This window comes from Helianthus annuus, chromosome 16 (genome assembly GCF_002127325.2).
Source record: "Helianthus annuus cultivar XRQ/B chromosome 16, HanXRQr2.0-SUNRISE, whole genome shotgun sequence".
NCBI classification, from domain to species: Eukaryota; Viridiplantae; Streptophyta; class Magnoliopsida; order Asterales; family Asteraceae; genus Helianthus; species Helianthus annuus.
The window spans coordinates 190,345,548-190,469,355 of NC_035448.2; the positions used below are offsets into that span (position 1 = coordinate 190,345,548).

The window sequence follows — 123,808 nt, forward strand, 5'->3', positions numbered from 1 at the left end:
ACCATTGGAGACACTTCCCTCTCCAGTGATATATCCACCTTTATCTCCCGCAAATGCGACATAGCCTCCTCTAATATTTCTCACGTCGTACAGAAGCCGTAAGTCGCCAGTCATGTGCCTAGATGCCCCACTCTCAACAATCCAATGACTGTTAATAGTTCCTCCTGGAACACCCTGCACATGTCATTTAAAACATCAGTTGAGAATGGGGACCCAAGCCTTAGTGGTCTTGGGTCGTCCCTGAGCATCACGAAACGTGATATCAATCTCTTGATGGTTTTTAAGAACAACTGCTCCCCCTGAATTGTCACCCTTCTTAGGTAACCAAGGTTATTTTTGCCTACCAGTTTTTGAAGATTCTGGTTTTGCAGATTGTAACACACTTGGTTCCTTTTGAACTGTTTTAACTTCAGATTTTAAAGCTTTTTCAACAGTTTTGATGTTATGACGTCGTTGTTTCGTTTCTTGTTCCTTAATAGTTCTTTTATCATTTTTAGGTGAAACTGATCGACGTTGAGGATGAATTGTTTCAGGTGGAGCTTTCTCAACAAATTTTTGCTTTGGAGCATTTGGGCAGTTTCTGATGATATGCCCAATTTCTCCACATTTAAAACATGTTCTCCTTTCAACAAGCTTAGGAGAACTTGATCGACCACAAGATGTCGAAGTCATGGACCCTGAGGTACTAGCCTTTTCATCACACCCATTTGTATGTTGAGTGTAATTGTTATCACTGTTACGTTTTAAGATTGTGACTTGCTTTACAAAATCTGTGTTAGATTTGTTCTCAAAAGTTTCAATCTTATCAGTACCCTTGGATGACACGAACTTGACATCTTTTGCTTTCTTTTGAAATCGAGCTCCTTTTGTTTCAGACTTTATCTGAGAGACTTGATGCTTTTGAGCTCGTTTGACTGGTTGTTTACCATTAGAAGCACTAGGTTGTTGAGCGGTTGGAGATTTTTGATTCCTAAACTGTTTTCTAATCTCAGCCTTAGGAATTGAATCACATTGTGTTACAACAATTCCCGGAAGTGTTTTTCCCAAAAATTTGTTTGTGTTGTCTTCAAAGACTTTATCAATCAAAGATTGATTTACATTTTTAATTGGAAAAATGTGATTTGAGTAGATTTTATTATCTCCAACCAATGTATACAACACATTACTGCTTTTAACAGTAGACACCGACTTCTTTTCAACCTTAACAGGATCTATCACTTGTTTCTCGACTGATGAAACAGCGGGAGTGTCAGGATCACACAGGATGTGATTCTCAATGGGAATGACTACTCCTTTCATCTTGTTAAGTGATTTATCCTGTTCACTTACATCCACTACTGATTCATCATCCGATGTCTCACAGTCCTCGATGATTGGAGGACTTTGATTCATGGATGTTGAAGTTTCTTGCTGCTTTCCGGATGTGTTTGAAGAACTGTCCGGTTTGAACCCTAGGCCAGTAGCAAATTCCTCAACATCAAGAGGCACACTGGGTTCATACCGAGGCATTTCCTCCTCATCAGGCATCTTGGTATAATTGTTCATCAACGGGGGCGGACATTTCTTATACCCTATGCCTTTCTGATTTCCCTTCAGTTGTTGAACATCGTGTGATCAAGCACAAATCGGGAGTTAGAATAACTTTCCAATTTCTGTTTGATCGCATCATGCTCAGACTTGGAAATGGCTAATTGCTTCTTAGTTTCTTCCACAATGTTAATATATTCATTTATACTTACTTGCTTGTGGTAAACTACTTTGTTTACTTCGGACACGTTTTTCTTTAAAGTTTCAATTACTGATTTAAAGTCTTTTTCGTTCCGAGTTAAAGCCATATTTGCCTCTTTGCATTTCGATAGTTCAATAACCAAACTTTGATTATGACTATGAAGCTTTTGTGATTCAAGCTTCATGTCAGCACATGATTTACAAACACTAGGAGCAGGAGGTTCAGAAGTTACCTGACTCGAAGAGGCTGAGACGTTTGCCATAAGGGCAGTTTGAAAAGAAAAAGCTCCATCTTCAGAAAAGAACTTCTCCATTTCCTTTGATGCAGTAGCAGCCCTCCTAATCAGAATTGATTTCTGACATTCAGCTCATCAGCTTCATTCAATAACTCCTGAATATCAGAACTTGCTTCCTCCTTCACATCAGACTCAGACTCTGATTGATTATCCCCAGAAACAGAGCCTTCTTCATCAGAACTCCCAGAATAACCAGAACTGTCATCACTTTCAGATGACCTTTGATTGATGATCTTTGCATAAAGGGCTGTTCCACTTCCTTGATCACCGTCACCAAACTGCACAGACCAGTTACATCCTTCATCAGCTTGAACTGTCAAAGCCCGATTGGTATTTGAAGGTCCAGGCTGGTTCTGATTGTTGTTGACTGCCACAATCCTCCTGTCTTGGTTTCTGAATGGGTTGTGATTGCCTTGTTTTGTTGGCCGAGTGCACTCACGTTTGAAGTGCCCTTTCTCGCCACAATTAAAGCATGTGACAGCATTAATATCAAACCCATACTTCGTATCTTTCTTCCCTTCCAACAAAGTTCTACCAGTACGAGCCATGAAGTCTTTGGCCCTTCTAACCGCACTAGCAAACGCCCACTTAATATCCATCAACTCCATTTCATCTTTGTCAATCTGTTGATAATCTTCATGTGTCATGTTGATGTTTCCAATCTGACCCGCAACTAAACCGCAGTAGGCACTGACCATAGTATTGATCAGTTCTACATGCTCCTTAGCAACTTCATACTAACTTGGGAAAGATTTGAAGTGTCAACACGAACAGTGTTAGGGTTTGGAGGTTGAGAATTGCTTGTGAAATGAGCTTGCTGTTGTGGTTGAACTGGTGGCTGTGATGGAACTAGAATGTAAGATCTTGGATCAAAACCCGGAGCAGGATTGGACTGAGGAAAAGGAAGAGAACTTGTGTTGGACACGAAAGCAGTTTGCAGTTTAGGTTGCTGAGCTGCAGCGGATCTTGCTAAGGTGTCGAAGCCTGGAAGATACATTTCTGTATTCTGAGGAACTGGAGCTCGCTTAGCTTTCCTGATTTCTTCCTCATTCTTATGTTCCAGTTTCTGAATGAACTCATAGATATTAACCGTGTCTAGAGTTCCAGTGTGCTTCAACAACTCAATGAAAGAACTCCACTTTGGAGGTAACGCGTCAGCAAACTTGTTCACCATGTCTTGTTGAGTAGCAATAACCCCATAAGCACACATTTCACTGATCAGATGATAGAAACGTGTTGTCATATCATTTAGAGTCTCGTTTTCCAAAAACTGAAACGAGTCAAACTCTTTCTTCAACAAGTCATGACGAGACTTTCTCGTAGCTGCATTGCCTTCTCCTCTAGCAACCAAGGCATCCCACAATGTTTTCGTGTTCTTGTAGTAGGAGAACTGATGATAAATATCTTTATTGAGCGCTTGTGTAAGTGTTGCAAAGGCCTTTTTCTCCAATTCATAAGATTTCTTGTCAGGTTCAAGCATGTTGGCATAGCCTTCTGAAGTGGACGCAGCAACCTCAAGAGCTGCATTGAATGGATTGATGAAACACGTCCAAAGATCGGTGCTTTGCCCTTGAACATACGTGTGAAAGCGGTTTTTCCAGGATGGAAAATCGTTCATGTGATTCAACTTTGGCGGACGATTGTTGCTGCCCGTTTCGCTTTTGCTAATAAGAAGATTTTGAATGCTTTGACTTTGATTGGAAACCAAGGCCCATTGACTTGGACTGATTGATGGCGATGGAAACATACTCTTCGCCCAAGCATCAGCAGAAGTTAGTTCTTGACTAGATTGTGAGTTCAAACTCCAATCCCAAGGACTTGTACAACTCATTTTGATGAGATAATAATTGAGGACCTTCACAAACACAAACTGTTAAGTTCAAACAGACAAGAATTGATAGATCTGTTCGAAAGATCAAGACTTGTTCTAAGGATCAACAGTGATCGAAAGATTACTGTTGAGTTTCGAGCAAAGTCTTCGAAAGATTCACAATGACAGATCCTTATCTTTCGGATTGTTATCTCGAAAGATTCACACTTGAAAGATCCTTATCTTTCGAGTTAGATCCTTATCTTTCGGACACCTGTCTTTCGAATAGATTCCTCAATCGAAAGATAATGCTTGGACTTCGAAAGACTTCTCGAAAGATGCTTATCTATCGAGGTGTCTTTGATCGAAAGATGGTCTTTCGAGGTCGAAGGATATCTTTCGAATGCTCACTGACACGCTGACACTGATGTGAAAGGTTGGTGAAAAGGTGATGGGTTGGTAAGTCAACTTTCGGCAAAAGGGATGTGCAGGTTGTACTTTCCCACCAACTTTGAAAATTTTGCCAAAAATGAACAACCTTATCCAGAACTGGTCACCGGACTATTGACCGGAATTTTCGCCGGAAAAACACCAAATCACTTAAAAACAAGTTTTCAAGTTACCCAACCCAACCTTGAACACTCCCGAAGGTTTAGAAACCGTTTTTCAGTTTAGAGATGCAAGAAAAACCACCAAAACGGGTGCTAAACCAAGTGTCCAAACACACCAAGAACTTAAACAAACCCGGTTTTAAACAAGGTAAAGAGCCAAGCTCTGATACCACTTGTAGGTCCCTCTATGGAGGATGACGAACCTAAACCTTGTTATACAAACCCACTAGCGAGTGCGGAATCCAAGCTAGCAAGCAAACCGGGATGAAGCAAGTATAAACACAACACACAAAGATTCACCGATTAACACCACTGTATTAATACGTATGAAGGTTCCGGTTACAAGCACAATGTTTACAAATCTAACTTGCAAACTCTCAAAGTGTGTGTGTGTGTTTCGGACAGAATGCTCTCAACTTTCTCTCTATCTCTCGGTGTGCATCTATCTCATGGTCTCTCCAGTCTGTCTAACACATACACTGCATGGGTATTTATATACCCAGCCCAACATGTCTGGTCCGAAGGATCCGATAGATGGTCCGAAGGATCATCTATCGAATACATGGCTTTCGAAGGATCACAAGGACCTCGAAGGTTGATCTTTCGAGGTCTATCAATCGACGCATATCTTTCGGTGTGATCGAAGGATCTACATTATCCTTCGATCACTCATCCTTCGAGACAGACAAAACAAACAATTTACTAACTGTTGACTGAGTCAAACCAGGAGGACGGTTGACTTGGTCAACTTACAAGACTGACAAGGACACCGTTTACATTGTGACCGAATACAGACAAAATACAGACACAAGTGCACCAACAAAAAGTGTTAAAACTCGAATAAGTCGATTTGATCAATTTGAATATTCGAAATTCAATGAAATTTGATTAATTTAACACCCCTACTTTTTTCTTCCCTAAATAGTATATCCACTTTCAGAAAACAAGTGATGAAAGTAGTGTGGATTGGCAAACTGGGAGAGTGTAAGTGAGCAACATTGATGGCAAGTTGTTAGAAAAAATGAGAACATGCAATTTAAGTCAAATAAATCCTTTGGATTTTTATTAGTCTTTAGTAATAGAGCATTGTTTTGTAAAAACTGCAGGTTTCTTCTATATATATAATGTGCAGATTCATAAACCAATACAAAACAAACATGCAATAGCCAAAATGTACTGATAATAATCTAGATGCCACATGAAAACAACAGTTTTGAAGTTTCAAGTCTAGACAAGTGATTAGATGGGCATGTGGGAAACCAAAGGCCCCCTTAATTCATTCTAGATTAACATTTAACAAACACAACTTCAACAGAAATAAAAGAAAAAAACAACTAAACTAGTCGAAATCAATTTCAGCTACAGTGGAGGCTCGACGGAGCTTCAACAACTTCCTAGAAAACATCAACCGTTCATCGGATGCTAGACTCTGGTGGGGATGAATAACAATCTTTTCTAGGAAAGGAGAACCCGCAAGTATATACTTTATCAAATATACTTCATTCTCTGAACCTGCAAAATATCTAAACACCACACTCCGAAGCCCAGTGGTTTTGTACTCTACCTCTGGAATTGGATTTGGAATAAGGTGAGCATCCTGCAAGAATAGGTAGTATTCAGATGTAAACTATATATATGAGATTATATGACAAGCAGTATGATCGATACATACACGTTTAACTGCAGTGATTTCAAGGGTCCGCAAATTCGGAAGGTGTCTAATCATTTCAAAAACACATGATAGCAGCATAACATTGCCTAAATTTATATTTGATAATTTAAGAGCCTTGAGACAAGCGGCAGGGAACCTCATTGTAGCACCACTTTCAGTCGACTACAAAAAAATGGTTAGAATTTCATAAACAAATAGATGCAATATACTGAATATGTTGTGAATATGTTGTAAAATAACCGTGAACTTTTACTATTATCGTTTCAGATTATAATGAATATTATTGAGAAAATTAGACTATACTTTTATAAAGTAAGCTTTAAAGACGCAACTTATCCTTACCTTGTAGTTCTCTAGAAAAACCAAATCAAGCTCTTGTAGTTTTGGAAGAAAACCCACTAGCTCAAAGATGGTACTAGATCTTATCGCCACAGCGTCAATATTATACAGACACAAAGATAATATTTTCAGATTCTCAGATTTTACAAAATCAACTAGTTTGACTTTGTGTGGATATAAGAGATGACGCATGTCCAAAATCTCAAGTGAGGGGCATCGAGTAAGAATCTCCCCAAGTATACCGCTTTCAAATTTTACCGCACGCAACTTTAAGCTCAATAAGTTTGGAAAACCAGGAATACTATGTGGAGGATTGAAACAACAATTAGTTAGTTCCAAATGTTTCAACTCTAAACAAGAGAAAAGATGGGTGGGCAACTTCACTGGTATTCCATTCACTGTTCTAAGGGTGAGATCCTTGATACTTTTTGTCGACAGGAATAAAATCCAGTGATTAATATTTTCAACATCATTAGTACCTTTAACCTTGCCTATAGAGAGGACAAACTTTTCTACCACGCCTTTAATTTGAAGAAGAAGCCTACTTATGATTTCCCCACAGTTATTTTTACCTTTTGTTTTTGTTAAATACTCAAAGAACTTCTCATCAAACACGAGTTGGGTAAGCGTAGTCCACTTAAACCTCCAGTTTCTCGACAAGATACTAGTCCTCACTGCATGTTGTAATGGCAATCGATCCAGGATATTTGTTACCACGGTATCTGGCATGTTGCTAATAAAATCTTGTGGCACAAACTTCGATGCTTTACGTGTCTGGTCGGTGAGTTTCATCATTATTCTATCAAGAAGACATATATTCATCAAAAAAACATATGGAATAAATAGCCACTACATTGATAAACCATCCATATGCATATACTCGATACTTTTTTTTAATTAAATCTTATTATTATGTTACCAAACCACAATTTACAAAGAAATACTTGATGTCAGACCATATATTGTACACACACTACATATACATAGTGAGGATCAATTATACACTTCCGCACAAAACATATAACAATATTAGAACCAGTAAATGAAAACTGCAGTAACATACTCAAAATAAAAATGGACATTTGGCTGATGCTTTTTCTGGCAAATTAAAAATCAGTTAATGAAAAATTTAAGTAATCGTATAATTACAAACCCCAAATGTCCTTAGCTAATGCCTACTTAAGGTTAAAAATGTAACAAAAATTCACCATGAATGTTTGGAAGCCTTGATTTGTTTAAGCCCCATTTTATCAAGTGGAACATAAACCCTAATTTTATTATAACTTCTGTTGGATGTTCAAGAAAGAAAAACATAAACCCTAGCAGCTTCATAAACCTAACGCTTCTGCAGCAGACGTTATTAGATTACGCGTATTCATCACCATTCGTTTTTGCTTATAAAAATGAGTGATTTGTACCTATGGCCATAAGCAAACGTATGAAAAGAACATATTCTAACCTTGAAAGTTGAAACCGGATTCTTATAACTTTGGATGAAATTAAACGACGTCGTACAAAAAGGGTGAACTAAATTGGGCGACTTTATGTATTCTGCTCAGAACTCAGAAGTTAAGTACAAAGCGTGCCACGTACTCCATTTCAGGGTGAGGGGTGAGCTTGCCACATGTGCAGGAGATGACTCCTCAAATAAGAGATTACTGTTAATAACAGAAGGGTCGTATTATTTACCTTGGGATTAAATCTCGTATAGGTTTATACGATGTGTATTGAGGTGAGTTCAAACTTCTATGTCTGCCAAAGGCTGTCATTGTCACCTACCAAAAAGTAATACGCATCGTATAGGCCTATACGATGCGTATTAAGGGTGTCGATTTAATTTTTTAATTTTTACAAGATAGTTTCCTGTCACGCGGTAGCTTTCAGTCACGCGAACGATGAAGTAACACTTTGGACATTTGTTGGTCTTCAAACATCTAGGAAAACATTATTTGAGAATACCCCTTAATTTATCGAAGCTGTCGAATGAGATCCTCCAATGTTGGGTTATCATCTTTCAACCCCATTTTTCCCTAAATTTATCGATTATGCTTTTTAACAGGGATGTAATGCAATGATTCCTCTCAATTGAATAGACCGACACTTGCTTCATAGGACTCACTTGAATCGTCTCGGATGTAATAACAATATGTTTAGCATCCGTGCCTGCTTGAATTGTAGAAAGCAAAGGGTAACGAAGATGAACATTGTATTTATCACGAAAGTACTGAACAACCGAGATAACAGCTCCGGTTTCATCAACTGCAATTGGAATTGATCTTGGAACAACATACTCTTGTTACCATCAATAATCTTGGAATTGATCTTGGAACAACATACTCTTGTTAACAAAGGTTCTCCAATTCCAGATCAATAAAGGTTGCGGTTTGTAGATTCAATCTTCATTGCTTCATTAAAATTAACAAGGCGGTCTCTTTGCTTCGTCCACTAGAACTATTTGTGTATGCATTCTTAGGGTTTTTATTATTTGATCAATGGAAGTTGAAATCGGCTTTGAAACCGGACGGAATCTACAAAGAAACTGTTCGATTTCACGGTTTGTTTGAGAACCTGATTCCAATACACAACGGTCTCTTTGCTTCGTCCACTAGAACTATTTGTGTATGCATTCTTTTGGTAATGAACAACGCTGATGGTACTGAACAACAGCTCCGGTTTCATTTGCTTCGTCCACTAGAACTATTTGTGTATGCATTCTGTTGGTACTGAACAACAGAATGAGGTTCTCAAAACAAGGATCGTTCTAATAGATTAAAGAGAACTATTTCAGTTATTTCTGTTGATCCACAAATTACAACAAATTGTATCTAATGCAAGGATCTTCGAATGCGGTGTGTACGTTAAATACTGTTCACCGCTTGTTTAGTTGCTTCTCCTGTTAAGTTTCTGAACCAACCGAAATCCACAAATTCAAACAGTTTCTCCGTCTCTAATTTCCCCACTCACCATGAAATCGAACAGTTTTTTTGTAGATTCCATCCGGTTTCAAAGCCGGTTGAGGATTACGAGTGATCTAGACTCATTCAAGGCATGCAATGTTTCCTCTCAATTGAATAGACCGACACTTGCTTCATAGGACTCACTAGCAGAAGAACCCGACACGTCTTCTATGATGATTCAGAGGTCGGTCTCGGGTGGGCATAAGATCCGTGGGCCCGATACACGAGCTCACCCTTGTTATGGATGATTACTGGGAAGATTACAATTGTTTTGAGTTTTGTCTGATAATACTTCATTTGTCAAGAAACCATACTGTCAAGAAACTAACATCTTTTAATACTTCATTTGTCGAGAAACCATACTGTAAAGATCTCTACACAAACTTTTCTACATCTTTTAACCAATTGTCCATCACTTAAGACCTTGAAAGATTTGTTGAAATCAAATTTGTGTATCTGAATCAGTTTCTCTGCCTTAGATCGGTCATTCCTTGTGATACATGAACGTTTGATTTGAATTTTGAACGTTTGATGGATAATGCAACAAAGAGACCGCCTTGTTAATTTTAGAGTATTTTATCTTTTTTTGATGGATAACGCAAACAAGTTCTCGACAGTTTGTTATACAGATCTCTATTCGGCCATCTTTCCCAACTCCAACACACGATAAGTTCTCCCAAAAGAATGCATACACAAATAGTTGGAGCATGAAGAAACAAAACCCTAACAACTGATTCAGATTTAAACAACTTATTTGTGTATGCATTCTTTTGGTAGTTAATGATATCGATTGCTATAACAGGATGGATGTGACACACACATATAGATAAGCTGACACAATTTTCAAGACTGTTTGTCGGGTTTCCAATGCTCACACAGGGTGATAAACAATGCTGATACGAACACATGTGTTTTGAAAATAGGCTTTGTTCTTGGTTTAACGAAGTTATACGTAACATCTAGTTATATTCAGATTTAAACAATGCACGCCTCAATTGAGATAACGGAGATCCATCAAGCTCAAAAAGAAAACTTGTGTTTCCCATAGTCACAAACGATTGCGGTTTGTATTTCGCATAGCCACCGTTTCTGTAGTAAAAAACGGTTGCGGTACTATTTGTTGAAATCGAAGAAAAGAGTAAAAAAGATGAATTGAGGCGTACATTAGGAACAAGAAGTCCAACAATCCGTTCATTATCTGTTGTTGTCTAAAATACGTTACAATACGTTAAAATACGCTAAAATACGTTAAAATACCCTAAAAGACGTTAAAATACGCTAAAATACGTTAAACTACGCTAAAATACGTTAAACTACGCTAAAATACGCTAAAATACGTTAAAATACGTTAAAATACCCTAAAATACGTGAAAATACGATAAAATACTCTAAAATACGCTAAAGTACGTAAAAATACGTTAAAATACTATTAAATACGCAACAGTATGTTAGAATACGTCAAAATACGCAAAAATACGTCAATGTACGCGACTAACGATATTTCCACACACGTATACATATAATACGGCACTATGGAGTTCAAGTCGATTTCAAACAAAACTGTAAGTAATCATAGAATAAGATATTCGCACGCAACTGAACGACACCGAAACGACTTATGTTGAAGGTATACGTAATAAAACGACAAAATATGCGAAAGTTCGGCAAAAAACGAGACGTATACGCGTTGAACCGAGGGAAACACGATGACACTAAATTTGAAATAATGCCATATACGATCGTATAGGCCTATGTTGTATCGTATATCAGCTTAATACGAATCGTATAGGCCTATACGATCCGTATTAAACTTGGAATTTTCTCAAAAATACCCCTGAATTTATCAGAAAACCAAGGGTATTTCAGTAAAATCATCGATTAATACGCATCGTATAGGGCTATACGATGCGTATTGAAATATAAATTTCTCAAAAATGTTTTTTCAAATCAAGGGTTCCATCATTACAACCACTTGTTTTCAACGGAGATGTAATGCAATGATTCCTCTCAATTGAATAGACCAACACTTTCTTCATATGACTCACTTGGATCGTCTCGGATGTAATAACAGTACGTTTAGCATCCGTGCCTGCTTGAATTGCAAAAAGCAAAGGATAACGAAGATGAACATTGTATTTAGCACGAAAGTACTGAACAACAGAAGGATGAGATATCGGCGGTTAGCTCGAAGAAGTTTCTCTCAAACAGGTGCTCCATTAGATTTCCCCTTTTATCATGTGTCATACGTTACGAGATTCTTCGAGAATTAGAAAAGGAGAAAATACGGAACGACAAGGGTAGTATGAGTCTGAGTCCGTTGTGGTTCGTGTCAGGTTTGTATTTCCCATAGCTATCGTTTCCGTAGTAAAAAACGGTTGCGGTTTTGCACATTCAATCTTCATTGCTTCATTATAATTAATAATGCGGTCTCGGGTGGGCATAAGATCCGTGGGCCATATTGTCGGATATGTGACTCAAGAAAGTCATTGGACTGCCGCAGATGAAGTCAAATGTGATCAAACTTGGACATCAGTCGTAAATCTTGAAGAAACAGAACATAATCCCATATTTTCTAAAGAAGCGCTTTTATCATGTGTGATCCAGAGGTCGGTCTCAGGTGGGCATAAGATCCGTGGGCCCTATTGTAGGATATGTGACTCAAGAAAGTCATTGGACTACCGCAGATGAAGTCAAATGTGATCAAACTTGGACATCAGACGTAAATCTTGAAGAAACAGAACATAATCCCAGATTGTCTAAAGAAGCGCTTTTATCATGCGTGATCCAAAGAAGACGTATCGGGTGTGTTGTAGTTTGGAAAGATGACCGAATGCGGTGTGTACGTTAAATACCGTTCACCGCTTTTTTAGTTGCTTCTCTTGTTAAGTTTCTGAACCAACCGAAATCCACAAATACAAATAGTTTCTCCATCGCTAATTTCTCCACTCACCGTGAAATCGAACAGTTTCTTCATAGAGTCCAACAAAGTTAATATTCACTATGGTGGAGGCAAGCATAAAGTTAGAAACCGGTGGTATTGAACCAACATTTCCTTCAAACATTCTAAACACTACGTGGATGTTGGGAATTAAATGCATGTACGTGACAAAACAAGGATCGTTCTAATAGATTAAAAGAGAATAAACCAAGTACAAAATCATCTGCTTTTTGAATCTGAATCTGAATGTTAACTTTGACTCATAAACCCTTGAATCCCAACGTTTCTATGATGATATCAGCGTTGTCTATCACCCTGTGTGAGCATTGGAAGCTCGACCACTAGCAGAAGAACCCGACACGTCTTCTATGATGATTCAGAGGTCGGTCTCGGGTGGGATAAGATCCGTGTGCCCTATTGTCAGATATGTGACTCAAGAAAGTCATTGGACTGCCGCCGATGAAGTCAAATATGATCAAACTTGGACATCAGACGTGAATCTTGAAGAAACAGAACATAATCCCAGATTGTCTAAAGAAGCGCTTTTATCATGTGTGATCCAAAGAAGACGTATCGGGTGAGTTATGGTTGATTTATAGGAGGAGGTTATGAAACGAATATATGTTTATGCGAATTTAAATGACAATACTGACAGAGGTGCTGGTCTTTTCTCTCACTGTGCAAACGTAAAAAATCTCACCATAACACATCTAATATGACACATGATAAAAGCGCTTCTTTTATCAATCATATCATCGACCAACTGCTCGAAATCCCTTTCGTTTCTCGGGTTCGCATTCGACACAACACAACACAACAAAAAATAAATTCAAAAAACAGCGGCCTGATACGCATCGTATAGGCCTATACGATGCGTATCAGACACGTCGCCAGACATAACCTGCACCTGTCAGTCTGCCATGTTTTTTACTTTAATTCAATACGCATCGTATAGGCCATTACGATGCGTATTGAATTGAAAAGGTGTGTAGATAGACAGGGGGTGTGTAACAACTCTCATTAAAATTAATAATTAAAATAATAATTAGTCAATAAGAACACCCTAATTGAGACACCCAAGTGATTTGGCACTAACCCTGAAATTTCCAGAATAATCGGAATTAGAATCAGGACCCCTAAAACTCAGGGGGGCTAAACCCTGTTTGATATTTATCATTTAAACTTCGTTGTATATACTGAAATTGATTTAAGTGTTGAGTCACCAAAGCTAGGCCACTGAGAAGGCTAGTCTACAAGTCTAAACGCACCCCTTACGGACCGTAAGGGTTATGGCTTACGGACCGTAAGCTAATTAGGTTCCTTACGGACCGTAAAGGTAAAGCCATACGGTCCGTATGCGAGTCGAATTTTGCACTATAAATAGCCAACATTGGCAGTCGACTGTTGATGTTCACAATTCGATCAAATTCCTTCTGTACGTCGAATTAAGCTCATATATCACAAATTAAACACACACTAGTATCGAGGTGCTGCCGTAGAACAGGGTAATTACTCGATCGCTATTACGATTCAGTTTCCGGTATCAATATATCCAAAGAATGTCTAAGTGCCGCCAACATTGGGTTATGCTTTGTCGTTTGTCGATAATTCGATAAATGAGTTGAAGCATTGTACTTTGTCGTTTGTCGATAATTCGATAAATGAGTTGAAGTACTATACTTTGTCGTTTGTCATTTTGATAAATGAGTTGAAGTATTGCACTTGGTCATTCATTGTGAGAATTTGATCTCGCAAAGTTATCGTAACTGTTGTATTGATCACTAACCCTGTTTTGTGTGCATTATTGTGAAATTAGGTTAACAGGGATAAAATCATATTCTGTCAGTACTAAATCTGCAATGTGAGTCATTCTCTTTATCAACTGTTTTACAATACTCCAAATCATTTTTCAAAGTTATAATTACAGTGATTAAGTTTATGTAATCACCAAATTACAGCCGGTATGTGGGGTATTGTGCACAGTATTGTTATTATTGTTTCCTTCACATTAGGTGGGCGAGCCTAAATGTGACATACGTCACTCATTGGGACAGCCAATGGTGATATGACCACAGTCACAGAGCTGGTCTGTGACAAATACCTATTCTTGAATGTTGGTTGATAGTAAACATATGTAAAAACTCTTAATACTGTAAATTATAACAAATCTATTATTTTCAGTAAAATGAATGATTCACTCAGTATTTCCCCGCTGACAAAATCTTTTTCAAACATGTTTCAGGTGATCTGCTGTAAATCAGGAAAAGTGTTGAGGAGCATTTCAAGCTTAAAATAGTGGCTCAATATAAAATAAATAAAGATGTTTTGAAATAAGAACTTATCACTAAACTTATGTATTGTAAATTATCGGGGTTTTATCCCGAATTGTGAAATAAAAATAATCGGGAAAAGTTTTAGCTTTACAACGATCCTGATGTTAAAAATTTCCGCTGCTAAACTCAATTAAACAAATATCACGGGGTTTCTGTCTCGCGGCTCCGGAAACGGGTCGAACCGGGTCGGGGGCCGTGACAGAAACAAGGTGGTATCAGAGCAACTGAGTTAAGCTAATTAAGTATTTAAACGATACTTAATTTTCCTGATTACTATTATGTGATTATGTGTTTATGTGCTTTTAAACTGATTATTTGTTAATTACAGTATGGGTAAACAAAAATTGCAAGATATCTATCTTAAATTAGATAGATCAATTTACGAAGAGGGAAGTTCGTCCAAAACTAAGTTTTCAAAGCTCCCTACAATTCCTGAGGAAGGAATATTTGTGCGTAAAGCACAGTATGAGAATCCATTATCTCCTAGAAAAAGGAATATGATTATTAAGAAAAGTAAGGAGCAAATCCGAGAAAAGAGGATTAAAAAGGAAACCCAGGATTTAATTGATAAATCACCTTGGGAAGATAAGTTAGATGAAAAATGGGCAAATTTATATATGCTAGCTACTGTAGCAGAAAATGCAGATCTTTAAAGTACTCTAAATCTAGTACTAGTATTTCTCAGTAAATAAATAAATAAAACTGAGTATGTGTGATGCGTGTTAGTGTGTATATAATTTAGATGAATATTTAAGCCCTTTTTACACTTTTAGCCAAGTTTTAAATTTATAAAACACGATATTTACTAACACTAAACACACATATGGGCAAGTGCACCCATCGTGGACGTAGTATAGTGTTGGTAAGATACCGAGGTCGTCCAAGGACACAAGAGCTTTTAATACCGGTTTATCCTCAACGTCTAATCAAATCAAAAAGGTTAGAAAATGCTTTAAACTAAGAATAATAAAAACTAACTAAATGCTGAAAAATAAAATAAAAATAAAAACAGATAGACAAGATGAATCACTTGGATCCGACACGTGTATTAGTATAACCTTTGATTATTTTCGCACTTTTGCACTTGTTTAAGAGATTATCTTAGTTATTGTAGTAGGCCCCTCTTTTGAAGGCGACGTTACCCTCAACCCAGTAGTTTGAGTCAGCAAGGATACAATCCTAAAGGGTCGGATTATTGAAAGATAATGAATTAAGTTATTAATGCAAATTATGGTAGGCCCCGCTTTTGGCGGCGACGTTACCCTCGGCTAAGTAGTCTGAGTCAGCAGGGATACAGTCCTAAATAGCCGGGTTATAGTATTAATAGTAGTTGACTTATGAGGGGGTCAAAGAGTTTGGATCCCCGCCATCCAATACCTATGGGCATTGAAGGAGATCCTACTAAATTTGACCCAGGTCCCAAGCAGGACCTCTAAACGCTGAACAAGGGCAAGACCCTTACCATACCGTTCCCTTAACCCCCGACCAGGTAGCCAACATACCTCCATATAGACCGTGGAGATATGAATGGTGAAAATCTTTTATTTTATATAGACAGTAAAATAATGCCAAGACACCACGGACAAACGATAAGGAAAGATCACCTTCAACATAAGTAACTAGTTATTAAAGTCATTAATACAAAACCAAATAAAAAGTGCAAAAGATTAAAAATAAAAAGTATTATACTAAACACTTGTCTTCACCAAGTGATGTAAGAGACTTAGGCAAACATGGCCTTGATTGTCAAGAACTCTTACGATCAATCTTGGATCCCGAGACGACTCACACACTCTATGATGGACAATGGATGATGGTGGTGGATGATGGTGTTATGGTGGTGGTGGGTGGTGGATGAAGTGTGAGAGAGGTGGTGTGCCAAGGGATGAGAGAGAATGAAACCAAGCTCCTCTATTTATAGGCTGAACAGAACGCTGGACACGGCCCCGTGTCCGCTGGACACGGCCCCGTGCCCGTCTGACATTCTCTCTCTTCATTAATTGTAATTGCGAATTACAATTAATGCGCCTGCTGTACTTTCACCACGCCCCCGTGCTCGCTGGACACGGCCCCGTGGTGAGCAATGGAAGCTTCTACTGGTTTGTCTTTTCTGCTGCTTCCTGGGCACGCCCCCGTGTTCGCTGGACACGGGGCATGTTCAGACTCTGTTTCCTTCTCTTTGTCTTGGGAGGTGCCATTGAGGGTCCGGGCAGTCCACTTTTGTTCCTTTTCTTGTATTTATGGTAGAATTAGTGGTCTTTTTGCTTCTTTTGTGATTTTGAGCTCATTTCATCCTGAAAATACAAAAGGAAGACAAAAACACTCTTTTTCCAACATTAGTACTTAAAAAGGGTTAGTTTTATGCCTTAATTGATGTGTTTTATATGTTGCATTTTACACACATCAAATAACCCCACACTTGAACTTTTGCTTGTCCTCAAGCAAAACTCTTTAAATGTGGCTTACACTCCCAAATGGAATAGGTAGAAGAGAAGTTTTTTAGCTTGTCCTAGAGTGTCGGGAATCCAAGGTTTTTATAGGTTTTATTTTTATTTATTTACAATCCTATTCGTTATGATTTATTTTGAACTTTTCATAAGATAAACTACTTATTTGGGCATAACATGCCTTATTAAAATTCCATTTATATACAAGTTCACATACCTCACGGGAGATCACTCAACACTCGGCCGAAGGTGTATATTTTAAGTGAATCACTCGAGAGCGGCACGGAACTTACGTCTTCCATAGGCTTGCCAAGCGATCAATCCTCCTCCTTTTTAACTTTTTACCTTTGTAAATATCAAGAGGACTTTTGGGGTGAAGGCTTGGGTTTAAAGGTGGGTGGTTGGTTAGTGGTTAGTAGAAAAGGGTGAAAATCGTAACAAGTGTCGGTTTTCGTAAAATACCTTGTTTTTAGTGACTTATTATTTTTGAAGTATTTCTCCAAACAAGCTTTTGTAGCTTTTGTTTGTTTTTGACTTCATCATTTTTTTTTTAATCGTCACATAAAAGGGCACGTTTATGAAAAACCGAGCTTGTTACTAAAATAAAGGTGAAAAAATGAAAAAGGTTTTTGGTGGGTAAAAAAATTTGTTTTGGGGGTAATGAAATGAAAGGTTTAGGCTCAAAGGGGTTTTCTAGGGGGGTTTTGGGTAGGTAAAAAAAATGAAAAATAATGGTTTTGAAAGAAAAATAGTTAGTCCTAATGCCTCCATCATTTACTTACTTGGGTTTAAGTTGGTAAGGACCGGGAATGTATCGTCGTGGCAAGTTCTAGATCTGTAAAGACCGAGCGGCTATTCACACAAGAAACGAAAAATGAGCATTTAATCTAAATATGTGTATTTTTATGCTCAATAAAGGCTCAAAACTCACTTTTGTGGGAATGGGTTTTTAATGTGACCAAGCATATATAATCGAATTTTTAACTAGACTTGTTATACCGTTTCATAATTTTCTTATGTTAGTTCTTTTTATCACGACGCTATCGGTTGTAAACTTGTAAAAATATAACCTTTTTAGAACTTGTTATTCCCAACTTAAACTAAGACTAGTAAATAAAAAAAAATGAAAAAGTTTTTGAAAAAATTTTGGGGTGTTTAGCGGTTCCAATAGAGTTTTGTGTAAGGCTTGTGTTTAGGATTTTGCAAAATTTCAAGGTTTTAGCATCCCCCCCACACTTAAATTACACATTGTCCTCAATGTGTCCAAAAATAAAGTTTTTTGGTTGATTAGAATGTGTAAAAGTGTGTAAAAAAAACAAAGATTTGTGTTACTGGCACTCTGGACACGGCCCCGTGTCCATTGGACACGGCCCCGTGGTGAACTGCCAGTAACGAAAAACTTACAGAAGGTGAACACGGGGGCGTGTTGGGTGAACACGGCCACGTGTCTGGCAAAAATCTGCAGGTCAGTAGCCAAACAGCAGAACTGGGAGATGGACACGGGGGCGTGTCGGCTAGACACGTCCCCGTGTGGACAGTCTGTTAGCCAAAAAAAATAGGTTTTTCTCCCGGTTTCTTCATCCTAGGGCTGCAAGTGCTAATGTTTAGCACTCTAACCCTTGCATTGCACCTGTTTAATCATTCCATACCATCCAACCAAGCACAAACCATCCTAATTTTACCATTGTCAAATATTATCCAAACATAAAGTAAAAACAAAATAAAGATAAAAAGTAGTTAAGGAAAGTAAATTGTTCGACAAATGGCACGCAGGCCATGAATTGTTTGATGGATAAGAAGGGCAATCAAACCTGTGGGCTCATCACCAGCTAGCCCCTTGTTCCTCCCAGCCTCTTACTCCATGTCTTCATCACTATCTTCACCTCCGCCCCCCTGCCTCGCCATGTACTCCCGGATGCTACCGATATCATCTTGTATATCGTTGACGCTGCGTTCGATAGCTCCAACCCGGAGGTGTGTGTTGTTGGCGAGGTTGTAGGTGTTCCTGGTGCACATGAGGTTTTCCTGCAAAAGATCATGTAAACTTTGGAAGTTAGGAAAACCGCCTCCTTGAGAGGAGGATTGACCCGGATCGCCTTGGGGAGGGTATTGAAAATGGGGAGGTGGTGCACGAAGAACTAGAGCCTCTTGCGGGTTCCATGCGTAGCCTTGCGTCCTCTGAAAGCTGACCGTCCCGTCCTCCGCTTCATAGAGTAGGTTCATGGCTCGGCAGATGTGATAATCGACCCGTCCCGACCATGGACTCCTTTCGAAGGACCTAGGGATATTCGTGAAGTGCTTGAAGAGACGGTACACCCATCCCCCGAAGAAGATTGGTGTAGGAGCAGAGGCAAGGCGGTTCAAGTGCATGTTCCGCAGTAGGAGGTAAGGAACATCGAGAGGCTTCTGGTTGTGGATGCAGTGAAGGACAACCAAATCTTTTAACCCAACAACGCCACTGCTGTCATGGCGTTGGTTCAGCGAGTACGTGAGGAGCCTGTGGATGTAGCGGTATAACGGGTCCCTCAGTTTGGTGCTCTTTGTGCTGCTTGGGTTGTAGATTCCATCACCGATTTGAGCCCATGCGGCTTGGCGTTCAGTTGCATCCAAGTCCCGTAATCCCCCGGTATTCTCTTCATTCCCCGCTTCTTCATCTTTGTACAGCCCAATGATGGATCCAAACTGTGCCATGGAGGTTCTATAGGTTGTCCCTCCACATCGAAATTCGACCGCCTCGTGGTCAAACGGCTCCAATCTCGAATTGAAGATGAAGGTGCTATAGAACTCCATCGTGCATTGATGGACCGACCGAAGTCGGGCAGTCAATGCGACGTGCAGTGGACCCGTCACAATGTTGTTGAAGCGGTCCAGTTGGTTCACCATAGTTAGCAAATCAGTACATGCCCGCCTTGGATACTCTTCGGGTCTTGTTTGTAGGACCTCGTAGCGTGCCCTAGCGTCAAGTTCGTTTGCATTAAACCGTGTGAATTTGGACATCTGAAAAGAATACAGCAAAAGTTAGTACGAAACAAGGAAATTCGGATTGAAAACTGCAAACAGAGGTCTGGACACGGCCCCGTGTTCAGCGGACACGGCCCCGTGTCCAGGCGTCTGTAACACAAAATCTTCATTTTTCGCCCCGGTTTCGAAAACCTGAAAATTTTTAGCCTAATAGCAGCGGTTTCCCCCGAAAATGAAACCCTAAGTGTCATTTTTCCCAAAACAAACCGTTTACCCTTTCAATTTCGTGTTTTTCGGTTCAAGAACAAGGGTTTGGGTTTTTAGTTGGAAATCGGACGAATCTATCAACAATACATGTCTATTTACTTTCTACTACTCTATTCTAAACTACTACTAACAATTTTCATCAAAAATTTTGAGTTCGATCCGGATGAACATGAAGAACCCTAGATTTTCCCCCAATTTTTGATGTTTTAACTACATGCAAGTAACTAATCTAACTACTAAGAAGGATAGAATCATACCTTGACGTTGTTAGATTCGGTGGTGACGTTCGAAATCTGCAGAAAATCGCCTCTAACCAGAGAGTTTTCGGCGAAACGGGGCGTGTGGAATGGTGTAACTGATAGGAAAAGAGGGATTTATCCCGACAGTCGCCTCGACACGGCCCCGTGTTCAGCGGACACGGCCCCGTGCCGGGCGAAGTTTTTGAATTTTTTTTTTTTTTTTTTTTTTTAGTTATGTGCCCGTGTGCATGCCCCTTATTTCCGAAAAATGGTTAGACGACTTACCGGTTTTTTAAACGTACACTTACCTGTAACACGTCGGGTATGAATTTTATTCGTCAACCGTCTGAAGTGAGACCTCCTCTTCCTCATCCTCAATGGATCCTCGGTAGAGTTTCAGCCGTTGGCCATTGACTTTAAATGGCGTCCCATTTCGAGTTTTAATTTCTACCGCACCGTGTGGAAAAACATGGGTGACGGAAAAAGGTCCTGACCACCTAGATTTTAACTTACCAGGAAATAATCGAAGTCGTGAATTAAACAATAGAACTTGGTCTCCAACCCGAAATTCATTAGACTTAATATATTTATCATGCAAATTCTTCATTCTTTCTTTATAAATTTCGGAGTTAGAATAGGCATGATTCCTAAGTTCATCTAATTCGTTTATCTGACAAAATCGATTTTTACCGGCAATTTCTAAATCTAAGTTTACGTTTTTTATTGCCCAGTAGGCTTTGTGAGCGATTTCTACTGGCAAATGGCAACTTTTTCCATAAACGAGTTTATATGGGGTTGTGCCTATAGTGGTTTTATAAGCAGTTCGAAAAGCCCATAAAGCGTCGTCTAATTTATCGGCCCATTCTTTTTTATTTATTCCTACGGTTTTCTCAAGTATTCGTTTTAAACCTCGATTAGTCACTTCGGCTTGCCCATTTGTTTGAGGATGATATGCTGTTGAGACCCGGTGATAGACCCCATACCTTGTTAATATTTTTTCGAGTTGATGATTGCAAAAATGGGTACCTCTATCACTTATTAAAGCCTTTGGTGTCCCGAAACGAGAGAACAACTTTTTCAGAAATTTTACCACTACTCTTCCATCATTTGTTGGAAGAGCCTCGGCCTCTGCCCATTTAGACAAGTAATCGACCGCCACAAGTATATATTTGTTTCCCTTTGAAGGTGGGAAAGGTCCCATGAAATCGAGCCCCCACACATCAAAGATTTCACAGACGAGAATGCCATTTTGAGGCATTTCGTTTTTGGAAGAAATATTACCTGATCTCTGGCAGGCATCACATGTCTTTACAAGGTTTTGTGCATCCTTGTAAATGGTTGGCCAGTAAAATCCCGAGTCAAATACCTTTCTTGCGGTACTTGCTGCACCATGATGTCCTCCGTATGGACCTTCATGACAATGACGGAGTATTCTTCGTGCTTCATTACCATGGACACACCTTCGGATGAGCTGGTCGGCACACATTTTGAAAAGATAGGGGTCTTCCCAAAAGTAATGCTTTACATCAGCAAAGAATTTTTTTCTTTGATGATGTGGCCATCCTTTGGTGACTATACCGCTAGCTAAGAAATTAGCGTAGTCGGCATACCAAGGTTCTTGTCTACTTTCCATCATTTCCAGGGACTCCGTGGGAAATTTTTCGTTGATTTGCTCATCCCTGGTTGTCTCCAAAGCTGGGTCTTCTAAGCGTGAGAGATGATCTGCAGCAGTGTTTTCTGCTCCTCTTTTGTCTTTGATTTCAATGTCGAATTCCTGGAGGAGTAGAATCCACCTTATCAAACGGGGTTTTGCGTCTTGCTTCTTGAAGAGGTATCTGATGGCTGCATGGTCTGTATAAACTACTGTTTTAGAAAGAACAAGATAAGAACGAAATTTATCAAAAGCAAATACCACCGCTAGTAATTCTTTTTCTGTAGTTGTATAATTTTCTTGTGCATCATTAAGAGTTTTACTAGCATAATAAATTGGGTGGAAATGTTTTTCTTTTCTTTGTCCCAAGACTGCTCCAACAGCAAAGTCGCTTGCATCGCACATGATTTCGAAAGGAAATTTCCAATCTGGCGCTATCATGATAGGTGCATTGACTAGCATTTCCTTTAGGGTTAGAAATGCTTGATTGCATTCCTTGTCAAAGATGAAGGGTGCATCTTTTTCAAGCAATTTTGTTAGAGGCCTTGAAATTTTTGAAAAGTCTTTGATAAACCTTCTATAGAATCCGGCATGCCCTAGGAAACTTCTGATTGCTCGCACGGAGGATGGAGGAGGTAATCGAGAAATAGTCTCTATTTTTGCTCGATCAACTTCCATTCCTTCGCTTGAGATTTTGTGACCGAGTACTATTCCCTCTGTTACCATGAAATGGCATTTTTCCCAGTTAAGGGCGAGGTTAGTTTCCTCACATCGGGATAGCATTCGTTCAAGATTATCGAGGCATTGGTCATATGAGTCTCCAAAGATGGAAAAGTCATCCATGAAGACTTCCATTGTCTTTTCGATCATATCATGGAAAATGGCGACCATACAACGTTGGAATGTTGCAGGCGCATTACATAGACCGAATGGCATGCGTCGATATGCAAAAGTTCCGTAGGGACATGTGAAAGTTGTTTTCTCTTGGTCTTCTGGTGCTATCGGTATTTGAAAGTAACCTGAAAAACCATCTAAGAAACAATAAAATTTATGACCGGATAATCTTTCTAACATTTGATCAATGAAGGGTAAAGGAAAGTGGTCTTTCCTAGTTGCTTCGTTTAATCTCCTATAATCTATACAGACTCTCCATCCTGTGACGGTTCTTGTTGGTATTAATTCATTTTTCTCGTTAGTTATCACCGTCATACCTCCTTTCTTTGGGACTACTTGGACGGGACTTACCCACGGGCTATCGGAGATAGGGTAGATTAGTCCGGCGTCGAGTAGTTTGATGACTTCATTCTTAACCACTTCTTGAACATTGGGGTTCACTCTTCGTTGTGGTTGAATTACCGTTTTGTAGTCATCATTCATTAAAATTTTGTGCGTGCACATGGAAGGGCTTATTCCTTTAATATCTACAAGCTTCCAAGCGATCGCATTTTTGTGTTTTTTAAGTAGGTTAACTAATTTTTCTTTTTCTATACTACTTAATTTAGACGAAATAATTACAGGTAAACTACCATCTTTGCCTAGAAAAGCATATTCCAAACCTTTAGGAAGTTCCTTGAGCTCAATAGGTGGGTCTTTAGGAGACACCTTATTTTGTGGCTCATCTAGATCAAGAACCTTAAAGGTTTGTTCTACGGCTATCTCTTCCTCGACAAAGTGGTCTTCTTCGTTGGTTGTATCGGGTGGTTCAGCTTCATCTTCAATTAGGGGGTCATTGTTGCCAAAAGGATATTTCATTGAGTGCTCAAGATCTATGCTCCTTTTGAATGCCCCTAATTGAAGAGGTAGATTGTTGAATTTCCGGTTTTTCAAAGCTTTATGAGTTTGTACAAAAGGCTTTCCCAAGACTAGGGGGCATCATCTAAGATGACGAAGTCGGTTGGGATTACCATTTGATTTGTTTGAACCAAAACATCTTCAATTACACCGATTGATTTCATTACTTTCCGGTCGGATAGAAAAATGGGTATTTGAAGTGGAGTAAAATCACTAACACTTAACTTTTCAAAAATGTAGTTAGGCATTATGTTAACACAAAGATCTTTATCAATGGTGATATTACTAATAAACGAATTTTGAAAGAAACATGGAACCGGTGTAATGTTAATTTCAAAAGGATCTTCTTTTATTAGTGAAGTTTGATCATTAGTTAACTTAACACTTACCAAGTCTTTGATTTTAGCATTAGTGTTTAACTCTTTTAAAAACTTAGCATGAGGGGTTATTAAACAATGATTTTCGAAAGTAGGTGACAAGAGGTTAATTTCTTCAAAATTAGACTCTTCTTGAATTTTAACGTTATCGGACTCACCATTTTCATTGTTTAACTCATGTATCGGTTTTTCACTTTCTTGTTCTTCCACTTTTACACTTTCAACTATCTCTACGTTATTATCGTCTTTTAATTCTTCTCTTGCGCGGGATTCCTCTTCCCTTGCGCGAGATTCTTTTATGCAACGTTCGATAGTTTTAATGTGTTCTAATATCCTATTAGTTACTTCGGTGAGATTGAAAGAATTCGGATCCTCAAAGCTTGAATCCGGTTGTTCGATCCTTGGTTCCTCATAGTACTCATATGAAGTAGATGGTTCACACCATTGTTCTTCATTGTAAGTGTATGATGGATAAGGGTCGAAACTTTGTTCTTCATAGTACTCATATGAGGTGGGTTGTTCACGCCATGGTTCCTCATAATAAGAATATGAAGGTGGTGGCTCATACCTTGAATCTTCAAAGTATGAGTATGAAGGCTCATACCTTGGTTCATCAAAATATGAGTATGAGGGAGGAGGTTCATACCTTTGGTCTTCATAGGATGTGTATGAAGTTGATGGCTCGTACCTGGGCTCCTCATAATGGTTGTATGAATTGGATGGTTGATATGAAGTATTATATTGAACCGAGCGTGCGTTACGACAATTAGTGCAATAATTACCCCTATAATCATCCTCATCATAGGTGTAGTTGTAACCTCTTGAGTATTGATCCATAAGAATCACTCAACAGACCACAACTGAGTCTCGGGACCAGAAAACAAAAATAAGACGGAAACAGAAGCTGGACACGGCCCCGTGTTGAGTGAACACGGCCCCGTGTTCAGGGACTGTATCTGGGCGTTTTAATTAAATTTACTGGTCACGTTGAGCACGGGGGCGTGTTCAGCGAGCACGGCCCCGTGTTCAGACTCTGTATCTGAGTATCTACTCTAAAAATATGCAGCACGGGGGCGTGTTCAGCGAGCACGGCCCCGTGTTCAGGCTACTGTAAATGCAAAACTAAACTAAAATGCAGAAAAAAAATGCGCGCGTTTTGAAAAGGTTTTGTAAAACTGATTAGGCCGTCGATTTTAAGCTTTCTTAAAATCCTTGTGTCCCCGGCAACGGCGCCAAAAACTTGATGCGTGTTAGTGTGTATATAATTTAGATGAATATTTAAGCCCTTTTTACACTTTTAGCCAAGTTTTAAATTTATAAAACACGATATTTACTAACACTAAACACACATATGGGCAAGTGCACCCATCGTGGACGTAGTATAGTGTTGGTAAGATACCGAGGTCGTCCAAGGACACAAGAGCTTTTAATACCGGTTTATCCTCAACGTCTAATCAAATCAAAAAGGTTAGAAAATGCTTTAAACTAAGAATAATAAAAACTAACTAAATGCTGAAAAATAAAATAAAAATAAAAACAGATAGACAAGATGAATCACTTGGATCCGACACGTGTATTAGTATAACCTTTGATTATTTTCGCACTTTTGCACTTGTTTAAGAGATTATCTTAGTTATTGTAGTAGGCCCCTCTTTTGAAGGCGACGTTACCCTCAACCCAGTAGTTTGAGTCAGCAAGGATACAATCCTAAAGGGTCGGATTATTGAAAGATAATGAATTAAGTTATTAATGCAAATTATGGTAGGCCCCGCTTTTGGCGGCGACGTTACCCTCGGCTAAGTAGTCTGAGTCAGCAGGGATACAGTCCTAAATAGCCGGGTTATAGTATTAATAGTAGTTGACTTATGAGGGGGTCAAAGAGTTTGGATCCCCGCCATCCAATACCTATGGGCATTGAAGGAGATCCTACTAAATTTGACCCAGGTCCCAAGCAGGACCTCTAAACGCTGAACAAGGGCAAGACCCTTACCATACCGTTCCCTTAACCCCCGACCAGGTAGCCAACATACCTCCATATAGACCGTGGAGATATGAATGGTGAAAATCTTTTATTTTATATAGACAGTAAAATAATGCCAAGACACCACGGACAAACGATAAGGAAAGATCACCTTCAACATAAGTAACTAGTTATTAAAGTCATTAATACAAAACCAAATAAAAAGTGCAAAAGATTAAAAATAAAAAGTATTATACTAAACACTTGTCTTCACCAAGTGATGTAAGAGACTTAGGCAAACATGGCCTTGATTGTCAAGAACTCTTACGATCAATCTTGGATCCCGAGACGACTCACACACTCTATGATGGACAATGGATGATGGTGGTGGATGATGGTGTTATGGTGGTGGTGGGTGGTGGATGAAGTGTGAGAGAGGTGGTGTGCCAAGGGATGAGAGAGAATGAAACCAAGCTCCTCTATTTATAGGCTGAACAGAACGCTGGACACGGCCCCGTGTCCGCTGGACACGGCCCCGTGCCCGTCTGACATTCTCTCTCTTCATTAATTGTAATTGCGAATTACAATTAATGCGCCTGCTGTACTTTCACCACGCCCCCGTGCTCGCTGGACACGGCCCCGTGGTAAGCAATGGAAGCTTCTACTGGTTTGTCTTTTCTGCTGCTTCCTGGGCACGCCCCCGTGTTCGCTGGACACGGGGCGTGTTCAGACTCTGTTTCCTTCTCTTTGTCTTGGGAGGTGCCGTTGAGGGTCCGGGCAGTCCACTTTTGTTCCTTTTCTTGTATTTATGGTAGAATTAGTGGTCTTTTTGCTTCTTTTGTGATTTTGAGCTCATTTCATCCTGAAAATACAAAAGGAAGACAAAAACACTCTTTTTCCAACATTAGTACTTAAAAAGGGTTAGTTTTATGCCTTAATTGATGTGTTTTATATGTTGCATTTTACACACATCAATGTGTTTCCTTGTATTTTGTACAAATAGTGTGCAATAAAACTTCCATGTTATCTGTTAAACTTTGTTCTAAAGTTTTAACTTAATATTTTGTGCATTTTGCATATATGCTACACAGCATGAATGAGATATCTGAAACTTTTCAGAACCTCAATCTGTACCCAGTAAATATCGAAGTTTCCCATGAATTTACGGGATATTTTGCTGATGTGGACCAACCTGTAAAATTCCCTACTCCACCAGTGACCAAACCAAAAAGAAGGCCAAAGAAAAATTATGTATGGGGAAGCCGTATACGTAAGAAAAAGTCAGTTACAAAACCCCCTAGAACTAGTAAACCTTTAGACAAAGGAAAAGCGATCATAATCCAGGAAAACCTTAATCAGCAAGAAAAAGAAACTGAAGCCAATGCTGAGTTTAGGCAAATGGAGGAGCAGTTTGATAAATATTCTCAGGAAATAGAAATAGAAATAGGGCAAGGTTCTAAACCAACTCAGGTAGAAGTCGGAGAGAGCTCTAATCAAAACAGAAGAATTACTTTTCAGGATCAGATAGATATTTTACTAGAAAAATGTGAAACTATGCAACCTGCCAACACGGGTATTTTTACCTATCCTATCGAAAACCCAATACCTATGAACTTTACACCAACAATCACTGAACCAATAATCCATGACCAACCTGTAGAAATGGAAGAGTGGTGGACAAATGATTGGCAATTCCAAAATATTGTCAATAGCCCTTACTCGTTTCTTCCACAATTCGACCCAGAACCCCTATCCAATCCACCAATGAGCAATGAAAACCTGGCTGAACTTCGCCATTTCGGTGAAGAGTTGATGGATGCAGGGAATAGAATTAGGGAAATAGGGGGACAGATTGCCTGGAAGTATGACGAGAGGGAACTCCGTTTCTAGAATGACAAGTAGGAGGGTGGTAAAGCTATCTTTGTATAATAGTAATAATAAATAGTGAAATCAGTTGTAACATAACGAATAAAACATTGTAAGATATTGGTGTGTATTGATGCATACTATACTGATATGAAATGAAATTGAGAAATCGATAATTTTGGCTTTATGTGTTATAAATTGTTCAATTATCTGTATAAATTGCTAATTGCTAATTTATCTTAAATAAATTATCATCAGATGGAAAATAACGATAACGAACCAGTAAATGAAGTTAATCAATCGGAGCAACACCCAGAAGATCAATATATGACCAAACAAGATATTGAAAATATGGTTGCCCAAGGAATAGCCAACGCAATTCCAATGTTCGTTGCTGCTATGAAAAATCCAAACGATCCGCAACATATCGTACCTAGCAAACATACTGATGTGCTAAAAGTGGGTTAATTAAAAACAACTAAAATTACCCTAACTCTAGACTCTCTAAGTTTTAAATTTATAAAACTAAGACTCTCTAAACCCTAAACCACACAACCGGCAAGTGTACCGATCGGTGTAGTATAGCCTAAGGAAGTCCGAGTATCGAACCCAAGAGACTCTACTGATTACGCTAATGACTCTATCTAGACTTAGACTGACACGACTTAACTAATTGTTTATTTGGATGGGGGGGGTTCTAAAAGTCCTAAATAAAATATTAAAATAATATTTAAATAACTAGAAAAACTAAACACGAACTCGAACGAAAACTGAACTCGAGGATGATGAAGGAACTACCTAGGCTAGACGCAAGCTAAACTCAGAATGGATTTCTATTCAATGATTTTGTGGTGCGGAACCGGGATCTTTAAATGCTAAACCTATTAAGACACCACTAAGCCCCTCAAACACTCTCAAGGCGATTCTTGTGGCACTACCTAGGCTGTTACGCTCACCGGCTTTCTAGATTTCCTTACAGTCCTCTAGATTTCTTGAAAGTGCCTATATAAGACGCTCTACCTCTCAGCGCGAACGTCTAAAGCAACTACGGGTTTTAATCTTGGTTTAATAGACTATGGAATGTTAAGAACTTATAACCAAACCGAGACCTATTAATACCCTCGAGCCTCACAGCGACGATGTTTAGCAGCACACTTGATTTTATTAAATTACCGGATATTACTTCTAAGGTTACTTATGCAATTTTCACCCTAAAGGATTAATGATCTATTATGTGATAAAGACCGTCACCTAAATCAAAAACCCTAGCACAACCCTATTATGTGATAAAGACCGTCACCAAGGATTATACGAAGCAAATAAACAGCAATAAAATAATCGTCAAGCACGCATATGCACCAAGTTAAATTCCCGAAGCTTTTACAATACAAGAAAAATCCACAATCACGCCAAAAATCGAATAAAGATTCAAACTTTATTTAACTATTGTCATCACCTAGGTAGTTTATGAAGTTTAGCCGGAAAACATGGTCTCAAAAATAATCAAACAAGGTTTCAAACAAGAATTCATAGATATCAAACAAGAAAAATAGAACACTAGGGAAATTAAGTAGCGAAACCCGTTAATCCCTTGTTCTCCAAGATTCTTGACCTTCAATCCAATGATTCTTGAGCCTCGTTCCTAGCCAAACAATCTTTAAAAATTCGTTCAATAAAGCTCTGATCGTCTGATGTGCGGCTGTATCCTCTGATGTCGACTTGATGTCCAGCCGTCTCCAATTTCACGTTTGATGTGATGTATTAATTTCCCCCCTCCGTTACGTATGATATCTCTATTTATAAGGTGGCGTCCCCCCCTAAACCAACCGACCTCCTCAAATACTATAACCTTCCACGAATTATAGGCCCATGTGATAACTAATGAGAAGTGGGCTTATATTATTCAAATTTCTAAACAATCAGTTGAGCCTATATCTTGTTAATCATCCGCACGGCCCAACCAAAGAATAAAGGAAAGGATGGAATGTGGTCAACGATAACAAGAATGTGGGGAATTAATTTCAAGTTTCAGCCATGTGACAATATTGGCCCCTCGCCTTTAATGAATTATTTTTTAAACAACCTTCATCTCATGAATTTTTAGTCCCTTCAACTTATAAAATAGAGATAATGGACTCGACTCACTCATAGAAAATAGCTGCAATTTTACTTCAGTCTCTGGCATTCTACTCTGCCCAACTGGTTGGTTATTTTTACATTACTCGTTTTTTCTCCATTTGTACCAGGACCTGCCAAAACACAATATAATATAATATAATACTAAAACTAAATAAAAAAAAATAAAACCTATACAAAAATTATACAATCTACACGGGACAAATATGTGTATTTTACCCTACATCACATACTATTGAAGATAATTTCAGTAATAGTATAAACGGGGGCAATGATCATATGAATCATGACAATGAATCTCAGCACACGCAGCGCCCTAAGAAACGAAAGGCTGCAACACCTGGTTGCACTTTCAAAGAATTCCTTGCTTGTAAACCCGCTGAATTTGCAGGCAACGAAGGAGCAACTGCAACACTGCGATGGTTAGAGAAAACCGAAGCAGTAATTGCAATAAGTAAATGTGCTGAAGGAGATCAAGTCATGTATGCCTCAAACCTGTTTAAGGAAGGAGCACTAGAATGGTGGAACACAGTGCTACAAGCAAAAGGAAGACGGGTAGCTTATGATATGACTTGGGACGAATTTAAAAATCTTGTCGAAAGAAAATTCTGTCCGGAATATGAGAAGGAACAAATGGCAAATAAGTTCCTAAATCATCGAATGACCGGGGTAGATTGTCGTGGTTATACTTCGACATTCTTCGAATATGCAAGAGTGGTACCTAACCTGGCTTCGCCAGAACCAGTACTCATTTCTCGGTATATTTGGGGATTAATTAGCGAAATTCGCAATATCGTTAAAGCTGCAAGACCTCGCACTATTGACGATACGGTCGAATTAGCTAACACCTTAACTGATGAACTGATACGCACACGAGATGAAGATAGGAAAAAGGAACTAGCTCAGAAAATTACCCAGGGATTTAGAATGGGTAATAGTAGTAATTTCAAGAAGAGAGGAATAGGGCAATCTTCAACTGTGCCATTTTGCAAAATTTGCAAAAAGAGACATTTTGGAAAATGTAATAGAATTTGCAATTTTTGCAAAACAACCGGACATCGGGAAGAAAACTGCAGAAAGAAGTCCATAATTTGTTACAATTGTAGGGAAGCTGGACATATCAAACCAGAATGTCCTAAGTTAACCAACCCAGCAGATAACAAACCCAAGGCAGCTGAAGGAACTACTAAGAAGAATGTTAGAGCATTTCAGCTGACTACTCAAGAAGCCGAGCTCATTCCGGATGTGATAGCCGGTACGTTTTTAGTTCACAACGTCTATGCAAAAGTATTATTTGACTCTGGTGCAAACCAAAGTTTTATAAATACTTCATTCTGTCAAGCTCTTAAGTTACCATTAACTACAGTTAGGCAGATCTTTACAGTCGAAACTGCAGATGGGAATTCAGTAAAAATCAATCAGGTTTTGCAAAAAGTAGAAATAGAACTTTTAGGTCATAAATTTATTGCAAACCTGTTGCCTATGAAATTAGCTGAATTTGATGTCGTATTAGGAATGGATTGGTTAATAGCCAACCATGCTCAAATCATTTGTGATAGGAACTCTATAGAAATTCGAGCATCTAATGGACAGGTAATTAAGATTGCAGGAGATAAGCCTCGAAAGCCAGTAAAGTTCATATCAGTAATGAAAGTTGCTAACTATGAACGGAAACAGGGAATAGTATATATGATTTCAGTAATCATTTGTACTAAAGGTAAGGAACTTAAGGAAATCCCTATAGTATCAGAATACCCAGATGTATTTCCAGAAGATTTACCTGGGTTACCACCAGATAGAGAGGTAGAATTTAGGATTCATCTAATTCCAGGAACTACACCAATAGCCAAGGCACCCTATCGATTAGCTCCTACCGAAATGTTAGAATTGAAGAAGCAATTAGATGAATTACTAAGCAAAGGATTTATACAACCTAGTTCATCCCCTTGGGGTGCACCAGTGTTGTTTGTGAAAAAGAAAGATGGATCAATGAGAATGTGTATTGATTATAGAGAATTGAATAAGGTTACAATTAAGAACCGATACCCATTACCTAGGATTGATGATCTTTTTTATCAATTACAAGGAGCTAGGTATTTCTCTAAAATAGACTTAAGATCCGGATACCATCAGCTGAAAGTTCAAGAGGAAGACATACCTAAAACTGCTTTCAGAACTAGGTATGGTCATTATGAGTTTACAGTCATGCCCTTCGGATTAACCAATGCCCCAGCTGCATTCATGGACATGATGAACAGAATCTGTAAACCATATTTGGATAAATTTGTGATCGTGTTTATTGACGATATACTTATTTATTCCAAAAGTCAAGTCGAGCATTGTCAGTACTTGCATGCACTCTTAACTTTGTTAAGAAAAGAAAAGCTGTACGCTAAATTTTCAAAGTGTGAATTTTGGTTACAAGAAGTGCAATTCTTAGGCCACATGGTGAATCACGAAGGTATTCACGTGGATCCTGCTAAGATCGAAGCAATTACCAACTGGAAGGTTCCACAAACTGCAATGGAAATTAGAAGTTTTATAGGTTTAGCTGGTTATTATAGACGGTTTATTAAGGATTTCTCCAAGATCGCTGTACCATTAACTAAGCTAACCTGTAAAGCCACTAAGTTTGAGTGGGGACCAAATCAAGAAGACGCCTTTAGAATCTTAAAGCAGAAATTAACCAATGCACCAATCTTAGCCTTACCAGAAGGAACAGAAGATTTTGAAGTATATTGCGATGCTTCAAAACTGGGATACGGTTGTGTGTTAATGCAACGCAAGAAGGTAATTGCATATGCCTCCAGACAATTGAAAAAGCATGAAGAAAACTATACGACTCATGATTTAGAATTAGGAGCTATAGTTTTTGCCCTTAAGATTTGGAGACATTATCTGTATGGAAGTAAGTTTACTGTTTATACCGATCATAAGAGTTTAAGGTATATATTCGGGCAAAAAGAGTTAAACATGAGGCAAAGAAGATGGATGGAAGTCTTGAGTGATTACGACTGTGATATTCAATATCACGAAGGAAAAGCTAACGTAGTAGCAGATGCCTTAAGTCGTAAATATCATGAAAAAAAAAGGCGAGTTCGTGCTCTTAGAATAAATCTACAAGTAGATTTAAGGGAACAAGTGAAGGAAATCCAGAAAACGGCAATCAAGGACGATGCCGAAGGAATGAAAGGTTACCTAACAGAATTGGAGCAAGGAAATGATGGAATTTGGAAATTTCACAAAAGCAGAATTTGGGTACCTAAACAAGGAAATTTAAGATCGAAAATCTTAGAAGAAGCCCATAAATCTAGGTATACTGTACACCCAGGAAACAATAAAATGTACCAAGATTTAAGAAAGAATTTCTGGTGGATAGGAATGAAAAAGGATATAGCTAAATATGTATCTAAGTGTTTAACTTGTTCACAAGTTAAAGCCGAACACCAGAAACCCTCAGGTTTGCTACAACAGTTAGAAATGCCTGTATGGAAATGGGAACTCATAACAATGGACTTTGTTACTAAGTTACCCAAAACCAGAAAAGGTAATGATGCAATTTGGGTAATCATGGATCGATTAACCAAATCAGCTCATTTTCTACCAATAAAGGAAACCTTTAGTATGGAAAGATTAGCCAAGCTGTATGTGGATGAAATAGTATCCTTACATGGAGTCCCGCTTTCCATTGTATCGGATAGAGATAGTCGTTTCACTTCCCGATTTTGGACAAGTTTCCAAGAATCAATGGGAACCCGACTTAATCTAAGTACTGCATATCATCCACAAACAAACGGACAAAGTGAAAGGACAATCCAAACTCTGGAAGACATGCTCCGAGCATGTGTAAATGACTTTGGAGGTAATTGGGATAACCATTTACCATTAATTGAATTCTCCTATAACAATAGTTATCATTCAAGTATCGAAGCCGCTCCATTCGAGGCACTGTACGGACGCAGGTGCAGAACACCTGTATGTTGGGCAGAAATAGGAAAAAGTCAATTATCAGGTCCAGAAATTGTGCAAGAAACCACAGACAAGATAACTCAAATCAAGGAAAGATTGAAAACAGCCAGAGATCGCCAAAAGAGCTATGCAGACAATCGTCGCAAACCACTTGAATTCCAAATAGGAGACAAAGTACTTTTGAAAGTATCTCCTTGGAAAGGAGTTGTAAGATTTGGTAAGAAAGGAAAACTGAGTCCCCGATATGTTGGACCATTTCCAGTGATTCAACGAATCGGACCAGTTGCTTATCGATTACAACTACCAGAAGAACTAGCTGGAGTGCATGATGTATTTCATATATCCAACCTTAAGAAATGTTTATCCGATGAATCTCTGGTAGTACCTCTCCAAGACATAGAGATAAATGAGAAACTGAAATTCATAGAAAAACCTTTACAAATAGAAGACCGTAAAGTCAAATTCCTCAAACACAAGCGACTTGTATTGGTAAAAGTCAATGGAATTCCAAGAGAGGACCAGAATACACTTGGGAATTAGAGTCAGAAATGAAGCGCAAATATCCTCATCTGTTTCAGTAAATCTCGAGGACGAGATTTTTCCTAAGGTGGGGAGGATGTAACAACTCTCATTAAAATTAATAATTAAAATAATAATTAGTCAATAAGAACACCCTAATTGAGACACCCAAGTGATTTGGCACTAACCCTGAAATTTCCATAATAATCGGAATCAGAATCAGGGCCCCTAAAACTCAGGGGGCTAAACCCTGTTTGATATTTATCATTTAAACTTCGTTGTATATACTGAAATTGATTTAAGTGATGAGTCACCAAAGCTAGGCCACTGAGAAGGCTAGTCTACAAGTCTAAACGCACCCCTTACGGACCGTAAAGGTAAAGCCATACGGTCCGTATGCGAGTCGAATTTTGCACTATAAATAGCCAACATTGGCAGTCGACTGTTGATGTTCACAATTCGATCAAATTCCTTCTGTACGTCGAATTAAGCTCATATATCACAAATTAAACACACACTAGTATCGAGGTGCTGCCGCAGAACAGGGTAATTACTCGATCGCTATTACGATTCAGTTTCCGGGATCAATATATCCAAGGAATGTCTAAGTGCCGCCCACATTGGGTTATGCTTTGTCGTTTGTCGATAATTCGATAAATGAGTTGAAGCATTGTACTTTGTCGTTTGTCGATAATTCGATAAATGAGTTGAAGTACTATACTTTGTCGTTTGTCATTTTGATAAATGAGTTGAAGTATTGCACTTGGTCATTCATTGTGAGAATTTGATCTCGCAAAGTTATCGTAACTGCTGTATTGATCACTAACCCTGTTTTGTGTGCATTATTGTGAAATTAGGTTAACAGGGATAAAATCATATTCTGTCAGTACTAAATCTGCAATGTGAGTCATTCTCTTTATCAACTGTTTTACAATACTCCAAATCATTTTCAAAGTTATAATTACAGTGATTAAGTTTATGTAATCACCAAATTACAGCCAGTATGTGGGGTATTGTGCACAGTATTGTTATTATTGTTTCCTTCACATTAGGTGGGCGAGCCTAAATGTGACATACGTCACTCATTGGGACAGCCAATGGTGATATGACCACAGTCACAGAGCTGGTCTGTGACAAATACCTATTCTTGAATGTTGGTTGATAATAAACATATGTAAAAACTCTTAATACTGTAAATTATAACAAATCTATTATTTTCAGTAAAATGAATGATTCACTCAGTATTTCCCCGCTGACAAAATCTTTTTCAAACATGTTTCAGGTGATCTGCTGTAAATCAGGAAAAGTGCTGAGGAGCATTTCAAGCTTAAAATAGTGGCTCAATATAAAATAAATAAAAATGTTTTGAAATATGAACTTATCACTAAACTTATGTATTGTAAATTATCGGGGTTTTATCCCGAATTGTGAAATAAAAATAATCGGGAAAAGTTTTAGCTTTACAACGATCCTGATGTTAAAAATTTCCGCTGCTAAACTCAATTAAACAAATATCACGGGGTTTCTGTCTCGCGGCTCCGGAAACGGGTCAAACCGGGTCGGGGGCCGTGACAGGGTGTGCCATTAGAAAAGCTCTAACATAATATTTTTTATACACTACATATTTTATTCAACAATGCAATGGAATAGTGTTTTTCTGTCATTGGACGAAATGGGCGGCTGCCCCTTCTCTATTGGACAAACTATTTAATTATTTTATATCCACTTTAAAACTACGGTTTACCACAGTTTAAAATTACGCTTTTCTCCCAACTAAAAAATATAATAATCCTTTTGCCAGCAGCTAAAATTACGATTTTGCCACCGGTTCAAAAATTACGATTTTACCCTCAGCTTTTTATTTTATACCTGCTTTAAAATTACGGTTTTGCCCCAGTTTAAAATTACGTCTTTGTCCCCAGTTCAAAATAAAATTATACTTTTGCCCTCAGCTCGGTTCAAAATTACGATTTCACCCTCAGTTTAAAATTACCTTTTTGGCTCCAGCTAAAAATAAAATTATGGTTTTCCCCTACCTCAAAATTATGATTTTACACTTGGTTCAAAATTATGATTTTCCCCAGTTCAAAATAAAAATATGACTATACACTAGCTAAACTGAAAATACGATTTCGCCCTCGGTAAAAAAATTACGCTTTTACCCTCAGCCAAAATTACGTTTTCGCCCCAGTTCAAAATAAAATTTGTTTTTCCCCCGGCTCAAAATTACGATTTTACACCAGTTTATTATTTTATACCCACTTTAAAATTACGGTTTTCCCTAGTTTAAAATTACGTCTTTGCCCCCAACTCAAAATAAAATTATGCTTTTGCCCCCAGCTAAAAGTTACGATTTTCCCCTTGGTTCAAAATACGATATCACCTCAATTCAAAATTACGTTTATTTTGCCCCTAGTGCAAAATAAATATATGGTTTTCCCTTAGCTAAAAATTAGGATTTCACTCTCGGGAAAAAGAATTGATTTTCCCCCAAGTAAAAATACAAATTTGACTTTGCCCCCAGCTAAAAATCGTGTTAAGGAGCTGCCTAACACTCTTTTTACTTTTTCTTTCTAGCAAAACTATGGTACTGTTTTTTTAATTGGTTAAGAATTATTCGGCCATCGCCCCGCAACGCGGGCGGGGCAACACCTAGTTTTTTTACATTACAAAGAACATAACTTCTAATTAAAGAAAACTAGTAAATTTTATTGCACGATGTGGCAAGTAAAAATATAAAGTAACTAGAATTTGTACCGTAAAGACTCGAATTGTAAAATTTACGTCAATATGTAGATAAACTAAAGATGTACCTAAAAGTAAGCACGGTGACGTATTATATATGTCCCAACTTATTTGCGAAAGAAATTTAAGTCGAACACCAAACTGAACTTATACCGGCACATATATATAAAAATAAGTAAAAAATTGTGTTTTTTAAGTTAAAAATGGTACCGTGTTGCGGTGGCGCCGAAACGTAAAATAAGTCGAATTTATAAAGTCTAATGAAAACATATTATATTTGACCCGAATTGTTGTAAAACAAAAATTATGCCAAAATATAGATCAACTCAAAACGTAAAAATAAAAAGCAAAAAGCATATTACACCTGAGCGTGCCCATTTTCAAAGAAACATAATCAATTTGAATTTATACCGACACACATATAAATATAAACACGTAAAAAATGATTATAAAGTTTTTAGAACGTTGAAGGGTTGTAAGTACCAATACTAAATGCTGAAGGGTAAACACTAAAATAAAACAAAAAAAGTTACAAAGTTTTTAGGGTTATAAGTGACAATATAAAATGTTAAAGAAATAAACAAAAACTTACTAAAAGACACAAAAAAAAAGGTAGACCAATGGCCAGCTGCCATGCATCAGCATGGCACTGGTCATTCATCTTCATATAATTTATAATCTATCACTCAAATGACTACTTATTTGCTTCTTGAATAACATGTTTGACCACTGTATCTTCTTTTCAATAATTATCTCCGCAATCACCATATTTATCGAGTACCGAGTATATCCATTAGTTTTTTAAATATAGTTTTCTTATTATTTGGTATATAAAATCATATTTATTCAACCTGTGTAATACACATGTTTTTTTATAGATATAACTTTTTTATTATTCGATAAAAAATATTACATTTATTCAACCCGTACAATACATATGGTTCTTATAGATATAACTTTTTATTATTTAATATATAAAATTACATTTATTCAACCCTTGCAATAAATGAGGTTTTTAAAGATATATTATTTTATTATTTAGTATATAAAATTTATTTATTCAACCGGTGTAACACACGGGGTTGTAACCTAGTTATTTAATATATCATAATAGTTTATTATTATATTTACTTTTAATGACATATTCTTAATTTTTTTAAAACATATATTCCCTTTACCATTTTTTAATAATTGTTTTTTTCTTTTTTAGAACATATATTAATTTATCGATTAATTTGATACTTCTTTAATAATTTATGTTTATAACTTGTTTTAAAAAGACTTAAGTACGTAGTTGTACTTAATTTTTCCCTGACATTCTGTTATAAGTTTTGTTAAAAACGAAGTTGTACTCAAAATAAAGTATTTATTTAGTATCATAAAACGTACAATAATAAATTAAATCATTCTAATGGTTTGGCTTTCTAAACATTCTTTATTTTCAAATCAAGTCTGTTTTACATTATTATTTACTCGGTTTCGTTGAACCGCGTGACGTAAAAAAAACTAGTTTATATACATGGGTAACTAGTTGAGTCCAAAAGCAAAAAGTTTAACGACCTGAGTCCCTATAAGCATTTTCTTTAACCATTTGAGTCCAAATTTCTAACTCCATCCATCATGTCTGTTAAATACAAGGGTAATTTGGTCATTTATATACAAAGTACAAGTCTTATATGCACAAGAGTATAAGAAACAAGTCTTTAATGCATAATTTTTTAATATATAATATATCTATATAAAAATAAATTATTTATATGTAGAATGGGATTATACAATCCCCTCTACAACCACTCTCACACACACTGTAATCTCTCTCTACCACCATCGCGGCACCAGCCCACCCCCACCACCGAACCACCACTGCACCACCATCATCTCTACCGCACCATTATCAGCACCACCATCATCCTCACCATCGCACGACCATCCCCACCATCGCACAAACTCAGACATATCATCCCTTCTCTCTCTCTCATCTAGACCCTTACCACCACAGCACCTCCACCACTATCACCACCTTCAGATGACTGTCAACGACCACTGTCACAACCTGCAAACCGCACCGTCAACCACCACTGTCAACCACCGCCTACATACGAGACCACCACCACTGACCACCACCTGCATACAAGACCACCATGTCTCTGTCGCCTCTCCATTTCCACCTATCCAACAAAATTTCAACGAAACCCTAGAAAAAGAAACCCTAATTTTTTATTTTCCCCAAATTGTTAACTACAAATCAGCAGGCTTAGGGTTTGTAAATCCCCGACTGATGATGATGAAAGTCAAGCTACTCCGGGCAGGATGTTTTCAGTAACTGCTTTTAAAAGTGCAGGAAAAGCAAAGTTATCCAGATGGTGACCGGCTGTTGTCATGTCGATGTTCACTGAATTGAGAATGCAAGGTGTGATGCAAATCGCTACTTTCGGATTCACCGAACTCAGCCGGAAACATGATGACGGGATTTTAAGGTGGGTCGAGCAAGGATGTTTGGACCAGTGAGGATATTTGAACCAAAAGAATCAAGATTCAAGATTCCCCCAATTAATTCTCCAAGATTTCATCAAATTTCATGTAATATCCCATTCAAATAATGCTCAAAAACATACAATTTCTGGGTTCCTCTTCTTTTTTAACAAGTTAAAACTCCATGGAAACCATCAAGGTCTCTCTTTTAACAGATTTATGATGTGGGAGGGATTTTGTTTTTGTTGTTTGGTCAACGATAAGTTTATTATTATTTTTTTTTCTGAATTTTGGTTTCTTGAATGTGTAAATAAGGGATGACTAAAAGGATACAGAGGGGTGGGTTTTTTTTAGGGAAGATGTAGAGGGTATTTTAGTCATTTAACAATATTTAACCAAAAAATTCTAACAGTGTTAGAAATTTGGACTCAAATGGTTAAAGAAAATGCTTATAGGGACTCAGGTCGTTAAACTTTTTGCTTTTGGACTCAAGTGGTTAAAACCCATAAAACACAAGGACTCAAAAAGTATATTGGTGTCACCAACAAGCAAGAACAAACACTTTTTTTTTTTGTTGGTAAAAGCTTAATAATACTCATAACGTTCATCCAATTGATGATACAAATGAATATAGTAAGGCTAAAGGGTGTGGGGGATCATGGTTGGGACATGATTTCCCATCTAGAAACATGAATGTAATGAAATGCTACACCATCCACTTGCCTGATCCACCATGGATTGCATGGATTAAAATAAATAAGGGGATAGTGGTTTGGGTTATGACCACACCCACTAATATAGAAAATCATGGTGATTATGAGAATTATGACCATACAACCTGTAGAATAGTAATAGAAATCTGCATTAAAAAGTAGAGTCATAGAGAGAAGTGAAAACTTACAACGGAGGGATGCTCAGATTGTCCGATTAATGGGGAACATCGTTTGTCTAAAATAAGTGTTCGACACTTCGACTCCTGTTAGGTTTATTACTTGGGTTATCAAAGCTTGGAATTCTTTTATTTGGGCCTTTTGCTGGCCGGTTGGTTAATAAAAAGTGTTCAAAAGAAAATTAAAGTGTGGGCTTAATTTTAGCAACTCAAAGGCCCAGTTATTCTTTATTAGAATAGATTCATGGTAGGGGACTTTTTTAAGCGATACAGGAGTCGTTTAAAAATCTGAGAAGTTAAAATTTTTATAGTTTCTCTCTCCATCTCTTATTAGCACTACCTCCTGTGAACTTGAACTTTAGACGTAGAGCTCAAGTTTGAGAGATTATTAATGAGCCGAGCTTGAGCTTTAGACATAAGGCTCAAAATGTGCCAATCTCAAGTTTAGGTAAGCTCGGGTTCAGCTCAACTCGTTTACACCCCTATGATGAATGACGAATATTAGGACGGATCAAAAGATAACTTTGTTCCAGTTATTCTTCATTTTCCCCGCTTAATCAATCATTTTGTTTTTGAAAGTCCTCCATGATAATTTTGTCCCAATTTTTCTCTTTACCCCTATCAATGTTGCTCCCTTACACTTCCCACATTCTTTCATCATTCGTGTTGATAAGCTAGATGCCAATGCCCATACTACCATACTATAATGCTTAGATAAGTTGTTCCTAAAACCGCACCAACACGCCTGTTGGTGCTGGTGGTTCGGTTATGACCAAATTGACCGCTCAAACTAAACTGTCAGGTTTTAAGAATCCCAGAGCAAATTGGATGGGTTTTGACTTTTGACATGTTTGCCTCCTCCCTTGTACTGGGCTAACCGACTTTTGAAAACGGGTCAAAGGGCCCAACCTGGACAAAAGTTTCTGGTTGTCTTTCTCAAACCCAGACTGTTAAATGGTTAATGCAAACCACTACCAGTTTGATTTTATTATGATCAAATTCAACTTCTGTTAAATGGTTAATGCAACCCAGTTTGATTTTATTATGATCAACTTCTTAAAAAGGGTCAGTTTGGGCTTTTATCATAGCTTGAATGGTTTAATTAAATATGATAATAGGTTGAATGGGTGAACTAAGTTATTCTTCATGCTGCATGAATTCTTTACTCTTCTATTCCTTAGGTTTCAAACCAAACCGGTTAGAGCAAAAACCAACTTTGACTGTTTGACAAAAACCGAACCGATTTAGGGAAGAAAATCGAATTTTGGACAAAATAAAGAAACTACAAAAATAGGAAGGAATTAGAGCATTCACATCCCTTCCATCTTTTTTACCATGTAATTTCACTAAAAACTACATTTTCTCTCATTTCTATTAAATAATATTTTTTTGTACTTTTATCAATACATTTTCTCTCTCCTCCGCTCACAACCACTTTCAAAATATATTAAAACATTATAGAGGATGAACAGTGTCCCCCAAATTTACAGATAAACAGTAACATTTTCTCTCTCCTCTACTCACAACCACCTCCAACTACCTACAATCATTTTTCATAATATAAAAAGCTACCTCACAGAATTTAGGGGTGGATTGTGAATGCTCTTAGCTAAGTGATCCAAACAAGTCGTGTTGGTGCGGTGGTACCTTGTACTGGGTGCTACTTTCTACACCCCCCTATTTACTTTTTTCACCCCTCTCCTCTCACATACTTACAGGTGGAGCCTGCGTGGGACCGACAGTTTTCCTCTCACAAGGGGGGTGTAATCAGGAAGGAGGGGGGGTGTGTATAGAATGGGCCTTTTAAAATAAAAGGCCAATTTACAACCAAACAAGTACCATTATCATAACCATATCCATATCTAAAAACACAAGTTCCACTTGGATTACATAAGTAAGCTAAGAGTGGTGCCAAGAGCATATACAAACTTACACAAAAACTATGGAATATGCAGGGAAAAAAAGGGTTCAATAGAAATAAAACTAGCATAGATTGATGTCAACATTGGGGGAAGCGCGATGGAGCTTCAACAACTTCCTAGCAAACATCAATTGTTCACCGAGTACTAGACAGCTGTGGGGACGAATAACTATCTTTTTTAGGAAAGGAGAACACGCAAGTAAATACTTTATCAAACATACTTCACTCTCTGAAGCTTTAGAATATGTAAAGACAACACTTCGAAGCTGAAACATCCCCATTGTATTGTAGTCTACATCTAGAGAACAAACTGTAGGTACCAGGATATTTTTCTGCAAGAATCACTAAAATTCAAATTCAAATGCAAAAGTATATATGAGAATATGAGTTAGAAGACTTGCGATATGATGCATACCTGACAACTTGATGTGATTTCAAGGGTCTGCAGATTCGGGAAGCTCTTAATCAATTCAAAAGCAAACATAATACCATTTTCTAAATTGATTGCTAATAATTTAAGTGTCTTGAGGCAGGGAAAGGTGGTAGGGGACCTCTTTTTAGCATCGTCTTCTAAAAACTATAACAAGAGTGATGGTTAGAGAATTTATAAAGCCTAGTTGCGGTATAATGAATATGCTCTAATCATTGTAAATTATATCACATATTTTTAGTTATTAGATTATGAAGAAAAAAAAAGAAACTGTATTTTTATAATTTAAACTTCAAAGGCCAACCTTAGCCTTACCTTGCACTGTAGAAATTCCAAATATAGCTCTTGAAGTTTCGGAAGAACGCCCAGAAGCTCAAAGATAATACTGGAACTTATCAGCAACTTATCTTCAAGGAGATAAAGGGAATAAGATAATATTTTGAGATTTGTAAGTGCAGGACATTGACTAAAAAAACTCAATAACTTCCCCACTTTCAATTTGTACGGTATGTAACTCTAAACTCAATAGATTTGGAAAACCACGAAAACTCGCAGGAGGATCAAAACAATATATTTGGGCACCTTGTCTTTTTGAGTTTTCCTTCAATTTGTATGTTTAGTATGTTAAGATTATTTGTACAAGAACTTTACCATATATGTTTAACCTAATAATATATTTGGGCAGTAGAACTATTAACACAACATATTTCATATGGTTGAGAGGTTCGGTTTCGTTACCTGATGGTGGTTACTGTGGCCAATTTCACGTTGCCGGAAAATCACGGAGTGTACGGTCGTGGAGAAGAAGGCAGCGAAACCCTAACCTTTTCTTTTTCTACTCTTAACCCCAAACCCATATATTTTCTATACTATTTACTTATTTACGACATGTTTGGCTAGGCTTTTCCACCCTAACTTAGGGTATAAGGAGTGGTTAGAAATTTGAGAGTGACAAACGAAAAAAATCAATCAATTAGAGTGCGCCACGTCAATCAGTGAAAAGTGTTTAAACTATGCTGAAAGTGTTGGCAATGGTTAGACACTTGGTGAAGTGATAACTTAAAAAAAAAAGAAAAAAATGTGATTGGTTGAGATGACATGGACCCCACCACACACATCCCCTCTCTCTCCTTCCTCCCTTCACCACTTCAGCAACCCCTCACCGATTCATCAAAGTTTACCGCGCGGCAAAAGGGTCGGCGGCGATGTTCCCGCGCGGCAATCCACTTTGCCAATCCCCTTTGCCGCACCACTCCGTATTAACCTATTGATTTTTACAAAAAGCTAATAGGAAGATTTAGTGTTTGGCAAACCAAAAAGACTTTTCAAAATAACTTTTTGTATAGGAGAAAAAGTCATTTTTGAGAAGTCAGGATGATGTGACTTTTTGAGAAGCTTTTAACTTTTCAAAAACCAACTTACCATATTACATGAACAAACTAAGCCAAACACTTTTAAAAAAAACAACTTATTGGCTTTTCTCACCATATAAGCTAATCCAAACATTTTTTTAAAAACTCATTTTCAAAAAGTCATAAGACCACCCGTAGTGGGGCGGTATTTTTTAAAAAAATTGAAAAAAAAAAGCCCCAAAACGCCCCCACCCCCATTACACCCGGCTTTTGAAAAAATTGGATCTTGGTGTTTTAATTAAAACGCTAGAAGTGGTCAAGTGGTTTATTGAAGTGGCCAATGGGAGTGGGGGAGAGTTTGACTAGCCAATGACCAACTAGTTTGTTTGTTTTTTTTTTGTTGTTTAATGATTGGAAGATGCATTATTAGGCATTATTTCCACTACGCCACTTTTGCAATAACGCCCTATGCTGACTGAACTGCCACGTGTCGGATAATGCCCCATGGTGGGGGCATTATTTTTCTTCACCACTACACATGGTCTAAGTCAATAAGTATTTTTCAAAAAAAGTCATTTTTAAGTTAAATAAGCTTTAGCCAAACATACCCTTAGTATTTACTCTATATCATAGATTTATTTTATATATAACTAGGTTAGAACCCTGTGTATTGCACGGGTTGAATAAATAATAAAACAATATATTTTTAAAAACCTCGTTTATTACACGGATTGAATAAATATAATTTTATATATTAAATAATAAAAAATTATATCTTTAAAAACCTTATGTATTGTTGTACGGGTGAATAAATGTAACCTTGTACATCAAATAATAATAAAATTACTAAATAATAAAAAGTTATATCTTAAAAAACCCCATGTATTATATGTGTTGAATAAATTTAATTTTATATACCAAATAATAAAAAAGTTATATCTTTAAAAACCCCGTGTATTGTAGAGTTGAATAAATGTAATTTTTGTATAGTGAACAATCAAAAAAATTATATATGTAAAAAACCTCCGTGTATTACATGGGTTGAATAAATGTAATTTTGTATAGTAAATAATAAAATCATATATCTTTAAAAAAAACCCATATGTTACACGGGTTAATTTCTGATTAATTTTAGATTTTGATTTCCTGCATTTTTCTCTACTATTAAATAATAATAATTTTCTTTAATAATAATAATTTTCGTTTTATTAAAGTAATGATCAAGTAAATGGCTGATTAAAGATTTCATCATTATAAGTTATAAACCTAAATGGTTAAAGATTTCATCATTATAAGTTATAAACCTGAAAAAGAGTACAATGATAAATAACAACAATGATATAAATTCATAACTAAATGAGTAAATTTCACGTAGTCCATGTAGTTTACCCAAATTATCAGTTTTTTTACCAGCAACAATCAACTTTATTAGAACGCAGACTAGCGCAAGACTAGAGAACAGTACAAGAACATAAATAAAACAGAACCACAAACAGACCGACATTAAGCATTACATAAAACAACCATTTGGCGAGCAACTGTAATTTCAAATCTTGCCAAAATCATCCATGGCCTTAACGCCATCCACTTTCATTGTTTGACATCACCCACGTGACGGACATTTTAGTCTTTTTTGGTTGTTTTAATAAATCCTTTTAAACCTGAATTCTTTTTAAATAAATGACATCTTCTTCTACACCCACCTGATTTTTTTTTGAAACGTACACCCACCTGATTAACACTACTAGACTTCAATCCCAAGATTGAACAATGGTGATTTGTCCTTGCAGCTCGCCCACCTCAACTCGCACCTCACGACGGCTACGAACCCTAGAAGATGCTTTTATTGCCCGATTTGAGTATATATCCAGCCTCATTTTTTTCTTCGGTTTGTCTGTTCGTTTATAATATTCTTGTAGTTGTCTCTTGCTTTAAATTAAACATGTAATGTTACCACTTTGAGGTTCAATGTTCGAATTCGACTCGACCCTAGCAATCAAATTTCGAATCAAATTTGACTTCAGCTTCAAAAGTGTTAAAACTCGAATAAGTCGATTTGATAAATTTGAATATTCGAAATTCATTGAAATTCGATTAATTTAACACCCCTAATTTTTTCTCCCCTAAACAGTATATCCACTTTCAGAAAACAAGTGATGAAAGTAGTTAAAAAACCGAGAACATGCAATTTTAGTCTTTAATGACCGTAAAAATAGAGCATTGTTTCTTCTATATATATAATGTGCAGATTCATAAACCAATACAAAACAAACATGCAATAGCCAAAATGTACTGATAATAATCTAGATGCCACATGAAAACAACAGTTTTGAAGTTTCAAGTCTAGACAAGTGATTAGATGGGCATGTGGGAAACCAAAGGCCCCCTTAATTCATTCTAGATTAACATTTAACAAACACAACTTCAACAGAAATAAAATAGAAGAACAACTAAACTAGTCGAAATCAATTTCAGCTACAGTGGAGGCTCGACGGAGCTTCAACAACTTCATAGTAAACATCAACCGTTCATCGGATGCTAGACTCCAGTGGGAATGAATAACAATCTTTTCTAGAAAAGGAGAACACGCAAGTATATACTTTATCAAACATACTTCATTCTCTGAACCTGCAAAATATCTAAACACCACACTCCGAAGCCCAGTAGTGTTGTACTCTACCTCTGGAATTGGGTTTGGAATTGGGTGAGCATCCTGTAAGAATAGCTAGTATTCAGATGCAAACTATCTATATAAATGATTATATGAGAAGCAGTATGATCCATACATACACGTTTAGGTATAACCGTAGTGATTTCAAGGGTATGCAAATTTGGGAAGTGTCTAATCATTTCAAAAACACATGATAGCAGCATAACATTGCCTAAATTTATATCTGATAATTTAAGAGCCTTGAGACAAGCGGCAGGAAACCTCATTGTAGCACCACTTTCAGTCAACTACAAAAAAATGGTTAAAAATTCATAAACTAATAGATGCAATATACTGAATATGTTGTAAAATAACCGTGAACTTTTACTATTATCGTTTCAGATTATATTGAATATTATTGAGAAAATTAGACTATGCTTCTATAGAGTAAGCTTTAAAGACGCAACTTATCCTTACCTTGTAGTTCTCTAGAAAAACCAAATCAAGCTCTTGTAGTTTTGGAAGAAAACCCACTAGCTCAAAGATGGTACTAGATCTTATCGCCACAGCGTCAATATGATACAGACACAAAGATAATATTTTCAGATTCTCAGATTTTGCAAAATCAACTAGTTTAACTTTGTGTGGATATAAGAGATGACGCATGTCCAAAATCTCAAGTGAGGGGCATCGAGTAAGAATCTCCCCAAGTATACCGCTTTCAAATTTTACCACACACAACTTTAAGCTCAATAAGTTTGGAAAACCAGGAATACTATGTGGAGGATGGAAACAACAATTAGTTAGTTTCAAATGTTTCAACTCTAAACAAGAGAAAAGATGGGTGGGCAACTTCACTGGTATTCCATTCACTGATCTAAGGGTGAGATCCTTGATACTTTTTGTCGACAGGAATAAAATCCAGTGATTAATATTTTCAACATCATTAGTACCTTTAACCTTGCCCATAGAGAGGACAAACTTTTCTACCACGCCTTTAATTTGAAGAAGAAGCCTACTTATGATTCCCCCACAATTACTTTTACCTTTTGTTTTTGTTAAATACTCAAAGAACTTCTCATCAAACACGAGTTGGGTAAGCGTAGTCCACTTGAACCTCCAGTTTCTCGACAAGATACTAGTCCTCACTGCATGTTGTAATGGCAATCGATCCAGGATATTTGTTACCACGTTATCTGGCATGTTGCTAATAAAATCTTGTGGCACAAACTTCGATGCTTTACGTGTCAGGTCGGTGAGTTTCATCATTATTCTATCAAGAAGACATATATTCATCAAAAAAACATATGGAATAAATAGCCACTACATTGATAAACCATCCATATGCATGTACTCGATACTTTTTTTTTTTATTAAATCTTATTATTATGTTACCAAACCACAATTTACAAAGAAATACTTGATGTCAGACCATATATTGTACACACACTACATATACATAGTGAGGATCAATTATACACTTCCGCACAAAACATATAACAATATTAGAACCAGTAAATGAAAACTGCAGTAACATACTCAAAATAAAAATGGACATTTGGCTGATGCTTTTTCTGGCAAATTAAAAATCAGTTAATGAAAAATTTAAGTAATCGTATAATTACAAACCCCAAATGTCCTTAGCTAATGCCTACTTAAGGTTAAAAATGTAACAAAAATTCACCATGAATGTTTGGAAGCCTTGATTTGTTTAAGCCCCATTTTATCAAGTGGAACATAAACCCTAATTTTATTATAACTTCTGTTGGATGTTCAAGAAAGAAAAACATAAACCCTAGCAGCTTCATAAACCTAACGCTTCTGCAGCAGACGTTATTAGATTACGCGTATTCATCACCATTCGTTTTTGCTTATAAAAATGAGTGATTTGTACCTATGGCCATAAGCAAACGTATGAAAAGAACATATTCTAACCTTGAAAGTTGAAACCGGATTCTTATAACTTTGGATGAAATTAAACGACGTCGTACAAAAAGGGTGAACTAAATTGGGCGACTTTATGTATTCTGCTCAGAACTCAGAAGTTAAGTACAAAGCGTGCCACGTACTCCATTTCAGGGTGAGGGGTGAGCTTGCCACATGTGCAGGAGATGACTCCTCAAATAAGAGATTACTCTTAGACCATTCTCATTCATAACCTAACTCAACCCAACCTTTAATATAAAATCAATTTCTCTCTCTTTCACCTACACAACCCAACCCAACTCAATTTTTGATACACATTCACAACCCATTTTTTTATTAAATAAATGTAATACATGGTTATTTTTATTGTATAAAAATAATCATATTTAAAATAATTATTGTATATCAAAGTAAACAAACATTATTTATTTTAAACACAAAAAATTTAAAAGTTAAACCATCAAATATATATAATATACTAGAAAAATATAAATTTTTGAACGAACTCCGTTTTTAATAAAATTTATATCGTAACGTTCATAATTTTTTCCTGAGAAATACAGTGTATTTAGTTGTTTTATTTAGTTTAAGTATTACAAGTTATTTGATTAGTTAAATTAGAGGGGGAAATGAATAAAATGAAAAAGGAAAATTAAAAGATGACACCAATTAAGTTTTGACAAGTTGCAAGATGACATAAGCAACCCCTTGCAACCTTGGGTTGCTCCAACGACCAGGTTGAGAGAAAAAGGGGTATTTTTCATTTATTTTAAATACTTTTTACAATCCAACCTAAGATTTGGTCACCAATGAGACTAGTCTTAATAATAGAAGGGTCGTATTATTTACCTTGGGGATTAAATCTCATATAGGTTTATACGATGCGTATTGCGAACTGTCTCGGACAGTCAACCCGCAGTCGTTGGTATCGATGGTCCCTCGTTGATAATTTACATGCATCGTTTCCCCTTGTGTACGTGCTTGGTTATGCGTAAACTATTCGAACTCTATATGCTATATCAAACTTGTGTACTCACCCTTACATTTTATGTATTGACTTTTATTTTAACGTATGTGACAGGTGTTTAAGGTGTTAGCTTGCTAGGGAAGCGAGGCAATAATAAGCTTCTAGGAGCCCGTAACCTTTGACCAGTGTCCACGAACCTGATCCGGGGTTATAGTTCTCTGTAGATCTTGTACTGGCACCTGTAGCCAGTGGGATCCACAACTAGGGGTCTTAGAAACATCAAACAATATTTAATTCAGTCTGTAATAATTGAATCTGAGTTGTCGGAACAGCTTGACTTGTTTAGTTGCTTTCTATGATAACTTGTTATTTATTTGGGGATACGGTATGGGACGTATCATTTAAACTGAATTTGTAAAAATAGTTGTTGTGGAAACTTCTGAACAATCTGTTTCGCTCAGTGCCGCGCCCCGATGATTCCGCCATCGGTTGGGGTGTGACATATTAATATATATAAAAAATCTATTATTAATTTTTTATCATTATTATTATTATTATTATTATTATTATTATTATTATTATTATTATTATTATTATTATTATTGAGACAATTATATTTTTGTCGTTTTTAATGTGTTTCGTTACTTCATATTTTTTTGTTTAGTTGTACAAAGTAATGATTCATTCTATTCACATATGAGTAACCAAACATCACAATGGAATGGAATGATCCATTTCATTCCGTTGTTCATTCCATTACCTCGTCCATTCCATTCTCTCATCTATTCCATTACCTCATACCAAACAGACCCTTGGAGTGTTTAGGGTTTTCTAGAGAGAGAAAGTTAGAGAGAGGGGGGGATAATGTTTTTGGCATTGATGCCCAAATGATTTGCTGCCCAAAACATTCACATTGTCGGCTGAGTTGGTCATTTTATACCCACAAGGAGGCCGCACACCTTAAAGTGTGCTCCCCACAAGTGTGCGGTCCTTTAGGGTTTACAGTGGGCTTCCAGAGTTGGGCCAGGTGTAAAGGAGTGCATTGCGCGGTGGCCCAAAACAAAACAAGGAGGTGTGCGACCTGAATCGAGTGTATGGTTTCCATTATGAGTGTGCGGTTGATTAATTACTAAATAATAACAATGATAATTCCACATATTAACCACATAACACATTTAATCCAACACTAAATCTTGTTTATTAAACTTACTTAATTATAACATAAAGCAGAGCGTGCAGGAAAAACCCGAAGTGTCACATTTTTCAAACCCAGATTGTTAACCGACGAACGGTTAATGCAATTCCCAGATTGATTTCATTAGGGTGAAAGGGGTGCATCCCTCATGGTGAGATAGGGTAAACTTTTTACCCACCAAATCATGAGGTGTCATGTCAATTCCCCTATCTAATTCTCCTCTTGCCCAAAAAACACAAGGGGTGATCACCACTCATGCCATGAGGTAAACTATTTTTTTCCTTTTTTAAACTACTTAATTAATAAATGGAGTAAATTACGTTTTTGGCCCCTGTGGTTATGTCAGTTTTACTATATTGGCCCAAAATAAGATTTTTTAACAGATTTGCCCCCATGGTCACTATATCTAACCATTTTGGCCCCTAATTCTAACCAAACCCTAACTCAGGTTACTTTATGGGTCACATGCTTATCACATGATGTCTATTTTGGTAATTTCCTCCCCTTTCTATCTTCTTCTACCTTAGAAAACCCGAAACCAAAAACATAAACAAAACTTTCAACTCATCAGTTCTTCACAATCACATCTCAAACACACCTAAAAAACTCTCCTGCGCACCTTCTTCCTTCTCAATAAAGGCCAGCAGCCGACCGGCGAGACCACCGGCGGCAAGCCAGCGACGGCTACCGGCTACCACCGGTGAAAAAGATCAAACCCACCAAAATGCTTACATCAAGCTCGTCCTCCACGCCTTAAACCACAAAACCTCCGCAGTTAATGGCGTCCTCCTCGGCCGGATCTCCGGCGAAGCAGTTGAAATCACAGATTCCGTTCCTCTCTTTCACTCTTCTCAGATCGGACTCTTACCGCCATTTTGCCCTAACTCGAGATCGCTTTAATTACAGTATTTGCCATTTTGCCCTAACTCGTGTTTGTTAGTGAGTAGTAGTTTCTGATTTTAGGTTATTTTGATTGTGTGATAGATTGAAGAGTATTACAGTATCGGCTCCATCGGTTCACCGGTCGCCGATCGGAGTGAACGAGGGTTGAGGGGGGGCTGTCTTTGTGTGTTGTAGGTAGAACTTGAGAGGATGAGATGAAGAAAGGGGGTAATCAACTGGTTGTATGTGTGAGCATGTTTGGATAATGTTGAGTGAAAATGGGAAGGAAATAGGAAGCAAGTGTTGTTGATAAACTCAGTTTGTGGGTTTGCAGTGGATTTCGAGAGGGTGAGGTTTTATCCTTATTTGTGTGAAGATCTGGGTCTGAAGTTATGGGTTTGAAGATCTGGGTTTGAAATGAAGTTCTGGGTTTGAAGATCTAAAGTGGTTTGAAGATCTAATGTGCAGATGATGATGATTTGTTCAAGATTTTGGGTTTTATTTATAAAGTCATAAAAGGGAGAGGGGAAATTACCATATTACCCATCATGTGCAACCCATGTGACCAAGAAATTAACCAGAGTTAGGGTTTGGTTAGAATTAGGGGCTAAAATAGTTAGATATAAGGACCATGGGGGCAAATACGTTAAAAATTCTTATTTTGGGCTAATATAGTAAAACTGACATAACCACAGGGGCCAAAAACGTAATTTACTCTAATAAATGAAACGTATTTTTACCAAAATAAAAGTACAAAAAATTACATTAAATTAAAAATAAAATAAAAAAAAAACATTACATTAATTAAAAATACTTAAAATAAACTAGATTAACCTAACTAAAATTACTACTCTTCGTTGGATTCCACCAATTGGTGGGGTAAATCTATTCTTTCGAGATGCTCAACGAGATCATGTTTTAGTCTCAAACGCGTATCTTCATCCATATGCTCGTTTAACACACTGTCATCAAGAGCGGACTCGACTGGAGGATCTCGAATGTGTACCGGTGCTATCGCGTTTCCGTCGTCGGTTTAAATCATGTTATGTAAAATACTACACGTATACACCATGTACCTAATTTTTTTCACATTCCTAGCACGCATTGGCCGATTTGTGATACCCCATTTTGACTTCAAAACACCAAAAGTCCATTCCATGTATTTTCTTGTCGCCTCGTGTTGCTTCTTAAACTTCTTTTCGTCTAGTAGGTGAGGATATGGAAATGATTTGACAAACACGGACCATATAGGGTAGATTTCATCCACGAGATAGTAACCACGTTTGTATAAGTGGTTGTTAACGTAAAATGGACATTTTGGCTATTCCATTTCGTTTAGTATGAAACAATGGAGATTGCTGAAGCACATTGATGTCATTTGTGCACCTAGCGGACCGCAAAAAGCATGCCAAACTCACAAAACTTGAGAGGCCACCGCTTTGAGCATAACTGTAGGGTGACGATGATATCCTCACATATATTGGTCCCGAAACTCTGTGGGAAACATTCTCCATACGAAATGGGTGCAATCAAGGCTACCCACCATACGAGGAAGGTGATGTTTATCCTCATGAGGTTGGAACAAAAGCGCCATGTCGTGGCTTGTTGGCCTACATAAGAGCTCGGGAGCGTATATTTTACATACCGTTTCGCAGAAATATTCTAGACACTCGCGAGAAGTCCTTTTGACCATATGTAAATACTCGTCGTTCTCGTTTGGAGAGTTACCGATTGCAAGTTGTTTAATAGCCGATGTAACTTTTTGCAACGGTGTAAAACCCTTCTTCATTCTCGCATGTACGCTCTCTTCAAACCACGGGTTATTCGCTTCCACGACGCTCATAATTTTTAGAAACAAACGTTTTGACATACGGAACCTATGACGAAAAATATCTTTGTTGTATTTCGGGTTCTCGACAAAATAATCTGACATAAGGGTTTTGTGGCCACTCTCACGATCACAAAACGTTTCTTATTAGATGTGCCCGTTTCTTGTAGTTCGGCTTCCTCGATGAGATCTTAAAAAAAATGCTACTATTGAATGAATCACTGCTATCGGGTAGGAAAAATAATGGTATTTCTTCCACCATTTTTAAATAAAATAGGGGTATAGATTTAGTTTTGGAGAAATGAGGAAATGGATTGGTGTGAAATTGTTTAAAATGGGTTGGTTATATATAGTTTAAAGAGTGAATTGTAAGCTTTGTCATTTATCCATATATCTAATTTCAAGCGGCGTTCTTTGTCTTTAAACTTGATGTGATTTTTACTTTATGTTTCTGAATCTTGCATGTTATATCCTTTGAAGTATTTCTAAATTTTCATTAAATCAGATCATATGCACCACATATGAGAATATTACTGTCTTTTTCCCATCCTAATTCATATATATATATATATATATGTATTAATTTCTAACACAATAAGAAACAAGAATATGTTCTTTTACTTTTTTGGTTTTAGCCACAAAACTTTTTCAAACTTTTTTGTGGTTTTATTTTGTTTTTTTTACAAAGTAAACTATAGAGTTTTCTTTTAGTTTTGTAACAATACTTTTGATTCTATTATATATTTGCCATAAAAGTTAAACGAGTTTACTTTTTTATTAGTTTTTGTTCTATACTTTTTCGTGGATTTGATTATCGTTTGGCTGCTGCTTAGCACTTAGTGGTCACATTTGGTCTCTCAGGTTTTATGTTCTTTCGTTCAATTACTATTTAGCACGTTGTGTGATAATCACATTTAGTCCCTCGGTTTTTTTACCCCATCGGCTTTCTAATATGTATCGGTACAAATTCAAATTCGTCTACTTTTTACATCACATGGTGTCAAAAAATTGTGTTTTTATTTTACCTTTTTTCCCTGGTTTTGGGCATCGTTGGGGTTGTTACTTAGCACAGTTTTACACCCCTACAACGCTTGGAGCATAAGACTAGTTACTAAATAATATATAAACAACACAAAGAAAACCAACCTACCACAACCCACATACCGTTTCTCTCTCTAAAAACACCCACATTCTCTCCCCCCTCTCTCTATATATATCCTAACCACCACATTCACCCTTCACCACCATGTTCTTCTCCATCATGTTCCCAACGCTAATTTGTAATTGTATATCAGCACCACCAATTTCACATCTGCTCAAGGCCTCCTTTCACGCTCTATTTCTAGTCAATGGAGGCAAGCTTCTCAAGAAATTGTTCCGGCTGCATCCATTAGTTTCGCCGATGAATTGTTCTTAAACGGACAAATCCGGCTAATGAAGCTCTCGTCTCACCTGCAACGGCCTCAGGTACTTGCTCCATTGCTTGATGTTGATAAGAACAAGTTTGGAGATGGAAGTGGCGAAGCTTGACCATGAAAACGGGGGGTCGAAAACGTATATACCCGAATATTTCTATCGAACCGGGGGGTCAAAAACGTATATACCCAAAAATTTCTATACGAAAACTACATATATAACACTACTGAGCGAAAAGTTCGGGGGTCGGGCGCCCCTCCTGGCCCCTCTTAAGCTACGTGACGGTGAGAATAACCTCGGAAGAGGTAGATATTCCAAGTTTAACGCCAGATCAAAGTCCTTAATGAGGAGAGCTAAATCTATGTCACCAATGAGGATGCAGAACGTGTTTCAGTGGTTAGAGGAGTTCGAATTCGGAAGAAAATCAACAGACATTAAAAAAATCAAAGCCAAAGATGGTGGTGGAGGACTGATGAGAGAGAGAGAGAGAGAGAGGGAGAGAGAGAGAGAGAACAAATTGCAGCTTTTGGGTGCTTCATAGGTGGCCTAGGACTAATGGCGTTGAAGGACTGATGATGGTGGTAAACGTCGGTGATGCCAAAACTCCGACGTTCGGTGCTTCATAGGTGGCCTAGGACTCCAAACTGTTCATGTTTCACATCCAATTTAATATATGAAACTGTTTAAAATATTCTTAACATGTTGATTGCCATGGAATTAAGGTTTTTAATGACTTATAAAAAGGGGTTTTTGTCACACCCCAACCGATGACGGAAACATCGGGATGAGACGAACAAATCGCTCAAAAGCATCATCATAACACTAATTGTGACAATATAGATTAAATCAATTTCATAAATTACTACATTCAAATACATTGTTTCAAATAAAGACAAATTACAACAAACATGGTTTATTATTAAAGTGGGTATCTAGTTCATCCTAACTTGATTCCTTCATCATCTTGACTATCAACCTGCAATATGTATTAAAATAACATCAACAAAAAGTTGGCGAGTATACAGGTTTGATACATAGCGTAAAGTAGAATAAAAAGTTTAAATACTCATATCCAACATGAACAACGTAATACAAGTTACTAATATGTTGAAACAGTGTCACTATATGTCAAACTCAAGTTTCCAACGCACACGCCCCAACACTCACTCAAGGGCGGTGCGTACTCCTATAGCATAGGAGATTTAATAAGTCTCAGAAGTTTAATAAGTCTCAGAAGTTTAACAAGCCTCAGAAGTTTAACAAGTCTCAACCAGGTTAATGAGCATATAGACACGAAAGCTTACATAACATAAGAGATTAACAAGCATCAAATTATTTCATGTTTAAAAATGGATAGAGTGTGCATATAACAAGTTTCAAGTGTTGCGTGTTTTTGTATAGAATACATGTTGCACCCAAAAATGATAAAATAAAGATGGGATCAAGTATACTCACATTGATTGCGTTGCGTTTTCTTGTAATAACGCATGAGTAAAGATTGGGCAAAATCCAAGAGAACGATCAAGAGCGATTAGCCTAGATATGAAAAATTAACACATGAAACGATCTAATTATTGTTTCTTGGTTAAATGATAATCCTAATATTTATAACTTAAATATTTAGTTATTACAATTTCTCATTATAACTATTAACGTTACAAAAGAAATAAATTGTTTGATTATAAAAAAATGAAAATAGACAATTATTTGTTTTATAAAATAAATAAATAAATAAATACTATGCAGCGATGAACACGGGAGGCCGGGTCAAACCCGCGACCAGTCGTTTAACTGGAACACTATTGATTCTGAGATGGAACTGAAACTTTATTTGATTTAAACAATCATTGATTTTGTCTCTGTTGATTTTATATGAAAAATGTAAGTTGCAGCACCTTCTTTTGGCTAGTAAAAACCCATCCACCATTGATTTTAGTTCAATTCAAGGCTTCTTAGATTCTTGGCTTCTTGCTATAGATTCTTGGCTTCTTGTTAGGGCTTCAATCGAGCCAATAAATAAAAGAAAACTCAATAAAAACTTACCCTTAGACTATAATTAGAACCCAGTTCGTCGCTGCCCTCCCTTCATCCTTCTCGCGATAATGAGAAAATAGATGCCTCTCAGCCTTTTGTCCATTCGATTGTAGCCCCTAACAAAGGTTTCAGAGTGGAAATCCTTTAAGATCTTGAATGATTTTGCGATTTATGGTTTCTCCTGAACAAGATGAAAGAATTGTGAGAGAACTTAACCCTAGGAGGCGATTTGACTCCGAATACCAGAACCCTCGCTGGAATTTCTTCTCACTCTCACCCTGCTCTCCTTCTCGTCTCTCTCTCTCTCTAAAACTGTCATCTTTTTACTCTAGTTCTCTCTCTACAAATGAGAAGAAAAGGCAGAAATGGGTTTTTAGGGATGAGCGGGAATTCAAAATTGAATCCTAGATCTGGCCGCCCAAAAATTCAAGAGTATTATTGGAAAGTGAATTCAATTTTAATATTCACTGGTTGATTATCCGCCTGCGCGTTGCGGCAGGGACCCAATGTCTGTAAAACGCGTGTCAGCAACGGCAAGCAGATACCGAATATCAAAACATAAATAAAAATGACGTGGTAAGGATAGTCACTCCGTCCAAAAAAACGATTTTAAATAACCTATATATAATAATAGGACCCACACGTCCTACACGTTGAAAATTCGGTTGTTTTCAATTCAGTTATTACGGTGCTAACACGTTAAAATATGGATGAGCTCGGTACAGGTAACATCGAAAGTACCGATCTGGAAAATCATCGAAATTATGTATCGGCACCGAAAATCCTCGGTATAATACGGTATGGTATTTGAAGCTAAAAATCAATAAGTACAGATATGGTGGTAGACCGGTGTCGAACCGAAAATAACGATTCTGAAAACGCCAAAAGGTGGGTACCAACTTGGTACCGAAAATGATTTGGTATAGTAAATTTGGTACCGATACAATACCGGTTTGATTAAAGAATTTGACACGATTTGCTCATCAATAATCTAAATATCCAAGTTAATTTTACATGCTACAATTCATCCCAATTCAAATGAAATACAGTTTACTTACTGTGTGTATGAAAAGTAATCTAGACGGTGCAATTAGTTGCATTGATACGTTACTACAGAATTTGATGAGCTCGGTACCAACCGGTACCGAAAATACCATTACCGAAATATGTATTTTATATGCATTGAATATCTACACATATTGTACATTTCTAAATATGTGTAGATATTTGTTTTGTCACGTCATCAAAAAATATATATTTACTTATTTTATATATATATAATATCTACACATATTGTACATTTAAACATGTGTAGGCATTTAATTTGCCACGTCATTTAAAAAAAATAAATACATATTAACTTAGTTTATCTACATTTATTTTTTTTAAATTGTGTGTTGGTAAACATAATCATTTACCTACACATATATTATTTTTTTACATATGTGTAGATAATTTACCTACACATGACGAAAATTTGTCACATGTGTAGGTAATTTTATATTTAATAGATTGCCAATTTTGGGGGGAAATTTTCCCACCAACACCAAGTGTGGCTAAAATCCATTACCAACACATATTAAGTGTTAATCATTATGAAAATATATTATCAACCATTACCCACACATATACAAACATGTGTAGGTAAATACCCACACATTTACATGTGTAGGTAAATTATGTGTGGGTAAACACCCTAATTTCTTATAGTGTCTCCGACGAGTTCCCAAATGCTCCAGCGAGGGCTTTGCACTGGCAAGGCGTGTTGTCGACCGAGAGGCCCCTTTAAGACGACATAAAACGATGGTTATAAAGATTGGAAGAAGACGAATAAGGATCAGAAAAGAACAGGAAGGTATACCAACATTCGGATAAATTTTGCGTCGTGTTTCGAATGTTTCCGGCAGCATAGTTCTGCCTCCGGCGACTACTAAGTGATCTCCGACAGTTAGAACTTTCCGGCCAGCGTCTCGATAGGTGTGGGAGCGGAGGAGGTTTTCCGGTGTTCGGCGACTCCGTTTGTTGCAGTGAAGTTCCGTATGTGGTATTATCGAATAGTGAGGGTGAGAAGATATTGAGGTTGTGGGTTGTTTATAAAGCATTCACAAGTATCGTAAAGTATGGAAATGATATTGAGATTGATTTGCATGAATATGAAAAAGGAAACGTGAAAAATGGTGTAAATCCCGAAAAATCAGCGAATAAAAGGAAGAAGGAAAGAGCTCTACGCGTATTTCTTTTGGCGGTAATTGATTTAAAACAGGAAACTCTGCAGAACGCGCGTATAACAGTTATATGTTATTGCATTAAACAGATATCATGGCGGCAGTGTAGTTGTTAGCCGTGTGTTTGGTTTCGGTGGATACCCGGGTTCGAGTCCCCCTCTCCAGCTTTATTTATTTTTGAAATGAATTATGTAATATTGCAAAGGACACCCTTGACTATCAAAACTTGTCTAATTGAAACGTTAACTTGGTTAGTTACATAACCTTAAAATAACTTTGAATTCCAACAAAACTAACTAGTTTATTTTAAATTTGAAAATGCATGTTTAAATTAGTTAATTAATTACTAAATAAACAATTAACTTTATTGATAATTAAAATAAAAAAATCGTTCAACGATTATTTACTTCGCAAAAGTTCCGAGTTTCAAGGGTTGGGATACGAATTTAAAACGGGTCGGATTTTGGGAATCCGTTTTTGACAGATGTTACAGTTTTTTGGGAATTGGTGGATGTGATGGTGTTGTTGGTGGTATTTGGTAGGTGGTGGTTGGTGTGGGTGTGCGGAGGTGGTAGAGACGGGTGGGGCAGTGGTGAATTGGTGATTGGTGATTGGTGGTGGTGGAGGACTGATGAGGGAGAGGGGTGTATATATAGGTATAATATAATATTATATTATATTTTTAAATCCCATCTTTCGTATCCTTTCCTTTCCAACTTTTATTTTGTAACTAAAATGTGTGTAAGCAAGTAGACTCCTTGCTAAAGGAGAGTGTTATGTAAATATCAAGAAGTTCTTCCTTAGGGAAGAACAGTTATAAATAAAAATATCAGTTTCCTTTATCCAATATGTTCATCTTTAATATTTTGCAAAACCTGGAGCCCTGGAGCCACAAGAGTACCGTTCAGGCAGAAGGCCGTGGGAATGAATTGGTTGGGTTAAAAATCAAATTAAAGATTTGCTTAGCCGGATAAGGAAGAAAGGTATATTTTATTCTAACTGCTAAATTACTTCGAAATATTTACAATAATCTCTCCTTAAACATTTTTATAAACATCTGTTTTATAAACCTATACAAACAAAAATCGATTAAATACTATCAAAACTAAAGGATTTACTCAATCAAAAATTGTAGTAATAAACCATCTAATGGAAGGCATCTTTTGTCCACGACAAAATTGCAATCAAAGAATGAATCCAATTTACAAGTTGAATTCAATTTACAAGAATCTTAAATGACATCGTTGTCATTTTTTGTCATTCATAGAAACTATACATGTTTCCATTTACTAGCACATGGTCTACATAACATTTGTCTACGACAAATTTTGTGCACCAAATTAATGATTACAAATAGTAATATATTTGTCACCCAATTTACTAGATACCATTTGCAAAATGGTGGATCTAGTACCATTCCGCAAATGGTATCAGAGCCGGTTGCTCTTTTTTAAAAAATAAGATACTTTCATTTTTTTATTATGGAAAATAAAGATTTATTTAAAGATGATTCGGAAGAATCAAAACAAAACACTGAGATAATAAACTTTAGTTAAAACAAAAAGAGTTTTGTATCAGATTTTATTTTATGACTAACTCGGATCAACTAACAAAAATTAGTAAGCTTAAAATTAAGCTTGACACAAAACAAGTTTTTAATCAAACAAAAACTTTACAAAGTTTAGTTTCTAGAGCCTTTTCTAGAAAAAATAACATATTTTATTGTTTTAACATTGAAGAACTTTCAGTGGATATAAAAAATACCTCTAGAGAAGTTTATTTGCCACTCCTTACAAAGGGAGAAATAGCAAAAAAGTTGTTGGTGGTATATGGTAGGTGGTGGTTGGTGTGGGTGTGGGTGTGCGGAGATGGTAGAGACGGGTGGGGCAGTGGTGAATTGGTGATTGATGGTGGTGGAGGACTGATGAGAGGGGGGGGGGGTATATAGGTGTAATATTATATTATATTTTTAAATTTCATTTTGTTTTATTTATTAATATATTTTTAAATAAATGGCTAAAAACACTAAAATACCCTCGTGTTACCTGATTTAATGAAAAAAATCTAATTGAGTTAGGCTCAAAAGATAATAACGTGCAACATTTGGAAACATAAAGTACAAATCACATCAATTTTTAAAACAAAGGACACCGTTTGATATTAGATATAAAGATAAAGGACAAAATTTGCAATTCACTTTAGTTTAAATATATAAAAAAATATTTTTTTTTAATATTAACAACTATATAGCCGTTGAAGTGAAATGGTCATCTTTCAATGCGGTGAGTCCTCCCCGATTTTTGAGAATGCCGCGCGGTGTTGGGGAATGGCGGCGGTGTTCCCCACGCGGTGAAGGGGATTACCGCCCTTCACCCCACAACCACCCCGTTCACCCTTGTGATCAACTTCTTAAAACGGGTCAATTTGAGCTTTTAACATTGCTTGAATGGTTTAATTAGCTATGATAATAGGTTGGATGGGTGAGCTAAATTATACTTAATCCTGCATGACTCCTTTACTCTCCCATTCCTTAGGTTTCAAACCAAACCGATTCGGGCGAAAACCGACTTAGACTTTGTTTGACAAAAACCGAACGGGTTTGTGGAAAAAAACAATTTTTGGACAAAATAAAGAATCTAGAAAAATAAGAATACATAAATATAATGGATTTCACTTGATTAAATGTAACCATGCCCAAGATAATGAAATTTGTAAGCTAATTCCTAGTGGGAATTAAGCTAAGTGATCAACCTTAATTTCTGAAGCTATTTTAAAACAAAAAGGCCCATTTACAGCCAAAACAAGTACCATTACCATATCCATATCTAAAACACAAGTTCCACCTGGGTTACATAAGTAAACTAGGAGTGGTGGCAAGTTGCCAACTGCCAAGTGCATATACAAACTTAAACAAAAACTATGGAATATAAGAAAAGTTCAAAAGAAATAAAACTAGCATAGATTGATGTCAACATCGGGGGAGGCTCGATGGAGCTTCAACAACTTCTTAGCAAACATCATCTGTTCACCGAGCGCTAGACAGCTGTGGGGACGAATAACAATCTTTTTTAGGAAAGGAGAACACGCAAGTAAATACTTTATCAAACATACTTCACTCTCTGAAGCTTTAATATATGTAAAGACAACACTTCGAAGCTGCAACATCCCCAGTGTATTGTAGTCTACATCTAGAGAACAAATTGCAGCTTTTTCATCCTGCAAGAATCACTAGAATTCAAATACAAAAGTATATATGAGAATGTGTGTTACAAGACGAGCGGTATGATGCATACCCTATAATAATTTGGTGTGATTTCAAGAGTCTGCAGATTCGGGAAGCTCTTAATCATTTCAAAAGCACATGATAACATAATACCATTTTCTAAATCGATTGCTAATAATTTAAGTGTCTTGAGGCAGGGAAAGGTGGTAGGGGACCTCTTTTTAGCACCGTCTTCTAAAAACTATAAGAAGAGTGACGGTTAGAGAATTTATAAAGTCTAGTTGCAACATAATGAATATGCTGTAATCATTTTAGATTATATCAGATATTATTAGTTATTAGATTATGAAAAAAGAAACTGTATTTTTAAAATTTAAACTTCAAAGGCCAACCTTAGCCTTACCTCGCAGCACAGAAATTCCAAATATAGCTCTTGAAGTTTTGGAAGAACGCCCAGAAGGTCAAAGATAATACTGGACTTTATCACCAACTTATCGTAAAGGTTATAAAGAGAATGAGTTAATATTTTGAGATTTGTAAGTGCAGGACATTGACTAAAAAACTTAACAACTTCCCCACTTTCAAATTGTACGTTACGTAACTCTAAGCTCAATAGATTTGGAAAACCACGAAAACTCGCAGGAGGATCAAAACAATAACAATCAAGCTTCAGATGTCTCAACTCCAAACAAGAGAAAAGATGGGTAGGCAAGTTAAGTAGCGGTCCATCATCGTTACAAATAGTGAGGTCCTTAATTCCTTGTCTAGACAGGAAAAAAATCCATTGGTCAATATCTTCATCATCGAGGTAACGTCGCCCGACGTCTGTGTGGAGGACAAACTTTCTTATGACACCTTTAAGATGAAGAAGAAGCCTATTTATAATTCTCTCATAAGTAACTCTGCCTTCTACTTTTAATAAATATTTATAGAAGTTGTAATCAAATACAAGTTGGCTAAGCATAGTCCACTTAAACCTCCAGTTTCTCGACAAGATACTAGTCCTCACCGCATCTTGTAACGGCAATCGATCGAGAATATTAGTTACCACATTATCCGGCATGCTGCTAATAATACCTCCCGGAGCAACTTTGGATACTTTCTGTGTCCCCTTAATTAGTTCCATTACTCTAAAAAAAATCTGTCAGAAGATTAGGGAATTCAGTTCCTTAATTCTAACATTCAGTAAGTATTGATTCAAATGTTTTCACAAAGTCAATGGCAGTTACTTTTTTTTTTTAATAACCCTTTTATATAAATTAATTTAGCCCATTTTGAAATGACTTATGAGATGACACTATGGTGGTGCTTGGTAGTTATGGGTTGAGCTGAGAGTGCCCCTCCACCCTCGTAAACAAACTACTGACGATATTCACTGTATATATGTTTAACCTAATAATATATTTGGGCAGTAGAACTATTAACACAACATATTTCATATGGTTGTGAGGTTCGGTTTGGTTACCTGATGGTGGTTACTGTGGCCAATTTCACGTTGCCGGAAAATCACGGAGTGTACGGTCGTGGAGAAGAAGCCAGCCAAACCCTAACCTTTTCTTTTTACCATTCTTAACCCCAAACCCATATATATTGGCTCAAACTATCTAGACACCTTATCTGCCTATTTAGACACCCTTTGCCTCGTATAGGCCTATACGAGGCGTATAGGGTTACATCAAAATCAGTGTCTGACTCATGTCACTTCTGGTTTGACGGCTTCAAGACGCCTCGTATAGGCCTATACTGGGCGTATAGGACCCTTCGTATAGGCCTCATATGTGACCCTTTGCCCCTTATATGCCTCGTATAGGCCTATACTGGGCGTCTTGAAGGGTTTTTTTTTTTTTTTTTTTTTTTTTTTTTTTTTTTTTTTTTAACAAACATTTTATACAATATTAATCGTTTTAGCAAACTTTTATTCAAAAACAAGTTTTTTTATTTTAAATAATTAATATTAGGACCCCTCGTTGGTTTTTTTTAGTTGAAAAATAGATGTTTTGGTAGGGTAATTTGATTGTTTTTTGAGGGTGATGTTTTTTGAGTAAAAAAATGGTGTATAGTATAAGTCTAGTATAGGTCCCATATAGGTCTTGTATAAGCCTATAGGCCTAAACGGGACCTAAACCACACCTATAGTCCTATACGAGTGTTGTATCTTATCCAATAGTCTAATATCGTATTGTATTGTATCGTATCATATCGTATCGTATCGTATAGTATAGTATAGTGTAGTATAAGTCTCGTATAGTTCTTGTATAAGCCTATCGTGTTGTATCGTATCGTATAGTATAGTATAAGTCTCGTATAGCTCTCGTATAGACCTATATGGGACCTATACGAGACTTATACTATACACTATACGATACAATACGATACCATACTATACGATACAATACGATACTATCGTATCATATAGTGTAGTATAGGCCCCTTATAGGTCTTGTATAGGCCTATCGACGTATACGGGCGTTGTATCGTATCGTATAGTGTATAGTATAAGTCTAGTATATGGCCCCTATAGGTCTTGTATAAGCCTATAGGCCTAAACGGGACCTAAACCACACCTATAGTCCTATACGAGTGTTGTATCTTATCCAATAGTCTAGTATCGTATTGTATTGTATCGTATCATATCCTATCGTATAGTGTAGTATAAATCTCGTATAGGCATTGTATGGGCCTATGGATGTGGTATCGTATCCTATAGTATCGTGTTGTATCGCATCGCATCGTATCGTATAGTATAGTGTAGTATAAGTCTCGTATAGGTCTTGTATAAGCCTATCGTGTTGTATCGTATCGTATAGTATAGTATAAGTCTCGTATAGGCATCGTATAATTAATATTAGTGTTATTATAATTAATATGAGTTTTTTATAATTAATATTAGTGTTATTGATATTACCCTACCAAAACATCCATTTTTCAACTCAAAAAAACACCAACGAGAGGTCCTAATATTAATTATTTAAAATAAAAAAAAAACTTGTTTTTGTATAAAAGTTTGCTAAAACGATTAATATTGTTTAAAATGTTTGTTAAAAAAAAAAAAAAAAACCCTTCAAGACGCCCAGTATAGGCCTATACGAGGCATATAAGAGAAGACAAATTTACCCTCAGTATAGGCCTAAATCAGGGGCTAAATAGTCTTTTTTCGCCTAGACGCTCAGTATAGGCCTATACGAGGTGTATACGAGGCAAATAAGACAAAATATGACATAATCAGAGATTCTCTTGGAAATTGAGAAAAGTTATACGCCTCGTATAGGTCTATACGAGGCGTCTTGAAGGGTGTGGAAATAGGCAATTGGGTGTGTGAATATGTAGACCCTATATATTTTCTAGACTATTTACTTTTTTAGGACATGTTTGGCTAAGCTTTTCTACCCAACTTATAATTTATTGACTTTTACAAAAAGCTAATAAGAAGATTTATTGTTTGGTAAACCTAAAATGACTTTTCAAAATAACATTTTGTATAGCAGAAAAAAAACATTTTTGAGAAGTCAGGATAATCTGACTTTTTAAGAATCTTTTACCTTTTCGAAAACCAAATTACCATATTACATTTTTTAATAGCAAACGGAATATTTCATTAATCAAAGTTCAAAACAGACTCCCAGCCAATTACCATATTACATGAATAAGCTAAGTCAAACACTTTTTAAAAAAATAACTTATAAGCTAATCCTAACACTTTTTTTTTAAAACTCATTTTCAAAAAGTCATAAGACAATAAATCTTTTTCACAAAAAGTCATTTTTAAGTTAAATAAGCTTAGCCAAACATGCCCTTAGTATTTACTCTATATCATAGATTTATTTTATATATAATTAGGTTAGAACCCCGTGTATTACACGGATTGAATAAATATAATTTTATATATTAAATAATAAAAAAAATATCTTTAAAAACCTTGTGTATTGTTGCACGGGTTGAATAAATGTAATCATATACATCAAATAACAAAAAATCACTAAATAATAAAAAGTTATATCTTTAAAAAAAATCTCATGTATTGTACGTGTTGAATAAATTTAATTTTATATACCAAATAATAAAAAAGTTATATCTTTAAAAACCCCGTGTATTACACGAGTTGAATAAATGTAATTTTTGTATAGTGAATAATAAAAAAAAATATATCTTTAAAAAACCCTCGTGTATTACACGGGTTGAATAAATGTAATTTTGTATAGTAAATAATAAAATCATATATCTTTAAAAACAAACCCAATATGTTACACGGGTTGACTTCTGATTAATTTTAAATTTTGATTTCCTGTATTTTTCTCTACTATTAAATAATAATAATTTTCTTTAATAATAATAATTTTCGTTTTATTAAAGTAATGATGAAGTAAATGGCTGGTCAAAGATTTCATAACTATAAGTTATAAACCTAAATGGCTGGTTAAAGATTTCATCATTATAAGTTATAAACCTGAAAAAGAGTACAATGATAAATAACAACAATGATATAAATTCATAACTAAATGAGTAAATTTCACTTGGTTCATGTAGTTTACCCAAATTATCAGTTTTTTTATTAGAACGAAGATTAGCGCAGGTAGGGCTGCAAACGAACCGAACGAACACGAACAAGACCTTGTTCGTGTTCGTTTGTTAAGAAATATATTTGTTCGCGAACAGTTCACGAACACTTATCAAACGAGATTTTATGTTCGTGTTCGTTTGTTAAGAAAAGGAACTTGTTCGTGTTCATTTGTGTTTGTTTGTTAATTTTAGGCAACGGGCAAAAACGAACACTGACGAACACAAATGAGCACAAACCAATGTACATGAACACAAAAGGAAACAAACGAACACAAACAATCGTTCATGAACAAAATATATAATACATTGACACTTATTAGATATTTTATTTGTCGAAATTTTAAAGTATTTAAATAAATATAAAAACTAAAAACACTAATGAACTATCGAACACAAACGAACACGTTACCGAACATTCACGAACATAAACGAACGAACACGACCTCTGTTCATGTTTGTTCATTTAACTAAACGAACGGAATTTCTTGTTCGTGTTCGTTTGTTTAATAAACGAACGAACGAACACAAACGAACTTCACGCCGCACGGTTCACGAACTGTTCGCCAAACGTTTGGTTCGTTTGCAGCCCTAAGCGCAGGACTAGAGAACAGTACAAGAACATAAATAAAACAGAACCACAAACAGACCGACACTAAGCATTACATAAAACAACCATTTGGCAAGCAACTGTAATTTCAAATCTTGCCAAAATCATCCATGGCCTTAACGCCATCCACTTTCATTGTTTGACATCTCCCACGTGACGGACATTTTAGTCTTTTTTGGTTGTTTTAATAAATCCTTTTAAACCCGAATTCTTTTTAAATAAATGACATATTCTTCTACACCCACCTGATTAACACTACTAGACTTCAATCCCAAGCTTGAACAATAATGGTGATTTGTCCTTGCAGCTGCCCACCTCAACTCGCACCTCACAACGGCTACGAACCCTAGAAGATGCTTTTATTGCCCGATAAGAGTATATATCCAGCCTCATTTTTTCTTGGGTGTTATAATATAATATTCTTGTAGTTGTCTCTTTCTTTAAATTAAACCTGTAATGTTACCACTTTGAGGTTCAATGTTCGAATTCGATTCGACTCTATCAATCAAATTCGAATTCAGCTTCAAATGTGTTAAAACTCGAATAAGTCGATTTGATCAATTTGAATATTCAAAATTCAATGAAATTTGATTAATTTCACACCCCTAATTTTTTCTTCCCTAAACAGTATATCCACTTTCAGAAAACAAGTGATGAAAGTAGTGTAGATTGGCAAACTGTGAGAGTGTAAATGAGCAACATTGATGGAAAGTTATTAAAAAATGAGAACATGCAATTCAAGTCAAATAAATCCTTTAGGATTTTTATTAGTCTTTAATAATAGTGCATTGTTTTGTAAAAACTGCAGGTTTCTTCTATATATATAATGTGCAGATTCATAAACCAATACAAAACAAACATGCAATAGCCAAAATGTACTGATAATAATCTAGATGCCACATGAAAACAACAGTTTTGAAGTTTCAAGTCTAGACAAGTGATTAGACGGGTTTGGGGTCGGTTAATCGGGTTTGGGACGGGTTTGGGAATAGTTTTTATTTTTTCCCGGGTTTGGGACGGGTTTGGGATTTAGTTATATACCCGTTTACCCGACCCAATTACCCGATAAAGTGTACCCGTTTACCCGATTGTATACCCGATATAATTTCTTTTATGTTATTAAATATGTATATATATGATACATCCATTTTTACACATATAGGTATTCTATTTCATATACATTGTAGTTATTTGATATATATTTTTATAATACCAATACAAAAAGTAACCGGTTAATAGTTACCCGATAGATGCCCAATGGGTTTTGAGATGAGTATACCCAACGAGTAATCTTTTTAAATTAACGGGTTTACCCGAAACCCGCGGGTATACCCGATACCCGATGGGTATTTACCCGCTAGAACCCGACGGGTTTTGGGACGGGTTTGGGACAAACATATCTAACCGGGTTTGGGTTTGGGATTACCTAAACCCGTCCCAAACCCGACCCATTGCCATCCCTACATTTAACAAACACTACTTCAACAGAAACAAAAGAAAAAAACAAGTAAACTAGTCGAAATCAATTTCAGCTACAGTGGAGGCTCGACGGAGCTTCAACAACTTCCTAGAAAACATCAACCGTTCATCGAATGCTAGACTCCAGTGGGGATGAATAACAATCTTTTCTAGGAAAGGAGAACCCGCAAGTATATACTTTATCAAATATACTTCATTCTCTGAACCTGCAATATATCTAAACACCACACTCCGAAGCCCAGTGGTTTTGTACACTACCTCTGGAATTGGAATAGTGTGAGCATCCTGCAAGAATAGCTAGTATTCAGATGTAAACTATATATATGAGATTATATGACAAGCAGTATGATAGATACATACACGTTTAACTGCAGTGATTTCAAGGGTCTGCAAATTTGGAAAGTGTCTGACCATTTCAAAAACACATGATAGCAGAATAACGTTGCCTAAATCTATTCTTGATAAATTAAGAGCCTTGAGACACGAGGTAGGGAACCTCATTCTCACACCACCTTCAAAGACGCAACTTATCCCTACCTTGAATTGGTCCTGAAAATCCAAATCAAGCACTTGCAGTTTTGGTAGAGATCCCACAAGCTCGAAGATAGTACTAGAACTTATCATCACATCGTCAATATTACGCAGAGACAAAGATAATATTTTCATATTCTTAGATTTTGCAATATCAACTACTTTGACTTTGCTTTTATAAAAGAGAAGACGCATGTCCAAAATCTCAAGTGAGGGGCACCGAGCAAGAATCTCCCCAAGTTCACTGCTTTCAAATTGTACTATAGACAACTTTAAGCTCAATAGGTTTGGAAAACCATGAAAACTATGTGGAGGATGGAACCAACAATTAGTGAGGTTCAGATGTTTCAACTCTAAACAAGCGAAAAGATGGGTAGGCAACTTCACCTGTGTTTCATTCATTGATATGGCAAGGGTGAGATCCTTAATACCTTTTGTGGAGAGGAATAAAATCCAGTGATTAATATTTTCAACATCATTAATATCTTTAACCTCTCCCATAGAAAGGACAAACTTTTCTATGACACCTTTAATATGAAGAAGAAGCCTACTTATAATTCCCCCACAATTATTTTCACCTTTTCTTCTTGTTAAATACCGACAGAAGAAGTGATCAAACACGAGTTGGCTAAGCATAGTCCACTTAAACCTCCAGTTTCTCGACAATATACTAGTCCTCACAGCATATTGTACTGGCAATCGATCCAGGATATTTGTTACCACGTTATCTGGCATGCTGCTAATAAAATCTTGTGGCGCAAACTTGGATGCTTTACGTGTCCCATGAATCAGTTCCATTATTCTAAACATAAATTGATGGAATAAATAGCCCCTACATTGATAAACCATCCATATGCATATGTATCCAATACTTCTTTTTTTTTTAATTAAATCTTATTATTATTATGTTACCTAACTACAATTTACAAAGGAAATACTTGATGTCAGACCATATGTTGTAGATACACTTTCACACACTACATATACATAGCAAGGATCAATTATACACTTTCGCACAAAACATATAACATTAGAACCAGTAAATGAAACATTATTATTTATTACAAACCCTAGTTTCATGAAACCTAATGTTTCGGTATTGAGTAATTAAGATGCTGTCAAAACCACAGAAATGGACATATGGCTGATGCTTTAATTCAGAATCAGTGTATGAAAAATTTTTAAGTAATCATATAATTACAAACCCCAAATGTCTTTAGCTGCTAATGCCTTTACTAGCAGCAAACCACACACCTCTATACAAAACCTAGGGTAAAAAATGTAATAAAAATTTGTTCAAAAAATAGCATGTGTCCACATTTTATCAAGTGGAACATAAACCCTAGTTTAATAAACCTAACGACTCCATATAAAATGATATTAAATTCGGCGTAATCAAAATGAGTTATTTACAGAAATGCAACTTAACTTAGAAAAAACATATACTAACCTTGAAGTTGAAACTTGAAACCCTCTCCAAAGGGTTTTTTAGGTGTCAAAACAACTGGTATCAAGCTTCGAAAGACTATACAACAACTTTACAAGAACTGAAAGTATAGCGACACACAAACAACTCCCGACTCACCAACAGTTCGATGAACTGTTAACACTCTCAAACAGATCTATATAAGCAGAACACGATCTTCAACACAAGATCTTAACAAACGCTCTGATTCTTCTTGAACAGAAAATAGAAACCCTAACACTTCCCGAGTCTCAGTCAAGTCAACAGGGGAGGGTGAGGAAAATATGTGGTGTTTGGCTTAGCTTCTATTTCAACTTATTTACTTATTCACCAGTGAAAAGAGGTGAAAATGACTTAGGAAAGAGGTGAAAATGACTTAGGTGCTGTTTGTTTTTTCAAAGGTAAAAGGTCTGCAGTCTGTGGACCATATCTGCAGGCATCTGCGGAAGAAGAGGTGGACCAAATGTCTGCAGTCTGTAAAAAGAAGAGGGTTTGTTTTTTTTCTACAAAAACCATTTCACACACACAACACTTCTCTCTCTGCCTTGAACTCTCTCTCTACAAAACTCAATCTAAATTCACACACATAAACGAAAAGAAAAGAGTCAGAACAAGAACCTAAAGAGAGAAAGCGGAACCAAAACCGTCCGGCGAAACACAACCACAACGCATCGATTCCTCCGGCAAGAACATATTTTCAACAAATTGACACACGAATCGAACGCAACTGCAATCAATTTGCATTCAAACAATCAAAAACAGTTTGAAGATTGTGAAATCGCACAGAATTAAGGTTTTCTGAATCTCAGTTTCGGTTACAGATGCAATAAGGTCAGGTTTACCGGTTTCTGTTTGTTGTTGTAGTAAATTAGTAGCTAAAATAGTTAAATTTCCCAAATTTGTTGCTGTTGGTTTGAAATTGTGTGTTAATTTGAGGTGGAGGTGGTGGCTGAGATGTGGTGGAGGTGGTGTCGGCAGGTGGAGGTGGTGGCGGAGGTGGAGGTGGTGTCGGAGGTGGAGGTGGAGCTAGGGTTTTGGAGCAGATGGATGTTTTGAAGAGGGAGACATGGAGAAGAGGTTGGCAGAGGTTTGAAGACATGGGAAGGATCTGCTTGGGGAAGAGGTGAGGCAGAGGTAAAAGCTCTGCAGATCTTCAAGAAAACAAACAAGCTGCAGGACCCTTATGTCTGCGCGCGTCTGCGCGACGCAGACATAAGTGCTCAGAAGAGCTTTTGGCCAAAAAACAAACACCACCTTATTGAAGTGTTTGAGAAATGTGTGTATATGAGGCAATAAGTCAATAAACAAGAAATTCTAGCTTATTGAACAGTGAAAATGACTTATTATAAGTCACAAATAAGCTAAGCCAAACACCCCCTATGTAATTTTTTGTGTGTTCCCAAATTTAATGAAAAGTAAAAGACAAGTGAAGAAATCAAGTATTTGTGTTCCCGAGTTAGAAGCAAAAGAAAAGAATTACCATTACACCCTTTAAACATAAAACATTTTAGGGTAAATTACATTTTTCGTCCTTTATGTTTGTATCGGATTGCAATAGATGACCTTTAACTTCAATAATTACAGTCACAGTCCTTTATTTGTAAAACTCATTACATGATAGGTCCTTTACCACTAACCAAGTTAAAATTTTTAGTTAAGTTTGACATGTGCAAGGCACACGAGGGTACTTTTGTAATTTTACCCATTTAATACATAATTATAAAACTAAAAAAAACATAAATAAATATAGGGTCCTAATATTAACACATGGCAAAAACTGATTTACACATGGTGTATACGAGCCGTATACAGTTATACGGCCCGTATAGAATAAAACAAAACTAACAAAGTCTGTGCCTTCAGACTTTGTCAGTTTTTTTCATTCCATACGGGCCGTATAACTGAATACGGCCCGTATACACCATGTGTAAAGAATTTGGCTGGTCGTATACAATGGATACGAACAACGTATACGGGCCGTATAACTGTATACGGCCCGTATGAAAAGAAAATTAGATTTTACCCAAAGTATTTAATGGATTTAAGGTGTCAATCACACGAGACATTTTACAGTCGTTAGGTGGTCAAATCTTTCTAAAAGTAGAAAAAAATAAAACTTTAACAAGTAACAAAGATTGAAAAAACAAAAAAAACGTGTCGTATGACTGTAATAAAAAGGAAGGGTGAGGCATTTGATGAGAGTTGTAAGGAGAAGCGTTTTAATCACTTGTTTTCAACGGGGATGTAATGCAATGATTTTGCTAGTGGTCGGGCTTCCAATGCTTACACAGGGTGATAAACAACGCTGATATGAACCAAAACCAACTGCTTAGTCTTGAGTCGTCGGGAAAACTTTTCCTCAGGGGAGGCCGGGAGGGTGAGTAGTATTAGTCTGAGTCCATTGTGGTTCGTGAATGTTTCGAATCATCATAGAAGACGTGTCGGGTTCTGCTAGAAGAGTATAAGGATTTTGTTGGTTTGTTTCCAAGTAGGGTTTAGAATGTTTGATGTATTCTTGGTTCAATACCAACTCTTCTGAAAGACAAGAATACAACGTTCATGTATCACAAGGAATGACCGATCTAAGGCAGAGAACCTGATTTAGATACACAAATTCATCACCGGTTTCTACAGCACAAGCACATACACAGTTTGTTGGAAGAACCCTACACGTCTTCTGCTAGTTACTCTTTTCTTCGATTTCAACAAATCTATCAAGGTCTTAAGTGATGGACAATTGGTTAAAAGATGTAAAAGAGTTTGTGTAGAGATCTTTACGTACAAATTTGCATCATCCTTACGGTTACAAATGAAGTATTAAAAGATGTTAGTTTCTTGACAATATGGTTTCTCGACAAATGAAGTATTATCTGTCATTGCTGCCTCTTCGGTTGGTAAAAGACATAGGATGGTTTCTAATACAGGTTCTTTTAGAGAATCGTTGGGATTCAAGGGTTTATGAGTAAAAGATGGTAGTTTATTGACAGTATGGTTTCTCGACAAATGAAGTATTATCTGTCCTTGCTGCCTCTTCGGTTGGTAAAAGACATAGGATGGTTTCTAATACAGGCTCTTTGTCAGTTGTGGTTGATTTATAGGAGGAGGTTATGAAACGAATATATGCTTATGCGAATTCACAACATCCTTGCTTTATTCTCTTTAATCTATTAGAACGATCCTTGTTTTGTCACGTACATGCGTTTAATTCCCAACATCCTTATTGTATAAGTCTATCTGACCTCCTTTTCTCTCTCTGACAACCTAGACCCAAACCACCGCAATCAACCACGTTCTGCGAAAAAAACATCATCTGTTCATCATTGTTCTTGAAGATGAAGATGAAGATGAAGAAACGAGGGTTTATTCTCATTAATCTATTAGAACGATCCTTGACTTGAATTTGTGGATTTCGGTTGGGTCAGAAAAACTTAACAAGAAAATCAACTAAAAAAATACAATTGATTACTTGGTCGAATAACAGGTCCGTTAAAGTTGAGCTTCCTGATGCAACTTTCACAGTGGTACCAATGTCCTACTACTACAATCCTTCCAATGCCTGATTCCGATACAACCCTTGATGTTGAAACCGGTTTTACCTCATGAAAAGGAAAGAATTAACATTTAGATTCAGGAAGCAGATGTTTATGAGTGAAAGAGTTAACATTCTGATTCAGATTCAAGTATATTTGTGTTGTGTTAATAGTGGGCAATAGATTTAAAGATTTGAAGGTTGATTTTTTTTTATTTAAAGGTTAACAGATTTGAAGGTTGATATCAGCAATCAACCCTTTTCTAAGCCCAAAACCGTGATCTCATGAAGCCTTTTGCCTCAGCTCGAATTAGAAGGGAAAAGAAACCTTCTGTGATTCCGGTGTACTTAATTTGGGGAATCACCGTTGGCAACAATTTTGGATCTAACTTAGAAGGGAAAATAAAAAGGGATGACTGGGTTTTCATGACCTCATGGGTGCCTTTTTAATATCCAGTTTGAAGTTTTTACATTTGATGGACTTATCTTTTAGTTGTATATGAATCTTCTGGACATGGGTATTTTTAATGTACTGTGGGACCCTCTCATACACTTATCTCTGCCACTGGTGGTGGTGGGTGGCCGGTGAGCGAGAGAAAGAGTGGAAATGTGAGTTGAGATGAAGAACATGAGTTTAGATGAAGATGAAGGTGGAGGTAAAAAGACTTCATTGTCCTCACATGCCAAACACATGTCAAACTTAACTAAAAATTTTGACTTGGTTAGTGATAAAGGATCTATCGTGTAATGGCTTTTACAAATAAAGGACCGTGATTGTAATTATTGAAGTTAAAGGTCATCCATTGCAATCCAATACAAACATAAAGGACGAAGTGTAATTTACCCAACATTTTAATTAGATATGAGGACAATTTAGTAATTAATAATATTTTCTCTCCTAGTCTCTTTAATTTAGAAGGATGAATATGTAGACAAATTTTATTCCCTTTTCCCTTCTTTTCTCCATATCCTTAAAAAAAACTCGAAAACATAGTTTTTTTATATTTGCATCTATTTTCTTTTCTCTCGCTCTATCGAATGAGACTCGGGAAGAGGGTAATGCGCCTCAGTTATTGAGAAGGTCATCAACAGCGATATATATATTCAAGCAAGCCCCATCCCAGTAAGCCCATGCCTAAATGTCTTTGTTATTGAGCCCAACTCCAAAGGATTACATGTAACAAAAACATAAACGAGTTAGACAGTAAAAGTAATAAAAGTGAAAGATAAAATAGTTATTTTTAACATTTTTGTATTATGGGACATCACCACACCGCCATCTTTAAAGGGGGGGGGGGATGGTGGTGTCGCCAACATGTTAACGAGAGAGAGGGGCTATAAGGGGAAGAAAAGGTGGTTAAGATAGGTTAAAGGGGGCTCCATCTCACACCATCAGGGACAGACTTACCCCTAGCCCAAGGTGGGCGGGCGCACCCCCAGGAAAAAATAAATCTAATGCTATTTTCCGTTGATAATCCCGTCCGCACCCCTTGGATTTTTTCATCCGGACCCCTTGGAATTTTTCGTCCACACACCTTAGGTAAAAAATGTTATCGATTTATATTTTAATTTTTTTTAGTAAAATCTAATTAAAAAAAACTACCTAAATTATATAAACTTATACTACCCAACTTAACCCAAATGCCCAAATACCCAATACCTTAACCCACTATTTCATTAAACATAATTAGCCCATTAACCAAACTCAACCTAAGTTCAAACTATAATAATTAAAATAAGCCCAATAGTCCCTTAGAATTCCTCCCGCCCTCCCTCTCTTGGGTAGTCTCCTGCCAGCGATCATCGAACACAATAGCAACCACAACACCACGTCATCAGCAGCCGCGAACCACCGCCGTCCGACACCAAAGGGTAACAAAATTCTTAAATAGGTTTGAAATTTCATGTGTTTTAACGTTGTTTATGGTTGTTTAGATGATTTTTAGGGTGATTACACACGATTTCAAGGGTTGAAAATTAAAATTGAAACATTATGTTATGGAGTGATGAACTTATGGATCAATTTGTTTGTGATAGGAACCATGAGTAAGGACGTTATGGCGCGATTTCTTTTGTTTTACATGACTCGACCCGACACGACCGAACCGACCCGATACGAACCGATTTTTTACTTATATACCTAGGGGCCTAAAATTTTTAAAAATGTTCCGCACCCCCATGGAAAAATTCCTGGGTCCGCCACTGCACACCATGCAATTTAAAGGGGGGCGTGATAAAGCCCCATGACTAAGGTGGATCCTACGTGTCGCTTACGTGGCCTGATAAAGCCCCTAGAGGGCTCCAACCACACCCTCCAGCCTTATATGTATCTTCTTAAACAAGCCTTTCCACCGACCAAAATACGCGCCTTTATTTTTGAAAAAAATCATTTTCACCACATACAAGTTTTTAGAAAGTTAATAAATTTTTAGGGGGGGGGGGGGGAGGGCGCCATGGTGGTGTCGCCAACATGTTAACGAGAGAGAGGGGCTATAAGGGGAAGAAAATGTGGCTGAGATAGGTTAAAGGGGGCGCTATAGTGTAAAGGGGGCTCCATCCCACACCATCAGGGACAGACTTACCCCTAGACTAAGGTGGGCGGGCGCACCCCCAGGAAAAACTAAATTGAATGCTATTTTCCGTTGAAAATCCCGTCCGCACCCCTTTGATTTTTCATCCGCACCCCTTGGAATTTTTCGTCCACACACCTTAGGTAAAAAAATGTTATCGATTTATATTTTAATTTTTTTTAGTAAAATCTAATTTAAAAAAACTACCTAAATTATATAAACTTATACTACCCAACTTAACCCAAATGCCCAAATACCCAATACCTTAACCCACTATTTCATTAAACATAATTAGCTCATTAACCAAACTCAACCTAAGTTCAAACTACAATAATTAAAATAAGCCCAATAGTCCCTTAGAATTCCTCCCGCCCTCCCTCTATTGGGTAGTCTCATGCCAGCGATCATCGAACACAATAGCAACCATAACAGCACGTCATCAGCAGCCGCGAACCACCGCCGTCCGACACCAAAGAGTAACAAAATTCTTAAATAGGTTTGAAATTTCATGTGTTTTAACGTTGTTTATGGTTGTTTAGATGATTTTTAGGGTGATTACACACGATTTCTAGGGTTGAAAATTAAAATTGAAACATTATGTTATGGAGTGATGAACTTATGGATCAATTTGTTTGTGATAGGAACCATGAGTAAGGACGTTATGGCGCGATTTCTTTTGTTTTACATGACTCGACCCGACCCGACACGACCCGATACGACCCGAACCGACCCGATACGAACCGATTTTTTTACTTATATACCTAGGGGTCTAAAATTTTTAAAAATGTTCCGCACCCCCATGGAAAAATTCTTGGGTCCGCCACTGCACACCATGCAATTTAAAGGGGGGCGTGATAAAGCCCCATGACTAAGGTGGATTATACGTGTCGCTTACGTGGCCTGGTAAAGTCCCTAGAGGGCTCCAACCACACCCTCCAGCCTTATATGTATCTTCTTAAACAAGCCTTTCCACCGACCAAAACATGTGCCTATATTTTTGAAAAAATCATTTTCACCACATACAATTTTTTAGAAAGTTAATAAATTGTTATTTTCACTCCCTACATTTTCTACAAACTTTATAAATTATCATTTGCACCTTTTAAGTTCTAACTTTTCATATTTACCCTCTGAAATTGATAATTTATAAAGTTTGTAGAAAATTGTCATTTTCACTCCCTACATTTTTTACAAACTTTATAAATTGTCAATTTCAGCTATAGTGGACGCTCAACCTAACTTCAACAACTTCCTATTAAACATCGACTGTTCAGCGGGCGCTTGTGATAGACCCCATTCAAAAAATGGCTACAATTTAAGTAATGTGTTTAGTGACGACATCAGATTGTTAATTGATAGAGAAAGGTCTGGTGGCAATAAAAGCTGCTAAATGAATAACCATCTTTTTTAGAGAAGGAGAACATGCAAGCAGGGGCGGACCCAAGCCCAGCCCAAGGTGGGCGAGCGCACCCCCGGTGAAAAAAAAAATTCAGTGCTAAGTTCCGTCGAAAATCCGGTCCGCACCCCTTGGAATTTTTCGTCCGCACCCCTTGGAATTTTTCAACCGCACCCTTGAAATTTTTCGTCCGCACCCCTTAGGTAAAAAGTGTTATCAATTTATATTTTAAATTTTTTTAGTAAACTCTTATTTTAAAAGAAAATACTACCTAAATTATATAACTTTTAATACCTAACTAACAATACCCAAATACCCATACCTTTACCCACTTATAATTTCTAACTAGCTAACCCACTAAGTCTTAGCCCATTAACCAAACCCAACAATATTTCAAACTATAATAAAATAATTAAAGCCCAAAACCTTTAGAAATTCTCTCCCGCTCTCTCTCTCTCTTGCGTCCCTGCACTGCCAACGAACAACATCACCCAGCGACAACAGTCCAGTAGCCGGCGACCACCGTAATAAGCCACGATACCACCGTAATAAAGTTGTTAAATAGGTTTGAAATTTTGTGTATTTTGATGTTGTTAGGGTGATTATGTTGTTTATATATCTTTAGGGTGATTACAACTAACGTTATGATTTCTAGGGCTTAATTAGTTGAAAATTAAAATTAAAATTTAAACATTATGTTATGCAGCGATGAACTTATGTTATATAGAGAAAGAATTGCTTAAGAAATTAGTTTTAGATGATGTTTTGGATAGATTTCAAAAAATGAAAACCCGTAGGGCGTCGAAATTTTAATTATGTTTGTAACAAGGTTTGACATGTTTTTGATGATTATATAAATTTAGTTTGATGTTCGTTTGTTTTACATGACCCGACCCGACACGATCCGATACGAACCGATTTTTTTTACTTATATACCTAGGGGCCTAAAATTTTTAAAAATGTTCCGCACCCCCATGGAAAAATTTCTGAGTACGCCACTGCTGCATGCAAGTAAATACTTTATCAAACATAAATGAATAACCATCTTTTTTAGAGAAGGAGAACATGCAAGTAAATACTTTATCAAACATACTTCATTCTCTGAACCTGAAAAGTATCTAAGCACCACAATCTCAAGTCCCCTTGCATTGTATTCTACCTCTGGAATTTGAATTGGAATTGGAATTGAGTCAGGATGCTGCAAAAAGTAAATAAATAACTTATGTTAAAATGCAAAACCATATATATGACACTGCAAGACAAGTAGTATAATCAATACATACATGTGGCATTACTGTGATTTCAAGGAGGGTTTGCAAATTTGGGAAGTGCCTAATCATTTCATATACACTTGATAGCATATTAGCATAGCCAAAATCTATTCTTGATAATTTAAGAGCCTTGAGACATGTGGTAGGGAAGCTCTTTGTAGCATCACCTACAAGAAAAGTGGAATATGCCATAAAAATAGCCGCGAACATAAACTATGATTGATTTAGATTTTAGTGAATATAAACTAAATATAAATTGCATTAAAATTTATAATATATATAGATTCTACCACCATCTCTTTATGATTTTGGGAAAGTGGTCTTAAATGGAGCCCATATATCTGCTCCATTTCTGCCAGACTGCCAGTAACTCCAATTGTATAAGAATCTGGCACCAAACGCAGCCCTTTGCTTTTCAAGTCATATGACTAATTCCTACAAAGAAGTTAACAATATATCTAATTCCAGTGAAAGCCATAGTTCACGAGAGGTGTCACCCTGTACCTGGTTGAAAGAGGCTTCAGAGATTGTAGAAAGTAGCAGCATGAGGACATGTGTGGCGTTGGCAATCCAAGCAGAATAATCAGGGTTTGATGGCGTTGCAGGTTCTTTGTCTGACGATGATGTGGCTGTAACAGTTTTCGATGGTCAAGCAATGATTCCATCAATATAACCAATAAGACCATTAGTGATAAGAAAAAGGTTGGATCATTGTTTTCCAATACCCATAATTTGTAGGGCTGAGTTTAAAACCGAACTTGTGAGAATTGTGATTTGTTTTATTTGTTGTAGTGAAGGGAACAATAGCCATTGTGAACAGTACCCCCTTGAACGGTACGTCGGTGAACAATGCTCGTGTGAAAAGTACCTCAATGAACAGTGCGCGTGAAGGAGAAAAAGCTGTTGCAGGTTGTTTACTTGAACATATGGATTGTTTGCTGTTGACCAGCAGTGCTAGTGCCGGTGGCTGTGATCGGAAAAAAAGGTGGCAGCAGGGTTTAGGAGGTGGCGGCAGCTAGGGTTTAGGTCCAAGAGCTTTTAGACCATGTGTAGTGGTAAGCCAGCCCCATGGAGCCCTCATGGGGGGTTATGTGACAAGTGGCAAAACAAGTGAAATGGGGGCTTTATATAACATGTGTAATGGATGAAGCCTCATAACCACCTACCAATGTTCTATCAAACAACTCGCCAATAATGTCATTATAGTCATCGTGGGCCTCAAACTTTTCAGCCGATAGCGCCCAGGGGGCTGTGTACCCCGGTGCTATGGGGCGCGATGTTCGACATGAACCCCAGATGGCGGTCCACTACACACGGCCTTAGCTCTGTTACCATATAAAACTTGTAATTGTATTGATTATTGTATATCATAATAGAAGATTACAAGGACTATATATAGATTATAAAGTTACACATAAATCCCTCAAATATAACATAATATATAATTTTGTCAAATACACAACGAGGCCATAAAAGAGAAGTTAACAACAAAAAATTATTCAAAATCGATTTCTGCTACCGGGGAAGCTCGATGAAGCTTCAACAACTTCTTAGTAAATATCAACTGTTCATCGGACCCTAGAAACCAGTCGCGATGAACAACAATCTTTTTCAGGGAAGGAGAACACGCAAGGAAATACTTTATCAAACATACTTCATTCTCTGAACCTTTAAAAAGCGCAAACACCACCCTCCGAAGCTCCATCATGGTGACCTCTACCTCTGGAATTGGAAATGGAATTGAAATGTGCTCAGAAACCTGAAAGAATAACCGGTATTCAAATGCAAAACTATACATATATGAGATTATAAGACAAGCAGAATGATCGGTACATACATGCGCAATTTCAAAAATCTGCAAATTTGGGAAGTGTCTGATAATTTCTAAAGCACATGATAACATACTACCGTTGCCTGTATCTATTCTTGTTACTTTAAATGCCTTGAGAGAGGGAAAGGCGATGGGGAACTTCTTTTGAGCACCACCTTCCGTCAACTATACGAAAAGTGAAAATTCATAAACTGAATATTATTAGTTTAGAGTTAATTACTGTTTTCGTCCTTGTAGTTTGTCAAAAATCACTATTTCAGTCCATTAGTTTAAAAATTGCGATTTCAGTCCCTGTGGTTTCACTTTCGTAACCATTTCAGTCCACCTCGTAACCATTTCAGTCCCTGTACTAACAAAATAAATGGATTGAAATGGTTACGAAAGTGAAACCACATGGACTAAAATGGTTACGAAAGTGAAACCACAGGGACTGAAATCGCAAATTTTAAACTAATGGACTGAAATAGTGATTTTTGACAAATCACGGGGACGAAAACAGTAATTAACTCATTAGTTTAAGATTATGAAAAAAGGGGACTATGTTTCTGAAAAGTAGACTTCAAAGACACAACTTAGCCTCACCCTGCAGCTTAGAAAATCCAAACCAAGCTCTTGAAGTTTTGGAAGAGAACCCACGAGCTCAAATACAATACAAGAACTTATGTTCGTCTCAATAAGAGACAATGACAAAGATAATATTTTAAGATTTTCCAGTTTTGCAATCTCGACTAGTTTAACGTTGCCTGTATAAGTAATATAAAGCAGGTCCAAAGTCTCAAGTAAGGGACACCGAGTAAGAAACTCCCCAAGGTCAGTGCCTTTAAAATGTACGCCGTGTAATGATAAGCTCAATAGGTTCGGAAAACAACGAAAACTAGGTGGAGGAGTGAAGCCGCAGCCAGAAATATTCAAACGTTTCAACTCTAAACAAGAGAAAAGATGGGTAGGCAACTTCACGTGCGGTTTAGTCCAATCTGTAAGAGTGAGTTCCTTAATCCCTTTTCTGGACAAGAACAAAATGAGGTGATGAATGTCTTCCACGTCCAATACGGCGAGGATAACGACAGACTTTGTTATGGCGCCGTTAAGATGAAGAAGAAGTCTACTTATAGTTTTCCAAAAGCCATTTTGGCCTTGTGTTTCTAATACATACGAAACGAAGTTGTCATCAAATAGGAGTTGGGTAAGCATAGTCCATTTAAACCTCCAGTTTCTCGACAAGATACCAGTCCTAACTGCATCTTGTAACGGCATCCGATGCAGAATACTAGTTATCACATTATCAGGCATGCTGCTAATAAAATCCTCTGGTGTAAACTCGGATGATGCTTCAAGTGCCATCCGTCTAACAAGAAGACAAATTACATAAACCGATGGAACGAATAGCCATCCATATGCACACAGCACATACAAATCGCATTGCCTTTCTTTTATTTTTATTTTTTTAATCTAAAATCTATGTAATGAGCCAAAAGAGATGTTAAAGTCCATTTAGCAGAATTACATAATATACAAACCTATTGAATTGCTTTCATAAAAAATAAAAACAGAGAAAGGGTGATACATTTCATCCTCGAATTGAACTTATCCACATGAATATACTAATAGAAATCTGAATCATAAACATAAATTCCATTTCTGCTATTGAAGTAATTTGATAAATCATAAACAGAGCCATAAATTTCATATGAATGTAGTCAAACAAAACCTAGAATCATGAGATAAATGACAACTTACAAGGGAGGGATGATGATGATCACAACGAAATTAGGGTTGATAGATCACCGATGTTAGAAGAAAAAAAAAAGGCCGGATTAGAGGAATGATTGAATGGAATAACTACTGTTTTTGCTAGTTTTTTATTTCAAGTTCTTATGGGCTAAATTGTTTGATAAAATAAAAGGCTTCTGTTGATTAGCCCAATAAGAAGCACATCAGCCCAACAATAAATTGGCCCAAAAATGACCAAAACCGTAACGGGTATGTTTATTAATATGTATCTACGTTGATCACCGAAATTAGGGTTGATACATCACCGAAGTAGTTATTATTATTACTACTATTATTACTATTACTATTACTATTATTATTATGTATCTACGTCGATCACTTTTGGTATGAGCGAGGTACAAATACAAAGTTAATCTTGCGAAACAAGGCTAAGTTTGGAGGAGATAGTAACACATGGCATATAAAATATGCCATGTGTTACTATCTCCTCCAAACTTAGCCTTGTTTCGCAAGATTAACTTTGTATTTATGCCATGTGTTACTATTTCCTCCAAACTTAGCCTTGTTTCGCAAGATTAACTTTGTATTTGTACCTCGCCAATGATCTCTAGATCAAGTGGTGGAGGACTTGCATTTCTCTTGAGAGATGCAGGTTCGACTCTCACTTGGTGCAGAGTGAGGCACTGGTGGGCAATGATAGGAGACCCAGGGAAACCTGGGTTGAATCCTTGAGCCAAACGGTTTTTACCGGTAATTTCACCGTCGTGCCTACGGACGGGTGGGTTAACGGGTTTTCCCCGGAATTGGTGGTGAACTCGGGTTACTCTTGGAGTACTCCGTTTGTCCAGTGGGTGCCCCGGGAGTGCTCGGATTGAGTTTGTTGGCCGTTCAAAAAAATATGAAACTGGGTCAAGGGTGTTTTCTTTTTACATTAGTAAATTTATATCATATGTACTGAATGTTTAACATGTAATTAGGGTTGTAAATGATTAAACAAACCTAATAAATACGAACAAGATCTTGTTGATGTTCGTTTATTAAGGAGTGAGTATGTTAATGAACTGTTTATAAAAGTACACCGAACGAGATTTCTTATTTGTGTTCGTTCATTAAATAAATGAACGTGCTCATGAATACTTATAGTACGCAAACGAACTCAAACAAATATTCATTAACTTAAATGAACACAAACAATGTTCATAAAAACAAATTAATACACACGAATGTGTATTCATTTTGGAATAAAATCTGTATTTTTCATCACAAAAATTATAAAGAATCCAAACACAGTAGACGTAATTATCAGAAATATGATTAAACAATATTAAGATGTTTCTCAAACTTTAACACAAACTGAAATTGAAATGGTCAAATAACGGATGTTGTGAGTGGCATGCATATAGTATAACTAGGAATTCATATTTTTAAAAACTAAAAACAATAAAACGAAAATACCGCATATAAAAACCTTTAAATGAACGAACATAAATGGAAGTAAACGAGCGAACATAAATAGAACATAAATGTACACATTGCCGAACTTTCACGAACATAAACAAACGAACACAAGCCCTGTTCATTTACGTTCGTTTAACTTAATGAACAAAATTTCTAGTTCGTGTTCGTTCATTTAATAAACGAACGAACATAAGAGAACTTCTTGCCGTTCGTAAACCGAAATTATGTAATGAATTTTTACGTTCACCTGAAAGAGGCATAATTTACAAAACCAAAAACAACCTGTTTCATAAGCCGAATATATGTGTCAACCTTTTTAATGTACATGAATGTAGTGTAACTTAGGGTTGAAATGTTGTACTAGGTATATGGTGCATTTTTACACCCGGGTTGCCCTTTTCTTACATCATATGTACTCATTTTTTAGCATGTACAGTATTTTTAACATTCATATGATGTGTCACATGTACTGTATTTTTAGGCTTGTACTATGTATTGTGTTAAGCTGGTTATCGGAGATATATATTGCATTCATATATATATATATAATATATATATATATATATATATGTACAGAACATTACTGTATTTTTACATATACATGGCTGTACAATATTTTTAGTAGTCCAGAGCCGGCTATTGGGCTGGGCGGCCCGGGCAAAAGCCAGGGCCCAAAAGCTTTAAGGGGCCCAAAATTTAAAAAACTATTATAGTATATATGGTGGGCCTTGGGGAATGATGGAACGCAAAAAGGAAAACACGGAGTATGTGAACAACAGCAATATTGAACAGCAGCAATCCCATTCGTATCTTCTTCATCTCTGAATCTGATAGTTGAGCGCAAAAAAACATGGCGTCATCTCTCAAATCGACTTCAACAACAATCTGAGTGACTAGGGTTTCTATATTCTTGCAATCAATCTAAGAAACAACTCAAAATCTGAGTGACTAGGGTTTCAATATCACATAAAAGGTAAATCAAACTTATTTTGTTTCTCAGTTTCTTTTTATTAGCTGGACATATAGTTGATTTTGAGACTTGTTTTAATGTTTTACATCAACAAACGACCCAAGCCCCAACTCCAATTCTTAAAGTGTGGTTAAAGTAACAAACAATTGTGCCTTTTTAATTAATATAAAGAACTAGCAGTTGGGAAAAATATTAATAATTAATAATTGATGTTATAATCAAACAAATAGTATAGGATAATGTTGTTTTATATTGATGGAGTTAGGGCCTCCGATAAAGATGCTAAAATTCAAAGCGAAGCTAAATCACTTGAAAAACATGAGGTTGGTGACTATGAATTTTTGGTACAGATCGTCATTTGGTATGAAATGTTATCAAATGTGAATGTGGTGAGCAAAAAGTTGCAATCAAAGGATGTGGTTCTTGATGTTGCTATTGATGAAGTGGACAAATTGATTAAATACTTTAAAAAATATAGAGAAGAGGGGTTTTCCAAGGCGATTGATGAAGCTGTAGAAATTGCCAATGAATTGGGTGTTGATGCGGGATTCCCTCAAAAACGTGTGATACGTAGGAAAAAACAATTTGATGAGAATTCAAATGTAGAAGAAGTTATATTTTCACTCGATGAGGATTTTAAAGTCAATTACTTTTTATGTATTGTTGATCAAGCTATAAGTTCTCTTGAAACAAGATTCGATCAATACAAAAAATTCGAAAATTTATGGGGTTTTTTGTTTCCTAAAAAGTTGAAGACACTTGATGAAGCCACTCTTAAGTCTTGTTGTTATCGTCTTCAAGATGCATTGAAATATAAAGAAGAATCGGACATTGATGCTAATGAACTTTATTTGGAGTTGAAGTTGATCGTTAAAAAACTATTATAGTATATATGGTGGGCCTTGGGGAATGATGGAACGCAAAAAGGAAAACACGGAGTATGTGAACAACAGCAATATTGAACAGCAGCAATCCCATTCGTATCTTCTTCATCTCTGAATCTGATAGTTGAGCGCAAAAAAACATGGCGTCATCTCTCAAATCGACTTCAACAACAATCTGAGTGACTAGGGTTTCTATATTCTTGCAATCAATCTAAGAAACAACTCAAAATCTGAGTGACTAGGGTTTCAATATCACATAAAAGGTAAATCAAACTTATTTTGTTTCTCAGTTTCTTTTTATTAGCTGGACATATAGTTGATTTTGAGACTTGTTTTAATGTTTTACATCAACAAACGACCCAAGCCCCAACTCCAATTCTTAAAGTGTGGTTAAAGTAACAAACAATTGTGCCTTTTTAATTAATATAAAGAACTAGCAGTTGGGAAAAATATTAATAATTAATAATTGATGTTATAATCAAACAAATAGTATAGGATAATGTTGTTTTATATTGATGGAGTTAGGGCCTCCGATAAAGATGCTAAAATTCAAAGCGAAGCTAAATCACTTGAAAAGCATGAGGTTGGTGACTATGAATTTTTGGTACAGATCGTCATTTGGTATGAAATGTTATCAAATGTGAATGTGGTGAGCAAAAAGTTGCAATCAAAGGATGTGGTTCTTGATGTTGCTATTGATGAAGTGGACAAATTGATTAAATACTTTAAAAAATATAGAGAAGAGGGGTTTTCCAAGGCGATTGATGAAGCTGTAGAAATTGCCAATGAATTGGGTGTTGATGCGGGATTCCCTCAAAAACGTGTGATACGTAGGAAAAAACAATTTGATGAGAATTCAAATGTAGAAGAAGTTATATTTTCACTCGATGAGGATTTTAAAGTCAATTACTTTTTATGTATTGTTGATCAAGCTATAAGTTCTCTTGAAACAAGATTCGATCAATACAAAAAATTCGAAAATTTATGGGGTTTTTTGTTTCCTAAAAAGTTGAAGACACTTGATGAAGCCACTCTTAAGTCTTGTTGTTATCGTCTTCAAGATGCATTGAAATATAAAGAAGAATCGGACATTGATGCTAATGAACTTTATTTGGAGTTGAAGTTGATCGAGACATTCTTACCGAGTTACATTGTTAGCCCTTTTGATGCTTTAAACAATATCAAGCGGCTTGGTCATTTCCCTAATGCTATAAATGCGTATAAAGTGCTTTTGACAATTCCGGTAACGGTGGCATCGGCGGAAAGAAGCTTTTCAAAATTGAAGTTGTTGAAGACTTATTTACGATCGACGATGTCGCAAGAAAGACTTAACGGATTGGCAATGATATCTATTGAAAACGAAATATTAGAAGGTATGGAATATAAAGACTTGATCGAGAGTTTTGCTTCAAAAAACGCTAGGAGAGCCGCACGATTCACTTAAGTAAATTCGATCATTTTGTTAGGTTACTTTTGTTTTGTTTATTTTATAACAATGATCGTCGTACAGTGATTTCTTGATATATATAATTAATGAGTTTATATTATAGATTTGGGCCCAATTTTTTTATCTTGACAGGGCCCAAAAGATTTTTATCATTCTCGGGGACGGCCCTGATTTTTACATTCACATGAGGTGTAAACATGCATTTTCTTTTTAACATATGTTGTATTCATACATGTACAATATTTTTACGTTGCACATGGTTGTAATGTCTTTTTTACATGTCGTTCATTAAGTTTGGCATTAAATTTGTCATAATTCGGCTTATTTCACTAGGCATGTTGTATTTTTACACATGTGTTACCCTACGTATTACATACTATGGATCCGTATATTTTATTTGTTAAGGTCCTTATTTCACTGACCTCGTGTTTTGACTTTTGATCTTTCTACGTGTTTGATATAATAAACTTTATTTGTTAAGGTATGCTGTTTTTTTTTTTCAAAGATGTGTTATTCTACATTAGGTACATTAGGGGGTGGTCACTAGTGATAGAATTCTATCATTCAGGGGCGGACCTAGTGTAGTCCGAGGCGTAGCCCGGGCTACGGCTCAACTTTTATCCGGTAGTGTAAATTTTTTTTTTTTCGATTTTTATACTAAGGACACTCCTCAACAACAACTAGGACACCCCTCAAAAAAAATTTTACAAACTGAAATTAAGCCCAAAAAATACTGATTATATTGGCCCAAATAACCATGGAAGGAAAACAAAGAAGAAAGATGAAGTTGGTAAAGTTTCTTTGTTAGCGTTGAATTGAAATAAAAAAAAAAGAGAAAAATGCCCGGATAGTCCCTGTGGTTTCGCATTTTTTCACCTATAGTCCTCAACTTTCTAAAATTACCTGAATAGTCCCCAACTTTTCATTTTTTGTTCTCGGATAGTCCCTGGGTCTAATTTCAGTTTGTTTTCTCTGTTAAGTGAGTGTGAAATGACCAATTTACTCTTTCCTTTAAAAGGCCAAACCACATGGACTATCCGGGCATCATCTACATTTTTAGAGAAAAACCCCACCACCACACATCTTCAACCTCCACCCACCATCACCCTCCTCCACCCTCCACCATCACCTTCTTCTCTGCAATTTTCTTTAAAGAAACCCTAAAACACCCAAGTCACCTGACAACTTGTCCAGATCTCCAAATTTCCAATCAATATCTTCTACAGTTACGTCCAAATTTGATCTCCGTGTTCCAATAAAAACACGTTTACAAAGTTCTTGCTGTTTACGCACAACAGGTGTTTGACAAAATGCCTGAGTGAGAATTCTCGTCGAATGAATTGATCCTTTGTGGGTACTGTTCATAACAAACTGAATCGTTCAAAACCTTAACCAATTTCAAGAATCAACAGTAGAAAAAGGGGATATAGGATTATGGCAGTGCCGTGGAGTGTGTCACGATGGATGGCGAATATGGTGTGGTTGGCGATTAGTGGTTGGGTCATTTCTTGCTTAACTGTTGCTGATGAGATCCGGTTCGATTCGGAGGTCCGTTTCATGTCGGCTAGGTTCTTATTTGCTACCGGTTTTAATTTTGTGCAAGTTAACAGTTTTGTCTTCTGCTGTGTTGATACTTTAGATGTGTTAGTTGTAACCTGATTTCTGTGATCGTTATGTTTAATATTGTTTCTGTGGTTACAGTTTAAAATAATTTATCTGGTTCTGGTTTTATTTCTTACATTTCTGATATGATTATGTATGTGATTGATAGTCATAGCAACTATAAGGCCTTTAAATGAGTTATTATTTTTTATTATATTGATTCCAGCTTTAAGTTCTGAACTCTTGTGCATATATGAATTGGAGAAGATGTATGACATATGCAGTTTCAGTACATTGGATGTAGTTATATCCAGTTAGGGAACATGAAAACAATGTTTAATAAACAAGTTGTGTTTTAGGGTTTCTTCAAAGAAAATTGCAGAGAAAAGGTGATGGTGGAGGGTGGAGGAGGGTGATGGTGGGTGGAGGTTGAAGATGAAGTGTGGTGGTGGGGTTTTTCTCTAAAAATGTATATGATGCCCGGATAGTCCCTGTGGTTTGGCCTTTTAAAGGAAAGGGTAAATTGGTCATTTCACACCCACTTAACAGAGGAAACAAACTGAAGTTAGACCCAAGGACTATCCGGGAACAAAAAATGAAAAGTTGGGGACTATTCAGGTAATTTTAGAAAGTTGGGGACTATAGGTGAAAAAATGCGAAACCACAGGGACTATCCGGGCATTTTTCTCTAAAAAAAAGTTGCAGGTTTTGATACAAGGAAGAAAGGTTTCTTGAGGAGTACATCTTGGGAAGATAAGTCTGAAAGTCAAAAGTTAATTTAATTTACCTTTCAATTCCAAAAAATACATTTTAATTCTTTCTTTAAAGAAACAATTTAATATAACCTGTTAGGTGGGGTGGGGATGGACTATTAAGGGATTTGTGTTGTGTATAAATATTGAGAAGCAGTTTCATTATATTCAACAATTAGTATGCCTTGTAGCGAAATTCGGTTTACAATCTTCTTGCTCCAACGCACAGTCTTCATTCTTTACGTAATCGATCGGCCCCTTATGTAAAAATTAAAAATAAATCTAGCCCGGTCTAAAACCTAAAAACTTATTGTCAATATTGATTCATAAAACATAGCTCAAATGTGAAATGCTCAATATGGATTCATTAACCTAAATACTAATAACATTAAAAAACTAGTTTATAAAATTTAATTCTTTAAGGCCTAAGTGTCTTTTTTTTGCTCAACCAGGGCACTTGATTTTCAAGATTGGTCCTGCCCCATAATATAGGTAAAAAAAATTCTCCATTCTATAAATTATATAAACACACGGTAAAAAAATTGGGATACCCCTGAGTATTTGTTCTGGTTCCGCCACTGCTATCACTCACAATATCCAATCATGTTTCGCCATGTCATCAACCATTTTTCCATCAATCACAACCTTTTTTGGTGGCAATGGTCATCACTCACCACAACACCCAACAATTTCCCCACAACCAATAATTCCTCACACAAAATCAATTCATCACGCCGTTAATTTTCTCACGCGTGCTTCTTCCACGCGTTATAAACTTAAGGTGGGGGTGGGAGTTTTTTTTATCACTCGTTGAATTCCCCTATCACTCGTTATACTTCCACGCGTTATAAACTTGATGCAATTTACCTTATTTTCTAAATATCTAGCTGTTTTTATTTATGTTTTATTCATTATACGTTATGTGTTGTTTAAAACTATAAAAGATTAATGTATTATATTACGTAAAAGAGTATATATGTCAAATGATGTGTTGTTTTAGACCATAGAAGATGTAGATGTTTAAATGAGCCAAACCCAAGTTGAGCTTGAGCCTAAACAAGCTCAGGCTCAGCTCCCCTCACCTTGTTTAAACAATGACGACAACAACGACAAGCGAGTTGAAATTGATATCAGGTTCGAGTTGAAATCAATGTCAACTTTGTAAATTAACTCACAAGTCAAGTTCAAGGGTCAGAAATAAAACTCGAAATCTCTCAAGATAAACGAGTCAAAATCTTACTTGGGTCAACTCATTTACATCCTAAGTGCGTAAAAACGATCTTAATATATCATTGTTTGCCATATGTAAAACTCGAGCACTTTTTTTTAAAGCTTAACGGGTCTTTTACAATTTCTACAACTTATTTTTAACAAAACCTGAACTAGATGAGTTAACCTTAAGAGAGTGCATTCAGTTTTCCAAGATCAGGCTATACAATGTGGAATAAAAGAGAACTTCAAAACAACAAAAATTAGTTGAAATCGATTTCAGCTACCGGGGAAGCTCGATGAAGCTTCAACAACATCTTGGCAAATATCAACTGTTCACCGGGCCCTAGACACCAGTCGTGATGAACAACAATCTTTTTCAGGGACGGAGAACACGCAAGGAAATACTTTATCAGATATACTTCATTCTCTGAACCTTTAAAATTTCTAAACACCACAGTCCGAAGCTCCATCATGTTGTACTCTACGTCCAGAATTGGAATCGGAATTGAAATTGGAACCGGGTCATCAACCTGTAAGAACGACAAGTATTCAAATACAAAACTATACAGATATGAGATTATAAGACAAGCAGTGTGATCGGTACATACATACGGAGTTGCTGTGATTTCAAGGGTCTGCAAATTTGGTAAATGTCTCATCATTTCTAAAGCACATGATAACATAGTACCATTGCCTAAACCTATTCTTGTAAACTTAAGAGCCTTGACAGAGGGAAAGGCGGTGGGGAACTTCTTTTTAGCATGACCTTCTGTCAACTATATGAAAGTGGTAAGAAAGTTTTGCGCAATATAATGAATATACAGTAAAAATAGCCACACTTTTACCATGATCATTTTAGACTGAGTAAAATGGTATTTTCGTCCCTAAGGTTTGGCCAGTTGTGCGACTTTCGTCCAAAGGTTTGTTTTTCCGCATCTGGATCCAGAAGGTTTAAAATCTTGTCATTTTCATCCGACTCGTTCACTCCATCCAATTTTCTCTGTTAAGTCAGGGTATTTCCGTTTTTTGCCAAGTTAAAGGGTAATTTGGTCTTTTTCAGGCTATGTAAAAAGACCGAATGCCCCTAAAAAAAACGAATTGCCTTTTAAGTTAACAAAAAGACGGAAATACCCCCGACTAAACGGAGAAAATGGATGGAGTTAACAAGCCAGATGAAAATGGCAAGATTTCAAACCTTTTGGATCCAGATGCGAAAAAACAAACCTTTAGACGAAAGTTACAAAACTGGTCAAACCTCAGGGATGAAAAATGGCATTTTACTCTTTTAGGTTTTTAGATTATGAAAAAGGAGACTATGTTTGTGTATAGTAAATTTCAAAGACACAACTTAGTGTTACCTTGTAGTCTTGAAAATCCAAACCAAGCTCTTGAAGTTTTGGAAGATAACCCACAAGCTCAAGGACATCACAAAGACTTGTGATCGTTGTAGCCTCGAGATGACACAATGACAAAGATAAAATTTTCAGATTTTGAAGTTTTGCAATCTCAACTAATTTCACGCTGCCTGTATAAGAAAGATAACCGAGGTCCAAAATCTCAAGTAAGGGACACCGAGTAAGAAACTCCCCAAGGTCACTACTTCCAAACTGCGCGCTAAATAACTCTAAGCTCAATAGATTTGGAAAACCATGAAAACTAGGTGGAGGATTGAAACAAGAGCCAACAATATTCAAATGTTCCAACTCTAAACAAGAGAAAAGATGGGTAGGCAACTTCACTTGTGTTTTAGACCAATCTTTAATTGTAAGGTCCTTAATTCCTTTTCTTGACAAGAACAAAATCAAGTGATGAATATCTTCCACATCCAATAAGGTGAAGATAATGACAGACTTTGTTACGGCGCCATTAAGATGAAGAAGAAGTCTACTTATAATTTTCCCATGACTATTAATTTCACCATCTGCATTCATTAAACACATAAAGAACTCCACATCAAATTTTAGCTGGCTAAGCATGGTCCATTTAAACCTCCAGTTTCTCGACAAGATACTAGTCATCACTGCATCGTGTAATGGCAATCGATGCAGAATACTAGTTATCACATTATCAGGCATGGTGCTGATAACATCTTGTGGTGCGAACTTGGATGCTTTATGTGTCTCCTGAATCGGTTCCATTATTCTAACAAGAAAAAAAAACATTAATCTGGAATATTAAATTAGATGTTACAAGAGATCGTAATTCAATTACCAAGGATATATTAGAAATTTAGAATTACTGTCACATTTGTGGGAACTTTCAGCTAGTGAATAAAAAATTGCAATAATCTTATTACAAACCTTAGAAGGCTTACTTTATTTGAAAAGGTTTTAAAATACAACAATCCTTAACGTGCGTGCGAAGTGTACGCGTGTAAAATCATAAGTCATAACGTGCGTAGTTATAAATATAACATGCGTTATTAGAGTTTACTCGTGCGTGATTTTGTTGTTTTTTTGGTGACCACATGCGTGATTATAGTCACCATGCGTGATTATGATTATTGTTCACACTTGATTTTGGTTTTTTGTTCATGCGTGATTAGGGTTTGAGTTTTATAACATGCGTAATTTACTCGTGTACGCATTACCTTCGCCTAATTTATTTAGAAATTATCATATTTTCCCACTTTTTTTTCACATAAGAATGCAATTCAACATAAAAAATCACATCCGAAACCGTAGTTTCAAAAACCTAACGATTTCGCATCGGGTAAAAATACATTTAAGATGACAACTTTTAACTGGCAACTTATAAAAACATTTCTAACCTGAAAACGTCTCCGACGAGTGATTGCAACTGGCACCAACCGGTAAGAATTGTTCGGAGTGACGATGATCAAATCACGTCTTTTGATAGTTATTTTTGGTTTTAGGTGTATAAAACGGTTTGTTTGAATGATGGATCAATGGTTCATTTTTTGGGCTTGTTTGAATGATGATGGACCATTGGTTCATATTTTGGGCTCACCTTTTGGGCTTATTGTTAGGTTAGTTTTGGTTTCGAGTATGTATATTAGAAATATGGTGTGGGTAAATAGGTATATGTTTTCGGGTAATCGGGTGGGATATCACTTAATCTCAAACCTGATCTCGTACCCGAATACACATCCCATATTCCCATTACTCGTCTCGAATGTATCAGGTTCGGGTTTGATTGACATCCCTAATCACGAATAACATATTGATTTAGTTATAAGCTATAACACAACCCGTAACTAAACCATAAAACCAATGTTTTAAATACCGGAATGTACCGGTCGGTAATACTCGGATACCGGACACGGGTCTGGTACGAAAAAGGCAGTTAAAACTAGAATACAGTATTTGTTACATATCGCTGGTAAATCCGGTTCTACCGGTTCGAACTGTTGAACCGGTTTGCAAAATCTTCAAATTTTATTTTTAGTATCTATTAAAATCTGATATTAAGGCAATAACCAACCTTCCATATTCTCAGTAATTAACCTAGCGTTCCCAATAGGGCTGTAAACGAACCGAACGAACAGGAACAAGGCCTTGTTCGTGTTCGTTCGTTAAGGAAATAAATGTGTTCACGAACGGTTCATGAACACTTACCGAACGAGATTCTATGTTCGTGTTCGTTCATTAAGGAAATGAGCGTGTTCGCGAACAGTTCACGAACACAAACGAAAACAAATAAATTTGGCGAACGCGACAAAGGATAAAGATAGATGGCCCAGAGAGTAGCACTCGAACTTGACTCCCTCATTGTGGAACAGAGGTCGATCGTATTCGACGATGTAAATAATGAGAAATAAAAGAGAAATGATGCATAAACAAGGTGAAAAAGTGGGTTTCCTAGTTTAATTGTTAGGGTAATAAAATAAATAAAAGTTTAATAATATAAAAAGTACAAATAAAATATATGAAAGTACAAAGATCTTAAATTAAAACACAAACATACGAACATAAACGAAGGCAAATCAACGAATGTTCACGAACACCTTATCGAACGTTCACGAACACAATCGAACGAACGAGACCTATGTTCATCTTCGTTCATTTAACTAATCGAACAAAATTTCTTGTTCATGTTCGTTCGTTTATTAAACGAACGAACATAGACGAACTTCCTGCCGAACGGTTCATGAACTGTTCGCTGAACGTTCGGTTCGTTTACAACCCTAGTTCCCAATTCCTGTGTACGCTACTCACGACCTTCCAATATTCCATATTCCATTGTGAACTTGATGCATTTAACATTTCAATGTCTTAAACGTTTTGTACATTTTTATTTAAAAGAAAAACCTTATTTGGAAAATTGAGTATTCTTTGATTATATTTGTATTATGGATTAACTTTTTATTATGGAATTATGTAGCTACAGAATTAGTCAATCCGATTGAACCACCAGCATAACTCGGTTAAACCATTTCTAAGCCCAACCTGATATAGTTTAAAGCCTGGTTTTCAAAACATTACGTAAAGCCAATTTCTAAAATATGGCTTGCTATGAACTTTGAATATTTGTGTACAACATTTTGGTTTTATTTTAGCGATTACTTCGATTAGGATTGAATTATCGTTTTTATGTTGACTCGCTACTTTTAGGACGAAGATACGTTCCAAATATCTATTTGACACTCTCCCTGTTTATCTTTTTAGTTATTTTTTATTTATTTATAGTAATCTTATAAAATTTATTTTATGGTCCCATCAATTTGATTGGTTAGACCATGTGTTATGTTTTACATATTTTTATTGTTAAGTCATAACGTGATTGTCACCTCACTGACACATCACCACCACTTTCACTCACTATTTTTCGCCTATGGTATGTAATAATTTCGCCGGTTTTCAATACACAGTGTCTATTAAAATTATCTTTAAATTATATAAAATAAAACTTGCAAAAGAAAGTGTTAAAAAGGTGTGAGGTGGATTATTTTGATTGGTCCTAATTTAATTCTCCCATGAAAAAGTAGCTTGCTGACATTTGGTGACACTAAGGTGGTAACAGTGGCGCCATCAATTGGTGGTAGTGGTGGCGACATATCGTAAACGACTTTTACACGTGATTGAATTGTGCTTGAATTGATAAGCTCATTACCTAATGATAATAAAGAGTAGATTTTTTTTAGTTCTCTGTATTTGATTAGCAAACGTTTTTTTTTTTTGAATAACGAGTTTAAAAATGTTGATATCGTTTGTATTTCAAAACAATTAAGAATGGTCGAGAATAATGATGAGTATTTCTATAGTTAAACTTTAGGAATAATTCAAAACATTTCATGAGAAATTGTAACTTCTTTTCCCTTTTACTAATAGAAACTGGCGTAATTTTTTTTCAGATAAGTGAGTTGAAATCAATATCAAGTTTGCAACAAATAAATACACATTAAAAGAAATAATTAAATAACAAAGAATGATAAGCAAGCTTAAATCCATATCAAGTTTGTAAATTAAGTCGTGTGCCAAATTCAAGTTTTAGATATCAAATTCAAAAATCTCTTAAGCTAAACGAGTCAAGAATCTTCAACTCAGATATAAAACTCGAAATCTCTTAAGCTAAACGAGTCGAGAATCTGCATAACTCATCTCATGTACATCCTAAGTGCATAAAAAATCATCTTTGACATATTACTGTTCGCCATATGTAGAACCCACCCTCGTTTAAGCTAAATCGGTACTTTTACCATTCATACAACGAAAGAACATGATAACCAACAGGGTTAACCAGTGTCCATGACATTCAAATACCATTTATCTACACATAATTGAATCCGTCAATATTTCCATAAATTCAACCCGTGTATCTTAACAAAACCTAAACAAGAGCATTCCGTTTTCCAAGATCAGATTATACGCCGAGGGTCAACAATAGAGAAATTCAAAGCAACAAAAATTAGTAGAACTCGATTTCAGCTGCCGGAGAAGCTCGATGGAGCATCAACAACTTCCTAGCATGAATCAACTGTTCAATGGGCTCTAGACACCAATCACATTGAATCTCAATCTTTTTCAGGGAAGGACAACACGCAAGAAAATATTTAATCAAATATACTTCATTCTTCGAACCTTTAAAATTTCTAAACAGCACACTCCGAAGCTCCATCATGTTGTATTCTCCCTCCGGAATTGGAATTGAAATCGGAAATGGGTCAGTAACCTGCAAGAATAACTAGTATTCAAATGCAAAACTATACGTATATGAGATTATAAGACAAGCAGTGTGATCTATACATACCTGCCGAGTTGCTAGGATATCAAGAGTCTGCAAATTTGGGAAGTGTCTGAGCATTTCTAAAGCAAATGATATCATAATACCATCGCCGAAATCTATTCTTGTTAATTTAAGAGCCTTGAGTGCGGGAAAGGCGGTCGGGAACTTCTTTGTAGCACCACCTTCTGTCAGCTATACGAAAGCGGTAAGAAAATTCATAAAGTTATGTTCCAATATAATGAGTATGCAGTATAAATAGGCATAACTTTTACCGAGTATCCATTTTCGTATCTAAGGTCTTGCCATTTTCATCTGGCTCATTAACTCCATTCATTTTTCTCCCTTAAGTCAGGGGTATTTTTGTCTTTTTTGTTAACTTAAAAGGGCAATTAGGTCTTTTCCACTTTATGTACAAGCATTTAGCATAATGTACAAGTATTGCGCTTTAAGTGAAAAAGACTGAATTGCCCTTTAAGTTAACAAAAAAACGGAAATACCCCTAACTTAACGAAAAAAATAGATGGAGTGAACGAGCCGGATGAAAATGGCAAGATTTCAAACCTTTTGGCTGCGGAAAAAACAAACCTTTAGACGAAAGTCGCAAAACTGACCAAACATCAGGGACGAAAATGGCATTTTACTCTGAATATTATTTACTATTAGACAATGAAAAAAGAGACTACGTTTTTGGTAAAGTAAACTTCGAAAACACAACTTAGCCTCACCCTGCAGTCTTGAAAATCCAAACCAAGCTCTTGAAGTTTCGGAAGAAAACCCACGAGCTCAAAGACATTACAAGGACTTATGGTCGTCGTAGTCTCGAGGTGACACAATGACAAAGATAATATTTTGAGATTTACAAGTTTTGCAATCTCAACTAGTTTCACGTTGCCTGTGTAAGAAAGATAACCGAGGTCCAAAATCTCAAGTAAGGGACACCGAGTAAGAAACTCCCCAAGGTCACTGCCTCCATACTGTACGCCGCGTAACTCTAAGCTCAATAGGTTTGGAAAACCATGAAAACCAGGTGGAGGATGGAAACAAAAGCCGTAAATATTCAAACGTTTCAACTCTAAACAAGAGAAAAGATGGGTAGGCAACTTGACTTGTGGTTTAGACCAATCTGTAATAGTGAGGTCCTTAATTCCTTTTCTCGACAAAAACAAAATCAAGTGATGAATATCTTCAACATCCAATAAAGCGGGGACGAGAACAGACTTTGTTACGGCACCGTTAAGATGAAGAAGAAGTCTACTTACAATTTTCCCCAAACTGTTTTCGCCTTTTGTTTTCATTAAATACACAAAGAACTCCTCGTTAAATTTTAGTTGGGTAAGCATAGTCCATTTAAACCTCCAGTTTCTCGACAAGATACCGGTCCTCACTGCATCTTGTAACGGCAATCGATGCAGAATACTAGTTATCACACTATCAGGCATGGTGCTGATAAAATCTTCTGGTGCGAGCTCGGATGCTTCAAGTGCCATTAGTCTAATAAACAAGAAGAGATATATTAAACATAAACATATTTTGATGGAATAAATAGCCAAGACATTCATAAACCATCCATATGCACATACTCAAACGCATTGCCCCTTCTTAAATTACCTTATTTGTTTTTTTTTTTTTTTTGATTAATAATAATATCTATCTAATGGGTCAAAACAGATGCTTAAGTCAATTTAGCAAGGAAATCTAAAGTCTGAACAGAGGTTGTAGTATCACACAATATATAATTAACATGAGTTAAGTTCCCGTGAAAATAAAATAAACGTACGAAACGTACGAATTGAAAGAAAAGTCAAAAAAGTGGCGGTGGCATTTTGGTAATTATCAGCAACTTCAAAATTACTCTAGTAGAGTAATTTTGAGCTTCTGTAGAGTAATTTTGTAAAAGTTCATGTAGAGTAATTTTGGTCGTGTAGGGTAATTATCAAAATTACGCTTACCCCCCCCCCCCCAACCCCCCCAAAAACCTAAAAAAACCTAAACCATTGTAAAAGTTCATGTAGAGTTATTTTGGTCGTGTAGGGTAATTATCAAAATTACACTAACCCCCCCCCCCCCCCCCCCCCAAACTAAAAGCTAAAAACTAAACCATAAAGCTAAACCCCATAACTAAATGCTAACAAAATTACTCTACAAGACATTTTCCAAAATTACTCTACTAGAGTAATTTGATGTGTTTCGGGTACATGTGTTTCGTTCAGTAATTGATAATTATCAAAATTACTAGTGTTTCGGGTCTTTCACTTACATGTGTTTCGGGTACATGTGTTTCGAGTCAGTAATTGATAATTACCTGATTGCCACCGTCACTTTTTGCTTTTTCCCAGTAATTTGAAGTTGCTGATAATTACCAAAATGACACCGCCACTTTTTGCTTTTTCCCTCGATTCGTACGTTTCGTACGTTAATTTTGTTTTTATTTGATCCTTTACCTAATTAACATATCAGGTGGAATAATTGTTGGTTCTGATCGACAGAAATGGACATCTGGGATGGTCTCAAGTAAGCACCTGCTCGTGCTCGAACTTAAACGACTAAACTGAAAACTAAGCTCCAACTCGGATAGGGTTAATTTTTATCAATGTCAACACAACTGATCACAAAAGATACAAATCTACTCTGTTTCTTCTAAGTTACTTTCATAAACCATAAACTAAAAAGAATTGGAAAAAGCTTAAGAATAGTCATGATTTTCATCCTTGAATTGAAAATTATCTCTTAAAAAGTACACGGGACCCACCATTCGTGTGTTTTTGGGTGTCTTCGAGGAAAAACAAACACCAAAAATATCTTCTAAAAACTTTTATTGTAATAATATGGATGCCCTGAATGTAGTAGTCATACAAAAAACTCATGATTCAGTATGTGTAAAACTACGATCACATTTCACTAGCAAACAATCTTAAACTAAGCAACAATTCTCTACCGATAAGAAACTTATGAAAAATTCTAAGCTACTCTATTTCTGTTATTAAATTAGTTTCGGAAATTATATATCAAAAAATCATAAATTTGATCCTTGAATTGATTATACACATGAATATAGTAATTGAAATCTGCATAAAAGTAGAATCATAGAAAGAAGTGAGAACTTACATGATCGTAGATTACAGAATCACCGATCGATGAAACGGAAGAAGGAAATTAGGGCATCTGTCGTTGAGAGATCATCGTGGTGGAATAATTGGGTGTTAACTGCTGCTTGTTTTTCATTTGGGTTATTTATAGTGAGTTATAATGGGCTAAATCGTTTGATGAAAAAGGCTTCTATTGTTGGGCATTAGCCCAATAAAGAGCACATCAGCCCAACAAAAAGTTGGCCCAGAAATGATTAAAACAGAGATCTTTTAAAATCAATCTTCGTAATAAATTTGATTCAACCTTTTCGTATAAAAAAAACAGGTTTAGGCCCAGCGACGCGAAAATTAACCCCCCCTGACCCGGTAAAAAAAGCGGTTTGGGTCCAACCCGACCTGACAGTTTGGTAACAGGTTTGGATTTTTATGGTCAAAATTGGTTCCAACCCGAACCGGTTTGAGCCCGCCTAAAAAACTGATAAAAAATTTTTGAACCCAATCCAAATCAGTTTTGGTGGGTTGGGTTTTTTCACTCCAAAATCGGTTCTTGACCCGAACCGATTTGGGACAAATCGGTTTGGGTGGGTTCGGCTTATAAAGTGGCCCGGTTTAGGCCCAAGCTGGATTTTCTACGTCTCTAATAACATTTTTGCTTTTATTCTTTCACACAGTTTTCTTCTTTATAATCCATAATTGCTTTTTACAATTCTTTCACAAAGTATTCTCCTTCGTAATCAGTCTTTTTTTTTTTTTCTATTTAAAAGCCTAATTGAATTTTCTCTTCTTTTGCATTCGGCAACTATTTAAAAAACCAAATATATTTTCTGAAAGATTTTTTCGGCAACTCATGTAGGTGTGTGATTTCATTCGCATTGAATCTTGCAAAATACATGGTCGATAATGAATATAACGACGAACTGAATGATATTTATGTTTTATAATCCAAAGTTTGTATAACTGAACCAAACCAATATGTTATCTGTGAGCCCGAAAAGATAATGGTGTTTCGTGAGAAATTTACAGAGACAAGTTCAAAACAGCTAAAACCAGCAGAGGTCAATTTCAGCTACGGGGGAGGCTCGATGGAGCTTCAACAACTTCATAGCAAACATCAACTTTTCATCGGACGCTAGACACGAGTGGGGATGAATAACAATTTTTTTTAGGAAAGGGGAACACGCAAGTAAATACTTTATCAAAAATACTTCGTTCTCTGAACCTTTCAAATATGTAAACACCACGTCCCGAAGCTGCAACAACCCCACTGTGTTGAAGTCTACCTCCAGAGAACAATTTCCAGGTGTTGGGGAATCATCCTACGAGATTAATTAGTGTATTCGATTTCAGAACTTTATAAGAAATTATAAGACGAGCAGTAAGATACAGAGTACATACCCAATAACTTGCGGTAATTTCAAGGGTCTCCAAATTCGGGAAGCTCCTAATCATTTCGAAAGCACATGATAACATAATACCATTGCATAGATCTATTCTTGATAATTTGAGAGTTTTGAAGCAGGGAAAAGTGGTATGGAACCTCTTTTCAGCATCACCTTCTGTGAACTACACGAAAAGTGGACCATAAATGGGTTAGAGAATTCATAAAGCCTTAGGGGTTGTGTGACAACTTCTGAATGATTAAGTGCTGAACGAGTAAGAGGTCTGAACCAAGTGTTGAATCAGTAAGTGGTCTGAACCATTAAGAGCCAGTATAATACTTAACCATTTAGAGGCAAATGTTTGACCAATTCAGATTAGAGGTCTTAACCATTCAGACTCAGTATAATGCTTAACCATTCAGAGGCAAATGTCTGACCAATTCAGATTAGAGGTCTTAACCATTCAGACTCAGTATAATGCTTAACCATTCAGAGGCAAATGTCTGAACCATTCAGACATTTGCTCGCGAAACAAACAGTCTGAACCATTAAATGTTGAACCAGTAAAAGGTCTGATCCATTAAGAGCCTCATTAAGAGGTAAACAAACAGCCCCTTAAACTTGTACTCTGATATTAAATACTATTAGTCAATAGATTATGAAAAAAATGGACTATATTTCTGTATTTAAACTTCAAAGACCCAACTTAGCCTTACCTTAAACTTTATAAAATCCAAATGAAGCTCTTCAAGCTTAGGAAAAGAACCCACAAGCTCAAAGATGCTACTCGAACTTGTAATCATCGTATTCTCGAGACTAAACAATAACAAAGATAATATTTTGAGATTTGCAAGTTTTGAAATCTCAGTTTGTTTCACGTTGCCGGCAGGAAAGGTAAAACCGAAGTTTAAAGTCTCAAGTACAGGACACTGAGTAAAAAACTCCCCAAATTTTCCACTGTCAAATTGCACACTACGCAACTCCAAGCTCAATAGATTCGGAAAACCATTAAAACTTGCAGGAGGATCAAAACAACACGAAACAAGCTTCAAATGTTGCAACTCCAAACAAGAGAAGAGATGTTTAGGCAACTTAAGTCGCGGCCCATTCTCCTTACAAAAAGTGAGATCCTTAATTCCATTTTTAGACAACAACAAAATCCAATGGTTAATATCTTCATCATCCAATATGCGGTAAGTTCGCTGTTCTATGTAGAGGACAAACTTTGTTATGACGCCTTTAAGATGAGGAATAAGGCTGCTTATAATACTCCCATAATTGTTTTCGCCTTCTGTTTCTAATAAATACTCAAAGAAGTTGTCATCAAATATGAGTTGGCTAAGCATAGTCCATTTAAACCTCCAGTTTCTCGACAAGATGCCGGTCCTCACTGCATCTTGTAATGGCAATCGCTCCAGAATATGAGTTACAACATCGTTTGGCATATTGCTAATAACATCTTCTGGTGCAAACTTGGATGCTTTAAGCGTCCCGTGAATCCGTTCCATAGTTCTAACATGAAGATAAACATTAATCACAGATTCAAATTGATGGAATAAAGAGCCATGACATTCATACACCATCTATTGCACATACCCAAACCCATTTCCTATCCTTAGAATTGATATTTGTTTTTTGATTAAAAACTATTATAACAGACCAAAACAAATGTTACAAGGGGTGAGCAAGTATTAGGCCCACCTAGAACCAAGCCAAACTAGGGGTGTAAACGAGCCAAGCCGCTTGATAGCTACTCGAGACCGGCTCGCTAAAAGCTCAAATTTAGCCGAACTTATACGAGCTCGGGGCTAAAAATAAGCAGGTTTAAAAAAAGAGCCTAAGCCCAAGCCCAAACTTCACTTATTGAGCTCGAGCTTAAATATGTCTATTATTTCTATAAATTTTATTGAGTAGATTAAATAGAAATATTAAATAATTAAATTATATGTAAATTTATGATAAAAAAACTATATAATATATATTATGTTATATAGAAAAATTATAACTTATAATTAAAATATTAGAAAACTAATAAAAAATGTAATTAACTAATAAGTACATAGTAAACGAGCCGAACCCGAGACGGAGCCTGGAACAAGCTCACCGGCTCGTTTACACCCAAAGGTCAAACAAACCCAGACAGGTCCGACCCGAGTTTACCCACTGCCCGCTCGGTCCAGACCTGATTGAAAACCAACTGACCTGTGAAAACCCCGACCTGGATTAAAATAACTTCAATTTCAAAGTTTGATTCGTTCCTTCAAAATCAAACAGCACTTGTGATTTATGTGTTTTCAATAGGTTTGACTGATACCTGATGGATGAATAACAACCTGGTTGACGATGAGGTTATTGAAACGATCGACGTCAAGAGTTGACCGGAGAACCTTACAGAAGCAGAGATATTTAGTTTAAGTTAAGAGTATCAAATCATTAAAGGGAGGTAGAAAAGAACACAAGAGAATGAGACAATTTCCTGGAATAATTCCTACAAATAAATAATATTAAGAAGACAAGCAGACTAGAACTAAAATATATATTATTATAAACTTACATGACACAACAATGGCCCACCACTATACTAGAAAATGACCCACTAACCGACTCCACGTGTGCATGGGAGTCACAACATCACAGTTAGCATATACATTTTCTGAAGAGAAAACTGACAAAATGGTCCCTGAGGTTTGGTCACTTTTGCTACATTAGTCCAAAACTCAAAATTTTGAATTTGGGTCCTTGTGGTTTCAATTTTGTTGTCATTTTCATTCAAAATCAAAATTTGGTCAGATTTTTCAGTAACATCCAGCTTTTCTGTCTTTTTCCTCTCTTTTAATGAAGGGTAAAATGGTCTTTTAACATTTTATTATAACAAATTAAAAAAAATTGATTATTTTGCCCTTCATTAAAAGAGAGGAAAAAGACAAAAAAACTGGATGTTAACTGAAAAATCTGACCAGATTTTGCTTTTGGATGAAAATGACAACAAAATTGAAACCATGGGGACCCAGATTTAAAAGGTTTGAGTTTTGGACTATAGTGGCAAAAGTGACCAAACTTCAGGGACCATTTTGGCAGTTTACTCTTTTCTGAAAATTAACATTTTGCTACAGATAAGCAGCTTAAAAAAACATATTCTAATCTTAACTAGTAATAAATAAATTCTCAAACTTTTGTGATCCTTTCGAGCCGTACCATTGTACCAGATCCAACTCTAAGCTCAACAGGTTTAGGAAACCATGAAAGTTACCTGGATGATTGAAACAACAATTATAAAGCTTCAATGTTCAATATTTTTAACATCCAATACAGAGTGTTAGAGAATCATGCTCATCTATATAGAGGAAGAACTTTGTAATGGCACCTTTATGATGAAGAAGAAGAAGAAGAAGAAGAAGAAGAAGAAGAAGAAGAAGCCAACTTTGTAACAACGGATCAAGCTGCGGTTGATGTCAGTTACCACTAATTATCAGTTACTACTACTGATAATCAGTTCTGAATTGTATCAACAATTACAAAAGTGTTGCATGTTGCTTCTGCGACTCATAAGTTGGCCTTTAATCCTTAAGGGTTAAAGACATTGCAGAATGCACAACCCAGTGTAGAGTACTGGAGCCCAACTTAAAACAACTACATAGCAAGGTAAAAACCAAAATATTACACAACCCACAATTCAACAATCCAATTCGGTTAAGTTTGTTCGGCTGGTTCCAATCTGAACAATATTGAACCAAACTGACCTGTATAGCTTTAAAATTTTCAAAACCGACTTTCGTTTCCTTTAAAAACCGACCATGAAACCAAGTCGACAACTGGTTTCAGTAGTTTCAACGGTTGAAATAGAGTCTTAAACACAAAGAAAAAGGTCCAAACTGAAATTAAAAAAAAAAAACACTCTGTAGTGTTCTTAAATTCATACAAATATGCAGCAAAAAAGAAAAAACAAATTCAAAAAAAGTAAAATTAGGATAGTTTAATTTCAGCTATGGGGGAGGCTCGATGGAGCTTCAACAACTTCCGAGCAAAAATCAACTCTTCATCAGGCCCGAGGAGAAAGTGGAGTTTAACAGCAAGCTTTTTTAAGAAAGGGGAGCACGCAAGTAAATACTTTATCAAATATACTTCATTCTCTGAACCTTTAAATTGCGTAAACACAGCACTCTGAAGCTGCAGCAGCCCCATTGTGTCGTTGTCTAAATCCCGAGAACAAGTTGCAGCCGCAGGTGTCGGGTCATTTGGATAATCATCCTGAATGAATAAGTAGCATTTAAATGCAAAACTATATATGATATTATAAGACGAGCAGTATTATACATACCAAAATACCAACCCAATCTCTAGTTGCTGTGATTTCAAGGGTCTGCACATTCGGGAAGTTCCTAATCAATTCAAGAGCACAAGATAACATAATACCGTCGCATAAATCTATTGTTGATAATGTAAGTGTCTTGAGGCATGGATGAGTGGTAAGGAACCTCTTTTTCGCACCGACTTCTGTGAACTATATGAAAAGGTAAATCAATTAGTTAGAGAATTCATAATGTTGTAATAAAAAAATATGTTGTAAAATATAATGAACTTTTATTACGATCATTTTACCTTGTCCTTGCACCTTACGAAATCCAAATTAAGTTTGTGAAGTTTAGGAAGAAGACCCACAAGTTGAAAGATACTACTGAATTTTGTGCTCGGTACTGTGTCACACAATGACACGGATAATATTTTGATATTTGCAGCGTTTGCAATCTCCGCTAGTTTCACTTTGCCTACCGAGATTATATCCATGCCCATCTCTTCAAGTGAGTGACGCTGATAACGCGTGTTCAAAATATCAAGAAAGAAACGCCGATAACGCATGTTCAAAATCTCAAGTAAGGGACACTGAGTAATAAACTCCCCAAATTTACTACTTTCAAAATGCAGCAGACCCGACTCTAAGCTCAGTAGGTTCGGAAAACCACGAAAATCAACCGGAGGATCAAGACGACAGTAAAAAAGCTTCAAATGTTTCAACTCTAAACAAGAGAAGAGATGGGAAGGCAAATTAAGCGGTTCCCCATTCGTCTTCGTAACAGTGAGATCCTTAACTCCTTTCCTAGACAAGAACGAAAACCAACTTGCGATATCTTCATCATCCAACGCGGAGTAACATCGCTCGTCTATGTAGAGGACAAACTTTGTTATAGCACCTCTAAGATGAAGTAGAAGCCTACTTATAATCCTCCCAAACTTACTTTCATAATTTGTTTTTAATATTAAATACAAATAGAAATCCTCATCAAACACGAGTCGGCTAAGCATAGTCCACTTAAACCTCCAGTTTTTCGACAAGATACCGGTCTTCACTGCATCTTGTACCGGCAATCGATCCAGAATATGAGTTATCACAATATCTGGCATGCTGCTAATAACATCTTCCACTGCACACTCAGATTCTTTAACTTCCATTATTCTATCAAAAAAGACACATATTAAATTAAAAATGTATGGTATAAATAAAAAATAGCCATGGCATACATAATAACATAAACCCATTTTGCCCTTAAATTTCTATTTGCTTTATATAATATAACTTTAAAATTCAATATACAAAAAGAAATACATGAAGTCTGAACAAGAATCACATAATATATAGTTAGCATAACAGGTTGATAATTTTTGGTTCTGAATTGTGATAAACATAAATGGGCATCTGGAATTAACATAATTTCACACTTTTTATAAACCCTAATACAGAAATACAGACAAAAAAATACAGAAATTGACCCATGAATCAAGAATTTTATAAAACATATTCTAACCTTGAAAATTGAAAGTTTCCGATAAGAATTGTTACTTCCGATGATCCATTCGTTCAGTAGTTTTAGAAAGGGGATACGATCTACATATGACTGTTGATTTTCTCAATTCACATATTCATCTTTTCTTTGTTAATTATATTAATTTTCTTATTAAATGATTTTTAGAGTGCAATTATTAATCTTCTTATTAAATGATTTTTAGGGTGCAATTAATCCTATGATACTTACGTTACAAACGATTTTTTTAGAAAAACCTATTTAAAATAATTCTTTTTTTTTAATTAAAGAGGCGATTTCTGAAAACTTCGTGTGGTAGGTTTCTTTTGAAATCGACGACGGACATCTTTTGAAATTGACGACGTACCGGAATAGAGGTTTTACCGTAGTAAAGCTTTTAGGCGGTGGGTTTCTTGGAATTGGTGGCGGGTCGGGTCACCGGCATTGTCTGTAATTGCCGACGTGAATGACATTTTGCCTATGGATATACCTGAATGTCAGGCTTTGTTGATAGTTTAAAATAAAAATTTATTATTTTTTAAATAATTTTACACCCAAATTTATACCATTCATTTGTATTGAATTCGATAAAAAGACAAAAAAAAATTGTTTCATGATGAATATAAAATGGATTTTTTATTATTCTCTTTTTTAAACTCTCTGACTTGAATGTGTTCCTTTTAAGGGCATACGGAGTGGGCGGCAAAGGGGATCGACAAACCGAGTTTGCCGCTTGAGAACACCGCCGTCTACCCCCTTTGACGTGCGGTTTCATTGATGATCGGTGTTTGGTTACCGATCGGTGAAGATGATGAGTGATGTATTGGGGAGGGATGATTGGATGATTGGATGGTATATTATGTTTTATGTTTTTTTTTAAATAATAGTTTACCAATTCAAGTATTTAACCATTGTCAACACTTTTCAGTATAGTTTAAACACTTTTCATTGAATGACATGGCACACTATCATTGATTGATTTTTAAATTTACCACTCTCAAGTGATTAACCACTCCTTAGGCCATGTGTAGTCATAAAGCCCTTTTGTGGGCGTTATGCGACACGTGTCGTGCCACGTCACACAGGGGCTTTATGGGGCGTTATGTCACTAGAGCCCGTAGTCATAAAGCCCCTACCTCATCATTACTCAATTAATTAATTTTTGTTTTTTTAATTAATTTCTATTTATAAAATTAAAAACCATTTCATTAAATAAAAAAAATTACAATAAAATAAAAAAAGCGTTAAAATAAAATAAATAAAAAAACTTGCACTAAATTAAAATAATTAACTCAAATTTTGGTGGAAAACCAGAGCCCATAAAAACAAAACACAAACCCAGCCCAAAACCAACCCAAAGCCCATAAATTAAAAACCCTAAAATCCCTCTTCTTCCTTGTCTTCCTTCTTCTTCGACACATACCTACAACACAAAATTAAAAACCCTAAAAACAGAGCATTAAATATATGAGGGGGAAACCAGAAAATAAAAAAAAAATCAAAAAAACAAAAAAAGACACACATCACGTCGCTATATTAATCGCGCCACACCCCATTTTCGTTTGATAGCGCCCACCGTTTCGGTGTGGATGGCGCCATGGCGGCGCTATGAGTGGGCATACCGCCCCACTACGTATGCTCTTAGGCCATCCGTATTCATAAGGCCCTTTTGGGGGCGTTATGTGACATGTGGCATGCCACGTCACCACGGGGCTTTATGGGACGTTATGCAAGTTGAGGCCGTAGTCATAAAGCCCCTTTGTCATCATTACTCATTATTTTAATTTTCATTTCTAAGTTTTAAAAAAAAAAATCCATTTCATTAAAAAAAAGAGTACAATAAAATAAAAAAAAACATTAAACTAGAAAAAAAACAATAAAGTAGAATAAAAAAAAACACAATCAAAGGTTATATTTTTTTTCAATCCGCTCCTTTTGTACCAACGCCATTTTCAAAGCTTTTCCCGTTAAGTGGTCATGCGGTTTCGAGTAGAACTCAAAGTCGTGAGCCCATTGTCTATCCCGCATAATCTCCATAACTTCGCGGTTCTCCTCGAAACGTTTAGTACCGAGTTCGTGTATGTCTTGACGTCGCTTGTTTATCTCCGAAAATGCGTTACTCATATCCAGTCCTATAGACATCGATGACGACTCGGGCTTTTTCGCCCGCCTACTTCTTCCGGGCGGTCTTGGTAGCTCCTCCACCGGCTCGGCATCCGGAATATCCTCGTTCACCTCGGTGTTTCGAGCGTCGGAGGTTGGCGTTTCGGGTTCACCCGACTCGTTTGTTTTGGACCTCTTTGACGGCCGTTTATTTCCCGAACGGCCACTCGAAGTAAATATGTTGGCCCATTTGGGGCTATGGCGAAGGATTTGCCAACACCTCATGTACGGGAAATGGCCATTAGCATCCGTATACTCGACCAATGCCGCTTGCGTAATGTCTTCGTCCTTACTTCCACTTTTCCATCCGGCAAACGTGCGTTGGTACACGGTTTGAAAGTTCGTGCATTTTTTGTTTATATCGGTCCACTTGCCCGATATAGAGTCCGATGGGCGGTATTCGTCTCCTTTACCCATGAGATCGAAAAAAAGTTCTCGTATTCGGGACCAAAAAAAGGTTTTACTTTGATTGTTTGCTAAAAAAATAATGTTAGTCTAAAATTTATAAAAATAAAAACAGAAAATAAATTAAAAAAATTGAAAATTAATAAAAACTGAAAATAATAAAAAAAAACAGAGTATATAAACTGGAAAAAAATAATAACAGAAAATAAATAAAAAAACCAAAAAAAAAAGAAAAAAACGGAAAAACAGAAAAAAAAGGAAAAAACAGAAAAAAAATAAAGAAATTTTAAAAATATACCTATAACCAGGTCCTCCGACACATCGATGAAAGCGCGGGTTAACGCATACTCCTTATCGGGCTCCCACGTTATCACATTTTTTTTCGCTCGGGTGGAGGTTTCCGCTTTCTTTTTATGTGGCCGTTTTCCTTTTCCTTTTTGCGTCTCCACTACTTCGGGTTGTGTTTCCGGAACAACATCGAGTTCGTGTAGTGGGGAGCCGAAAGCTTGAGCCGACCCAAACGCTTGAGACGACCCCATTCCATCGGTGTTTTGATTCGGGTTCCACCCATAGAGATTCGGGTCCCATGATAGCGGTTGGTTCAAAAGATTCATGAACCCGGGATTTTGTTGATTGTAATCGAGAAAACCGGAGCCGAAAGGGTTGTGTCGAGTGGGAACCGGCGACACGGGGCGAGTAGGATTACCACTTTGGTTTGGGTCCGCACTTGATCGGGGAGGAATGAAGCCACGGTTGAATGGATGCATTGTATAAAATATAAGGATTTCTAAAAAAATTGGAAGAGATAAAGAGTGTTTGAGTGTGTGTGGTAAAAATATAGGAAAGGAGGTATTTATTTAAAGGAAAGTTTGAAAAAAAATTGATTTTTTTTTTATGAAAATGACCGTTTACCAATGGTCAAAAAAATAAATTCCATTTCACATATCGCCATTATCATCATCGCGCCATCCCAATTTTTCAAAACATAGCGCCTGTCGTTTTGGTGTTCCCAGTGGTATGGCGGCGCTATGTTTGGGCATACCGCCCCACTATGTATTTTCTTATACCCTAAAACTCCTTTAGTTTCCTGTTAGCATTCATGATACAACTGAGAAGCTTGATAAAAAGAAAAAAAACCTAAAGAAATGAGATTTTCGAGAATACATGTAAATAAAAAAAAAAACAAAATTACACTTGATTGCTTTTTATTAGAGTATAAGTTGTCATTTTGGTCCTAAGATTTGACTTAAAATGTCAATTTAATGTAAATAGTTATTTTTTTTCCTGTCTTCTCTGCGTCCCTGTGTCTCTGACGTTTTCATTTTTTTTCTTTGTCATTTTCATTCAAGTGACTAACTTCATCCAAAAATCTCAGTTAAGTTAGGGGTATCTTTGTCAATTAACATTTATCTTTTATTTTTTTTTTCCAATTTCATCCAAACCCTTTTAACATTTCTTTTCTTTTTAACTTTTATATATAAATATTACATATAATACATAATTATTATTATAATTATAACAATATCACTTTTATTATTATCTAACGGTTTAAGATTGAACGACATTTTTGCCATTTAATATGTTTTAATAGTCAAAGCAGATGTACACCTTAAATTACCAATAAAATAGTTTTAACAGTAATTTTTAAGCCACATATTATGTCATGCAAAATTAATGTAAAGTTTTAAGGATCCCATTATCCCAATGTGATTATCTTCAATCAAACTGAGAATGAACATTACATTTTTCAACAAAATTAGAAACATCAATGATCCTTGAAAGAACATAACATAACTACTACAAACACGAGTACACCAAGTATCGAAATCATCCGAGCCCACACGAGTACATGAAGTGTAACGAACACATCCAAAGAATTCCTAGCTAAATAAGCAAATGATTCAACTATCAATAGGAATCTGTTACAATTCATTCCGTTTTCGAAGATCAGATTATACAATGGAACCATAAAAGAGAAGTTCAAAACTACAAAAACTAATCAAAATGGATTTCAGCTATCGGGGAAGCGCGATGGAGCTTCAACAACTTCTTAGCCAACATGAACTGTTCACCAAGCGCTAGACTCCAGTCAGGATGAATAACAATCTTTTTCAGGGACGGAGAACACGCAAGGAAATACTTTAGCAAATATACTTCATTCTCTGAACCTTTAAAATCGTTGAACACCACACTCCGAAGCTCCATCGTGTTGTATTCTACCTCCGGAATCGGAATTAAAACTGGAACTGGGTCATCAACCTGCAAGAATAACAAACAGTATTCAAATGCAAAACTATGCATATATGAGATTATAAGGCAAGCAATATGATCGATACATACAAGATGCATAATTCCTGTGATTTCAAGGGTCTGCAAATTTGAGAAGTGTCTGATCGTTTCTAAAGCAAACGATAACACAACACCATTGCTAAAACGTATTCTTGTTAATTTAATAGCCTTGAGGGAGGGAAACGCAGTGGGGAACTTCTTTCTAGCACCGCCTTCTATCAACTATACGAAAGTAAAGTTTTGATCAATATAATGAATATGCACATAGGGGAAGGTTCATTGGGGAACACTAAAAAAGTGGGGAACAGCGGGGAACCGACTCAAACGAACTCCGATTGGACTCATTCCAGCGGCGTTAGAACCGGCTCGTCGAACCCTAACTAAGATCTCTTAACCCTAAACCCTAAACCCTAAAGCTACAAAATAAGGCTAAAACCTAAGCTAAACCGTAAAATCTAAACTATAAACCCTAAAAGCTAAACCCTAAAGGCTAAACACTAAAGCTAAACCTAAAGCTAAACCCTATAGCTAAACCCTAAACCCTAAAGCTAAACCCTAAGGCTAAACCCTAAAGCTAAACCCTAAAAGCCAAACCCTAATATATTTAGGGATTAGGGTTAACAGATCCTAGTTAGGGTTCAACGAGCCGGTTCCAACGCCGCTGGAATGAGTCCAATCGGAGTTCGTTTGAGTCGGTTCCCCACTGTTCCCCACTTTTTTAGTGTTCCCCAATGAACCTCACACTATGCACATAAACTTCAAACATGCAACTTAGCGTTACCGTGTAGTCATGGAAATCCAAACCAAGCTCTTGAAGTTTTGGAAGATAACGCAAAAGCTCAAAGATGTCACAAGAACTTGTGGTCGTCGTAGTCTCAAGATGACACAATGACAAAGATAATATTTTGAGATTTTCAAATTTTGCAATCTCAGCTGGTTTCAAGTTGCCTGAGTAAGAAAGATAACCGAGGTCCAAACTCTCGAGTAAGGGACACTGAGCAAGAAACTCCCCAAGGTCGCCTCCAAATTGTACGTTACATAACTCTAAGCTCAACAGGTTCGGAAAACCACGAAAACTAGGTGGAGGATTGAAACAACAGCCGGAAATATTCAAATGTTTCAACTCTAAACTAGAGAAAAGATGGGTAGGCAACTTCACTTGTGGTTTACACCAACTTGTAAGAGTGAGGTCCTTAATTCCTTTTTCCGACAAGAACAAAATCAAGTGATGAATATCTACAACGTCCAATAGGGTGAGGACAAGGACGGACTTTGTCATGGTGCTATTAAGATGAAGAAGAAGTCTACTTATAATCATCCCGAAAGTATTTTCGCCTCTTCTTTCTATTAAATGCGCAAAGAAGTTCGTATCGAATATGAGTTGGGTAAGCATAGTCCATTTAAACCTCCAGTTTCTCGACAGGATACCGGTCCTCACTGCATCTTGTAATGGCAATCGTTGCAGAATATTGGTTACCACGCTATCTGGCATGGTGCTGATAATATCTTCCGGTGCGAACTCGGATGCTTCAAGTGCCATCATTCTAACAAGAAGACAAATATTAATGATAAACATAAATCGATGGAATATTAGCCATGACACTCATAAACCATCCATAAACAGAAAAACCGAATTACTCTTTATGGTTTGTATAATTATGTAATGATTTTGTTTTTCTTGACAACTCTAATGACCTTGTTAGCAACATTTCTCGAACGTCGTCTTCTTCTGAAATTACTAATGCAACGGGCGGAATATTAAATAGATTCTGGGGATTTGTATATTTTATTTCTAGTCAAATATTGAACCATAAGATGAACAATTTGTTAATTGTTAGTATGCAAACTGTAATAGGGTTAAGGGTAGAACCCATCCTATTTGTTAGGTTATGCTGCCTGATCTAAGTTTTGTCAAAATCCGTTTTCTCCCGAACCAAAATGGCACTTTTCCAAAGCCACCCGTTCAGACCCGAACCAAAATGACCCTTTTTTTTCAAAGCGACCCGTTCTGACCGGAACCCATTCTGACCCGTTACACCACCCGACCTCACCGCCCGTTTGGAAGGTATAAAATATAGTAAAGGCGATAACAAACGTGTAACAAACTAATGGGCCAAAACAGATGAAAGTGAATTTATCAAGGAAATACCTAAAGTATGAACAGAATCACACAATATACAAACATTAATCTGTTTCTTCTATTAAATTACTTTCATATTTCATAAACAGAAAAAAGAGTCATAAATTTCATGCTTATAGGTACCACTTATCCATTTGAATGTAATCATACAAAACTGCATAAAGTAGAATCAAAAGAGAACTTACAGAATCACCGATCGATGAAAACTGAAGCACAAAATTAGGGCATCTTTCGCTGAGAGATCATCGTGGAATGATGGGTGTTAACTGCTGCTTGTTTTTTATTGGCAAATTGGATTTAAATAATCCCAACTCACTGTTATTGGCCAATAATAATCCTAACTCATTTAATCACCAATAATAATCCGAACTATTCACTTTTGTTTGTAAAATACTCCCAGTTAAAAAAACACTAACTAGATTAAAAAATTGCTGATGTGGCATGCCACGTCACCTGCCACATCAGTTGCCACGTCATCAAAAATGCCACGTAGACATCCACGTCAGCTGCCACGTCATCAAAAAATGCCACATCAGCAAATTTGCTGATGTGGCATGCCACGTCACCTGCCACATCAGCAATTTTTTAACCTAGTTAATGTTTTTTTAACTGGGAGTATTTTACAAACAAAAGTGAATAGTTCGGATTATTATTGGTGATTAAATGAGTTGGGATTATTATTGGCCAATAACAGTGAGTTGGGATTATTTAAGTCCAATTTGCCTTTTTATTTGGGTGATTTCTAGTGAGTTATAATGGGCTAAATCGTTTGATAATAGCATTAGCCCAATAAAGAGCATATCAGCCCAACAGAAAGTCATTTATAGTGAGTTATGGGCTGGAATTAGAGGTCTAAAAAACAAGTTTGGGCCTAAACCGAAGGGTTTTCTAATGGGCCAAACCGGTTTGGGTTATAAATAGTTAGAGTTGAAATCCCCAAACCACTGAAAACCGATTTGGGCTGGGTTCAAACTTGTTTGGAGCATCAAAACAACCATTTATTTTTTGGGCCCGAATCGATTCGGGTTGAAAAAATGCATGATAGTTTAGAAAACTAATTATTCAGTATTAAGTAAAAACTAAAAGAGTTAAATGTCGTTTTAGTCTTTGTGGTTTGGGTCATTTTGTCAATTTAGTCCAAATGTTTCATTTTTCGCCTGTGGGTCCAAAAAGGTTTCATCGTTGCCACTTTAGTCAACTGAGTTAACTTCTTCCATTTTTTTTGTTAACGAAAAGAGCAATTTGGTCATTTTATATGTAATTATGTTAACTAGAAGGGCAGTTCGATCATTTTATATGTAATTCTGTTAACTAGAAGGGCAATTCGGTCATTTTATATGTAATTTTGTCTAAAACGATCGCCGCTTGCTCAGAAATTTATTTTTAGCTCGGTTTGTAAACGAGCCAAGCACGAACAAAGGTCCACCTGGTTTGGTTCAGCTCGTGAACAACCCGTGATAACGACTTGCACCCGGGAGGAAATTGTTTGGTGAACTTGAAAACCACTCTTTCGACTTGTCATGTTGCCTAGGTTAATTTTAGTTTTCTATGTGAAACATGGTTTGGTTGAATGATCAAATCAATGCTTCATTTTTTGGCGTATTTTAACCGAGCCTGGTTATTTCATAATATTCCTACTCTTCTTGAAATCCAGATAAAACTCTTCTTAATATTAACATAAGTAATGTGATCCAAATTATGGTTAGTTCGGTTCAATTGTTGTAGTTCATTTATGTTAAGGTTCAGTTATTCAATCATTGTTGTGTCGATGATGAATGGGTGGTTGTGACAAACAATAGTGGTAGGTGGTGATAAGTGATAATACCAAATAAAAATCGTGGATCTAAGGCAGCTAAGGTTACTTATTTTGATAGGGAGAATAAAAAAAAATGACTTCTTTACAAATAGAACTTGACTTTTAAACATTTAAAATAGATATCCAAAACCAACCAATCAAATAACACCAAATAAAAATCGTGGATCTAAGGCAGCTAAGCCTTAGCCAGCAAAATAAATGATGAAAAATACTAAGGGCCCATGAAAAAGTCATTCAAATAGGCTAATACACGCGTAAAATCAGCTTAGGCTTAGCCCCCACTTTTACATTTGGTGCCCTTTTATTAGTTGGCTTGTTGTCTTCAATGTACTTTACTAAAAATTTTGTGATGATGTTTTTTTTGCTCGCTTTTACATGTCTATTTGTTAATTTTCAAACACTTAACTTATTTCGTTTGGTGATTTCCCTATTTTTGATATGTTGTATAATTTGAAACATGGACAAAAAAAAAAAGATTCAAGCAGGTTCCAGTGCATTCATTTTCCAACAAAAAAAAAAAAAATAAAGATTCAAGCATTTTCACGACATAAATAATTTAACCTTTCTGAAGCATTACATGAATATAAACAAGTATATAACAGATTCTGAATTGCACCAACAATTACAAAAGTATTTGAAGTCACACAAGAACAGTCAAACTCGAAAAGGAACAGGAAGCAGACTCGAAAGAAACATGAAATAGACTCACAAATAGAGAACAATCAAACACAAAAAGGCATATCGAAGACAATAAAAACGAAAAATGGACATTTACCTTGAAAAAATTGGAAGAACTTGAAGTGTGACTATGATGAATCAAACAAAAAACTTGGTTCTGCAAAGAATTAGAAGACAAAACTGGTATGGATCAAGTTGATGTGTGAGTCGAAGTTGGACCTTAATCGGGTTCAAGACACTACAGAATGCACAACCCAGTGCCAGAGCACTGTAGCCCAACTTAAAACAACAAGATACCAAGGTAAAAACTAAAAAACAACACATCCCACAATTCAACAATCCGGTTTGATTAGATTAAACAAACACTTTGTCCTGTTCTTAAAGTCATACAAATGCGCAGCAAATAAAAGACAAGTTCAAGAAAAGTAAATTAGAGGAGATCGATTTCAACAGTGAGGGAGGCTCGATGGAGCTTCAACAACTTCCTAGCAAGCCTCAACTTTTCATCAGACGATAGGTGCGAGGAGGGACGAACGACAAACCTTTTTAGGAAAGGAGAGCTAGCAAGTAAATACTTGATCAAACATACCTCAATCACTGAATCCTTAACATCTGAAACGTCAACACTTCGAAGCTGCAGCAGCCCCGTTGCGTTGTAGTCTACATATGGAGAACATTTTGCATATGTTGGGTCACGATCCTGCAAGAATAACTAGCATTGAAATGCAAAAACTACATAAGTACAAAAAGATTATAAGAGAAGTAGTATGATACATACCAAATCATTTGCTAAGATTTCAAAGGTTTGCAGATTCGGGCAGCTCCTAATTAATTCAAGAGCACATGATAACAGCAAACCATCATATACATCTATTGTTGATAATTTAAGAGTTTTGAGACAGGGAAAGGCGGTAGTGCATTTCTTATTAGCACTGTCTTTTGTGAGCTATAAGAAAAGTGGTAAATCAACTAGTTAGAAAATTCATAAAGCCCTGTTTCCGAATAAAAATGTTGTAATATATGATAAAACTTTTATCACGATCATTTTAGATTATACCGAATATTATTAGACCATGTGTAGTGGTGGAACAAAATAATGCCCCTACCATGGGGCATTATCCGACACGTGGCATCCCAGTCAGCATGGGGCATTATAGCAAAAGTGGCGTAGTGGGGCATTATGCCAATAACGCCCCTTCCAATCAATAAACAATTATTTTTTATAGAGAAAAAAAAAAGAAATGGCACCTTTACACTTGGAAGTCTCCCATTGACCACATCCATTATTGCACATCCAATTTAGCGTTTTAATTAAAACGCCGGCTTCCAACTTTTTGAATTATAACGCCGGCTAACGCCGGGTGTAGTGGGGGGAGGGGCGTTTTGGGGCGTTTTTTTCAATTTTTTTTAAAAATCACGCCCCACTACGGGTGGTCTTAGTAATTAGATTATGTAAACATTAGACTAAATTTCAGTAAAGTAAATTTCAAAGACCCAAATTAGCCTTACCTTGTATCTTACAAAATCCAAATTAAGTTCTTGGAGTTTTGGGAAGAAACCCACAAGTTCAAAGATACTGCTGGAATCTCTGACCATCTCAGTATCAGACAATGACAAAGATAATCTTTTGATATTTGCAAGTTTTGCAATATCAACTAGTTTTGCTTTGCCTACGGAAAAATAATAATCCATGCTTGAAGTCTCAAGTAAGTGATGTTGATTACGCATGTTTAAAATCTCGAGTAAGGGACACTGAGTAATGAATTCCCCGAATTTATCAGTTTCAAAATCTAGCAGATCCAAGTCTAAGTTCAATAGTTTCGGAAAACCATGAAAGCTAGTTGGAGGTTTGAAGAAACAGTAACGAAGCTTCAAATGTTTCAGCTCTAAACAAGAGAAGAGATTGGAAGGCAAATTAAGTGCTTCCCCATTCGTCTTTGTAATAGTGAGATCCTCAACTCCTTTTCTAGACAAGAACAAAATCCAATATGCAATATCTTCATCATCCAATGCGGAGTAACTTCGCTTGTCTATGGAGAGGACAAACTTTGTTATGGTACCTTTAAGATGAAGAAGAAGCCTACTTATAATTCTCCCAAACTTACTAACGCCATTTCTTTTTGCTAAATACTTAAGGAAGTTTTCATCAAATACAAGTTGGCCAAGCAAAGTCCACTTAAACCTCCAGTTTCTCGACAAGATACTGGTATTCACCGCATCTTGTATTGGCAAACGATCTAGAATATGAGTTACCACATTATCCGGCATGCTGCTAATAACATCTTTAGGTGGTGCAAACTTGAATGCTTTACGCGCCATTATTCTAACGAAAAGACATAATAATCATAAACAGAAAAGAATGAAATAAGTAGCCATGACATGCATAAACCATCTATCTGCACAACTTAAAACCCATTGCCCTTCATTAAACCTCACATTTGCTTTTTATTACAAACATATTTATAAAAAAAAAAAAAAAAAAAAAACAAACAAACAAACCAAAACATACATGAAGGCTGAACAAGAATAACACAATATATATACATATTTAGCACACAAAGTTAGAAAATTGATGATGCTTCTTGAATTCTAATCAACTAACATAAACCCTAAAGATTTGGTACCGAGGGAAATGATCAGTTATTAGCAAACATTAACCTCCAAAGCAACAATTTCTTTAACGATGAGCAACTTATACAACATTTTCTAACCTTAGAAATGACACTCTCTGCTTTGCACGCGGTGGATCTTCCGACGTAGGGTTAACTCTCGGTACTTCAAAACAGGGACACAACAGTCAGTCTACATATCAGTTTCCCTTGTTTTTCCTCAAGTATACCCTCTCCCTTCAACTTTTACGTTTATACATTTCAAGCCTTTAATATATATTTTTTTTTAATTTTGATGGGGGTTATAACTTATAGAGTAAATTACAAAACTCGTCCTTTATGTTAACACCATATTTCAAAGTGTGTCCTTTATCTTTAAAAAGTACAAAAAACGTACTCGATGTTTGCAAACCCTTGCACATTATGTCCTTTAGCCCTAACTCTGTTATTTTTTATGGTTAAATCAGACTAAGTGTACCCCACGTAAAGGTATTTTTGTCATTGTACCCTAAACACTAAAAAAACAATAAACAAAACATAAATATAAACCCCCCTCTCTCTCCCGAATTTTTTGCTTAAATAGGTGGTTTGAAGAAGAAAAGAGTGGTATTAGGTGGTCAAAGTTTTTATTTTCAGATTTAGGTGAATTGGTGTTTCATATAGCGACTTTCAAACAACTTTTCTGCAATTTCTGCCAACTTCTGCAAAAGCTGCAAAAGATTTAGAAGGTCGTTGAATGATACTGCGACTTTCACAAGGTCGCTGATTCATATCACAACCTTGTTTAAGGTCGCTGTTTCATGTTACAAGCTTGAAGAAAGTTGCTGTTTCATGTTACAAAGTTGCTGAAAGTTGCTGAATGGTGTCACAACCTTGTTTAAGGTCGCTGAATGGTGTCACAAAGTTGCTGAAAGTTGCAGAATGATATTACAAAGTTGCTGAAAGTCGCTATATTATCAAACAATCTTGTTTAAAGTCGCAATTTGATAGTGCTTTCTTGCATAAAGTTGCAGAATGATAGTTTTGTTAATAAAGGTTGCAAATTGATATAACTTTCATGTTTAATGGTGCATGGCAGTGTCACATGTGATAATGAGACTGTAGTAAGTGTTGAGTTGTAAGTTCTAGCACTTATATGGATATTTTTTTGATAATATATAACGATAAAGATGCAAATTTGATTTATTAGAAGATAAGATTCTAACTAAGGGGATAGGGGTTCGACCCCCACTAACAGGGATTGTAAGGAAATAAGCCGGTCTCAAAAAAAAAAAAAAGCTTCGTCTATAAGTGGTTATTATTTGAAAAAAAAACAAAGATAAAAATTTGTCATCCGGTAACGACCTCCGGCGAGACGACGCCAATCGCCCAAGTCCTTAGTCACCCTAGCATAGGACACGGAGAAACCCGGTGACGGCGAGCTGCGACGCACCAGTGAGATAACAGGCCCAGAATTGTGAAGGATGGCCCTTTTTGACAAAAACTAAAAAATGGGGTTTAGGCCGTTTTGTCCCCCCCCCCCCCCCCAAACGGGAGGAAACGACTTCCGGCGAGACGACGCAAGTAGCCCAAGTCCTTATTCACCCTAGAAAAGGGAATGATGGCCCTTTGTTGACAAAAAACATAATTGCAATAATATGAGGAAACATTAAACTTTTATTATAAAGATAGTATGAAACCACAATTCATAAACCCAAACAACATTCATCCTACATACAACGCCATCTATAAAGCTCATTAGCCATGTGGCGACGGTAGTTCATACAAGCCTCTTCTACGTCACTTTCATCAATGAGCGACTTGCCTCTTACAAGGTTCTCCATCATCATACAGACAAGCACCCCTGAATTACCAATGTTACCATTGTCCTAAGGTACACCATCTTGAACATAACCAAATGAAACTTTTTTCTTTGTGCAGTATCTTGAGTTTCGCCAATACTGGATTTTGTCAAGAAAATGCTTGAAGAAAATTGGAAAAATGTCCATGATGTTTTCAACCACCCGTCGTTTTTCATTTCCCCATCTTTTATCAGTCCAATATTGTGTTAATTCCATGTTAAACATATCAACACGGAATAGTAACCAGTCCTCCTGCTTAATCCATATCGGAATATACAAATAATCAACCTCCCAAAAAAATGAGTTTTTACGACTTTCGGCCCCCCCCCTGAATGACCCGAAATGCATTCTGCCGAGCAGACGCCCCTGGTCCCCGGACAAATTTACCCCTCCTTATAAGTTAGAGACAAAGAACCCGGTGGTGGGAGCCACACGGGTGAGGAAACGGCCACGGAAAAGGCCACGTTGGACTTTTTTGACCAGACAAAAAAAATGAGTTTTTACGACTTTCGGGCCCCCCTGAATGACCCGAAATGCATTCCGCCGACCAGACGCCCCTGGTCCCCGGACAAATTTACCCCTCCTTATAAGTTAGAGACAAACGAACCCGGTGGTGGGAGCCACACGGGTGAGGAAACGGCCACGGAAAAGGCCACGTTGGACTTTTTTGACAAGACAAAAAATGAGTTTTTACGACTTTCGGCCCCCCTGAATGACCCGAAATGCATTCCGCCGAGCAGACGCCCCTGGTCCCCGGACAAATTTACCCCTCCTTATAAGTTAGAGACAAACGAACCCGGTGGTGGGAGCCACACGGGTTAGGAAACGGCCACGGAAAAGGCCACGTTGGACGTTTTTTGACCAGACAAAAAAATGAGTTTTTACGACTATTAATTTAAGAAAAATTCACGAACACAAAACACAAAATTCACAATCTTTTACATTGACTATCACAATAATATAAACATCAAAGAACATTACGCGGTTTATTTTAATTTAGGAGAATTCACGAACACAAAATACATCTACCAATACAGGAACCCCTAAGTCACTAACGACAGCATCATCTGATAACGCATTCGAGTCATGCTCTGGAATCAAAAG

The 123,808-nt window shown here is 36.5% G+C and overlaps 12 protein-coding genes and 1 long non-coding RNA gene across 19 annotated transcripts; 1 reads left to right on the forward strand and 12 right to left on the reverse strand.

Moving 5' to 3' along the window:
* Positions 1-5,594: 5,594 nt before the first annotated feature.
* On the reverse strand, positions 5,595-8,090 carry LOC118488015 (F-box/FBD/LRR-repeat protein At1g13570-like). Its single transcript, XM_035984995.1, has 4 exons — positions 7,916-8,090; positions 6,460-7,255; positions 6,118-6,279; positions 5,595-6,042 (listed from the first exon to the last, which is right to left on the reverse strand). The coding sequence occupies exons 2-4, from the start codon at positions 7,249-7,251 to the stop codon at positions 5,785-5,787; spliced, it is 1,212 nt and encodes a 403-aa protein (XP_035840888.1). The 5' UTR covers positions 7,252-7,255; positions 7,916-8,090; the 3' UTR covers positions 5,595-5,784.
* Positions 8,091-42,798: 34,708 nt separating this feature from the next.
* Positions 42,799-44,220, reverse strand: LOC110920474. Its single transcript, XR_002581704.2, has 4 exons — positions 44,063-44,220; positions 43,640-43,731; positions 43,310-43,471; positions 42,799-43,226 (listed from the first exon to the last, which is right to left on the reverse strand). It is a non-coding gene; the product is annotated as an uncharacterized LOC110920474 (long non-coding RNA).
* A 2,721-nt stretch (positions 44,221-46,941) lies between these two features.
* On the reverse strand, positions 46,942-71,963 carry LOC110920471 (F-box/FBD/LRR-repeat protein At1g13570-like). Of its 3 annotated transcripts, none has more exons than XM_035984993.1 (3): positions 70,026-71,640; positions 69,653-69,950; positions 46,942-47,085 (listed from the first exon to the last, which is right to left on the reverse strand). In XM_035984993.1, the coding sequence occupies exons 1-2, from the start codon at positions 71,043-71,045 to the stop codon at positions 69,699-69,701; spliced, it is 1,272 nt and encodes a 423-aa protein (XP_035840886.1). In that variant the 5' UTR covers positions 71,046-71,640; the 3' UTR covers positions 46,942-47,085; positions 69,653-69,698. The 3 variants fall into 3 exon arrangements, with proteins under 3 accessions (XP_035840886.1, XP_035840887.1, XP_022020383.1); XM_035984994.1 differs by lacking the exon at positions 46,942-47,085 and adding an exon at positions 71,647-71,963 and having other exon boundaries at positions 69,352-69,950; positions 70,026-70,998; XM_022164691.2 differs by lacking the exon at positions 46,942-47,085 and having other exon boundaries at positions 69,352-69,950; positions 70,026-71,963.
* Positions 46,967-49,450, reverse strand: LOC110920472 (F-box/FBD/LRR-repeat protein At1g13570-like). Its single transcript, XM_022164694.2, has 4 exons — positions 49,262-49,450; positions 47,804-48,599; positions 47,467-47,634; positions 46,967-47,389 (listed from the first exon to the last, which is right to left on the reverse strand). Exons 2-4 carry the CDS (start codon positions 48,593-48,595, stop codon positions 47,132-47,134), a joined length of 1,218 nt encoding a protein of 405 aa, XP_022020386.1. The 5' UTR covers positions 48,596-48,599; positions 49,262-49,450; the 3' UTR covers positions 46,967-47,131.
* Positions 62,568-64,621, reverse strand: LOC110920473 (F-box/FBD/LRR-repeat protein At1g13570-like). 3 transcript variants are annotated; one of them, XM_035984996.1, is made up of 5 exons: positions 64,488-64,621; positions 63,426-64,163; positions 63,093-63,263; positions 62,911-63,015; positions 62,568-62,842 (listed from the first exon to the last, which is right to left on the reverse strand). In XM_035984996.1, the coding sequence occupies exons 2-5, from the start codon at positions 64,146-64,148 to the stop codon at positions 62,825-62,827; spliced, it is 1,017 nt and encodes a 338-aa protein (XP_035840889.1). In that variant the 5' UTR covers positions 64,149-64,163; positions 64,488-64,621; the 3' UTR covers positions 62,568-62,824. The 3 variants fall into 3 exon arrangements, with proteins under 3 accessions (XP_035840889.1, XP_022020387.1, XP_022020388.1); XM_022164695.2 differs by having other exon boundaries at positions 62,568-63,015; XM_022164696.2 differs by having other exon boundaries at positions 62,568-63,015; positions 63,426-64,152; positions 64,488-64,604.
* A 9,829-nt stretch (positions 71,964-81,792) lies between the features above and the next one.
* Positions 81,793-84,083, reverse strand: LOC110920470 (F-box/FBD/LRR-repeat protein At1g13570-like). Of its 2 annotated transcripts, XM_022164689.2 has the most exons (4): positions 83,996-84,083; positions 82,841-83,603; positions 82,265-82,423; positions 81,793-82,186 (listed from the first exon to the last, which is right to left on the reverse strand). In XM_022164689.2, the coding sequence occupies exons 2-4, from the start codon at positions 83,597-83,599 to the stop codon at positions 81,923-81,925; spliced, it is 1,182 nt and encodes a 393-aa protein (XP_022020381.1). In that variant the 5' UTR covers positions 83,600-83,603; positions 83,996-84,083; the 3' UTR covers positions 81,793-81,922. The 2 variants fall into 2 exon arrangements, with proteins under 2 accessions (XP_022020381.1, XP_035840890.1); XM_035984997.1 differs by lacking the exon at positions 83,996-84,083 and having other exon boundaries at positions 82,841-83,950.
* A 3,717-nt stretch (positions 84,084-87,800) lies between these two features.
* LOC110920220 (zinc finger MYM-type protein 1-like) lies at positions 87,801-88,745 on the forward strand. Its single transcript, XM_022164447.1, has one exon. The coding sequence runs from the start codon at positions 87,801-87,803 to the stop codon at positions 88,743-88,745; it is 945 nt and encodes a 314-aa protein (XP_022020139.1).
* A 3,721-nt stretch (positions 88,746-92,466) lies between these two features.
* Positions 92,467-95,168, reverse strand: LOC110920469 (F-box/FBD/LRR-repeat protein At1g13570-like). Its single transcript, XM_022164688.2, has 4 exons — positions 95,085-95,168; positions 93,673-94,456; positions 92,923-93,090; positions 92,467-92,844 (listed from the first exon to the last, which is right to left on the reverse strand). The coding sequence occupies exons 2-4, from the start codon at positions 94,450-94,452 to the stop codon at positions 92,575-92,577; spliced, it is 1,218 nt and encodes a 405-aa protein (XP_022020380.2). The 5' UTR covers positions 94,453-94,456; positions 95,085-95,168; the 3' UTR covers positions 92,467-92,574.
* A 2,764-nt stretch (positions 95,169-97,932) lies between these two features.
* Positions 97,933-100,939, reverse strand: LOC110920468 (F-box/FBD/LRR-repeat protein At1g13570-like). The gene is made up of 4 exons (XM_022164687.2): positions 100,803-100,939; positions 99,226-99,991; positions 98,525-98,692; positions 97,933-98,446 (listed from the first exon to the last, which is right to left on the reverse strand). Exons 2-4 carry the CDS (start codon positions 99,985-99,987, stop codon positions 98,183-98,185), a joined length of 1,194 nt encoding a protein of 397 aa, XP_022020379.1. The 5' UTR covers positions 99,988-99,991; positions 100,803-100,939; the 3' UTR covers positions 97,933-98,182.
* Positions 100,940-102,458: 1,519 nt separating this feature from the next.
* Positions 102,459-106,571, reverse strand: LOC110920467 (F-box/FBD/LRR-repeat protein At1g13570-like). Its single transcript, XM_022164686.2, has 5 exons — positions 106,161-106,571; positions 105,280-105,352; positions 103,682-104,477; positions 102,982-103,149; positions 102,459-102,902 (listed from the first exon to the last, which is right to left on the reverse strand). Exons 3-5 carry the CDS (start codon positions 104,471-104,473, stop codon positions 102,627-102,629), a joined length of 1,236 nt encoding a protein of 411 aa, XP_022020378.1. The 5' UTR covers positions 104,474-104,477; positions 105,280-105,352; positions 106,161-106,571; the 3' UTR covers positions 102,459-102,626.
* Positions 106,572-106,721: 150 nt separating this feature from the next.
* On the reverse strand, positions 106,722-108,900 carry LOC110920464 (F-box/FBD/LRR-repeat protein At1g13570-like). 2 transcript variants are annotated; one of them, XM_022164684.2, is made up of 4 exons: positions 108,767-108,900; positions 107,565-108,417; positions 107,296-107,466; positions 106,722-107,213 (listed from the first exon to the last, which is right to left on the reverse strand). In XM_022164684.2, the coding sequence occupies exons 2-4, from the start codon at positions 108,411-108,413 to the stop codon at positions 106,929-106,931; spliced, it is 1,305 nt and encodes a 434-aa protein (XP_022020376.1). In that variant the 5' UTR covers positions 108,414-108,417; positions 108,767-108,900; the 3' UTR covers positions 106,722-106,928. The 2 variants fall into 2 exon arrangements, with proteins under 2 accessions (XP_022020376.1, XP_022020375.1); XM_022164683.2 differs by having other exon boundaries at positions 106,813-107,213; positions 107,284-107,466.
* Positions 108,901-113,117: 4,217 nt separating this feature from the next.
* Positions 113,118-116,039, reverse strand: LOC110920461 (F-box/FBD/LRR-repeat protein At1g13570). Its single transcript, XM_022164681.2, has 4 exons — positions 115,946-116,039; positions 114,402-115,164; positions 113,672-113,842; positions 113,118-113,590 (listed from the first exon to the last, which is right to left on the reverse strand). Exons 2-4 carry the CDS (start codon positions 115,161-115,163, stop codon positions 113,327-113,329), a joined length of 1,197 nt encoding a protein of 398 aa, XP_022020373.1. The 5' UTR covers position 115,164; positions 115,946-116,039; the 3' UTR covers positions 113,118-113,326.
* Positions 116,040-118,582: 2,543 nt separating this feature from the next.
* Positions 118,583-121,107, reverse strand: LOC110920460 (F-box/FBD/LRR-repeat protein At1g13570). The gene is made up of 4 exons (XM_022164680.2): positions 120,966-121,107; positions 119,764-120,577; positions 119,033-119,200; positions 118,583-118,954 (listed from the first exon to the last, which is right to left on the reverse strand). The coding sequence occupies exons 2-4, from the start codon at positions 120,571-120,573 to the stop codon at positions 118,685-118,687; spliced, it is 1,248 nt and encodes a 415-aa protein (XP_022020372.1). The 5' UTR covers positions 120,574-120,577; positions 120,966-121,107; the 3' UTR covers positions 118,583-118,684.
* Between the last annotated feature and the right edge of the window lie 2,701 nt (positions 121,108-123,808).

Bases quoted from the DNA above. Each gene is read 5' to 3' on its own strand.
- LOC118488015 (XM_035984995.1), bottom strand. From the start codon at position 7,251: ATGATGAAACTCACCGACCAGACACGTAAAGCATCGAAGTTTGTGCCA. The intron at 6,280-6,459 runs GTAAGGATAAGT...ATTTTTTTGTAG, and splicing joins TTTTTCTAGAGAACTACAAG to TCGACTGAAAGTGGTGCTAC. The intron at 6,043-6,117 runs GTATGTATCGAT...CTATTCTTGCAG, and splicing joins AAATCACTGCAGTTAAACGT to GATGCTCACCTTATTCCAAA.
- LOC110920472 (XM_022164694.2), bottom strand. From the start codon at position 48,595: ATGATGAAACTCACCGACCTGACACGTAAAGCATCGAAGTTTGTGCCA. The intron at 47,635-47,803 runs GTAAGGATAAGT...ATTTTTTTGTAG, and splicing joins TTTTTCTAGAGAACTACAAG to TTGACTGAAAGTGGTGCTAC. The intron at 47,390-47,466 runs GTATGTATGGAT...CTATTCTTACAG, and splicing joins CTACGGTTATACCTAAACGT to GATGCTCACCCAATTCCAAA.
- LOC110920473 (XM_022164695.2), bottom strand. From the start codon at position 64,148: ATGGAACTAATTAAGGGGACACAGAAAGTATCCAAAGTTGCTCCGGGA. The intron at 63,264-63,425 runs GTAAGGCTAAGG...CTCTTCTTATAG, and splicing joins TGGAATTTCTGTGCTGCGAG to TTTTTAGAAGACGGTGCTAA. The intron at 63,016-63,092 runs GTATGCATCATA...TGATTCTTGCAG, and splicing joins TCACACCAAATTATTATAGG to GATGAAAAAGCTGCAATTTG.
- LOC110920471 (XM_035984993.1), bottom strand. From the start codon at position 71,045: ATGGTTTATCAATGTAGGGGCTATTTATTCCATCAATTTATGTTTAGA. The intron at 69,951-70,025 runs GTATGTATCTAT...CTATTCTTGCAG, and splicing joins AAATCACTGCAGTTAAACGT to GATGCTCACACTATTCCAAT.
- LOC110920470 (XM_022164689.2), bottom strand. From the start codon at position 83,599: ATGGCACTTGAAGCATCATCCGAGTTTACACCAGAGGATTTTATTAGC. The intron at 82,424-82,840 runs GTGAGGCTAAGT...CTTTTCGTATAG, and splicing joins TGGATTTTCTAAGCTGCAGG to TTGACGGAAGGTGGTGCTCA. The intron at 82,187-82,264 runs GTATGTACCGAT...TTATTCTTTCAG, and splicing joins AGATTTTTGAAATTGCGCAT to GTTTCTGAGCACATTTCAAT.
- LOC110920220 (XM_022164447.1), top strand. From the start codon at position 87,801: ATGTTGTTTTATATTGATGGAGTTAGGGCCTCCGATAAAGATGCTAAA.
- LOC110920469 (XM_022164688.2), bottom strand. From the start codon at position 94,452: ATGGAACCGATTCAGGAGACACATAAAGCATCCAAGTTCGCACCACAA. The intron at 93,091-93,672 runs GTAACACTAAGT...ACTTTCATATAG, and splicing joins TGGATTTTCAAGACTACAAG to TTGACAGAAGGTCATGCTAA. The intron at 92,845-92,922 runs GTATGTACCGAT...TCGTTCTTACAG, and splicing joins AAATCACAGCAACTCCGTAT to GTTGATGACCCGGTTCCAAT.
- LOC110920468 (XM_022164687.2), bottom strand. From the start codon at position 99,987: ATGGCACTTGAAGCATCCGAGCTCGCACCAGAAGATTTTATCAGCACC. The intron at 98,693-99,225 runs GTGAGGCTAAGT...GCTTTCGTATAG, and splicing joins TGGATTTTCAAGACTGCAGG to CTGACAGAAGGTGGTGCTAC. The intron at 98,447-98,524 runs GTATGTATAGAT...TTATTCTTGCAG, and splicing joins ATATCCTAGCAACTCGGCAG to GTTACTGACCCATTTCCGAT.
- LOC110920467 (XM_022164686.2), bottom strand. From the start codon at position 104,473: ATGGAACGGATTCACGGGACGCTTAAAGCATCCAAGTTTGCACCAGAA. The intron at 103,150-103,681 runs GTAAGGCTAAGT...CTTTTCGTGTAG, and splicing joins TGGATTTTATAAAGTTTAAG to TTCACAGAAGGTGATGCTGA. The intron at 102,903-102,981 runs GTATGTACTCTG...TTAATCTCGTAG, and splicing joins AAATTACCGCAAGTTATTGG to GATGATTCCCCAACACCTGG.
- LOC110920464 (XM_022164683.2), bottom strand. From the start codon at position 108,413: ATGGAAGTTAAAGAATCTGAGTGTGCAGTGGAAGATGTTATTAGCAGC. The intron at 107,467-107,564 runs GTAAAATGATCG...CTTTTCATATAG, and splicing joins TCGTAAGGTGCAAGGACAAG to TTCACAGAAGTCGGTGCGAA. The intron at 107,214-107,283 runs GTATGTATAATA...TTATTCATTCAG, and splicing joins GAGATTGGGTTGGTATTTTG to GATGATTATCCAAATGACCC.
- LOC110920461 (XM_022164681.2), bottom strand. From the start codon at position 115,163: ATGATGGCACTTGAAGCATCCGAGTTCGCACCGGAAGATATTATCAGC. The intron at 113,843-114,401 runs GTAACGCTAAGT...ACTTTCGTATAG, and splicing joins TGGATTTCCATGACTACACG to TTGATAGAAGGCGGTGCTAG. The intron at 113,591-113,671 runs GTATGTATCGAT...TTATTCTTGCAG, and splicing joins TCACAGGAATTATGCATCTT to GTTGATGACCCAGTTCCAGT.
- LOC110920460 (XM_022164680.2), bottom strand. From the start codon at position 120,573: ATGGCGCGTAAAGCATTCAAGTTTGCACCACCTAAAGATGTTATTAGC. The intron at 119,201-119,763 runs GTAAGGCTAATT...CTTTTCTTATAG, and splicing joins TGGATTTTGTAAGATACAAG to CTCACAAAAGACAGTGCTAA. The intron at 118,955-119,032 runs GTATGTATCATA...TTATTCTTGCAG, and splicing joins AAATCTTAGCAAATGATTTG to GATCGTGACCCAACATATGC.